The sequence below is a fragment of the Manis pentadactyla genome, chromosome 2 (assembly GCF_030020395.1).
Source record: "Manis pentadactyla isolate mManPen7 chromosome 2, mManPen7.hap1, whole genome shotgun sequence".
Classification (NCBI taxonomy): Eukaryota; Metazoa; Chordata; class Mammalia; order Pholidota; family Manidae; genus Manis; species Manis pentadactyla.
In genome coordinates this window covers 734,478-857,574 of record NC_080020.1, presented here as the reverse complement: position 1 = coordinate 857,574, position 123,097 = coordinate 734,478, and the positions used below count along the sequence as shown (strand labels likewise).

Sequence of the window (123,097 nt, the reverse complement as noted above, 5' to 3'; positions counted from 1 at the left end):
CTCTTCCGTGTGAGCGCATCTCTTCCTGCAGCCATCACACCCAGGGCCTGGGGCTCTCTCTGACTGCTCCTGCCCAGCCCTGAAGTGATACTCCTGAGGAATGGCAGGGCCGCTATGCTTAGGCGTGGATGGCATGCCTCTCTGGGAACCAGCTAGGACATGGAAAGGACCACGCTCACTGGCTAAGGCCAGTCTAGACCAGTCCTTGGAGCTGCGATGGGGTCAACTGTGTACTCCTCCCCCAGTTAGGAAGTTCGGAGGGAAGGAGAGAATGGATGCCGAGTGGGCGTTCTGGGGACCCAGGCTGCTTAGAGCTCTCCAGGCCTTGGATGCCAGGTCGCACCTCTCTGCACTCTTCCCGGAACATTCTTCCCCACTTTGTCTGCCTGGCAAACTCTTCAGCCCCATGCCAAACATTTCACCCTTTAACAGAACTTCTGGGATCCCTTCCCCACAAAAGAATGGTCTACTCCCAATTGTGTGCCATTCCTGTACCCAGTACAAATTTAACTTACTTTATTCCATTGTTCATCAATTATTTGTTTAATATATTTGTCTCCCTAGATAGAACGTTAACTCCTTGAGGATAGAAACCCTCTCTTTATCCTTATTCTTCACACCTAGAAAATGACCAGAACATACCTGAGTACCCATTAAGTGAATTCTGAGTCTGTCGGTTCCGCTGCAGGTGTCGACCGTGTGTGTGCTCTGTGTGTAGATGCCTCCTCCTCCGGTGCCTAAGCTCCAGAGAGACAGAGACTCAAAAAAGTAAAAACTGCAGACCAGAGTGCAGGCAAATGGGAGGTAAAGTGCTGTGTCACCCTGGTTTTTTGCCTTCTTGGTCTGAATTTAGAAGAATCTAGAGCTCTTTGAAGGTCTGGGGCATTATTAGTTGCTAATGATGCCCTGTGCCATATGAAGGCAATTCAGGCAAAAGGCTTTCCCACAGGAACCTCAGGATGGTAGCCTGGCCAGCCAGATCGCCTGACTGCACTCCAGGCTTCACGCCTACTTCACCTTTATCTCATTCCTAACTGCACAGGGGGAGCGTGCTCCAAATACTGGTCCTCCCATCTCACAGCTCTGGGAAGAGTAAACCGCTTTTAGCTTTCCTCAGTTTACAATATCTGAGAGTGGAATTAAGGGATTAAACATTTCCAAAAGATGAAATGAAATGATTATCATTATCACATTTTTTAAAACACCTTACTCTTGGGGGGCACAGTATGTGTGACAGAAACATGATAAGCAACTGGGAAATTCCAGGGGAGCGAAGGATGACTTAGCAGAGGAGAGGTGCTCTTCAAAGAATAACACTGAAGATAGGGATGCAAATACCCTGGAGGGCCCTGGGACTGCCGCAGGAGAAGACACTCCCTGTGTGAGATGCTGGTGTGTGTCACTGGGCCACAGAAGCAGAAGACAGGCTGTGACCTAGTGATGCCACATGTAAAGTTAGAGACTATTATGGAGTATAAAGTAGTACAGTATAAGTCATGCATCCGCGGTGACACTGTAGCCATGCTGCTGACTGACCACTGAGGGAGCGCTCAGTGTAGAGCGTATTAGGAAAGGCACTTGAAGGGGCGAGACGCAGGGTTTTGAATAAGAGGCTGATGTGATATAGATAGAAAATATTTTCTTAGCAACTATGCAGAGAATGAACTGACTGGGAGTGCATGGAGCAGGAGCCATAGGAGGCAGGAACGCTCGTGAGGGGAAGGGCGCCCCGACTGGTGTGTGGGCTGTGAGGTGGGGCTGGAAAGGGTTAGGGAAGGCTGTGCTGTGTGCAGGATTGCACGTCTGTGTGGGCTTTGCAGACTAACTGTCGTGGGCTCAAATCTGGGCTCCAGTGCCGGCTGGCTGTGTTACTTGGGTAACTAACTAACCTACCTGGCGCTAAATCTGTTCCCTCATCTGCAAAATGTACTTGTAGGCGTTTGTCGTTTTTGCTGTCCAGTATCTGAATATCCTTCCTGATTTGAATCCCAATGTAAGTGGGGAGCCATACAGGGAAGCTGCCCTTCTGTCAGCGCCTGGCAGCGAGGGCACAGGCAGACACCCTGAGCAGGGCCAGCTGACGCTCACCCACCCCTCTGACTGCTGCAAAGGCACTGTGGTCAGTTTGAGAATCTTTGAGGCCTCTGGTGAGGTTAGACTCCAGAGGTGTGACGGGGCACGTCCTGGGGAATTGTCCCTGCGGGAGCCTCTCAACGTGATTTTCTGCTGCTTCCTTCCCTGGCTCCCCCAGAGCCCAGTCTCCACCCTCTGTGGGTTCTGTGAGTTGCCTGACACCTTTCCAGTAAAGTCCTTTTCTGCCTAAGTTACCTGCTGTTTACTACCAAGAACCCTGACTAGTACATGACTTTATAAGGCTCTTTTGAGGATAGAATAAGATGGAATATATGAATCCCTTAGCCCAGTGCCTGCCACAGGTAAATGCTTACTAAATGGTCGATTTAAGAAAGAACAAAGGAGTATTTGTGGTCCATAGTAACAGACTTCGGGAATGAATTAGCTGTGGAAGAAGGAAAAAAGGAAGAATGGGGAAGGTAATGCTCACTTCACAAACCTGCCTTCCGTATCCTTGTTCAGCCTTTAGCAAGAATAGGGGAATCAACAGGGGGACAGGGCCTCGTGCTTAGAAGGGGTTAGACAGAATGGCAGAGAGAGTGGTGACCTCTCGGCACGTCAAGTGAGAGCACAGTATTTCACTGATGTGACAGTCTAAACTTGTTGGCCTGGGGAGCATCATAGTGCTGTCTGAATCTGCCTGCCCAGCCCCGATGCTCGCCACTCCCTGAAAAGGGCCTGACAACTGTCGTGGGACCAAGCTGCCTGCTGTTCTGTGAACACATTACTCTGAGCATCTCTGCCTCTGCACACCGTACTGTCTGCCTGGGACATCCTTCTTCTCCCTCAATTCCAACTGGCTTAAGTCTTGGGTTACAGATTTTCTTCTCAATGAAGCCCTTTCTAACTCCTTCCTCGGGGCTCCCGCAGAATTCTGCTCCTGCCTCTCCAATAGAGAGTACCGCATTTACCCTAGTACTCTCTCTGCGCCTCCATCTGTCCTCGCCCTGTGGTCCCAGACACTGGGTCTGTGGTTTGGTCATCCTGTGTCAACACGGCCTGACATCGTCTGGTGTGAACACAGTACTTCACAGACATGTGAATAGCCAGAACATTTCTTTACATGTTTTGTTAGAGATGATAAAGGGGTGTGACTGCAAGATAATGAATGTGATTCAACAATCCACAGACAAAAGTCACCCTTGTTCTTTTTACTGTTTATTTATTAGGTGATAGTGTCCTTTTTAACTTATAGCTCCTAAAGGGTAGAGTTTTGTTATATTCGCTTTGTGCCAATAGAGTTTTGCATCAAGCGGTACAGTAAAGGGATGGGAATCCAGGTCGGGGTGCTGCTCAGATGTGATGGGAGCGGTGTTGCTGGTGTGCTGGGAACCCGGGGTTGGAGCCCCTGGCCTCAGGGGCCAGGCCCGTGGCCTTGCTTGGGTTTTCCTGTAGTGTTTTCTAGGTCCGATTGCCATCAACCACCTCAATGAATAGTAATTCCTGATGAAAATAAGTATTTCCCTTTGCATTTCCCAAAGTTAGGCATAAGCACAAGTTCCCAGAGCAAAATAGGCCAAAATTTAGATTTATCTTCCATTGCCCTTAGAAATTTTTATTTTTCATTTTATTTAAAAGATTTTACAAATTCTTTTTTAATTCATTTTTGAGTAAATAGTACATCTCTAAGATCCAAAATCCAGAAGTATATGGTATAAAGTGTCTCCTCCCATACATTGCACCCTACCATCCAGCTCGTCTCCACATGGTCGACCAAAGCTGTGCTTTCTTATTCATTCTTCTAGAGATTTTTATACATACAAGGAAATATTTTTTATCTCCTATTGCCTTTTACACAAAAGTTAAATTAGTACACACTGTTCGGAATCTTGCTTTTTTATCCAGTAAATACTGTACCTTATAGATCTTTTCCTATCAGTATATATCAGCACATGTCTTTTTTCCTGCCTGTGTGGTACTCCATTGCATAGGTGAAGTGCATTCTGGTAAGCCAGTTCCCTACTAATGGACTTCAGGTTTTTATTACAATCCTTTCTATTTTGTAAGCAATTCAGCAGCTCTTTTAAACCTCCCCTCAAACCTCCTACCCACCCTCTACCTCCTTCATTTAAAAAATTGCTGTCTCTCTTAACTCACAGGGAACACAGAGGCCATCAGACAGAGATTCCATCACTTTCCTGCCTCCTTCCGCCTTGTACTTAAGACTCCTTCGATACCAAATAGCACCTAGTTCTCAGGATGTGTGTGTTCTGTCTTATCTCTGGCCCTTTCTATATGCCACACATACCCCCGCCACCCTGGGTTGCCTGGGAAACCCCTATTGGCCTTTCAAATCCAAGTCTGGATGTCATGCCAGTGGGAGCTCATTGGCTGTTGTGTGTAGATGCCTGTACCCTGTTCCTCTCCCACCATTGTACTCACTGCTGGCTTGAAATTTGTTCACATGTCTATGTTCCTGTAGGTCTGTCAGCACCTTGAGAGCTAATTCATATCAGGATGCCCAGCACTTAGTGAAGGGCCCCCACCCATAAGATGGCGAACTTCCTGCTTCTCTTCCAGGTCCTTGGTTCCCACCGGCGCCACCTGAAGCCCAATCACCCCTCGCCCCCCTAATCCCAGCACCTAGCCAATAGCCACCAGCCCCGTAGAAGTGACACCTCAATCACCCCTGCCCCTTCCTGTATAACCCAGCACCTTTCCCTAATAAAGCGGAATTCTCCGGTGAATTGCTGCTGTGTGTCGCTCCTTTCCTTTCATTTAGCATAGAGTCTGGTAGTAGAAGCTACTCAATAAATATTTGTTGAATAAATGAATAAATAATGTGGAAGAGATGTAAGCATACTCTGTAAGGACAAGTATTTGAAAGGCAACAGAATGAACCTTCAACTTTGCCTAGTGTAGCAGAAACAGCATTGGACCAGAAATCACGAGAACCAGTTCTGGCCCCTGGAAGCTGGGAACTTCCTGCGTGTTCGGTGCTCCACCCTCAGTGCCTGGAGGAACGGTCGGCTATCAGAGCTGGGAAAGAGTGAGGCTCTGTGTGATGCTGTGTTGAATCTGCTAACGGCACCCTTCATTTCAGACAGTCTGCAGGGAGAAAGCTAGGACCAAGGGCCTGAAGCTTTTGGACTAACAAGAGAGCAGACCCAGTACCCAGTCGGGGAAGCTACCATAAGGCCAGAGAATTTATTAACAGCTTAAGTTGAACAAATTCAACCAACTGACTTTTACAAATGCATCTTAGAATTAAATTTGCACATTTCCCATAGCCACAGATTTTGCCAGGCTTAGTGGCAATCACATGCTTGCTCTGGGAAGTGGAACAAAAACTGTATAAATAACCTGGGGAGGCATGGCCCTCCATGCTCCTCTGCGCACACTGCGGGGCGCAGCAGCGTTCCAGCCGGAGACGAGCTCTGGGGGATTCTCGCGGACGAGGCCGTGCACCCACCTGCCTTTCTGCTCACACGCTCCTTGTCCACTGCTCTCCTTTGCTCACCAGGACGCACACCGACCTCCACCCTCTCTTCATCGTACTCAGCAGTAGTCACATGCAATGATGCCAGTTCCCCATCAGTTTATGAAAATAAGACTCTTTCATCCTGATGCTTCTGATTGAACACCAGGGTGACCACAGACTGTTTTTAGACAAAGACTGAATCAAAGTTTAATATTCATAATTTTTATTTCCACGGTGTTCAGTAACCATTTGCTGGCTGACCGAATGCGTGCTTTGCCACGGCCTGGCTTTGTGGCCCTGGGGGTCTCATTTGACTTTTCATTAGCCTTGTCTGGGCAGCCAAGTTTGATTGACATATTTTACAAATTATTTTTAATAGTTTAAACCCTTTCTTTAAACAAAGTCTTGGCATAATCTAGCATATAGAACAGAAAAATATGGGCCTACTCTAGATAAAATAGGTTTGGGGGCCCTAGACCCTTTGTTTTGCCTCCTCCTTGCCCAGACTCGTTTTTGCTGTTGGCTGCTCTACTGCACCCCAGGGCTCTGTGAGACGCCGCCAAAACGATGGTCCTTTGCACACATTGCTGCCAGATTTGGAAGGAAACTTATCGGTGACTGGGACCAGAGATTGCCAGCCTGCAGCCTCTTAATTCTCAGGGATCGAACAAGGAAAAGCCACCCAGGCAAACTCAATAGGAACTTTTTTTTTGCTTATGCTATTGTATCAGCTCAACCAATGTCAAATGATTTTTCAATGCTAAGCAGAATTGAAAAAAAACAGATTTAAAGTCTCTGAAAAACTAACATGAACATGTTAATAATAAGCAATGAACATGGTAACATTACTAAAAAATAATCTTCAATAGACAACATTTCTCAACATATTGTGAAAATGAGGTGGGGTGTTTATACAAGGAATCCTGGGAGTGCAAAGGTCGAGGATAATAATGAATTCTACTTTCTTCCCTTTCATACAAATAAAGTGGAGCAGGGGGAGGTTAAATGCCGTGCTGAAGCCCTCACAGCCTACTTAGTGGCAGAAGGTGGCACCTGAAACTTCCAGGCCCTTCCCGGGTAAGGCCAGGCTGCTGCCTCCGTGTGCCTGGGGCCCTTGGCCACGCGCTGCACAGAGAACAGCCTCATTGCCTCAGCGTTTGTTAGCTGAGTCCCCACCGTTTGAGGCCGTGGGGGAGAGGAGTCCTCATAACCCAGCGGTGTCTGCGTAAGACCCACTCAAGGACCCGCTTTCATTGAGCTTTGACATTGATTCTCCCGGCCAGGGTCACTTCCTTGTCAGGTCTCTAGCTGGTGACTGGATTTTTATACATATTCAGAAACATTACAAATACAGCGTCAAGCAGCTACAAAATGAAACAGCACATATTGCAAACGACAGAGAATTCTGTGAGGCCAATGAAAGAAGGCTGAGACACTTGGTCCATAGTGAGAGTGAGGGGAAGATTCAGGCGATGCTGGGGAAGCAGGGAAAGGCCAAAGCAGGGAGGGCTCTGTGGGCCTTAGAGGTTCTCATTCTGATTTGGGTGGGGAATTGGGAGGCCTTTAAGCAGGGGAGGTGACAATCAGATTGACCTGTAAAATTTTCACTATTAAACTGTATGATCTTGGCAATTGTATTTCTGTGAACTAATCTCACAGATGCACCTCCACGTGCATGAAGTGACACATACATGAGGTCATCCATCGTTCCAATGTTTGTAAGAGCAAAAAAGGATCCGACTGTGATGTTCAGAAAAAGGGTCTTGGTTCAGAAGATGGTGGTTCGGCAGGCAGCTGTAAAGACACACAGGGAAGATCTCTGTGTACATGGAAAGGGCTTTAGGACCTATTGGGATGTGCATTTAGGACAGGTGGGGAAAAACAAGATACAGAGCAGTATATGGTAGGCTACCTTTTTGTAGTAAGGTGGGAGATTTGTTTGTATATGCATCCCTTTGCCTTGAAAACTCCAGAAGGACTTAAAAGAAAACAGGCACCAATGGAAGTGGCCCCCATTACAGGGCTAGGATGAGGAATGCGGGGCGGGGGGCATAGCTCTTGTTCAGTGTGTTAAATTTTAGACCATGTAAATGCAGCACCTAATACAAATAAATACACTTGAGAACCACTGTGGCTGCTCCGTGGGGAGTGGTTGTGGGGACCCAGGAGCGGCAGCTGGGAGGCTGTTAGAGAACCGTGGGAGCAGTTCCTGCGAGCGCCGATGGCAGCTGCTGGCCTGGAAGGCAGCCTGGGGGTGGTGAGGGAAGTTGGTCTGGGGCTGGAGGGAGCGTGTGAGAGAAGACAAAGAGAAACCAAGGATGATTCCTGGACACTTGCCTTGAGCAGCTGGAGGAGAGAAGATGGGGTAGAGGTCGGGGGGCAGGGATGTTCTATTAGAGACGGGGTAGACCATGTCCAAGAGCAGGGGTAACAACTAGAAAGAAACATCTAGAAGGATGATGACAGCAGAGATTTTTCCAAAGCTGAGTTCAGCTCCCCATGCGTTCAAATTAAAGGATTGAGAGACCTTGGTAATTAATTAATTAAACTCTCAAACAAATGTGCATCTTCATTTCCATGCTGCTTAAATAAAATATAAAGGGAAGCATGTCATTGGTGCCATTATACAATTTTGTTGGAAAAAACTATGTTAAAAAAATTCTAGTCAACCACCTGATGTAGTCTTAGTTCTCAAAGTTAGCCTGCAGCTAACACGATAGCCTACATCTTGTTGAGTATAAAGTAAATAAACACAGTCTCACAATTATTTCATTTTTCAAGACCAAGTTCGAATCAAAGATTTTTTGCTGTTCGCTGTGAAATGAGCAGCCCCCTCTGAGTGGTCTTGCTGGCGTCCTGAACAAGGCACAGGGGTGGAGACCCGCAGTGGCAGAGACACGGGGAAACAAGGGCGATTCACAGCTTCTCCTGGGCACTCGGTTCACGTGTCCACTGGCAGAACGACTGACTGCGTGACCCGGACTGATCACGGGCAGGCGGTGCCGGGCAGCGGTTCTCCCTAACCGACTGCACAGGAAGTTAAATGCTCTTTGGTAAAAATGCAGAGCTGCCTTCTTAAGGATTTTACCTTCAACCATTAATTTCTGTCCTGTGCATTTTTCCTGCCTACGACAGCCTTTGGGAATGTCCCAGTGACAGGACAAGTCAAGGTGTTAACGGGTGTAGTGTTTTCTGCGATTTCTGGTGTCTTAGAAAGTTTGCGTCACCAAAACAAGTTATGTGGTGACTTGAACAGCCAATGTTTATTTCTCACAGTTCTGGGCTAGAAGTCCGAGATGGGAGCCGGAATGGCCAGGCTCTGGTGAGCCCCTTCCTGAATGTGTCCTCACCTTCCTGTACTAGGTGTGCACGATGGGAGTTAGTGTCCATCTTTCCTTACAAGGCACTAACCCTCGTGGGGGCTCTGCCATCACAACCTCATCTAACCCACCTCCAGGTGCTGTCGTGGTGAGGACTGGGGTTTCAACATTTGAATTCGGGGAGACACGGAGCAGTCAGCCTAGCTCTTCCTTCAGGGCACAGGCCCTCAGGCCCCCAGGCGCCGGGAGTGTCAGGCGGCTGACAGCTCCCCACTGAGTCCTCCCCAGGACTCGCCTGGAAGAAGCGACCTCCCTCGTGTTTAGGTCCCCTCTCCATGGTGGACGAGGAGTGGGCGCAGCGGAGGGAGAGTGGGAAGACCCAGCACTCTTGCCTCCTTAGGAGAAACTCGGGTGAGCCGTGCCTTGCACCTCCCCAGCCTCCCTCCCTCCCTTAGGGCCTTGTTCCCCAGGGCCTCCCTCTCTGTTTCCTGGGGAACCCAGCACGAGACGCTAGGAGACCTCATTAGTAGCATATTCAAATAATAAATACCCAAGTCATACAGATCTTTCCACATTTTGTGTGGGTTAAGGCACCGTGTAAAAGGCAAACGAAGCGGGGTACAGAGTAGCCACTGACACTCCCAGGCTGGCTGTATGTGCTTGCACACATCTACGTGCACATTCCTGGAAGAGAAAACCTCCCTTAGGTGTGCTGGCACCCCACGTCTGCCGACCACAGGGAGCAGTGTCTTTGTTCATCAGAACTGATCTCTGAACGCCTTACAGTAAGGGAGAGCCAAGGTTTGATCCCATTATGCTACAATTTATTTTTGTTTCTTAAGGAAGCATAACAACAGCAAGCCCAATTTCAGTCCATGTATTTCTGAAAGAAATGAAGAGTAAGTAATAAAATTAAATAGCCAGTTCAACAATGTTCCTTAAGTATCCCCTAGCAGAGGGTGTGACGTGGCTCCTTCTACAGAACAGCACCTTGATGCCAAGTTGATTGATTGATGTATTTTACATAATGTAATGTGTCGATTTTTTCCCTTATAATTCTGCTTATGTTGCAACGCTAAAAAGAAAGACATTCAGTCCCCAAGATTATATAAGAGAAACTGTATTTTCTCCCAGTAATTTATGAATTCATCAAAACTTTTTTACATTTAACTTTAAGCTATGAAATTTTTATTACAGCTGTGCAGGAGGACTCTAACTTTATTATTTCCTATTGTTTAGGCAGTTATCCCAACATTTATGAAATAATCCATCCTTTCTCTCCTCCATTGAAATGCTGTTATTAATATATAATAAATTCTTAAATAACGTAAAGCTGCTCCTGGACTCTGATTGGTTGTTCTGTGTGTGAGTCCTATGTCTATACTATATTCTAATCAGTACCATTTTATAATGACTTTTGGTATTTCTGTGACCCTATTTCTTCCTTCCTTTTTTAAAGACTATATTATCTTTAATGTTAAATACTCCTCTTTTTTAAAATGTCCACTATTCTTATATATATTTATTCTTCCATATATATTAAAAAAATTTTTTTAGAGCAGTTTTAGGTTCACAACAAAATTAAGAGATTTCCCATATCCTTGCTGCCCCCATGCATGCATAGGCTTCATTATCACTCTCCTGACCAGGATGGTGTATTTGTTACAACTGATGAACCTACACTGACATATTTCATTCATATATTTTTTAATAATATATTACATATAATATATTCTTTCATATATTTTTATACTAATTTTGGCACATTTCCTCTTCCTCCCACCCCAGAAAATCCTCTTGGCTTCTCCATCAAATTTATATGTGAATTTCAGAAGAATTTACTTTTTACAATATTAAAATATCCAGAAGCGTAGTTTAACCTTCCATCGATGTAGGCCTTTGATCATGACCCTCTGTCAGGCTTTGTAGATTCATCTCATGGGCCTAACAGCATATTTCATGTTAAATTCATTCTTAGGATTGTTATTGGTAAATAGGGCTTTTTTCATTGTACTCTTTCAGTCTTGTTGAGCACACTGACTTATTTTTAAACAACTTTATTGACATATAATCCACATAGTATGAAATTTATCTTTTTAAAGTGTACTTTTCAGTGTGTTTTGGTACATTCTCAAGGTTGTGCAACTATCACCATTATCCACTTCAGAACATTTTTATCACCCACACAAGAAACCCCATACTCATTAGCTGTCACTCACATTGCCCTTCCCCCACCCCCTGGCCCTGTATGTACCTCTTTATTAGTTGTTTCTAATTTTTATTCTTCATAATAAAACTGTAATCACAAGTATAGCTTTCCTGGGTTTTGTGAGTCATTCTAGTGAATTATCGAATCTCAGGGAGTCATGAAAACTCCTGATTTTATAGCTGATTGGTCAGAAGTGTGGGTGGCCTGCTACCCTCCGAGGGCAGCTGACATCTGAAATAAGGGTAATCCTGTGAGGGTCATGCCCTTTATTTTGTGTGGTCTGCATTAACTCCAGGTGGTTAGCACTAGGACTGAATTGTGCTACATCCAATTGGTGTTGAAACACAACAAGCCTCTTTTAATGGTCTTTCTGACCATTTGTATATTTTGCAAGTCCATTGCCCATTTTTAAATTGGGTTATTTATCTTTTTATGGTTGACTTGCAAGAGTTCTTATATATTCTGAATATCAGATATATCAGATAAATCAGATAAGTGACTCATAAATATTTTCTTTTGTTCTGTGTGTTTTTCCACTTTCTTGATGGTGTCCTTTGAAGAACAAAAGATTTTAATTTCGATGAAGCCCATTTATCTGTCTTTTATTTGTCACTTGTGCTTTTGGTGTCATATCTGAGAAACCATTGCCTAACCCAAGATCACAAAGATTTAGTCCTACGTTTTCATTTAGGAGTTTTGCAGTTTCAGCTCTTATTTCCGGATCTGTGGCCTATTTTCAGTACATTGTTGTGTATGGTGTGAGGTAGGGGTCCAGTTTCATTCTTTTGCATGTGGATATCCAGTTGTCCCAACACCTAGCCTATTGACTTTGAAACGTTTTGTGACTACTCACCTTCTATTAGCTCTAATAGATTTAAAGGATTTCTCTCTTTTTTCATGTACTATCTTGTACGAGTTATAATTTTACCTTCTCCTTGAGAATATTTATACTTATTATTTTGTCTTCTCAAATACTAAAAAAAGTAGTGGTGACAGTACCATCTTTGTGTTTTTTTTCACATCAGGGGAATGTGCACGTGGCACTTGGTCCTCACGCAGAAAGAAATGCCTCTCGGCACCTGCTGTTGTGTCTGTATTCCGCTGCTCCTGATGTCAGCTGAGGAAACATGGCATTGCTGTAAAATCTCTTTAAAATTATGGTTAAGGATATGTTATTAGACTTTTTACTTGAAAATGGCATTATATTTATCAGAAAGGGGGAGTTTCTTTAACAATATTCCTCATTTTTGAGGAAAATTTTCCTACAACAATATTTATCCACAGCAGTTAATTCTTCTATTTTTAAAGAAATAAGTAAGTCCTTTATAAATGAAAATATGGTGCTTTGACTCTGCATAAGAACAAATTTTTAAAATCTGAAATAGTTTTATTTTAAAAGTAAATCAAGTCAGGAACTTGAATAGATAATTTACAAATACTGTTCAGATTTCAAAAGGTAGAAAATAATACATACAGTGGAATAAAATCTGTTTGGCCCATTCCCTAGCCACCGTGTTCTTCTCCCTGCAAACCACTACTGTAAGCAGGGTTTGTTTAAAAATAAAAGAAATATATACTTATGTAATACACATACACACACAATATATGCAGTATATATAAAATATATCAAATGATGAGAAAAACAATGTGCTCAGTGTTCCTAAGGAGTTAGATGGGAGGTAAAACCTGATAATGAGTCTGTTCACAAGGTGAGACGCGGCTGAGAAAACTGGTGTTTTTCCAATATTGTCAGTAACCAGTTTATTTAAACTCCAGATCCATTTTCTCACCAAGTTAGAGCAAGGGATGAATCTGGGATGCATGCCACACCGACTGCATTAAACGTTAAGTGTTCACCACTTCAGCTTTCCCTCCCGCAGATGGCAAGTAACTTAGGGACCGTGCATTCCTGAGAGGCACGTCCCGGGTGCAAAGGACCAACAAGATTTCTGTACCAAGGTTCTTCAGTCAGATGGGAAAAACCTAAATAAGTCACATTCATGGCACAAAGTAGCACAGAAACCTTTCCCCCAGTACATTTGTTTTATGTCGTGAAGAACTTGGAACAGACACTGGGAACCGTGCTGTGTAACGGGCAATGGGTGCAGGCTCGTGTGGGCAGGCACCTTCGGCAGCATCGCTGTGGTGCCACCCAGGACTGATAGAGCTCTGCCTGTGGGGCACTTGGGGAGGAGGAGGAGGGTAGCAGTGGGGAGATGGGAGGAGGGGAGGTGCTGATTCAAGCAAATCCAACCCACAAAAGGCTGATTTATAAACAGAAATGCCATTGGTTCATTAACCAGCACAGGGGAATTGGAGGGTGTTTTACTCCCGCCGCAGAAAAACCGAATGAGCCTTCCCATCCGGTGAAGGGGGTCTGGCTGCTGGGGTTGGGGTGCCAGGCCCACAGACACGGTTCTCTGGGCCCTGGAGAGGCTGGTGAGTCCTGATACAATCCTTTGGTCTGGACTTTGTCCTCTCATTCCAGTCTCCTCTAGGAACACGTCGCCCCTTTAGGCCACAGTAACGAGTGCGGGCACCCCACCGTGCCCTCCGGTCAGTTTCCTGTGGCCTTCCCTCTCTCCTCATCTCTCAGAGGGGCGATTTCTGGGGCAGCTGGAGGAAGTAGCAATATAATCTGCACAGGCTCCGAGCCCTGGGCCTCGGCTCCAGGCCAGGCCTGGCCATCAGCCTGCTGGGTATCATCCCTGGGTTATTAAACTTCTCCTGCGGGAGGGGAGGGACAGTGCCTACTGAGAAGGGCCACAGAGACCAAACGGGCTGCTTCACGTGGCGCCCAGCGCTGCACCTGGGGCATTGAGGACACTCAGTGCTGGCCGTGGGGCCGCTTTGCTGCAGCTGTCATCCGCTGCCCCCGACTTGCAGTGGCTGTGCACAGACAGCAAGCTATGCTTAACTCTGCCCAAAGTAGAGGGAAAAGGAGAAGTCAAATGCGGGACAGTGACTTGGCAAACAGTCTGAAACGTAGTCGTTTCAGTTATTCAATGTTTCAAAATATTGCTTTAACTTTGAACATATTTCAACCCCAAATAACACGGAGAATGAAGTTAGTATTTAAAGGTGGCATAAGTGACAAAGGTAGAACTTAATGTAAAAGTCCGATTTGTAGTAAGAATTTCTGGAGTGCCCAGTGTGTGTTCATCTACTCTTTTGGCTTCTATCCTTGTCTTTCTTAAACCTATTTGCAAAATCACCTTTCAAAGACTAAGTCAGACCATGTGATTTCACTGTTCAAAATCTTCCAATGGCTCCCACCTAGTTCAAAGTTCTACATTCAAATTCGTCACAATGCCCTACGAAGCTTTTGTGATCTGCCCACCCCTCCCACTCCCACCCTACTTCCGTGACTCAATACCCTCTGCCAGGCCGTCGCACAGGCCCTGCTGGTCCCTCGAGCTCTGCGGGTCCTCCTGCCTCGGGTCCTGCACTGTAGTCCCCGCCGCTCGGAGCCCTCCTCTCCTCCAGTCACCTCTCCTCCGTGACCTTCCTCCTCCTTAAACTGCCTTCTCCCCCATCCCCACCACTCTAGTCTCCTTCCTTCTCTGTTCTCTCGGTATCCTTTCCTCCTATACTTACTGATTGATTTTGTTTATAATCAGTCTCACCCCACCCTCCCTGAAACACAAAGTCCACAAGACAGGAGTTTTTGTATGCTATGTTTATTGCTAGCAGGGTGACAGCACCGCGTTAAAAAATGGACACGTGAATTCAGGAGTGGTGCGTTTTCGGATGTCATCTCATTGACATCCTCCCCTAAAGGTCTGATCTTCATAAAAATGTCACTAAATGGTAGCCATTATTATAATTACTTACTTTTATATTCAACAATTGCTATTTCCTGAAATTAAAAATGGACTGAAAGCATCTTTAAGTTCTTGAAGCTGGAATTTGAAAAGCACTGGTTTATTTTAACATGTGGATGTCCTCTAAAGACATGTTTTGTAAGACTGAGATTCAGAGGAAGAAGTTGTTTTTAACCTCTTTCTCAATGTGAATGACACAGATTGCTTCTGAGTTAAAAGAAATTATGAATTTTCATATAAATTTCAGTTGGCCTGTGCCAATTTTAGCATTAATTCTCCAACCCTTAAAAATGATTCTTAAATGTGTTCAAATGGTGCAGGCAGCCCAAGTGGGGGCCTGGGCGCCCCGGCCGCTGCTTTGCAGGAGACGAGGGCTGCCCGCCGAAGTCCTGGTTTCCATTCCAGCTGACGGCAGGAAAGAAGTGCTTGCGAGAACAAATGTGTGGTTCCAGGCTGTGGCCTAATTTAATAGTGTGCTTGAAAAAGAAACGTTGATGATTCATTCCAAAACCCCTGGGGAAGGAGGGCTGATTGTAAACAATTTGGAAAGGGGCAAGACAGCCCACGATGGACCCACGGCGGTGATCTTAGGAGCCCACAGCAATCTTGTCTGGATGTGGTTGAACACGGGTTGTTTTCCAGAATGATTTTAGCTGTTAGATTCAAAACCCTTTTCCTTCTGCTCTGACTTCGGGAGTGAGAGATTGTAGCCAGATTCATTTTTGATAGTTTCAGATAACATGATGAAGTATTTGGATGAAAGATTGCCCTGATGTCTCCGTAACTGGGTCCTCTCAAAGCATTGCATGGAGTTGTAATATTTTGGAGGCTACAACCCTAGGCAAATTTTATGGAAGAAGGAAGGGACTTTTTTAAAAAATAGAAACTACGATTTAAGACACATAAGCCGTCTAAGTAGGTGGAGCAGACAGCTGCCATGGGCAAGACCCAGAAACCCCTTCCACCACTTGCTTGTTGATGCCTGAAACTTTAAAAATCAGGAATTCATTTTCTTGGATTTCTTGGATTACTTCATCTATTAAATAACTGACAGCCCATGTTAAAGCTCTAGGCCATTTTCAAGCGAACGGTCATGGCCCCACCAGCTCCGGGTCTAGCAGGCTTTGCAGATGAAGTGGGGAGAAAGCAGGCGGGGCCCGGCTCTTGGGAGAGGAGGCTGTGTGGGTGACGGGGAGGCACAGAGACACACTCAGAGCAGCACCTGGAAGGTCGCCTGCAGCGAAGGGCATTTGAAACCTTTCCCTTTTTAGTAAGGTTGTCCATTCTCACCAAAGCCTGCCTTCCTTGCGTAGTGGAGGAACGGAAGACTGATACAAGAAGTTGGTCTTCAGAAAGCCCGCGGGCTCTGGCTCAGGTGACCCTGAACCCGGCCGGGGTCGTCATGGAAGTTAATCCGTCCAGAGCAGCCGGTCGCCTGCCTGCCTTGGTGGACATCTATTGTTCCCCTCTGACAACGCAGACATTCTAATGTCTTTTCCACTTGAAAGGTATCCTATGAAATACTTCTGCCGTGCGGGATTAATTCTGTAAAGGAGGAGAAGGATTTCTGCTGCGTGAAAATGACTCCGGTCGGGCAGGTGTCTGCAGGGAGGCTCCTTGGGGTCCGTGTCGCGGTTCCTTGGTCACTCGCCGTGATCGTTGCCATTTTACTTTCACGTCTCACCACTTCACTAAGTTATTTCCTTTCTGTGACTTTGGAAACAATTTACTACCTAGGAAGGGTGAAAAGGAGACTTTGTCAGGCTTGACTTATATGCCACGTCAAAATGGTTGGCGGTGCTGTGCTCGGCTTTGCTTGTTTAAGCTGTGGCATGGCTGCTGTTCAAATGTCCGGCTTTTGAAACATCAGTGGTTTCTTTACTGCACACATTCAGTGTAGCTGACACTGGGCTGGGCCCGAAGGCCCCAGAGCTGAGGTCCACTGTCCTGACCGCGAGTTGTTCTGGCTAGCCCGTTTGCAGGGAGGCAGGCAAATCGCCACCCATTACGAACACGATGGGAATTTGCACCAGAGCTGTGCAAGCTCCCCCTCCCGTTCTGGGGCACAAGGAAAGCTGTTTTGCAGGGTGTAGAATCTGAGCTGAGAGTTTAAGGGTGTGCATAATGGTAGAAATTAATCCGAGGAGGAGGTGGGGGTGGGGCTGGGAGTGTTCCCGGCAGAGGGAACAGCGTGTGCAAAGAGACAATGGGAAGAGAACAGTGTCTTCCTGCCCATCTTCACCTCGCTAAGAAGGGCCCCGTTTTCACCTGTCGCTGGATCTCTGGTTATCTAAGTATTCCTAAATGTCTGTGGAACCTAGCTGACCACAAATATTTATTGCTGTTTTCTAGATGCTGGTGATAAGGTCATGGCCAAAACATAAGTTTCTGTTCTTGTGCCTATGTTAGGGAGGCGACGGTATGAGCCCGTATTTGGACATTTGCTGAGCATGTGCCATCTGCCTGGACCTGCTGTCCAAGAACTTGATGTATTCCTCAGTCGGTCTTCACAAGACTGTAAGTAAGTGTTATCATATCAGCCCGCTGATACTGCTGAGGACACAGAGAGGTTAGGAAACTTATCCAAGCTTACCTAGTTCGTGAGGATGGAGCTGGAATCCAAACCTGGGAAGTCGTGGTTTCTAGAGTCAGTCTTAACTCTACAGGCAGCCATTCAAAAATTTTTAAATGCCTTTTCAGTCTTTTCGGAAAGTGAAATAAAAAGAAATTCTAAACGTCCATTCTCCCTCGATCCCCTTTCTCTATATTGACCCATGATGTAATTATTTAGCATAAACATGTAAGAATAGTGGACATTTTGTGAAGCAAGAGTTGGGTTAAAAATTAAAGATAATGTAGTCTTTCAAGAAAGTAAAGACACTCGTCATTTTAGATATCAAAATGCATTAAGAATTATACTAAAAAGAGAGGCAGGGGACCTATAGTTAACAATACTGTATTGTTTATGCAAAAGTTGCTGAGGAAGCAGATCTTAAAAGCTCTCATCACACAAAAAAATAATTTTGTAACTGTGTGGTGATGGATGTTTACTAGACATTCTGGTGATCATCTCATAATAATGTAAATATTAACTCATGTTGTACATCTGAAACTAGTGTATTCCAATTATATTTCATTAAAAAAAAACAAGGAAGAAAAAATATATATGTAATATAAGCATGACTTAGGTCTTTCTGTTGCTACATTCCTCCTTCCCCCAGACCTATTCCTAATTAGGAATTAGGAGGAACAATGAGAAGAGTCCCCATGTAGATTCATAAACAAATAAGTATAAAATTTGCTGTTGACCCTTAGAATTTCCCAGGCACTCCAGTTATAGAACCAGCTGTCCCCACATCAGATCCAGGAGATGGGAGAGGGACTTCAGAAAAGTACTGAAAACTGATTCTTTTTATTTTTTTAGTGTAGGGAGAATTTTAAATTGTGTGTAAATGAAACAAGCATATTTTTACCATTGATTTGAACATTAAAATTAGCATTAATTTAGGGTGGAGTGGCTGTTCACAGACACCAGGATGATTGCACATCGGTGTGCAGGATCCAGTCACTCATTCATCGTTGTGCAAATTTTCACTGGTGGTTCTGTATGGCTGACTGCAGAGGCGGGGAGGCCGGGCTGGAGTGGTGGCTGGATCGGTCAGGCAGCCAAGCCGCAAGGCTTTAAGGCTCTAGATGGGGGCGACAGTGATCCCAGTTCACGCAGCCAACAGCAGCAGAGCTGGACTTGAACATAAAGTGACTCTAGCTTGACAGCCTTAATGGAACTGGGAGGTGAGGTCTACTATATTGACAGGGAAACTGCTAGGTCAAAGGAAGGCCTTGGAATGAAGACAGAGCCTAAGATCCAGATGCCAAAGTTCTGGAGGGATGTTGCGTGGTTAAACACTTAATGTCTACCGTTCTGCTATTGAGTTAGGTTCAACAACAATCAAACATTACCTTTTGTTGAATCATGTTGTCGAAGATTCTTTTACAGTATTATTTTTGTTTTGCAAACCAGAACATATCTATAAAGAAGCTGGGAAACATAATTTAAAAATGAAATGTAATGCAAATTAAAATAATGAGATATCACGACACACCTATTAGAATGGCCACAGTCCAGACCACTGAAAGCACCAAATGCCAGTGAAGATGTGGAGCAACAGGAACTCTTGCACTTTGCTGGGGGAAATGCAAAATGGCACAGTTTGGCAGTTTCTCACAAAAATAAACATTCTCTTACCATACAGTCTAGCCATCTGGCTCCACTCCTTGGTATTTACCCAGAGGAGTTGCAAACCTACGGCCACATGAGAACCCAAACACAGATGTTTATAGCAGCCTTATTTATAATTGCCAAAACTTAGAAGCAACCAAGATGCCCTTTATAGGCGATGGATAAATAACCTGGTCCGTCTAGACAGTGGACTATTATTATCCAGTGCTAAAAACAAATGGGCTATCATCTAGTGAAAAAGGAATGGAGCGATCTTAGGTACACATGCCTCAGTCAAAGGAGCCAGTCTGGGAGGCCTGTGTGCTGTATGACCCCAGCTCTGTGATGTTTGTTAAAGGCGACCAGAGCAGATCTCTTTCCTCTGACTCCTCACCATCCTCCTCATCAAACTGGTGGGGGATCAAGACCAACCAGTCTATTCTGAAAGTGAATTCTCCTTTGCAGTTAGACTGTGTGTGTGATACATGTCGAGGAAATGAGTAATCGAAAGAACGTGTGTCAAGACTGCAGCAGGCATACTTCCTGCCTCACTGGATTCCTGTTTAAATCCTGCCTCTGCTGCTGCCTTGCTGGAAGGCCTTGGGAGAGTCACGTGGTCTCTCTGAACCTTAGAGAATATGTGTTGGATCTAAGTTTTCAATCTTTTAAGCTGAGGAACTCTATTACCAAACAAACTTACCTGGACACATACTATGTAAAATGGATGAAGTCAGAGTCAGAAGTAGTTTGGTTGAAAACTGGGGAAGGAGCTTTGAGGAAGGAAGTGTGAAAACCAGTAGACAAGGTGACCTTGAAAGTCCATCCCACACCTGACTCCTCCATTAACTACTTTGTCAAGGAATGCCATTGGGCTAAAAGAGTTACACTAGAACTGACTGGAAGGGGTTTCTGAAATTCTAATAGATTGAGGACATTAGAAATGAAAAGCAGATATGACTTAACACCCATTAGGATGGCTACATAAAGAATAAAAAGCAGAAAATAATAAATGTTGGCATGGATGTGGAGAAACTGGATTCCTTGAACATTACTGATAGGAACATAAAATTGTGCAGTTGCTGTGGAAAATAGTATGGTGGTTCTTTAAAAAATTAAACAGAATTACTACATAATGCAGCAAATTCCACTTCTAGATATATACCCAAAATAATTGAAAATAGGGACTTGAACAGATACTTATAGAACCCAGTTGTTCACAGCAGCAAAGGTTTTAGGTAGCCAAAAGATGGAAGCAACCCACATATCCATCAAAGGATGAATGGGTAAGCAATGTGGTTTTCCCATGCAATGGAATGTTATTCAGCTTCCAAAAGGAATGAAATCTTGCACGTGTCACAACACGGATGAACCGTGAACACATCATGCTAAGTGAAATAAGCAAGACACAGGAAGTCAAATATTGTATGATATCATTCCTCATACCTATATGAGGCACCTAGAATAGTTTCATAGAGACAGAACGTAGAATAGTGGTCGCCAAGATATAGGAAGCGGAAGCAGTGGGGAGTCAGTGCTGAATGCATACAGTGTTTGTGTTTGGGATGATGAAGTTCTGGTGATGGAGAGGGGTGGTGGTTGCATGGCAACAAGAATATACTTAATACCACTGAATTGTGTACTTAAAAATGGTTATAATAGTAAACTATGTGTAATGTATATTTTATCACAGCCAAAAAAAATACCAAGAAAATGAGAAACAGAAATAGAATGTATTTATTGGTCTTGGAATTATTGCAGTATTGAGAAAATCTACAGGGTGCATATGGTACCCAGAATGAGTGATATCTCATAATAAAGTCATTCTTCATGTTAGCACAGGGAGTTTTGTAAATGCTGATCTCAGGCTAAAGTTCATACTCGCCAGAGAAAGATCTGCATAGCACTGAGTCAGTGGTCATCTCAGTGGCTTTTAGGGTCAGACAGGGTGCCCCTTGTTCATTGTAGTGTAGTGGTCTCTGACGTCTAAGTCTCCAGTTCTTACTTCCATCGGAAGCCAGGAGTGACCACATATGCCACCACATGATCAAACTTTTCTAGGCAAGGCTCTAGGAGGCCTGTGTTGGAGCTGATGGCCCCGTGTCAGACCGCAGAAGGGGGCTCTGTTCCCGCAGCTGGCTGGGGCAGTGTTCAGCACTTGTGGCCATACAGGAAGGGAGTAATCTTGAGGTCACAGCTTGGAACCAAGGCTGGTGCCTCCTCGGGGAAAGCATAGATTAGGTCCATGGGTTTAAACCTAAGGTACTTCTGAAAAACTTCATTGTTAAACAATTGACAGACTTTCCTGTTCTCTGCTGTTGTTTGGCTGTCCTGACACAAAACAATATTAGAACGTAAGTGCAGGCGGTCCAAAGCCATATGGCAGCTCTGCAGTGGCCAGAACACTGGCTTCTGCTGTCTTACTACTCTGCTGTCCTTGAGTGTGGCCCTTGTCATCATGGACATCAAGATGTCCAGATACGTTTAGCAGCAAAATGGAGAAAAGGTGGGGAGATACATGCTCTTTCCCCTTAAATTTACAGCCCCAAAGAGCATACATCACTCTGCTCCCATCCCAAGACCAGCAAACACAGGATGCGAGGGAGGCTGGGTGATAGAATTGATTCCAAGAGCCTGTATGTCATGCTAAAATCCTGGGGTTCACGTACTGAAGGAAACACGTTGGACCCTCCTGATCTACTTGAAATATTGGTGACTGCTTGCACTCTCCTAAAATGGGGAGATGCCCTGGATCTTGAGTATTGAGTCCAGTCAGTTCTCTTTGTCTTGGGCTTATCTTTTGGTTGCTCCATGAAAAACTAGGGGGCTAAGCCTATTCGTGAGACAATAACCCGGTCAGGGTGTCAGCATATAGCTGCAGAGCCTGGTGGACACCAAGGCAGAGCCCTGTTGGGTGCTGGCCCTACCCAGCAAGGTCGTCTCCCTCCCACGTCATTCGCCCACTGCAGTGATGACTGTTTAGAGTTGTAAAAACTGAAAGATATGAGCATTTGCAAAACACTAAGCATAATGATTCCTAATGGACTTTAAAAATGATTAGTTCCCTTCCTTTTATGACACACACAAGCACACACACCTCTCATATTTAGTTAATTTTAAAGATACTTATTTACAACAGTCTATTTAATAAAAATTCACTTAACACAATATTGGATCATGCTTCAATGTTTTGTTTTATCATGGGGTTTGATGGGTACATGATGTGTCACATGTAGGAGGCGGATGTTAGATCTAGGTATTTTTATATCTATGAAATTCTGCTAATATTTAAAATTTTTCATGTGAAAAATGGTCAATTTTCTTATAAAATGCATATTCATCTTTTTTCTTGTCATTCCACAAAATTAAGTACCTTACATAAAACTACTGGTATTGCCATTTTTATACTAACACCTATAGCAAACTGGGAATTCTTGCAGGTGAAATCAGAAACCTAATGATCTCCATGTTTTGAAGGACAAGATCTTACTTACCAATATATGAATAATACTAATACATATTTGTGGCAATATTTTAATGGTCCATCAGATGTTATTTTCTGAACATGGTGTCACCAATTTGAACACCCTTTAGTTATGATAAAATATTGTTCATGATAATTAAGTACAATAGACAAATAGTTTCCAACTCATAAAACATGGAGAAAAAGGTCATTTATATTGAAAAATTTTGAGACTGCAGTGCACATTCATAAATGATAGACTGTTGTCCAATGATAATCTGGTTAATCAAATGAGTTTTTAAAGCTGCCACCCTGATATTTCAGTGCCAAGCAGAGTTTAGTAAAAATTTTTTTCTACTAAAAATTATTTTATTATCATAATTAGTTCTTTACATGTCTGAAAATACTTTTCATAATTACTACGGAAGAAATTTGGAGACATCACCACTAGTTTCATTGTTTTCTAACAAATAAGAGCTACCAGCTTTTCAGCACCTCCCAGGGCCAGGCGCCACCCACACGCTCTTCCTGACCTTGGCCGCAGCCCCCCAGTGCTACATGCTGGCGGCCTTCCCGACACAGTGCAGCCACCGTGCAGATAGGAGTGGCCGTGTAACACAGGTTGGCCAATCAGGCTTAAGGGGACATATTAGGAGTGGTTCCAGAAAATCTGTTTTTTAAGGAAGGCCAGCTCAGCTGACAGGCTTTCTTTTCTTCTTCCTATTACTTGTACCAAAGCAGACCTACAACACTTGAGGTGAAGCAGCTAATCACCAGCTGATGAGCACAGATTAAGACTGGCAGAACAGGAAAACACAAAGTCTCATGTTCTTACAACATTATAAGTGGACAAATGAGGCCTGCCTAGACTGCCTACCACTGACACACATGACAAAAATAACCCTTGTTTGCAGGCTTCTTACTCAGGGATGACTGCAACTCCCAACTGATTCACCTGCAAAGAAAATGTTGACCTTTCAGTCAGTGTCTGAGAGGAGGCAACCCAGATGGTGGGAAATGGGACAGTAATTTGATATATAGATATCAGAGTCATTAGTGATTTGATTTACAACTGGTTTGAGAACCTTGGAAGTGTTATATATCATGGGGAACACGCAATGTTAGGAACTATTTAAACATTTCCCTTAATTTTATTTCAATTGCCTTGGGCAAGTAAGTGTCTTTGACACAAGTCTGCACATTCTTATTGTTAATAACCCAAATACTTACTTTTAATACAAGAAAATTGCACTCGATTATTTCTAAGATTCCTTACAGAGGAACTATTAAAACACTGTACATGTTTGGCCCATCCTGAAATGGCAGCAGCCACCTGGCCCCCAAATGCGTAAGTCCTGGTAAATTTATGAACACTAGTGAGCCATAAATGTCCCCAGTAGAAAATGTGATACATGGGGACCATACTCTCCTTAAGACTTAGAGGAATAGTCTAAACAGACGGTAGCATTGATACTGTACATTGAGGTTTCACATGAAAGTGTTGAATGGAGTCACGAAAAGAACATAGACTCTGGTCTTGAATTTTGGTTTTCTAGACAGATTTTGCTTTTTTAGAAAGAATGAACAAAAATGCTAGACAAGTACAATACAGAGTAGAGTAAAAGCTTTCTTTCCAAACTGGCAAGTGATGGTAGATTGAAAAAGTCAATTACAGACATTAAAAAATGATGCTACACAGAGAAGACAATAACTCTACAGCATTTTACTACATTGATGGACAGTGACTGCAGTGGGGGGGGTGAGGACTTGATTATATGTGTCAATGTTGAAACCACAAGGTTGTTCATGTGAAACCTTCCTAAGATTGTATATCAATGATACTTTAATTTTAAAAAATGATGCTACATACCTTAAACTTTCTAAATTTATTTCACTTGTCAATCTTTTGAAATACAAAATCCTTCTAGATTTTTTTCCTTTTCTAGGCTTTTGGAGTTTTCTTGCTCACTCCTAATTTGACAGCAGTTTCTTTAATGACTTGTTCCACATTTCATTGGTTTAAACAATATTTCATTAATTAACATCATTACAAGTTCTATTGCTATAAAGGGGCTTGGAGAAAAACACAATACACTCCACAAGCATGGAACTTGTAGTGGGAGCAGACGTCCACAGTTGCATTGAAGGGAACCCTACTAGTTTTGAGTGTGTACCACACTGTGGGCATGTTTTAGAGGGGGAAGAGGAGCATCAGTTGACCTGGCGAATTACGTGAATGTCATTGGAGCTCCTAGGTCCCCTCATCTATCAGCCCTACGAGACATGGCACAGTAAGATGTTGGACTATGTTTCTGCTGTTTTAGAACATGCATCTTTGGAGACAAGTGAACTGAATATTAATAGTCTATTCTCACTGACATCCTAGAAGCTCTCACGTTACCCTTCACGTTGATCTTACGAGCAAATTGTCTCCCTGTATGTTCCTCTGTGCCCGAGTCTCTGCCTCATTTCCATGCTAGATACCCCGTTCCTACCATCTTCACAGGGACTGGAAGCCCTGTTCCTAAGCCCCAGTTCCCATGGAGGGCCACTGATAACTCCTGCCCAGATTCCAGTTCAATTCTGCTTTGTGACCTTGGACTATGTTATCAATATTACCTGCTCTCCTCTTCCTGCTCTCAAAAAGGAAAAACACTTGGCTTGCATGTTAGAAGACTAAGTGATCACGGGCGGCTCGAGCAGAGCACAAGCAGGGGCAATGACATTTTTCTTTTCTTCCCATTTACTTGATGCCAAACGACTTGGTCTTCGCCAGTTACTTCCTGTCACACTCCTGACTCAGAGCTCTGGCCACCTCAGGAATGTTGCTGAATCTCCTAGACGTAGGCTCACCACCTGCCTGCCAGGATCTTGGCCTGTTAAAAGCCCAGAAGATCTGCTTGCTCGTCTATGCTGTCCCCTACTGGCACTCGGGGGATTTCCCTGGGGCATTCACCCTGGCCTTCGTCTCGCTGGTCAGCTTGGGCAGCCGCCCATTTCCCGCTGCCCTCCTCAGCACCCATCCTTTCCACCTCCGCATTCTCTAAGATTGACTAAGTCATTCAACATCCATTAGATACTTATGTAAACTGGCTTTATTTAGGGTTCTCTAGAGAGGCAGAACCAGCAGAAACAACACAGGACATATCTACATACACACATACACTTTTATACATAGATTTATTTTTAATTTTTAGGATAGAGAGAAAAAAAGAGAGAGATTATAAAGAACTGGGTCACATGATTATGGAGGCTGAGAAATCCCAAGATCTGCAGTCGGCCAACTGGAGACGGAGCGGAGCCGGCCGAGTGGGTCTGGCCCACGGCCCAGCAGGCCAGGGACGCAGCAGAGCCAGGGTTTCAGCCCGAGTCTGAAGGCAGACAGAGACCACAGGTCTGCGCGTGGGTGGCAGGAGGGTCCCTCTGACTCTGAGAGGGTGGGCCTCTTTGCCATACACAGGTCTTGCCCTGGGCGAGGCCCACCACTTTGGGGGGAGGGCATCCCCTTTACTCGGTCTGCCCACTCAGATGCCAATTTCATCCAGAAACACCCTCGCAGACACACCCAGAATAATCTTAGACCAAACATCTGGGCACCCTGTGGCCCAGTCAAGTTGACACGTAAGATTAACCTTCACACTGGGCACTGTGCAAGGCATGGGTCATATTCTTGTCATCATTTCTGATCTTGGAAAAGTCAGGGCCCCTTCCTTCACATCCTGATGTTCCCACCTGTGCTCTTGACCTTGTCCTCCTCCTGAGGGCTGCCATCCCTCTCTCACCTTCCGTTTTTCCCTGTGCTTTCTCTACCTAAAAACATGTTTGGGTTTTTCCTTTCCATTGAAATAAAGGTTCTCTTTGGTCCTTTGAGCTACAATCCCATTTTTTTTTTTTTTAGTGCAAAAAGAAGTTTGTATTCTCTGTCTTCAATCATTCCCTACATTCCTTGGTGATCTGATTTACCTTACTGCTTCTGTCTCTATACTCCACTAACAAGAGCCTAGTAAAAGTCCACAATGGCTTTCTCCATGAACGGCTTTTGTCCAGTCTCCACTTCATGTTTCACTAACTTTTGAGAAAACACATTCTTCTTCACGAAATTCTCTTTTCTCTTGGCTTTGCCAAGTTGAGTTCCCAGGTGTCTACCTTCTTCTCGGCTAAATTTTGCCCTCTCCTCCCAGGTAATGTTCCTCATAGCATTCTGAACTTTTTTGGCATTTATCAAATTCCACTCCAAGTGGAATTTTAGTCCTTTTTGTAGCATGGGCTTTGCTCTGTTGACTTTGTGGACACCGTGTTCTTCACAAACCCCGGGTTCGTGGTGACCCTGTGTCAGTCAAGCCCGTCGGTGTCATTTTTCCTATAGCATTTGCTCATTTTGTGTCTCTGGGTCACAGTTTGGTAATTTTTGAAATGTTTCAAACTTTTCATTATCATTACATTTGTTATGGTGATCTGTAATTATTCCTGCTGAAAGCTGAGATGATGGCTAGCATTTTTTAACAATAAAGTATGCTTAATTAAGGTATGTATGTTGATTTTTGTAGACACAATGTTATTGCACACTTAATAGACTACCGTATAATGTAAACATAACCTTTATATACACTGGGAAACCAAGAAATTCACCTGACTTGCTTTATTGTGATTTTCACTTTCTTGTAGTGGTCTGGACCTGAACCCCCAATATCCCCAAGGCAGGCCCGCAGAGCTTTACAAGGGGAACACTTAGCCCCACCATTTTTTACTGGTCTTCCCTGCTTCCTTTTTCTCCAGAGCACTTACTATCTGACATAACATAAAGCTGACAGATTTACTGTCTCTCCTTCTCTCCCATAGGGCAGGACTGGGGACTGTTTGTTCACTAATCTATCTCCAAAATCCAGAGCAGTAACTAGTGTTCAAAGAATAGTTGTTGAATTATGCAAAGATTTATGTATAGGGCTGTTCAGTGTGTCACTATTTATAAAAGTAAAACATCTGGAAATAATCAGAACCTCGAGTAATAAGAGGAAAATAAATTGTGATATGTCCAGGGGTTGTAATATTATGTATTCGTTAAAAGTTATTTCATAAAGTTATCTAATGAGGAAGTGCTCACATTAAGTGGAAAAAAAGCAAAATAAAAAAGAATATATATAACAAAAGCCAATTTTGTTTAAATATAAAGGAGGGGATACATATGTACTAAAATGTTACCAGGGGCTACGTGTGGGAAGTGAGATTAAAACTGATTCTTGTTTTTCTGTTACCTTTGCATTCTGTAAATTTTTGACAAATAATGTTAAATAGAAAATTTTAAGGTAGAAAATTGTAAAACTTTAAAGGGAAAAAATGCATCCTCATTCCATTGCTTTGTTTGTTCTCTAGTTTGAATGAATTTCTCACTTCAGTTAGAGATCTGATTTGCATTCACCTTCTGGTACTGATTATATTCTGCCTGGTGTTATGTATCCTTACTTCCTCTACCAGGCTCTACACCTTCTGAAGTCGGAAATCATATAACTTTCAGAGCCTTTAACACCTGTCTCTACATTCGATTAACTCTTTGAAATAAAAAAATATTTAACATGTAGTAGCCAGGAATAAAATGTAGTGTTAGTTGCTTGGGGAAACTGCCAAAATATGTAATTTTCTTATGTGGATCAGTCCCTTGTGACTGGCCTATATTTAAAGCTGTATTAGAAGGATGACTATAGTACAAGTATTTTTAGGGTTTGGCCTAACAACCTCGCTGTTGCCTTTATTTACATACATTTTATTCGTTGCTGGTATATTATATGAAAACTTGATTCTGGAATAAATTTAGGCATGATAGTAGATTTCAGGGACCTGCCTCTCCGACTAGAATGTAAACTTCCTAAGAAAAGGTATTTTCCTCCATTCTCTTCACTGCTAAATTCCCAGCTCCTGTACATACTAGAGACTCAAGAAATATTTGACTAAATAAACATCATTGGTTATTAGAATTTATGGTTACCAGTAGTTTGGTGATATTCACTTTACATGACACAAGATGAATCTAATCTCACAATACTGTGATTCTGCCTGCATCTACTCACCGATTCTGTCACCTCCATGCCAGTTACAACCCTCTCCTTCCCTCCCCTGATGCCAATTCCACAGGGATTCCTACTTGTTCCCTGGGTTAGTGCAGGAATTGCCTACTTGGTCTTCTTGCCACTATCTTCCCATTCTAATCCATCTTCCCAGTTGTTACAGAAATTGTCTACAATGAGAATCTGATTATAGCACTCCTTTGCGCAAAAGCTTAGTCTCCCTATTGCCCAAAGATAAAATTCAGAATCTCATCTTTGGGCACGCAACCCCCGTAAGATGTGGCCCAGCCTTGCAGCCTCCTGTCCTGACTCCCCTCTGTCCCGCTGTCACTAACCCGTGAGGTCGACTGTCTGCCCTCGGTGCTCAGGGAGATCTTCGTATGTTCTCATGATGCTTACTTTAAGAGCTACGAGCACTAAATGGTATTTTCCCAATTCTGATGTGTACATTTCTTCTATTTTAACATCTCTAAAATTAGAAGTCAACTTGCAGTAATGGCATCTTACAATGCTGTCACCAGAAGGCAGTTTGTGTTGTAGCTGTCACAGCCTGTACATGGTTATTCCTGGTGGCACTAGACAGCAGCAAGCCCTAGACATTTCAGTCAACCACCCGCTTAAAAGCGGGTTGTGGTCTGAAGACCTGTCACTGAGGCCTTCTAGTAGGACACAGAAAGCGCCAACAGCAAGACTCTCATGGGACAGAAGCCATTGGTCTGGGGGGAGATGCTGGAGACAGGAGGGCAGTATTCTGTTATGACACATTGTATCACAATGCTCCTGGTCGGTAGAACTCGATACAGTGTGGAAAACTCTAATTGATAAGAAAGCATTGTGTCATAGTTTAATTAGAGCTTTTCTTTCTTTCAGAGGTTCAAGAACAATGGCATTTCTTAGAGTGGCATTCTGTGGCCTCAGAATCGATGATATACTGCACGTCACCCCACATTTTCAGAACTGTCCTTTCAGACAGGTCTTACTATGTCTGAAGCCTGCTGACTTATGAAGTGTATTTGCATTATCTGCTTATCTGTCTTCAGTCTTTCCATGAGGTTATAAACTCTCTGTGGCCTACCATAGTGCCTGTCACATAGTAGGTGTGCAATTAACGTTAATGGAAAGAACTACTGCAATGTTCATGCTCTTTTGCTAGAGAAACTGGTCATCTATGATTTTTTTTTTTAAGGAAATAATTGTTTTTATTTAGCTAGTTTTGTCTTCTCTCTAAATATTTTATAGTTAACATATTTACTTTTATAATGCAAAATACCAAATAATTTTATTAAATATCTTTAAGGGAGAAACAGGAATGACAGAGATGGGGCAGGCAAAAGTATGAGAGAGAATGAAGGGCCCTTTTCATCTACAGAGTATATAAGGTACTTTTATTTTTTATTTATTCATTCATTCAGTTAGTTATCATTAATCTACAATTACATGAAGAACATTATGTTTACTAGGCTACCCCATTCACAAAGTACCCCCCCAACCCCATCACAGTCACTGTCCATCAATCAGTGTAGTAAGATGCTGTAGAATCACTACATGTCTTCTCTGTGTTGCATAGCCCTCCCTGTGCCCCCCCCACATTATACATGCTAATCATAATACCCCCTTTCTTTTTCCCCACCCTTATCCTTCCCTTCCCACCCATCCTCCCCAGTCTCTTTCCCTTTGGTAACTGTTAGTCCATTCTTGGGTTCTGTGATTCTGCTGCTGTTTTGTTCCTTCAGTTTTTCTTTGTTTTTATACTCCACATATGAGTGAAATCATTTGGTACTTGTCTTTCTCCGCCTGGCTTATTTCACTGAGCATAATACCCTCTAGCTCCATCCATGTTGTTGCAAATGGTAGGATTTGTTTTCTTCTCATGGCTGAATAATATTCCATTGTGTATATGTACCACATCTTCTTTATCCATTCATCTACTGATGGACACTTAGGTTGCTTCCATTTCTTGGCTATTGTAAATAGTGCTGCGATAAACATAGGGGTCATCTATGATTCTTATCCTCAGTTTGGGTATGTCCATTCTCAGGGCTGACCTGGAATCATCTGAGCCTTCAACTACTACTATGAAATACTAAATACTGAAATCTTCTATTTCTTTTCATTGGTAGTCCCTAGTAGCATTTCTTCTGAGGACTGCTGTGTCAGGATGACCAGGACTGAATCTCTGTATATACACTCTCTGAATGCATTCTGCAGCATACTTGCATGTCTAATCTCATCCTTATTGGGTTCTTTTTTTGTTGTTGTTCTCAACCTCTCAACATTACTACTGGGATCTTAGTGCATGAAAACAGAGCTGAGGAGATGGTAAGACAGCCAAAAGAAACTCTGTTAGGTCACATACAAGGAACACTAGGTTCATCTGATCATTCTGTTCAGATGGCACACTCAGATACCACAAGCCAAGTAAATAGCACATAATTGTTTTTAAACTGTATTACACTGCTTACTTGGTTTAAAAGAATGTAAAAGGACTGATAACTCCTACATATGAATCTAATTAACCAGTTCTTGGTTCTGTTAGAATAGCTCCATTTCAACAATTTAGGTTATTGTTGACGCCAGAGTCACCACTCTTTCAGATGGTTTCATGCAATTGACTCACTCCCGTTAAGCTGGAGCCATAGCATTTGGGCAGCATTCCTTTAACAACAGTGGCCAAGAGCAAGCTTCCTCCCACATACCTGTTCTGAGCAAGGCCCTCCCAGGAAAATCTTCCTGCTGCGCTCACAGCTGGTTTCTCTCCAGCACAGCACGAGTGCGCTCTCCTCGTCTCTCCAGCTGAGTCTGGCGCAAGAGCTGGCTTCCGTCTCGGGGCCATGTTTTAGAAAGTAAGCCTGCTTTAACCAGAATTCCCTAGAATCACAGACTGAGTGAAGGGGAGAGTCACGTCTCCTGTCTCCCGCTTACTCCAAGGCCTAAGCTCCCCGAGGGGGCAGTGCGGATCTCTGGCACTACGCGGTTTTCCCTTTTTGGTTTTTGTCATAGTCAAATTCAAGCAACTTAAATAAGCCTATGATACAAGCCCACTGTGTCTATTTTGCTATCACATTTATAGTTTCTTCCCCGCTCTGATCTGAGTTCTTTATGAAATGCAGTAACTCTAAGGATATGCGAGGTTTTAAAGTTATTTACTGAGTACTGCTAGGTCCTAGACACATAGATATTGTTACACTTTAAGTACATAGTTCTTACTCACTATTACTTGTAAGATTCACCTGAAGAGCTTTTTAAAAAATGAGGTGGTCAGGGCCCAGCCCAGTTCCACTGAACGCCTCTGGGTGTAGGGATTTGCTACAGGATTTCTAAGCACTATGGGCAATACTGACATGAAGCTCCTGGCCCAGAACTTCTGATTTAAGCTGAATTGTCAACCAGTCACGAAGAATAAACTGGGCCAGTTTCAGTTGTATTTCCTGTCAACGCTCCAGGTTTCTCAGTGCCCCTGGGTTTGCCACCTTGTGTTCCTCCTCCTTTCCCGTGCTGCCTCAGGGCTTTGCTCTCAGCACCTCTGGGCTTCTGAACGGGAAACCTGGCCTTTGCTCGCAGGGCCCGTCAGAATCGCAGCTGGTGACCTGCTTCGGGCTGGCTCATCGGACTTGGCTCTCCTGACCTTCGCACCCAATCCCGGCTCTGCCACACACCTCCCCTTAGTAGGACAGCCGACCAGCTCCATTCAGTCAGGGAAGGAGAAGCAGGGTGGTTCCACCGGAAATCATCTTGAGTGACTGCAGCGGGTCGGGCCGGGACGCGTGCTCATCTACCCCGGCAGTCTCGTTTCTCTTCGAGCACCGCTTCGCGTTGACAACCCCACCTCAAAACTCTCATTTATATGGAGGCAAATCTTTAGCCTGGAATAAAGGCCCTTCACTGTTGGCGCTGATCTACCTCCCGGATCTTTTGCTGTTCTCCCTGTACCTGGGGTTCCAGCCCTGCTGGGCTTCGCTGTTCCCCAGGCCACTGGCAAACCTCCTTTCTTCAGCACATTTTTGATGTCTAGGACTTTTCCACCAGTAGCTCCTTTTCCTTTACCCACAAATCCAAATTCTACCAATCCTTTAAAGCCATGTTTCTCTAACCTGAGTGACGCAAAACGAAATTCTTAGGATTCTAGAGAATACATCCTAGGGGTAGTTAGAGGTCCACAGGCCAGGTTGAAAAGCACTGATAAAAGAAAACCGAAGCTCAATTCTATAAAAATCTCTTTCACTTGTAAATTATCATTTTGAAAGAAAACTTGTCTTTACAACTGGTACAAACGACTACAATGCAATGCTATATTCCAATTAAATTTAAAAAAATTTAAAGTATCAAATAACTCTGATTCTTATCTCCAGATCTAGAATCCCAGTTTGAGAAACACTGGAAAAAGTTCATCATCCCAGAGTAATAGTTTTTTGTAAAAAAATTATTTGGTGTCTAATCACTTTCTGCCTAGTGTTAATAATTTTACGTAATATTTTTCTATTAAAAACCGTAAGGTTTTTGAAGGCAGGGACTAATTTTTTAGCTCACTGGCTCGCAGCAAATACTGGATATCTAAGACCTGTATTTCGTATTTCCAGTCCAAATCTCTTAAAAATATCCCACTCTTCTATGGTGCTCACAGAGCATATTACTGAAATAGCCTTACTATAAATCAACAGGTCAGAGGTCGTCTTAAATATTAGGAATAGTTCAAGTTATGAAACTCAAAATTTTTACAAAGTGCTATGAAGTATGTTCTCTTCTATTACCGTTAACAGGAACAATTTCTCTAACGACTGGTAGGCACGTGAGAATTTCAGAATATAGAACGAAAAAAATGGAAATGCAAGGTGAGCAGGAGGGACTCCCTGAATACAGGCCCGGGAGTGTGAGTCCCCAGGGCAACGTGTTTTTCAGGCAGTCTTCAGTTTCCGAAGCGGCGTAGTCGCCCTCAGCCCTGAGGACACAGGGCCTGCCCTTCCTCCGCTGGGGACCCCGGAGGGCGGCCCGCGCCCGGGGCCCGGCAAGGCCGCGGGCGACGCTGTCCCCGTCCCCGCGAGCCGGCGGCCGGGCGAGGCGCGGAGCCCCCGGGCACAACCTCCCCCTCCCGCCCCGCCCATCCGCGCGCCCCACTCAGCCCCTCGCTCGCCGCCGGGGAGGTGTCCGCTCGGGCGGCCTCGGGGGAGCAAGGCTTCCGCGCCCCGCCCGTCGACCCCTACCACGGCCGAGGCCCAGCAGAGGCCGGCGGCACCGGCGCAGACTCGCAGCCGACCCCGCCCCCGCCGACCGGCCCGCCCCTTCCCGGAGCCGCCTCCGCAGCCGCCCGCTCGCCCCCCCCGCGCCCGCTCGCGCGCTCCCGCCGCCCCGCCTCCGCGCGTGCTCAGTAACTGTTCCGGGAGACGGCCTCCAAGCTCGCCCCGCCCCGCAGCTGTTTGAATATGCTAACGAGAGGCCGAGGGTGAGCCAGTAGGAGGACGGGGCGGTGTGTCACGTGGATCGAGGACGTGTCAGTGGGTGGAGCCTCTGCAGCCCCTGCCCGATTAAAATCGGAGTGTGCGAGAGAAAAGCGCTTCAGTAGCGAGGGGCTGAGAAAGTGGTGACACCGCCGGGGTGCGGAGGGAGTCCCCGAAACTTCTCCCAGAGCCCCGGGGCCCGTCCCCCAGCCCACTCCCTCGCCGCCGCTCCCAGTCCCCACTCCCTGCGCCGGGGCGGGGTGGGGAGAGGCCCGTCTCCCGCGGGGACACACACGGGGGCCGGGAGCGGGACGGGACCCGAGGCGGGGGGCGGCCCGACGGACGGACGGCCGGGCGCCCGCCCCAGCGGGCAGGCGGCGGAGGCGGGGTGCGAGGGGAGGACCGGGTTGGGAGTTTCCCCCCAACTGTCGGGGGAACTGTCCCCGCAGCCGGAGGGAGGCCCGGACGGCGCCCTCCCGGGGCCGCGCTCCCCGCCCCGCGCAGCGGCCGCCGGCGCCTCCACCTCGGCCGCCTCTCCGCCTCCGCGGCCGCGGCCCCGGCCAGCACTATGCCCATCTTGCTGTTCCTGATAGACACGTCTGCCTCCATGAACCAGCGCAGCCATCTGGGCACCACCTACCTGGACACGGCCAAAGGCGCGGTGGAGACCTTCATGAAGGTACCGGCCGACAGGGCCCGGGCCGGGGCTGCGGGGGCCTGGCGGCGGCCCCTCCCCCACGCGGGCGGCGGGCGGCCCGCGGGGGCGGCGGGGCCGCGGGCGCCCCTTGGCCTGTAACCCGGCCGTGTGCTTCTCCCGCCCGCCCTGCCCTCCGCGCCCCCCGCAGCTCCGTGCCCGGGACCCCGCCAGCCGAGGAGACAGGTACATGCTGGTCACTTTCGAAGAGCCGCCCTACGCCATCAAGGTAACAGCCCCCCGCGCGCCCCCCGCGCGGCCCGGGCCCCTCCCCCACCCGCGGGCGGCCCCCTCCCGGCGCGGCGCCCCTCCCGGCCCGGCCGGCGCGGCGGCCAACATGGCGGCCGCTTCCCCTCCGCGGCGCGCGCGGCTGCAAGGCACTGTGGGGAGGCCGCGGCCCGCGCGGGGACGGCGGCCGGGCGTGCGCTCCGGGGCCGCGGCCCAGGCGCGGGGAGGCCGGCTCGGAGGTGCGCGCACTTCGGCCTCGCCGCCCCGCGCGCCGCGGCCTGGGCGCAGGCCGGGAGGTGCGTTTCCCGGGCAAGTTTTGAAGCGCTCAGGCCGCCCGCCGCCAGGGGCCGCGGAGCCGCAGGTCCGCTCCGGCCGCCCCGGCCCAGCCAGCCCCGGAGTGGGGTGGCTGCCCGGCGAGCCGCAGGTGGGAACGGCTGCCCCCGTGCCCACGGCGTTGCAGGATGAAAAAGGGCTTCTTGCATTTTTCTTTTCAGGCCGGATGGAAAGAAAACCACGCAACGTTTATGAATGAACTGAAAAACCTTCAGGCCGAAGGACTCACGACACTTGGCCAATCCCTAAGGACAGCTTTTGATTTATTAAATTTAAATAGATTAGTAACTGGCATAGACAACTATGGGCAGGTAGGTTGAATGTAAAGGTGGAAAAACAGTCGGTTTTTCTTTTTGTGGAAACACAAAGTCCAGTCCAAAAACTATATAACCTGAAATACAAGTATAAAACACTTCAGATTAAAATACGATATGCACAGAATACAAAAGTGAAACTCTGTCCACGTGTATATGCTGGTGTGGCCCTCAGTTTTGTTTCTTAAAATGTATTTGTATTCAGAATTAGAATCTGAATTCTTTGCTACAGAACTGACACGATACGGGTTTGATCCCTTGAAGTTCGCTAACGACATTAAAGGGGAAAACATGCTCACCGCACTCAGCTTCTCTGACGCTTTCCCCACAGGCAGTTGTGCAGCCGCACTGACTGACAGACGCTAGTTGATTAGTGGTCTTCATTTCTGTATTAGTGAAAATGTTAAGAGGAAATTACTCTGTTGTATGGGGTTTAATTTAACCCAATTGTATAACTACACTGAAAGGTAAGCTTTTCATTGGAGTGCAGTAACTAGCTGAGTACATTGAGATTTCTCAGCTTCTGAAGCATTTACAATAAGCAGCTGTGCAGGAAGAATTCTGAATTCATTCCTGAATTAAAACTTAAGTGGTAGGTCCAGAAGCTTTTTTTTTTTTTTTAATTAAACTCCAGACCCTTGGAAAAGAGACTGTTTAAAAGTGTGGAAGACCGTCCTTCCCTCCTTTAACCCTGAAGTCCCTCTGTTACACTTGATTTTACCTGTATGAAGATGAGACAGGCGCTTTAATCACATGGTGCTTCACTGTGAATACTGCAAGGTGGTCATATACTTTCTGAGATTGCTGGCCTGGAAAAATAAAAGATACAAAGAACATGTAGTGTTAACAGGTAACAGAGGAATGTAAACCCAAGGAGCTCAATTTTTACATTGTAGTGCAAAACATTACATTTAGGTTTATATACATGTTGTTCTTTTTCCAAGTTCCATGAGCCACAATTTTCATGAGTTTTACAAATTTCAGTGGAATTCTTCCTGTGACCACAATTTTGGTTGCTTTATATAGGAAGAAACGAGTTCCCAGTTTTAGAAATGCTTTTGCTATACTTTCATATTGGTAACTAAATACCTTTGGAAATGGCTGAATGTAGTTTTCAGCATTTGAAGTGTACTTTGGAATCAGTCACTTTCTCTTAGGGAATTGTACTCCCCTTGTTTTACTAGATAAATGGGTATTTGCTCACCACATTAATCTTTGTGTTTTTCCTTTGCTGCTTAATCTTGCAGCTCTTAGTAATTCAGGCAGGTTTACCATGGACTTCTTAGTTTGTTTCTGTAAAATAATGGACTTTGCCTTTCACAGCCCTTTAAAATGTGCTATATAGTCTCTTTCTGCTTAAGGTTTTGATGGAAAGTCTTGAGCTCATAGATGAAGTTGAAACTTTCTATTTGGTCGTCATCATTTGGTGGCCAGTGTATAGCAGAACTGTTAATTTCCTGTTTTTTCTTCAACACATTTCATCAGTGAGAAAGGCATTTAGACACATTTACTTCCTATCACCTATTAAAACTGTTTCTTAGGGTGCTTCCTTAGAAAAACTGATTGTCATAGAGAGGCTGAGGACATTTATAATTTAAATATGTATTTTCCTTCTCCCAGTTTCCACCTTCCACTAGAGAACACTTAAGTTCTTGTCCCTAAAGCTTGTAGAAAGTTTGACATTGAAGGTGGCTCTGCTGTGCTGCTTCTGCTTTGACCAAGAGAAAAACCTGGAGATGAGGGTGTGTTTGCATGTTAGGATTTATTTATTCAACACAAGGGAGGGATAATGCTGCTTCTCAGTTACTCTGATAAGTAAGCAAGGGTACAAGGAGTGATATTAATGCTTATGTCCTGAATTGGTGCATAGAAGTGAAATAATTTAGGAAGCCACAGTTTCTAAATGAAAATGATTGAGTAAAATGTTTAATTAGAAGAAAACATCTTTCCAGAAGATACTTCTCATCATGAGACTTTCTCTTGCTGATTTAAATATTATATACATTTTTCTATTCAAAAAAAGATAAATTACCAAGGATTCTGGATGTCTCAAATACTTAAATATAGTCATGTACTTCTTTGTAATAGTACTTTGTATCTGCCTATATTCTGTGGAATATCCTTACTCTAACCTTTGTGTTTTTTCATAAATATTTCCCCTTTTATGCTCTATATTGGGATCTGTGGAGCCCACAGTACTAAATACTCATGTATAATATACTTGAAGGAAATGAGAAAGGGTCAGCCAGTTGAAAGGCAGAATATTCATTTTAAAGAACCTTTATATAAGTTCCTGAATAATTTTCTTAAATATCTAGATGTGGGTTTATATACATACATGTATTATTTATAAAGATGTCCCCACTCCTCCTTCCCCTCACATGCACAGATGTGATTTTCTATAACGAATTCCAAGTATTTTTAATACTATATTACATCTGTTAATTCAGTGAGCATACCTACAAGTAAAACATCTTTGAGATACTGGCTAGGTACTAAGAGAATCTGAAGACATCAGTAAGGTCAAAGTAACAGGAAAAAAGCACAGTATTTGGTGAATGTTTTCCTCAAGCACTTTGGGTCTCCCACTAAAAATTCCTTGGATTTGGAAGTCAATATAATTTTTGATAATGGCTGTTTCTACAAAGTGTAGCTTCTAGTCAGTCTTCCTTAATTATAGCAGCCCCTTATTGCTTATCATTGCAGCTAAATTTGATACATATTTTTTTCACATGTGTTCCCCAGAGTTTCAAATAAAGCTGATATCTTGAGAGCCACTGAGAGTCTTAACCAATCATAACAAACTAAAGTTAGGACACATGCAGAGTTGTGGAGTTCTAATTAAAGTTTTATATGTAGATTGTTTTATTTTTCATATTCTTTCAAATCCTGTTTTCTGTCAATTGCCTTTCTTTTTTTTAAGTTAGGTTTAGCCAGTAAATACTACTCTGGCCTGCAATTCATCTTTTTTGTCACTGGACTGATTTCATACTCCTACTACCCAATATATTAGTACTGATTAGTTTATTCCAGGACTTAGAACAGTACCTGACCTGTGCCCTCAGGAAAGAATTCTTGACCAGTAACCTGAAAGGAGATAGAGTATGTGTTTAAAATGTTGAGGATTTTCAATGCCAAGTGTTCTTTTTTACCTTGCTGGAAAATGGTGGCTTTTAGACATTGAATCGATCTTAAATTTAACCAATCTTAGAATAATTTTAACCAGTTACATTCCTCAGTATAAAGAGCTGTTCGTGAATCATGTGGCTCATGTAACAGATCATTCATGTAAAGCTCTGATAATGCTAGTTTTTTCCTTTTAAGCAGTACTCATTAGGTACTCAGATAATGCAAAATACAAGCTTCTCTTTTAATGTTGGTAGGTGAAGTATTGAAAACTTGATTGCCATTTGGGCTTTTCATTTCCCTTAGCCTATCAAGAAGTGTATTAATAGTTTAGTATTTATTGATCTATAGACGTCCTTTCACAAGGAAGTAGATTATACTTAAACATACCACTGTGCTGAGTATGAACTGAACTGGAAACACAGTGGCAAATGGTATTTTGTAAGTCCCTGAAGTTTTTCTTACAAGTTTTAAATTATGGTACATCAAATTTACCATCTTAACCATTTTTACATATACAGTTCAGTAATACTAAGTATAATGTACATTGTTCAAACTTCAGAACTTTTTCATCTTGTGAAACTGAAACTTTATGCCCATTGAACAATAATTGCTCTTCTCCCCTCCCCCAATCCCTGGCACCCCCCTTTCTACTTCTGTCTCTACAAAGTAGACTAAAGATACCTTGTACAAGTGGGGTCCAGTGTTTGTCTTTGTGACTAGGTCACTTCACTTACAAGGTGAACTCCAGGGTTCTTCCATGCTGTAGCATGTCTACTGTCCATTCCTTTTCCTGGCTGTGTAATGCTCCACTGTGGCTGTGGCACATTCTGCTTAACGAGTCATCTGCCACGGGCACTTGTGTTGCTTGTACCCCTTGGCCATTGTGAATGGCACTGCTGTGAACATGTGCAAATGTTTCTTGGAGCTGCTTGCAGTATATGCCCAGAAGTGGAATTGCTGGATCATGCAATTTAAATTCTTTAATTTTTGCGGAACCTCCCTATTGTTTTCTGTAGCAGTTGCACTGTTTTATATTCCCACCAACAGTGTACAATAATTCGGTTTTTCCACATTCATGCCAACATTTAACTGTTCTTCTGGTGTTACCTATCCTAATGGGTGTGAGGTTATAGTTCATTGGTTTATTTGTATTTACCCAGTTACTTACGTTGAGCATCCCTTCCTGTGCTGGCTGACCGTTTGTGTATTGGCTTTGGAGAAATATATTCAAGTGTTAGACTCATTTTTTAGTTGAGTTTGTGTGTGGCAAGAATTCTTAGTCTGGATATTAACCCTTTACCAGATGTGTGACCTGGAAATGCTCTCTCCCAGTCCACATCTGTTGATGGTTCCTTTGATGCACACAAGTTAAATTTTTGGTGTAGTTAAGTTTACCTATTTTTTTTTCTTTGTTGCCTGTGCTTTTGTTCTCTCTGAGAAATCATTGCCAAATTTAAATGTCACTGAAGCTTTCCCCCCTATTTTCTTTCAAGATTTTTAGATTTAGGTCTTAGATGGAGGCCTTCGATCCACTTCGAGTTTATTTTGTATACAGTGCAGGGGGAGGGCCCAGCTCCCCTCTTTTGCATTGGGTATCTATTCTCTGCTCCGTTTGCTCAAGAGACTTCTTTCCCCAGTGCAAGGTCTTGGCAAGTCCATGAACTTTTAAGCCTCCTAAAATTTTTTCCCATCATTATTATTGGTGGGTAAAGTCAGACTTGCTTAAATGTTCTTTCCCTGTCATTTAATTGTGCCAAAGAAGAGCAATGGCAAAGATGTGAGAACTGGAAACCCAGCTCTGACCTTGATGTTGGACTGCTGTGTAACGCTGGGCAGTCTCTCCTCCACCCTGTGCTCTGCCACGTCCTTTTCCTGATTGCCAACAGGGAAGCCATTGTGCCTTCATCCTAGAACTGCTAAGAGGTCTAAACAGGATGGGATACTGAAATGCTCTTGAAGAAGTATGAAGCACAGTAGACACAAAGCATATACTTTTTTCCTCAGTAGATTAATTTATTTCCCTCTACTTATTTTTCAGCTTTAAATTTGAAGTTACAGTTATAAAAATGTAGTGATACTTAAAGTGGATTTCTGCTACCTGCTTTGGAACCTATTAGTCTAGGAACATTACGTGTGTATTTTCCTTAGGCTTTGTACTGCTTCCTAGGGAAGAAGTGTGAGAAGCACAAACTTGACCAGAGTTGCCTTGTGCCGCTGCTGAGCATGGGGTGAGTTACAGGGGTGGTGTTCATAGAAGCAGCGTGTACACAAAAACTGAGTGTCAATGGTTCAGCAGTTAAGTTATTTTGCAGGAATAAATACAAGTTAGAAAAGGAACCTTGCAAGACAAAAGCACGTGCTTCAGGAGTCTTTCAAATAAGGAGCTCCCCCTAGTGCGTTTAAGATGAGATTTACGCAACTTTGATTTGCAAGGACCTTTGAGGAGCACATCTTGGGTAAATCAAGGGTAGTTTAATAAGATTGACTGAGCTCAAAAGTAGCATAAAATGGATATGATTTATTTAGTTAAGCATTAATTTTAAAGGGGGTAACAACATGAATTCCAAGACCTGGATTTAATTTTCTTTGAAAATACTTGGTATGATTTTTTTCTTTGAAAATTTTCTTACAAAATTATGTATAATTTTATATCCTAAATCTCTTTTTTTTTGTCATAATCTTTCAAAAGAAAATGAGGAATACCCTGAGGACAGCATTCATTCTTAATGAAAGATTATTGGAAAGACATCTAAGTACAAAAGGCAAAAATAACAGGGTCTACTTCAAGGAGAATTTTATTTTTTCTTCACGCAAGAGAATGTCAATAACTGTGTATGAAACAATGTACAGATGAAAACTAAAAGGCCAGAACAAATCTAATCTTTATATGGAAGAATTCTACTTGTTCAAGTATTTTGAACTGGTCTAAGGTCACTTGTGGTCAGAGTTAGCTAAAAGGAGAGTTTAACCATGTTCATGTCATGGATTTCTCCAAAGAGATTGTGCAATATTTTATGACTTGAAGTTTTCTTAAGTAGTTGAAAAATTTTTTAGCTATCATCCTTCACTCAAATTTATGATCTATAAATAAAATTGCCTTGGTGGGCTTTTTCTTTTGGTTGATCAATACTTAAATATACAAGCCCTGCTTTGTTTCTTTAAAAAAAAGTTATGTCCTTATATAAGCTTAATTTTTGTTGAACCTTCTTATTAATCTATTTAAGTATGGTCACCAGACCATAAACACAAAATACTGAAGTTTTTCTTTTGGTTTTGTTTTAGTTTGTCTTTATTACCTAATCCCTTTTCTTCATCCAACCTTTTTGTTGAGAGATATAACTTAAGTGTGAAGCTTAGTGAAGTTTTATATACACTCTTGGAAAAAAAATTATCTGCACCTACTGATAGAACTTCTTATTGAGCTTTTCTACAAGTATTATGATTATTCTTCGTTTGCTAGGGCTTCAGAATTGAAACTGATGTTTGAAGTTTACTCCAACTTTGTCACTTTATAGATGAAAGTAAGATCCAGCAAAGTTAAAGTGCTTAATTTCTTCATATTTATGAAATGTTTTAAAAGATTGCAAGTGGTTATAGAAGAGTTATGCAGATTTTATGAGTAGCTTGTTATTTAAGAACAAATTCTATATAAAGGTATAACCAGTTGATCTGAGTCCCTTTTTGTAGTTATCAAAGGGAATGTGCATTCTTTAATTCCTCTGTGAAAACCAGGCATTTGATTTGTCAGTGTGTTACATTTAGTCTCTACTGTAACACTGTATTAAAATATTTGTTACATTCAGCTGGATTTCCTCCCCACGCCCTTGTTTGGAATAAAATAAGAATATGAATGTGGGGGATAGTTGACAGGATTTTAAATACTATTGTGTGTATATATTTAAAGGCACTTTGATTATTTCATAGTTCACACATCGTTTCACATGCACTTAGTTCATGAGAGCTGTTAACTTACCTAGTCGACTTTTCCAGGGAATTATTCCAGCCAGTATTAGTGCCATAACTTTTTACTTGGACAGTTGTGTATTTAGTTAACTATCATGTTTCGTTTGACATAAGATAATTTTGAAAATCTCTAAGCATTGTTTTAAGATTTAGAAAAATCTGATTGGTTCTGTGAATTCCTATTCTGCCCATGAATTCCCAGCAAGTCATATAATCTCAACCTCAGTTTCTCCATTAGGAAGATGGAGTGATAGGATCTATTTTAGGGGATTGTGAAGATAAAGGAATATACAACGTAACATTGTTTTAACACACCTATTAGCATTTTGAATTTCCTTGTATTTGAATCTTAGAAACCGGGGTTGTGGGTGCACAGAGACAGCACGGAGCTCCTGTCAGAGCAGCGGTCGGGGCTGGGAAGGAGCTCCCCGAAGCTGGCTGTGTCTGGCTCTGCTGCGTGCCGGCTCATGGTGTGCTGACAAGGCCCTTACCCTCAGGGAGCTTCAGATTTCTCCTCCACAAGTGCTGATTATACCAATCCTGAGTTTTTGTAAGGATTAGAGTAATATTTGTTAATCACCTAGCAAACGTGCCTGCTTGGCATGTGGTGGGAACTGAGGTGGTGATGGGATGATTATCATTCATCCCCACTATTACCCTAAACTCTTAGCAGGGTAAAAGTTTTCTAATCTGAGACCTTTGAGAAAACAGTAAAATTTGTTTCGTAATCCAAAATACGTGCATTACAAGAAGCTAGAATTAGCTGTTCAGTAGTTCCAGCTAAAGTAATGTTTCTTGCCATAACGGACGTAATGGTTTTTGTTTTTGAATTGAAGCTCTATAGATTGCTCCAAAAATACTTTCCGCTTGGTGTTAGAAAAGTCCTTCCCCCAATAGCTATTCCTTGGTTAAAAACAGTTTGATAACACTGAGTACTTAAAAAGACCAAACATGTTTTTGATCTTCAGAACTAGAAAGGTTTTAAGCCTCTTTGAGAAAATTTAGATGGAAGTGCATTTCTCAGGCTTTGTAACACCATATTTTAGAATTCAAGCTGGTGATGGCCTGGGCTGGTGGAGGATGTTCTTGCCCAGAAGAAAGGTCAAATGTAAAATGTATGATCCCTTTTGTTGTTTGTAATGTAGATTCGTAAGATTTATGTGGGAAAAAGATACAATAGGAAAAGCCTAGGAAGGATTTTTAATGTGACGGTATTTTTTAGGGAATATGTGATTTGAAGTTTGATTATTGGTGTATTGAGCAATAGTTGCACATATAAAGTATTTTGACTTAACCTTATTAAGAGTAGGTTTTAACCAATGGACAATTTTATATCAGCCTAGTGATGTTTCATCAAAATTTATCTAGTCCTTACATATATTCTTGCCTTTTTATTGGTGTCTGAAAAAAAGGATATGACATTTTAACATTTTCCATCCATTAGTTTGCCCAGATAAGCTGGTGAAGGTCCTTGGAAGGATTACATCATCTAAAAAAACTATTATAAAGATGAAAACAGTTCTGAGTGTGGAGAAAGAGTAATTGTAGCATTAGCTATTCGTAATACAATTTGTAACCAACAAATGACAGGATTGATGCTGGTATACTAAAGGAAAAACTCTTTGGCTTAAAGCTGTTGAATCTCATTAGGTATTAGGATGCATCAACAAAGTTTCCAGTTATTCTGGAGTTTAAGCACTGGAAGCATCCAAACAGTTATTCTTAGGGGATTAAAAATAGATTATTTTTTATTGAGTATGTGGTGCTCTGTAAAAAGGTCAGGCTGCAAACCTGACAGAGCCCCCGTCTGGGAGGTAGTGGCAGGGACGGCACTGGGTTACTGGGAACGAGCAGAATCATGTCTTCGTGGCCTCGGGTAAAGCCTGTATTACGATGCTGCCTGGTATTACGTATTTTGCAGGTAATACCAAAGGTTAAATTCTGAATTTCTGTTGTGCAGTTTTTTCTGTCATGTTTCTCAAACCAGTAATTAGAAAGAAAATCCAGAAATTGTATCTGGAAAATGGGGCCATAACCAGGTAGAAGAGTAAAAGGTCTTCATATCTAAATTTTAATTTTATTGTTAATCTGAATGGATGTCTAATCATAGTGAGGTTATATTGAATGTAAATTCTAATGCAAAGTTACCTTGTCACATTCTTAGAGCTTTAATTTTAGTGAGCTATAGCAGTAATCTGAAACGTAACAGTCTGCCGTCGTCCATATGCGACATATGCTTTTTCATGAGGTTCATTTCTAGGGTAAAACCTTGGTAGATTTGCATATATAATTAGGAAGACTTCAAAAAAAATTTTTTAACAGTGGACCCTAATAGTATGTGGCTAGTTTTTTTGTTTCCCCAAAATTTCATTTATTTTGAAATTTTAAGACCCACAAACATTTGGGAAGGAATTTAGCACAAGCATCAATAAATGTTTGAATTGGAATCTAGCAAGAATGGATTTCTAGAAACTCTTTAAGTACATACACCTATGTAATGGAGAAATTTAAATATTTCCTCCTAAAACCTTTTTGCTGAAATTGGGTTACCACCAATTCTTTCCTAGAGAATGAGCAATCAAAATTTTTTACAAAGCCAAGGCCCTTTAAAACTGATCTTGTGCTATGATTTATCTAGTTACATTATTTTAGGTTGGCCTTCAGCCATAGCATATGGGAAACAACAGATTGGGTTTTTCCAAGTGCTTATTACGAAATTTTTTCCCATTATAAGGTTTAATGCCTTATTGCTAACTATATTGATATGCAACATTTATTAGGCAGGTCCTCTTTATTTTCAGTTGCAGTCTTGAAGGTGTTTATGTAGAACGCGGTGGTTGGAATCCATCTTTTTAGTAGGATACTGTTGAGTTGTGAGTGTATTTGAGAGTATACTCTTAGGTGGATGTTTAGAGGGAAGTAGTGGATAAAGATGTGATTTATCCAGGCTTTGCAAAGGATGTATTTGCAGATTTGGCGGTGATCACCAATGCAAGGAGGTGACTGGTCTTGATAGACTAGGCAGTCTGTATGATTTATTGGGGTCGGATTGATTTTCAGCAGTATTGCTGTTAACTTCAACTGTGTTTGATGAAAATATGTTTTCCCCTTGGCTTTTCCTTTTTTATTTTCTCTGCTGTGTTTTTAACATGTTTATTATTGCATGCCTTGCTAGAATAATTCTTTCCCAAATTAGAATTACCCAGCCATTTAACATAATGGGTACATGAGGTTTTTTTTTTTATCTGGAATGTTAGTATTTCTTCAGTAAAATTATGTTTCTCATACCCTCATTACTCATTATGCCAGTATACACAGTACTGCTACTGCTTTGAAAATACTGCCAAACCAATTATTTTGAGTAATTTTATTAAAATTTCAGACTAGTTCAAATGTAAAACTCATATTCTGTGAAATTATTAAGCATTTGATATTTCAGGTGTATTGAATTTGTATTACTGTCCTCTATCAATTATTGAGTTTCCTTAACATTAATTTTTTTACAAAATCAGGTCCAGTAATTGTTCATTTCTTACACTGAATATTTCTTGTTATTACTATTTGGTGTATTATTTAAATCAGGTTCCAGGATATTGCTGTTTAGTCATTGTACTAAAATAAGTATATGGGATTCCCTCCTATGTTGCTTCAGTCATATTATTACATCTGTTTTCAATGCTGTTATATTTTTAACCTAAGGAGTTACATGGTTAGATAAGATACTCTGTTGGTGCACAATTGTATAATGAAATGACTTGAAACAGAAATACATTCTTTTAATGTGGAATTTCAACATGATTTTCTAAAAAGACTCTGATATACTCTAAGATGTGAAGTTTTTATATATTGGCAGGTTTTTAAAGTTTTATTTTTAGATAGTAAACACATTTTAATTTTGAAGAGTGCTTGTCTTAAATATGTAATAAGTGCAGATGGTTAGAAAGTTCAAGCATATATAGAAAGTTGCAGTTGCTCACTTTTATTCTTCAGAAGTAACCATAGTTAAACAGTTTTTAATGTACCCTTCAGAGATTTTTTGTATATTGTCAAAGGTGGTATTTTAAAAGCACTGGTTTCTTAAGATGAGTATTTCAGAATTTTTACATTAAAAGACTCATTTATTCCATACCACTTGAGATCTTAACTATAAAAGTAATAATCTTGCTGAATTCTAAAACAAACAAGACTTGTAATTCTGGCCTTGAAATTTATTGACTTAAATAGTTACTGTATTTTGTTTGGAATTTGTAATTAGCCAGTTGTATATTCATCCCTATAATATAATGAACCTCCCACTCTTTAAAAAAATTGCTTAACGGTATTAATAACAATGAATTATTGAATAGAAGTCATTAGCACATCAAAACTGATTTCATAGATCTTACTGCTATTTTTTGAGGCTAAAATAAATGAAACTGATTCAAAGAAAATTACTAAGCATATAAATATATTAGTATAGATAAAGCAGGTGTTGAGATTCTGGTTGTGGTGTGTGAAAGCCCTGAAGTTGGAGAGGCACCCGACTAAAGGAGTGTCCGTTACAGTAGTTGGCTTGTATTACAGAGTCTGTACTGAAAGCCTCTTTTCTCAGTTCTACGTAGTTGTAATTGTTTTTTTTTTAGCAGTGTTATAACTAGGAAGTCTTTGGATATGAATTGCATCCTTAAGATATTCTCTAAGCTTAAAAGAGAATACTTAATATTAATGTTTCTGTACTTTATATTTTCTTTATAGAATCTGAATTTTGACAAATTGTATAGGAACATGTTAGAAAAAGTTTCTACATGAATATAAAGTGGTTTGTCACCTGAGAAAAACAACATTGTTAATCTCTTTATTTATGGAAATAGAAGGAAATAGAATAGATAATGCAGGCTTCATTTCATATTTTTGTTTTATGTAGATTTCACAAAGATGTAAACAAAGGGAACTTAAATGTATCTAGTCTATCAACTTAACCCTCTCACAGGTGCGAACAGCACCCTGCTCAGCGCATGTCCCGTCTGCGTGAGAACCTCAGTGACTAGGACTGACTTCAGGGCAGCCCTTCCCTTCCTGCAACGTGTTTGCTGCTTGTCTCTGTTACTTGAACAGAAAGTTTTAGATTGAAGAAAGCACAAGCTATTTCTGGAAGTTGTTTCTTTTCTTGCTAGGTAATAAGTAGGCTTTTAGCCTAGATGTATAAGCTGCTACACGTGTGAGCATCCAGCTTTCCTGGCAAACAGTGACATCTCCACAGCAGCAGGTGTGGCTCGGCTGAAGGCAGTGTCACAGGAGAGCCGGAGTGCTGGGCTTTGGTGGGAACAGTGAGCTGTGGGGGAGGCGCTGCATGGACAGAGCGTGGCTCCCCTTAGGGGTCTGTTCAGAGGCCTGATAATGGGGGGGTGGGGGAGACCATGGTGGCATCAACAGAAAACAAGCCATTGGTCCAGCAGAAGAGGCAGCCACTCATGGTTCTTGTGACTGCTCAGTGCCGCCTGCCTTTGGCTGCAGAAGATAATAGCTAAGCACTGAGTAAGGGGACAGTAAAATTCCTATGCCCGACCCCAGTACATTAAAAATTTCTTGGGTATAACTAAGAATTCTGATTCAGAGAACCAGATTTACAGTTTTGGGTAAATTAGTTTTTTTACATTTTCAAAACTTTATTTTTTGCAAAGTAACTTAGATTTTGAAGCATTTTATTTGCCAAAGTGAAATAGGCTCTAGTGGATACGATTTGCTTGCTTTAATTATAGTCTTTAAATTTTCTTACTGAGACTTTTATTCTTTAACACCACAATAATACTAAATTACTGAGAATTTAAGTGAACATTTTTACTCTCTATTATCTTTAGCAAAACTCTTTTACCTGAGGCTTTTGAGCAATATTAAGATCAAATTTTTTAAGTGATAAGATTTTCATTAGTAAATAGCTCCAGAGGTAGAATATTATGCTCTGTATCCTCCAGTGACATGTCTGGATTTTTTTATGCCGCGAACCACAGCTCAGTCACACACCTGAGTTTAATTCTGCTGATGGCGAAAGTAAACTTTTAGTCCCTCTACTGGCTGCCTTTGTCCTAGCAGAGCTTATTTTATTTTATTTTATTTTATTTATTTTTGGGGGCTCTTTTAACGAAGATAAAGTTGGTAGCTTTATGACCAAGGTGAGTTTTGGTGGAAATTCTGTTATGGACTGCCCCCAAATTAAGTGACTTCATAAACAATGAGGGTAAAAATGTAAAATAGTTACTCTTACATACACAGGTTTGAGTTATTAAACTGCAGAGGGTTGGCACCAAATAGCTAATAACATTGTAGTGTAGTGATTAAATAGTAACTTTAGTTTAGACTTTTGAAATGTTCAATTATTTTTTGTAAAACATGAAAAAAAAATCTTGTGATACTGGCAGAGAACCAAAAATGTGTTTTAAATTTGCTGGGTAAGAGGTACTGTCAGAGAAGGATGCCAGTGATTTATTATGCTTCTGCCAAAAGTAAATGTACTAAAGCATAAGTGGGAGGAAGAGTGTAAAACAGCATATGAGAAAACAGTGACGTGGTCTGGTCATTTTCTGCAGGTGATTTAGAAATTTGTGCTTAAATGAATTTGTTAATTCATATATAGAGGTAGGGATGACTTTATCCTAAGGAAATACAGAAACCATTTTTGTGTACATGCAGTCACTATTGTAGTTTTTACTGTAACCAGTCCTGCTGCTTTTCTTACTGTGATTCTTGACTCTTCTGTCTTAGAGAGTAAGGGGTCCTGGGCCTGGTTAGGCAGACAAGTAGGCAAGACGATGATCATATTTTTCTTTTTCTACCTTTGATCTTTATCTAAATTTTCCACATTTAAAGCCACTAAATAGCTTAATATTATTTTATCTTATATGTCTATATATGCTCTCTGAAAGTTGGTTGAAATGACATAGTTTTCAGAAGTAAACATTGATACATATACTGCATCTTTCAGTGTGTTTTTGTTGAGGGGAGGTAGACAAGTTAAGTGGATAAGAAATTACAGAGCAACAGGAAACCAATTAAAGGAATAGTCACACTGGAATTAATACAGATTGAATGTACTTATTAAACAGAACCAAACTGATGGGAACACCTTTCACTATTGGTGAGTCAGCTGGCGTAGAATTGTAGCCAAGAGCATTTAGCTGCTATAGCAGGACCTTCAAATACTGAGAAAGACCAGTTGGAATAAGTTTCTGACTTTGCCAATTACCGACTGGGTGACTTTGGATTCTGTCATTTGATTTCCTTGAAAATGTTACCTCCCCGGGTTTTTATGGTTAGGCGAGATGAATGTGGTATTGTCATCCGATACCTGGTGAAGCCTCTCTGGGGAAGTTGTGTATTTAAGGACTAGGTGTCAACTAAAAGCTTTGTTGTCAAGGAAAAAGCAAGTTTGATTTTAGCGTTTGAATTTAGCTTACTAGTTTTAATAACTTGGACTTTTTGCTAATTAATACAGTTTAACTTGATATTTAGACAGAGTGGTTCTTAAGAAAATGTGTTTTAGTTTTTGGGTGGACATCATCATCCACAAAGTCACACCATAGATCGTTGTTTGTTAATATAAATACGACCAGTTCTCTGGCTCCGGAGCATAATTCTCAGTGTGCTGATACAGGAGTAAGAATGGGTGGATGTCAGACTTTTGGATAGAAAATACGACTTTGAGGTTAAAAGGTAAGGTGACCCAGCAATACTACAGCAAATATTTGGTCCATACTGTGATGGCTTTAAGAGGTTTGCTTATTTAATTTTGAAAGGCAACTAGCCAGCCAGGGTTTCAGAAGCAAGATACGCTGATTTTGAAGATCATAGGACATTGTGGTTTTCTTTTATCTTCCTTTGTGCCAGTTTTTAAGTTAAATGGTATTTGTAGAGACCAGGAGAGTTGTTGTATGTATATAGGTACGTACATTTACTGTCTATGAGGGTAGAGATCATGCACCTTTCCTGACGTTCTGTAGCCGCTCACTACACGTTTGAATGACAAACATGAATGAATGGGCAGTGGGTGGCTGGGCAGAGGTAGGAGGGGAGGTAGTGTGCCCTTATAGCCTAGAAAATTCACGAATTGTTCTGTGTTAAGTTTTGGCAGCACTTATTTATATTGAGGTAAAGGTAATTAATACCTGTTTTTTGAAGTCTGTTAAAGTTGAGCAGGTTTAAGTGGTTCTCTGACTTCACTGGTTTGTATTAGGCTGTAATCGGCATCAGTGAATATTTAAGTGCGCCATGCTGAACTGTGTTGTGCTCAGTGCTGAGGAAGAAATATGACGTGATCCTTCAGTGTATTCAAACACAGGAAGTGGTAGCAAACAATACAAGATGGTGTATGTTTTATTTTTATTTTTATATTTTTTTATTTTGATACCGTTAATGTACAATTACTTGAACAACATTATTGTTACTAGACTCCCCCTATTATCAAGTCCCTACCACATACCCCATTAGAGTCACTGTCCAAGATGGTGTGTTTTTAAAAAATTGTAGTAAAAACAACAAAATCTACCATCTTAACCAATTTTAAATGTAGAGTTCAGTACTGTTAAGTATATTTCACATCATTGTGAAAGGTGCTATATATTTAAACATTTGAAAAGGAGAGAGGATAAATGCTGTAGAAAATGGTCTTCAAATGTACTGCATGAAACCACACCAAATCTAATTTTATTTGAAGTAACATTCTATTTATGTTTTTATTTGTTGAAGTTTGAAAACTACCACTGTTAGAATTTGGAGAGGGAGAAGGATAATTATTTAAGGCCAGAGTAGTTAGGAAGGTTTCATGGAAGAAGAGGAAGACTTAAACTGGGCCTTAAAGATTGATTAGGAATTGGGTGGGTTGTGGGCGATGTAAAGGAAAAGCATTCTGTTTGAGGGAACCAGGCACAGCTCAGCGAGGATGGCCATTGCCTGTTCCTAGATCCGCGAGAAGGCCGGCGTTAGATTTGTTGTTTGTGTTATTTATGACTGGTGTGAGAGGTAATGTAATGTTACATAGTGTAATGTAATGTTCCCCAAGAGTTGTTCTATTTATCATAAATGTTGTAGAGGAGGAAGGAAGGTAAATTCATGTTTTTTTTTTCCTGCAAGATTCCTGTAACATATGCTACTATTCATTTGAAATCTTCTAGAGTTTATAGCTAACGTATTTAAATTTTATTTCCCAGAGGAAGCTTTCTTTGTTTGAAACCATTGTTTCTTGGATACTAGTTTGAAAAGTATATGCCACTTAAAAGTTGTGTGACTTGATCAAGAAATTTACCAGATTTCCCCCTCGTTCCCACTTCGTGATCATGAAGTTACTGTATGTGAAAAGTGTTCATAAGTCCATTCAAGAAATAGAGCATATACTGTAATATGCTCATGCTCATGATTGAGAGTTACATAAATACAAGGGAAAGGTTATAGAGCCAGGGAATGTCACATGTATGTAACCCTTCTTCCTTGCTACTCTAAGTATGGTCTGTAGACATTAGCATTGCCTAGTCTGCAGTCTTGTTAGAAATGCAGAACCGTCGTCTATCCCAGACCTACTGAATCAGAGCCTGCACTTTATCAAGAACTCAAGGCGACTCATATGCACATTAAAATTGTCATTGCTGTTCTACATCACTTCGACAAAACTCTATTCCGTCCTCTCTTGAACACTGTTAGTAGCAGAGAATTTGATGCCTTTGATTCCAAAAACAAGGTTTAACCTTTTCTACCCACTGGTAGTTAAATACTTACCATAAAAATTAAAACAGTACAAAAACACTACCTTTTCATCTACCTAATCCTACTCCTTCAAGCTTAACCTCTGTTCATTTTGTTTCCTTCTAAACCTTTCCTTAAATGTACAAAAAGTGTATACTATACACAAAATTCAACAAGAAGAGGGGGGTTTATATACTGTTTTGAGAACTGATTTTTTTTATCAGAAAAATTAAGTTCATGCCTGGATCCTAATGTGTTTAATGTGTTTTTCAACTTTAGGGAAGAAACCCTTTTTTCTTGGAGCCAGCAATAATCATTACTATTACTGATGGGAGCAAGTTGACCACTACCAGTGGAGTCCAGGATGAGGTAAGTTAGTTTATATCAGCATGGATTATACAAATGCAGTCAAATCCTCTAGTTGCATATGCCCGTAGGCTGTTGAACACCTCCAGTAGGTCCTCTGATCATTCGGAGCTGTCTAGAGTCATCCGCCTCCTAGGACTCATTTATGTTCTCTGCTGTCCATAGCAGTGGTCTCCAGACTGTCTTGAACAGAAATCCCTGCCGGCCAAAAGTTTGGAGCCTACCCCCATCCCAGTTATATGTGTAGTTTTGAGTTTATGTGAGAGTAATAGTGCCAGTTCATACAGTAAATTTAGTAAAATTAATTCTTATTTTCAGGTCAAAAAGGAGGCAGCAGTCTAAACATTTCTTCCCATGTTTCCGTGGGTTGTCACATACAGTCCACTGCAGGGACCCCTAGACTGAGTACAGCAAAGCCCAGAGATGTTTATTTCAGACTAGGAAAATGAAGGTTTAGGGGCAAGTGAAATACAGCGTTAAGTAACTTAGTGACCTCTTGTCTGCCGGCATGCCCTGGGCAGAGTGGGCTGTGGCGGTGTCTTAGGGTAGACACAATAGATGTACTTTAAGCTGTTTTCACTGTAGTATGTGAATTGCTCTTGAACATTGAATTTGTTTTTTAAACTATGTTGATACAGAAGGGAGATGGTTTAGATGACTCTTTACTGTTTGCATATGTTTTAGAGTCTTAATTTTAATTTTAATTGTATTTACAAAGGGTTTGATTAAGTAGAAAAAGTATAGTTTTTAATTCAGTAATTTTTAGGAATGATTTCATTTGTGTGACAGTGGAATGCAGATCGGACGCGGAGTCAGGACACGTGGCCTCCAGTCCCCCTTCCGCTGCTCGTCAGCAGTGAGCTCTGCACCAGTTACCTCCCTTCCCTAAGTCTCCCGTTGCCCATGACATAAAGATGATCTTTCTTGCCGTAACTCTCAGGGCTGTTGGAAGACTGAAATAATATATGTGGAAGTGCTTGGAAGGCTGTAAAGAAATGAGCAAAGTGTTGTTCTATCATGAAACATGGTGAAGAATTGTGGTTACTTGATCCTGACTTGTGAGAGGAGAGCCAGAATTATTTTGTGAGAGCAGTTAATATTACAGGGCTTTAAGGTAGAATTCAGGGAGATATTGCTGAAAAAGTCAGGTAGATGAGCATTCATAATTAGATGATCCCCGGCCTCTCTGTCGTTGGTGCCCTCGGGGTGCCGCACAGCCGAGCCTGAAAGGCTCCCGGGCACCTTGGCCCCGTGACGTGTCCAGTCCCTGTGCCGTCCACTCTCAGGGCGCAGGCGGGCATCGGGCGTGGGCAGGAACAAGCAGTGGAAAGGTCCCCTGACTTTCCATTTTAAGTTCTGTAATTGATGTTTCTTATTTTACCTTCCTTTTGAAAAATTTGAGTGAAGAAAGATCAAGGTATCAGCAATCAGGTCAGAAATATTAACAGAACCCGTAATAATTAACTTCTTATTCAGTTTTATTTTGTATAATTTAGATGTCTTCGGATGGTTTTTGTTTTGATCCTTAATGGTTTTGATTTGTAGTTATGACTGAAAAAGTATTTCTATTTTTGATTGTGAAATATTTCTACATGTGAGATAATTCAAGGTGCTCTTTCTCTGCCTTTGTAGAAATGCCCTTTGGGATACAGTGTATTGTGTTCCCTTATGTCTGGACCTGCTTTCTTTGTCACACTCATTTTATAGGCCCTTCTCTAGCTTTAAAAAATATCTTGAAATGTATGTACATGGATATTGGAATCACTCACCTTCTAGGTCTTTGGGAAGGATATTGGAGAAATGGGACTATGTGCTTACAAGAGTCTAAAACTACCTTGGTTGTAAGGTTGGAAAGGTTTTCTGGTGGGCAAGGATCTTACACTTTAGTTCTCTTTTATCATCTTTAGCATGGTTCTAAGAACAGAGCTTACATTAAAAAATATTGATGATACACACTGTTGCATTGAGTCTTGTAGTCATTGTGATCAGGACTTATTACTGCCACTATTTCTTACCTGAGTTGGAAGATCCATTTGTTTTAAGGCAAAGGCTTATTTTAGTTATGGAGTTGGAACATAGGTCTGTGAATTGTTTTGGTTTTCAAGTTTAGGAATGTCTTTGATCCTTTGCATGTTTGATTCTTAATGCCCCAATATGACTCATCTTATGGGGCAGAGAGATAATGTACCTGAGATGTGCATATTATTGAAGCTTGATTTTTGCTAGAATGTTGTGAAATCTTGGTCCATGTAGCCAAAATATTTAAATAATGTGATGCATTGTAAGGAGCCTTTCAGTTCATGAAAAGCATAAAGGTGTTTTGTATTGTGCTCTTGTATATGTGTGTGTGTGCACATGTGTGGTACATGCGAGCTGTACTGTCATAATTTCTACTCTCGAATAACAGAATTTTGCCTTTATTTCTCTTTCTCTTCAGACCCTCCTAACCTTTGCTTTAGGTTTATTGAATGAGTCAGCGTCAGTCATTGCCACACGAAGTGTGTGTGTACTTTTTGACTGGCTGTGGCTGCTGTCGATGTGACCCGTCACTGTGGAGTCATGCGTCCTGCCCGTGTGACACCCTTGGCTCAGGAGTCAGTGTCACTTCACGGGTGTTCTGTCTGCTCCGTTAGTGCTGTTCTCCGTGAGTGAGCGCTCCTGCTGTGCTCCTGGCGCACAGAGGAACAGCTCTGCTAGTCCTGCCTTTCATTTTACAAGTGAGGAAACTGGGGTCAGGGAGGCAAAGTGATCTGCTTAAGGTCTTAACACTTGTTATGTTATGATTAGATTGATTATAAATCTGTCTATAGATTAGATAGACTAGAATTGATTTGAATCCCAAAGATGACTCCATCCCTCCAGACCAGTGCTTTTTTTTCCTGATGTACCTACTGCCCCTCTGTGTGATTCTGTTTTTGATTGTTTTTAAAAATTCACCTTGTGTTTACCTGATTTCCTGTTTGTCTAGCTCACCTTTCTATGTAATGTGACGTAGGAATCACATTCTTACTCACTCAGTATTCTTTCCGTTGTTGTTATGACCAGGGCGTTTCTAGGCAATGAAGGTAACAGAGGTGAATGGGCTGGATTTCTGGTTCTTAAGTTCAAAGTCTTACAGGGGAGATCGCCTATTAAATGGTTTTATGAATGATCAGAGACAGATACTAAGTGTATGGGATCATTTAGGGAGGGGAGGGTTAATATTACATGTGCATATGTCAAATCCCATTAATGTTGAATCTGTACAGTCATACAATTTTAGATCAAATTCAAGGATTTGGTATAGGGTATGGCTGATAGCTTCTGTCTGTGAAATTTATAAAGAAGCCTGGCATAAAGTTGTTCTGAGTCTAGAAAATAGTTAATGGAAGAACTTGGTACCATATTATCTCTTGATGTGCTAAGTCTGTACAGGTCAGAAGGACCCAATTTCTTCTTATAACTTGTTTGTCAGAATAATTCAGGCTACGGTTTCCTCTGACAGTTCATCACTTAGCAGTGTGTTAGGAGTTAGAAGAGCAACAGCTTTGCATTATGGACAAAGGTCTTGAACTGTATATGATCCTTTTATCTTAATTCATGACTTTAATTATCTTCCTTGGCTTCATTTAACTCAAGTCCAGGCCATTGTCTGAGGTGTTGTGAGTGTGTTTCTAGCACAGTCTTTTTGGGTGACATCGCACCTTTGATGCTGTGTGGGAAGAGTATGTATGTATTCTTTGGCTCTGTTTTTCTTTTTAAAAGCAGCTGTTGGGTAAAACTGGTTGTTTGCAGTACTTTTACTTGTGACGGGTGAGCCAGTGGGACTTTGAGTCCTGATACACAAGAAACTGTGTTTCTTACCCCACAGTAGTGCTCTTCTGTGTTGCTAAGCATACTCGCAGCCAAGGACTCATGGTGCCGTTCATCATGTATTACTGAGGCATCAGATCTTTGTGTAGAATCACCAGATTGTAATTAAGAGTTATTGAAAAGATTTTTTGTCCTGGTTTTTATTCCTTGCCACGATCCTCTCTAGTACTATTTCGCAATGGAAAACAATTCTGTGCTATGATGCTAAGAACACGTGGCTGACCACATTGCTCCATAAGTGGCCAGAGGAACCCTGCCAGTCCCTTCTTGGTGATGAGTGACATTCCAGGGTAGTGGGGCAGTTGTTTTTCTCTTCCTTGACGTTGCTGAGCAGTATCATCTTGCACATACTGACAGTTTCACATGCTGAAAATGGCTTTGCATCTCATTATCACTGTGGCTGCCCGTGGAGGCTAACATTTTAGAGAAGGTATTTGCAGTCCCCAAAAGCCTCTTGGCTTTTGACATTAAAACTTTTGTCTGTGAGCTTTCCCGGCTTTTTGAGACTAACTAGGACAAGTACTTGTGTAAGGACTTGGCAGAAGTTCTGAAGGGCCTGTGTTTGTAGGAAGACAGAGGTCCCAGCTGGGACTGCGAGTGGCCATAGGTTGGGGTCTTATTTTTCAGCTTGTCATTTCTCAAAATTTGATGCAGAAGTCCCTCAGTCTTTGAGGAGGGATTTTTCTGGATCATTTGGGCATACCCTTTTACAAGGATAATCTGTAATATCTGTACTTATGGTTTATATTTAACTTTTCATGATCTTTACTGATTAGAAGACAATCCAGAATTTTGAAATGCTTCTAGTATCTGAAGTAATTCAGAAACCACATCTGTCTCCCCCATTTAGTAGTTTTATTTCACTAAAATAAAAGCTGTCAAAATGTTTTTGTGTTGGTAAGACTTTTAAACACATATTTAAAATAGCTGTTTTTTCCCCAGTACACTTACAATTTTGGGGAACCTTTTTCTTTTTTCTTTTTCTTTTTATTTATTTATTTATTTATTTATTTATTAAATAATTATTTTTTATTGAAGGGTAGTTGACGCACAGTATTACATTACATTAGTTTCAAGTGTACAACACAGTGGTAGAACATTTATATACATAATTCTAGGTTCCAGCTATCACCCTACCAGGCTGTTACAATATCTTGACTATATTCCTTATGCTATACATTACATCCCGGTTACTTATTTATTTTACCATTGGAAGTCTGTCTTTTTTTTTTTTTTTTTTTTTTTTTTGTGAGGGCATCTCTCATATTTATTGATCAAATGGTTGTTAACGACAATAAAATTCTGTATAGGGGAGTCAGTGCTCAATGCACAATCATTAATCCACCCCAAGCCTAATTTTCGTCAGTCTCCAATCTTCTGAGGCATAACAAACAAGTTTTTACATGTAGAACAAATTCTTACATAATGAATAAGTTACATAGTGAACAGTACAAGGGCAGTCATCACAGAAACTTTCGGTTTTGCTCATGCATTATGAACTATAAACAGTCAGTTCAAATATGAATACTCATTTGGTTTTTATACTTGATTTATATGTGGATACCACATTTCTCTCTTTATTATTATTATTTTTAATAAAATGCTGAAGTGGTAGGTAGATACAAGATAAAGGTAGAAAACATAGTTTAGTGTTGTAAGAGAGCAAATGTAGATGATCAGGTGTGTGCCTGTAGACTATGTGTTAATCCAAGCTAGACCAGGGCAATAAAACATCCACATATGCAGAAGATTTCTCTCAGAACAGGGGGGGTGAGGTTCTAAGCCTCACCTCTGTTGATCCCCAATTTCTCACCTGATGGCCCCCCTGCGACTGTACCTGTCTTAGGTTGTTCCTCCCTTGAGGAATCTTACCCGTCTCTGGCTAACCAGTCATCTTCCGGGGCTATACAGGGAAATGTGAAGTTGGTAAGTGAGAGGGAAGCCTTATTGTTTGAAAAGGTTAGCTTTTTACTTCTTTGCATATTTATGCCCTGTGGCTTCTATGCCCAGCATTTGTCTTGAGGTATCTTTACCACTTGGAGGAGTTATGATACTCGGTAAATTTGATATGAGGCACGAATTCTATTTAAGGGTTGTAATTAGGAAGGAAGAAGAAAAGCTATAGAAGTAGCAGGCGGAAGAAAACATGGGAAGATTGATTATTTCTTTGACAAATCTTCTTGTAGAGTAACTTCAGCATATATAGGTTTTAAGCTACTACTTAAATTGTGCACACACATTAACATAATAGGAGTATAGTTACATAACCAAAGCATATCTGTAATTACCAGCCATCTCCAGTGAAACCAAGAAAACCAGTTAGGCACCTTAGGCATTTGTGAAAACTTATCTATGATATGGTGGATATTGTCCAACTGAACTTGAACAGTCTGAGAGAAATCAGACAAATTAAAACAACCCATTCCTGGGGACTGTTCACATGCCATATGTTCTTTTAACCTTTTTCTTTTTTAAAAGAGATCTGGAAGGAATCTTGAGGGATGTCCTTGTATCTGATGGAGTGTATCGAACAGGTGTGTGTGTAAATGCATCTCTGAGTTACTGTTTTGAATTCTTCAGGAGTGGGGCTTCCTCCTGTTGATACTGTAGTACTAGGGGCTCAGTAGCGACATGAAGGTGAGCTCTTGACATACTAGCTAGTGATCCAGATGTTCTAAACATACACGCAGCATTACTGTGTCTGTTAGTTTCCATCAATTCCGCCTTCCAAAACGTGGTAAGAATTAGTTGGGCGCAGAGCATTTTGCATTCTCTTCCATCCCCCGTGTTGCGGTGCTGGTCTCTTGGACCCTGGACCTGTTCCTTCTGGCTGCTGCAGAAATGCCCCGTCTGCCGTGACAAGTGTGATGAAGTATGTCATCATAATAATGGGTCTAATGAAAAGAAATTGGTAAAACATTTTAGTACTTGGAGTGGGTTTTCAGCAGGTCACATTTGCAGTACTCTGTTACTGTTATTCACGGTCACTTGGAAAGAAAAACTTTAACGAGTGCCTGCAGACAGGCACTCCAATAGAATCATTAAAAAAAATTCTGGCTTATCACGCTAATGAAAGCTGTATGGCTACAATAACTAATGCTTTGTCCAAAATTCTGTGGCAAGATTGATATCAAAAGCACTTTTTATTCAGAGGATGAAGAATTTCACCCTGAGTTTATCCGCCTGTCCACAGCAAAAGGCATTAAGAGCCATTACACATGTAAGGAGAACTTCACTTAGAGACGTTTCTGTTGCTCTTCTGATTCGAGCTCTTCCATTTATAAACTAATGTGATATTTGTTTAGAACAGTAGTTTCCAAATTGCTGTGTCAAGATCACTTAGGGTGTTTTATGAAATATTTGCCTCAGCTCTCAATTTGAAAATTAGAGTTCGTTTGATCCAGGCAGGGATCTGGGACTCTGTATTTTGAAAGTGGCCCAGTTGAGTCTGATGCACAATCAGATTTGGGAACCATAGTTTTGGAATACACTGCAGTTACAAATCCATTTTTTAAATAACTATAAACACGTATGAAAATGAACAACTGTAACAAAGCAAGTTAAAACTTCTGACATACAAGGCCAGAAAAACATTTTAAGATAAAAATTAATTTCTGACCTTTAGAATTGTTAAACTCAGGAGTGGTGTCCAGGGGTTATGGAATAGGTCTTCTGTGAATGTATCTTACTGTGTTTGATAGGGTTTTCTAATTGATCATTGGGAAGCCCTGGGATGCTAGCTTCTGCACTGGCTGCGGTCAGTCTGTAGTTACTGCTTACGATGGGCTGTGCTGAGAATGCTTGCATCTTGAGTGTGAGATGAGGAAGAGGAGGAGAGGGTTAGAAAAAGGGGAGTAGTTAATTCTTACTATCTGTCATGCACTTGCTGTTCTTGGCTTAGGAATTTTTATCCACAGGACTACATGGCATTCTGTTATTATGCTTTAATTCCTGGTTTGGATATCCATAGCTAGCATTATTTTTAGAAAGTGTGTGTGTATATATAGTTATAAACTTGACCCAGGTGAGGGCAATTTATAAAGCATTGGCAATAGTTACACTTAATTTTTGCTTTCTAGGGAGTCGCTGCTAAAATACGCTTCCACAATGAGTTGTTACTATTTTGAATTCTTATACTTTAGTTCAGCAGTGATTTTTCTTGTGATGCCTATAACTGGTTGTGTATGAGAACAGTGGAATACTGTGCATTTATATTTAGTATCACTGTGTTTTAGGCACTGTGGACAAAAAGATGGAATTCTACAAGGCTTTTGCCCCTAGAAAATATTTGAAGATAGGCAGGTAAACAAGCATTTGTAATACACTGAGATAAACCTCATGGCAGAAATAAACAGAAGATTCTGAGAAAGCATAGAGAGAGGGAACTGTGTTTTGAGGGATGAGTAAGGAATCGAGCTGTGATGTTTAAGGAAAGAGGAGGGAACAGCAGCCTGCAGAGGTAAGAAGGCACGGAAACAGTGTATTGGGAGATTGTAAATTACAAGAGTGGAATATGGAAAGTGCAGGTGCGTGGAGTGGATTCTCGAAATGTAGGTAGAGGCCAGATAATAGCACCCAAAGGACACTGGACATTATTCTGTTAACATCTGCAGAGGAGGTGTTGAAGATGTTAAGCAGGTGAGCTACATGACCAGATTTGCACTTTTAGTAAACTTATGCTGCCAGCAAGGTGGAGGAAGGTGGATTCAATGAACGTCCCGAACGGGGAAGAATTAGCAAACTACACGCAATGACCCAGGAAGCGTGGAGCTAGGGAGGGAGGCAGAGGCCTTAGGGACCTGGCGCAGACGCGGGGTGGACCCTCAAAGACAGACGGCGGGGGAGAAGCGAAGTGCTTGAACAGCCTTCTGAACCCAGGTCCAGGCTTGGGCCTCAGAGGGCTCAGTGAATTCCCCAAAATCTTACCCAGAGATGGTCCACCTGTGTGTGTAAGGTTTCCAACTTGGGAATCTGAGTCCATGTTGATAGTGTTAACTGAAATGGGGATATTGGATAGTAGTAGAAAGGAATATAAAATAATTGTTTGATAAAGTATCAGTATCTTTAGAGTACGAATGTTATAAAGGAGTCATGAACCAACTTTTAAAGCAGTACCTCCAAGACTTTTCTTGACCTTTAATGTTATGTCTTAGGAAAAATATTTTGTATCAAACAGAGAAATAGGCAGAATTTTATCTTTGGGTTTTGGTAGTTGGAATTTTTATTTTGAAGCAGATCAGATAAAAAGCCTTAAGGCATATTATTTGTTAGTCAGACCTTTAAGTTTTTTACTTAAGCCATAGTGATGCGAACACTTAAAGTTGCTTGTTTCAAAGAAACACGAGGATGGGCGTCCAGAAGGCAGGAGAGCAAGCAGCGTGTGGGGTGCAGGCTCAAGTCTGATTCCATTTCTCTTTATCGGTATATGATTTGAGAACAGTAGTGTTGCCCTGGCAGTTTTCTGCCGATTAAGTCAGTGAAAGTCAGCCTGTCAGGTATATTTCATGCCTGTCTAAATCAGATTAGTTTGTGAGTGTGAAAAAGCTGCATCTGCTGATGACACTCAGATAGGCCTTAGGCCACTAGGCGTCCGCAAGCACCTTCATTATATAGACTTAGCTGTCTGCCATGAATAGTTATTCTATGTAACTTGCACTCTCAGTTCTTTACAGATGTAATACCATAGGTTTTAAAGTCCTTGTATTTATATATTAGGAATAGACTGTGTGTAGTGACTGGAACGATAATGAAACTGATCTTTACCTCAGGGCAAGGCTCCATTTTGAAGTAAACAAGGCCGTTTTTGGTCTGTTTTTCCCCACGCTCTGTCTTTTCAGGTTGAATTACTGATTTCCCCCCCTTTGTTTTGTTTGTTGTGGTTTTGATGTTTTTTTTCCTTTCAGCTAAAGGAGCAGCCCAGTGGTTTTCAAGAAGTGCCAAAGTGCACTGACTGCCCCGTGGTTGGTGCCTCAGGGAGGGTCATGGTTCCTGGATACAGGACCGCGCTGATCCTGGGTGCCACGTCAAGCGGGCAGACCGTGGGGAAAGCCTTGTCTAATGGCTAGCCTTCCTCAAAAGTCTGATGCTAGTCATCCCGGAAGGCCTCAGAGAAAGCCTTAAAGGTGAGCAGAGTAGAGTGTAGTTCTCTCTGGGGGTGTGACTGTCGGAGAGCGTGATTCGCTGCAGAGTGACCACCCTTACCTGACAAACCCAGGGTCCGTTGTAAAGAATGTTAGCTTTGCATTTGTTGGTGATGATGAGACCCCCACTTTGGAGTGATTAGGAACTGCCCTCCTAGCCTTCACACCTGTCCAGGGAGGAATTTGGTATTTCCTGGCCCTTCAGAACCCTGGGCTAGTATCTGTTGCCCTCAGTGGAAACAGCTTAGTACCAAGGCTGAGGAATGGCCACAAAATCATGCCATGTTGTTAAGTACACACAGATGGATTAAAAAAAAAAGTTAACCTAATGGGGTAGTCTCTTAGTTTATATATTTATCATGTATCAATTATCAAGCAGTTGGGTTTAAAGATTTGGAAGGACACATTTTCATTTGATTTGCCTGTTAAAATAATTAAAAAAAAATACCGCCAGCCAGCTTTGAAGTAGTTTGAACTTATGTAGCTCATATTTTATTGCATTCAACTTGAAGTTTACCTGCATCATTTGAATAACATTTTTAACCCCATAAAAAGACTCTTTAGAGATGTTTTGAGAATTTTGGTTTGGAAAAAGTTTAATTCTAGGCCTCTTTCTTTGTACTTTGAAATTTGGGGCACTGACAGAACCCAGTTGTTTCTATAGTAGCCTTTATTGCTAAATTTTCCAGTAAACTCTAAAACTTGCCCTAAGACTTACTAGGTTTTCACTTTTTCTTCTTTTTTTAATTGAATCATCTATAGTAGTAAAAATATAATATGGGCATTCACCATCCCCAGTGTCTGTATGCTTTTACATTTAGAAATTATATATGTCACTGCTGTATTCATCTCAGAAAACAGAGAAAAATAGAGATGTAAAAAGATAAGATGAAAAAAACTTATACAAAGGAAATTCTGGTATTTTCTTCCCATACACCACACATCATGATTTATACTAAGGGTTGGCGTAAGTTTTTTAAAGGGTCAGATAGTAAATATTTCAGGCCTTCCACCTTGTATGGTCCCCGTTGGAAACACCCAGTTCCCTGCTGAGGACAGGAGCAGCCGCAGATGGTGCGTGAAGTGCTGCTCAGGGCAGCTTGACTTACCAGAGTGAGCCGTGGGCTGCATTTGGCAGGTGAGCACGGTTGGCTGACCTCTGGAGCATACCGGGAAACGGTGTCACACTGCTCACTAGGTCCTTCCCACCGTCAGCTTCCGCATGCAGTTGATCTCCTGCTGAGGTGGGCAGGAGGGTGCTAGCAGGGTGCATCCAGTTCCATGGAACAAACACTCGGGGAACCCCAGCGATGCTCACAAGGGTGGGTGCTGCAATGGCGAGCTTGCTAACAGAGATAGCCGTATAGTCAGGGTGTGCGTACGGAGCAGCTGACGACAGTGTGCGCTGCTGGGACAGTGAGGCTGGCACTGGGGAGTGGTGCCTCAAGGTGGACGCTGAAAGACTGATTCAAGTCTTCAAAGTAGATGAGTGCAGAGGCATAAAGGTGATAGAAGGGAGGGTGCAGGAACCGTATCACCTCAGTACTGACAGTTGGCAGAGTGTCCCAGATGGAAGCAGCCGGAAATGAGACTGGACAGATAGGCGTTATCTCCCAAGGCACTTGGACATTGCCTTATTGTTGAGAGTAGCCATTGAAGAGACTTTAGTAGAGAAGACAGTGATCTGTTTTGGATTTTAGAAAGATAATGGCAGAGGTGTGGAATATACAAGGAGTAGATACTTTTGGCCATTTTTTTTTTTTAAACCTCCTTGTAAAAGAACACAGTTGTTTTGCAGGTCGTTTTATTCCAGACATAAAAATAAAGAAACTTGGAATACTATTTAGCAATACAAAGGAGTGAAGTACTGACACACTGCAGTATGGATGAAGCTCCAGAGCATCGTGCTAGGTGCAAAAGACCACATGTTGTATGATTTCATTTTTATGGAATACCCATAGAGTAGGTTAGTGGCTGCCTAATACGGACTGCGGGGGACTGCCTGCAAACAGGCATGAAGAACCTTTTTAGGCTGTTGGAAACGTTCTAAAACTGGAGGGTAGTGATGGTTGTAAAAACAATTAAATTGGACAAAAGTGGGTATATTTTATGGTAGGTAATTATACCTCGATTAAGAAATTAGAAAGGTCTCACATTCGAATCTGTTGGTGTAGAACTTTGCTAAAGAAATTACTTCCTTTTTGCTGACTGCCACGCAGTGCCCTTTCCTCTGAACAAACACTGAGCTTAAACTACCGGAACCAAAGACGTCTGTTTTTTCTCAGAGCTGGTAACTGTGAGGCAGAGTAGCGGCTGAGACACCAGGTCCTGCTCGGCTACGAATGTGCTTCGCCTTTAGTGGCTTGATGTCCCTTTATTTGGGAACCTTCTTAAATACTTGTACTGGATATACTGGGTAGTAATATTAAAAAGCTAGAAATAGTCTAAGGGAAATGTACTTGATTTTTTTTTTCAAGAAAATATTGTTAAAGATAACTTGAAGTATGATTATTTTAAATTTATAAATTGTTTCCTCATAATCTTAACAGTCAGAGAAGATGAATAAAAATAATACAGAACAATTGGAAAACGGTTAGTTTTACTCAATAAATATTTATAGAGGGCCCATTATGTGCTAGGTAGGCAAGTGTTTCTTAGAAACAGATTGTGGAAGATTTTTACTATGTTCCCTTCTCTTATTCCTAGCTGCCAAAATAATGAATGAGGGTGAATATAATCGTTAAGAAAATAATTGTTACTTTTTATTGTTCACAAGGCAGCTTTACATCTCGTTTATTAATTCCACTTCTGTGAGAGTGAGGAAAATAGGCCTGGTGTAGCTGATTCCTAAGAGGTAGAACTGACGCTTGACCATTGTTCTTTTTTGTTTGCTTTTTCCCTTTTTACTAAGTCTATTGTTCTTTATACTCTGGTGTGGGATTTAAAACAAAAAATAGTACAGTACTTCATAAGGGCAAACATATATTGACCAGTGGTAAAGTTGAGAGTCCAGAATCAAACCTCTGCATGTTTGGTCAGTTGGTTTACAGGAAGGGAGCCAAGACAGCTTAACAGGCCAAGAATATCCTTGTCAGCAGATGGGACTAGACCAGAGAGCGAGGCTGGGCCCTCACTGACACCACGGACAACAGTGGAATCAGAACGGAGGGCAGCCTAAACAGGAGAGCTAAAACTCCTGGAAGAAGACACACAGCATACATGATCTTCAGAACCTTGGATTAGCCAGCAGTTTCTTAGACATGGTACCAGGAGCACAGGCAAAGAAAATCAGATAAATTTGACTTCATCAAAATTAAAAACATTTGTGCTTTAAAGCATACTACCAAGAAAAGATAATGAATAGGAGAAAATAATTGCAAATCATATACTTGAGAAAGGCCTAATATTCAGGATATAAAAAGGTATTCAACACAAAAATTAAGAGACAATGCAATTTAAAAAATGGGTGAAGGATTTGAAAAGTTATTTCTCCTAAGAAAGATGTACTAAGTAGGCACATGAAAAGATCCTAACCATCATTAGTCTTGAGGGAAATGCAAATCAGAACCATAATGAGAGAACAGTTCACACCTGCTTTATGGCTATACTAAAAAAGGTGGATAATAGCAAATGGTGAGGATGTGGAGACACTGGAACTCTCATTGCTGGTGGGAGTGCAATATGATGCAGCTACTGCGGAAAATAGTTTTGCAGTTCCTCAGAAGTTAAACAGTTACCTGTGACCCCGCATTTTGCTCCTTTATATGTATGTGCCCAAGAGAAATGAAGACATGTCCACATGAAAGGTCGTGTCAGCATTATTTATAATAGCCGAAAAGTAAAGACAACCCAGTGTACACTGGCTGATGGATGGTGATGAATGTGGTGTATCCATATGATGGACTGTTATTCAGCCTTAAAAAAAGGAACGGGATTCGGACCCAGGCTACAACATGAGTGAACCTCGGAAACATGCTAAGTGAAAAAAGAACAGGCTTACTGTGTGATTTCATTATACAGAATATCCAGAATAGGCAATTCCATAGAAACAAACACTAGTTGCTAGGGGTTGGGGGTAAGACTCGATGCTGATGGGTGCGGGGTTTCTTCTTCGGGTGGTGACAATGCTGTGGGATTAGATCGTGGTGGTCGTACAGCTCTGCCTCCCTGGTCTGGCTGTTCTAAAGAAATAAAATGGATCCAATGGAAAAACTGTCTCATCCCCGTACACCTTGTTTCCCTCTCTAGTGACTTCCTTAATCAACTTCCTTCTGCAGCGAATTAAGAAATCATTTCTGATACCTCCTGGACTTTCCTGCCCCCTTTTTCTCCTCAATCCATTCCCATCTGGCTTCTGAGCCTCCCGTTCTTGGGAAGGCCACTGATAACTTCCTCGTTTTCCAAATCCAGTTGTAAGTTTCCAGTTTTTCTCTTCCGTGACGTCTCGCCAGCACCATTGAGCACTCTCCCTTGCAGTTTCTCTTGGCACTGGGTTCACTTACACTCCCCTGGCCCTTTCTGGTGTTCTGTTCTGCTGTAATACTTGCTCTTAATTTATTTGCCTGTTCCTTAACCCTTGTTAATGGTCTAATCTTAGATGTTTTTTGCCTTTGTGTTTGATATTCTCCTCTCAGGCGATTTCATTCATTTCTACAACTTTGCCCATCAGTATATATGGATTTCCATCTATGAACAGATTACCAAGAATTTCTTTTGATAGCCTTTATCTTTGTTTTTGTTTATTAACTTTCTTAGTAGTAGTTTTTGATACGGTAAACATCAGTAGGTAAAATCTGCATAAACAAAACCTCTTTAGGGTCCTAAGTAATTTTTAAGTGACACCATTTAAAATGGTGTCAGAGTGTAAACTCTTTGAGCTCTGGTGTTCTTGGGTGTATATATGTATTTTTATTGAGAAGTAATCAGTGTATATTAGCTTTGGATGTGCACCATGATGGTTCGGTGCTTGTGTATCTTGTGAAATGACCGCAGTGAGGCCAGCTAACTGATCACCACTCATACACTTAGAAAAAATTTTTTCTTGTGATAACTTTTAAGATCTACTGTCTTACCATCTTTCAAACATGCACTGTGGTGTTACTAACTGTAGACAGTCCGGCCGGATGTTTGAACTAGTGACCACAGTCAGCCGTCCTGCCTGCGCCCCCTCCTCTGTTTTCCCAGTTGAGTGTCCATGCTGTATGGGCAGCCTCCCTCCCCACCCCTGGTTCCTGCCCCGGTCTGTCCGCGTTTACCACTGACCTGCCTGTCCCCTTGCTCCTGGGAGGTCTGCCAGCGCCTCTCCCTGCGGCTGCTCCCGCCCGTCTCCCCCGGGACCCTCTTGGCGGTGGGGGTGGGCCAAACGCCCCTTCCCGCGGGTCGGCGAGGCCTGCCTTAGCTCCCCGCTGCCCGGCGGGGCTGCGCTGTCCCTGGGATCCCGGGCGCACTGGCCCGCTGCCACGCACCCACCTGCGCTCCTTCGGTTGGAAACAGCCCTCAGGGATCTGTTGCCTCGACAAGCGACCAGTGTTCTCCCGCCTCTGCCCCTGCTCTGCCCCGGCGGCGGACCTCCGAGTGACCGCTCCGTCGGCCTGACTGCCTCTCACCTTCCGTCTCCTTCCAGGCGTCGCCTCTGTCTTTGCTGTTCTTGGTGTTTTGCGTGACTGGGCTGGTTAAGGGCTGGCTTTTTCCTAAGGTTTCTGTACTTTTCTGTTGAGACAAAATTCATATAACATAGAATTAATCCTTCTAAAGTGAACAGTTCAGTGGCTTTTAGTACATCTCTTATATTTTGTAAGAAGAAAATGAACAGCTTTGTTTACTTATTTACTGGCGCATAGTTGACATACAGCATTCCTTCCTTTCTAATGAAATGCTTACACAGGGCAGAAATATCAGGGCGGCAGCCCGCACCGGTTCCTCGCCAAGCCCAGGCGCACACCCTGGGACAGGCAGGTTTCTTTCCATACGCCTTTTTTTTTTGACCTGATACTTTGAGTTTGGATATCCTTGGATTCTAAGGTGTATTTTTTTTTTTTTGGAAAAAACCTGAAGAACAGTTGTTGAAGGGTAAACTTTAAATTGTTGAAGGGAAAGGAAGCTGAAGGGCCAAATCTCAGTCTTAGGGCTGCTCCTGCCCCTGTTGGGAGGAGGGAGTCGAAGGGATTTCTGAGACTCTGGTGCTGGTTACATGGCTGGTGGTGTATTTGTTATGAGTAAGTGCTAAGGCTGTATTATGTTTGAGGAAGGAGATTTAAGAAATACAGTTTCACTGAAAATGTTACAATTTCATTTGAACCTTTTTCCCATTTACATTACCCAAGCAAACCTGGGTAAGTGGGATCAGAGAGGACTTGATCCTGGAAGATGCCAGCTCTCTTTGTGAAATAACAAAGACATTTATTAATAGTTTGATTTAGAAGTGTGCTTCCCTGTCTTTAATACTCCTTTATACAGTGTCTCGTTGAGTGCTTATTTTCTGCAAGAAAGCAAAATAAATTGACAAGCCTTTAGTTGAAATTCAAGAATTCTGAAAAGCTTCAGGTTGGTGTATTTTTTTAGGGTATATTTTAGGATATTATTTTAGCATATTGGTTCAATTGGTATTGCTGTAATTGGGACTAAAGTAACAGGGGCTTAAAAAGATAGAAATCTTTGACTCGTGTCAAAGCAGAACTGGTTAATGGTCTGAGGGGCAGGTGGTTCTGCTCCAAGCTATTGTCTAGGCCCCAGGCTCCTTCCACTTGTCTTTGCTTTTATCTGAATGGTTGATGCTGGTGTACAGCACATCCTAGCTCAACACCACAGCTGAATTTCAGCCTGTGGGAGGAAGTAAAGAATGTGGGGGGCGGGCAGCTTCCTAGTATGAGCATGGCTAAAGCTTGCAGGTGGCGGCTGGAGCCCAAGTTCATCAACCAGAACTTGACATGCACTGCAAGGCAAAGTGGAATATGTACTCTGCCTAGGTGGCCACGTGTCGAGCTAAAACGTAGGGGTTTTGTTTAGAAGGAAGTGAGATGAGATTTTGAGGGGCTGTTATCAGTTTCTGAAATAGAAGGGATGGTATATTAATTAAGCTGTAAAAGCTTAGGAAACTTCTTTGCAGCATGACTGCTTGGTCTAAGTTTATTTTGCACATTTTTGCCGCAGATGTGGAATCATCCGGTTCCAGGTATTGGGCAGTGGTCCTTGGGGACCATAACCTGGGATGCTCATTGCTGTTGAGTTGGGCAGTGTTTCCAGGCCTTTTCAGTGGACAGTTAGGAAATACATTTTTTTTTGTCTTGAAAGAGAAAATATGTCATGAATTCGTACTAGTATTTCCAATTCAGATTTAAGGTAGGTATTTAAAATGTCTTGGTTAGAGAAAGTGTTTGTGTAATGAAGACCTGGGCTTGATTTCTGGCTTTGTAACTAATTAGAGATGTAAGCTAATTGCCTTTTAGTCTAAGCTTCAGTTTCCTCCCTGTTAAAATGGGGAAAACACCTACATCGCAGGATTGTTGTAACAATTTTAAATGAGATAGCAAGCGCTCAGCGATGTCACGCTTTCTGTTGTTCACGGTGGCAGTACAAGGTACAAGGGAGACTAGCGCTTCTTCTGGGGTCCAGAGGAGAGGCATGCGTGAATGTGGCACTGTCAGGGTGCTCTCTGCAAGGGCTGGGTTAATGCGCTGTGGGGTCAGTTAGAAAACTCAGGGCAAGAGACTCCCTGGTGGGTGTGATCTGCATTAATCACAGCTGGACCATAGGGCTTTGTTTGGACCTTAAAAAAAAAAAGGAAAAAAAAAAACCCTTTTTCCAGTAAAACATCCAGTATTTTGGATAATTACTTACTTGGTTATTTGTTAATGTCAACCTGACTTCCTGCCCCACGAGGGCAGGGAATCTCCTCTGTCCTTTTGCTTCCGTTTTGACCCCTGTGCCAGGGACAGAGGAGCCACTCAGCAGGTGGTCATGCCCTGGTGGACCATTTTTAGCATCTGTGAACCCACAGGATCTGCATTGATTGTAGGTCACATGTTGTTCTGCAGTTGCGTCCTGAGTGTTACCTGACCCCTGGCTCTGCTACAGCTGAGGAGGTTTCCTGAGCACCACAGACTTTGTGTCCTGCAGGTCGTCGTCCATGCATTAACTCACAGCATTAGTTCTAGGTAAAGTTCTATTGAAAGAGTGAATTAGGGAATGAATTTGCTGGCGCTCCAGTCTGTTTGGATCCAGTTTTCACCCATGTTGTGAAAAGTGTGTCCCGTAATTTATTGTTAATGGAGTTCACAGTACCCCAGGGAACCTCTATAATGAAGCCACTGTGATGTGTCCCTTTTCTTGTCCTGACCTGAGTGGGAGAGAGCAGGGTACTTAGGTCCGCCTCCCAGGAGTCCAGCCTGGTTTCTGCTGCGGGAGCTCCATGTGCGTGTGCATCACTCGTGTCCCTGGGGAAGGACTTCTCAGTCTTCTCCCCTGGATCTTAAGACAGGCACCAGACTTACATTAAATGGCGCATATATTCTAGAGCCTTTCCTTCTCTTTTTTTCTTGTTTGATTCATTGAAGTATCGTTGATACACGGTCTTACATTGATTGGTCTCAAGTATACAAGTGATTGGATAGTGACCCACAGAATGAAATCTTCACCCCTCTAGTGCAGATACTGTCTGTCAACACAGGACGGTGTGACAGGGCCACTGACTGTATTCTCAGTGCTGCACTTACATCCCTGTGACTGATTTATATTATGGTTGAGGTTTTGTGCTTTTTCTTTTGCCACTAAATCTATGGAATTCAGTTTTCATTTGCTTATATTTACTTTATTGTTCTTACTGTTTCCTTTGTTTAGCTATAACTTATATACAATAAAATACAGAATATAGTATAAATTGCAAAACTTTAAAGCATAGTATAAAACTTGATGTTTTGACAGATGTAAGCATTGTGTTATTAATAGCACAATAATGATATAAAATATATCCATCACTCCAAAAAGGTTCTCTTAAGCTCCTTTAAAGCTAGTAACTACCGCCTTCCCCTGGGAACCAGTTCCTGTCATATATATGCAGTTTTGCCTTTTCTAGAATTTCACACGAGTGGAATCACAATGTGTTGTCTGCTGTGTCTGGCCTCTTTGATTCGGTTTAACGACTTTGGGATTCGTCCACATCGCTCGCTCCGTCGGCAGTTTGTTCCTTTCTGATGTCTAGTGTTTGATTGCATGGCTGTACTGCAGTTTGCTTATCCATTTGCTAGACAGAACACTTGTATTTTTTTTTTTTTTCAGTCTTTTTTGACTGTTACAAATAAGACCACTGAGCCCGTTTGTGGATAAATGTTTTGGTTTCTCGTGGGCGCACGCCTGGGGGTGCACTGGGTAGGTCCTGCGTGGGTGTGTGTCTATTGGAAACTGCCGCCCTGCTACTGTGTTGGCCACCCTGTTTTGCAACCCCACCAGGACTGCATGAGAGTTATTTTTTCTGGTTTTGACATTTTAGATGACACAGAGGGTATGTAGTGGTATCTTGCTTTGGCTTTAGGTGGCATTGCCTAACTTCTGACGATGAGCGTCATTTCACATGCTTGTATCTATGGCGTCTTTACATCTTGTTTGGTGAAGCTGGTGTTCTGATCTCTTGCTCATTTTTTACTGGGTGATTGGTTTTGTTATTACTGAGTTATAAGAAACTTACATGTTCTGAATAGGAGGCCTTTATTGGACACATGTTTTTCAAATATTATGTCTCAGTCTGTGACTTGCCTTTCCATTTTTTACAGTGTCTGTTGAGGAGCAAATGTTTCACATTTATTTTTTCTTTTATAATTTGTGTTTTCTTTGTCCTATATCAGAAATCTTTGCCTACGTCAGTGTTACTGAGGTTCTTCTTCAAGGAGTTTACTGCAAGTGTGAGCTCTTTTCTTGGAGAGTCAGGATGCATTCAGAGGTCTCCGTATGCATGACCGGAGCAGGAGTGTGCTCAGGTTCATTTCTCGGACGCTGTTAGCTAAGTCACCAGTAGCTCTGCTGAGAAGGTGACCCTTTCCCCGTCGAGTCGCCCTGGTGTTGGTGTTCGGAGTCAGCGGGCTGCTTGTGTGTCTGTTTCTGGGTTTTCTGTTCAGTTTTGTTGATCCCTTTTGCCAGTGCAGCACTGGTTGTTGACTGTGACAGCTTTATAAGCTCTGAAGTTAGCTTAAGTCCCCACACCTTTTTCTTTTTTAAATTTGTTGTGTATATTCCAGGTCCTTTGAGCTTCCATATAAATTTAGAATCTGCTTGTTAAGTTTTACAAGAAAGCCTGCTGAAATTTTGATTGGAATTACATTGAATCTATAAGTTAATTTTGGGGAAATCAACATTTTATGTTGTCAGTTACTCTGATCCACGGGAATGGTACATCTCTGATTCTTGATGTCTGATTCTTTTAAGTGCTGTTTGTGGCTTTCATTTTCTACGTTTTCACATATATTTTGATGCTATTGTAAGTTGGTCATTTTGCTTCAATTTCTTGTAACCTGTCGCCATACATAGAGGTACTGGTGATTTTTGTATTTTGACGTGGTGTCCTGTGAACTTCCTTAATTCAGTTGTTACCTAGTAGTTTTTCTAGATTTCTTGGGCTTTTTTGCATTCAAAGTCATGTTGTCTAAGGACACAGACCGTTTCACTTCTTGGTTTCCAGTGTCCGTCTGCTTTTGTTCTGTTTCTTCCCTTCACGTGCCAGGAAAGTGGTGGGAATGGACCCCTCCCCCTTGCTCCTGTGTCTTGGGGGACTGGGTGGGGGCAGAGCCCTCTGCTGGGTGAATGTGATGTTGCCTGTAGGTGTTTTGTATGTTCTCAGGTTGTGGAAGTAAGTGTTCTGTATTGTTCCTAGTATGCTGGTTTTGAAATTTTTATTAAATTGTGAATAGATACTGAATTTTGTAAAATGATTTTAATGCATATGTTGAGATGATGATATGTTTCTTTTTAAGATTATTAGTATGGTGAATTACACTGGTTAGTTTTTATGTTATACTAACCTTGTTTATTTGTGTGTGTCTGTGTGTATCCTTGGTATGTTTTATAGATCAGAGGAAAGTGATAGACAAATGTGGTGATGTAAGTAAGCCTATATAGGAACCCAGAAAGCAGCAGTCTGAAATTATTTACTGTAAAGTCAAGCAGAAAAACAGATTTTAGTAGGGTTTCAGTATATGGCACAGTGTAAACATTAGATGGAAATCCAGATATATAACAAGGATATAGTAAAATGGGAGAATGTGGGTTGAATCTTGATTTTCCAGGTCTTGCAGTAACTTGGATAAATTATCAGTGTCTTTGTCTTAAGGTTTCCTTACTCTCTTCCCACCCCTAAATGGTAACCTTATATTTTTTTGATTCTAAGAAATATTATCCACCCAGTCTCTGCCCACTTGAGCATTTGTGAAATCATGAGAAATTTGTTAGCTCTTTGCCAGGAGGTGCCCTGTGGTGGGTCTGTGTCGGGTGCCGCTTGTGGGCACCTGTGTAACTGTACATGTGGGTGTGATCCATCCCTCACTCAGGCTGAGCTGTTCGCTTTGTTAGCCCCTCCCGTCACGTGCTAGCTGAGTCACATGTTTCGGTTTAAATGACATAGACATTGGTTAATAATTACCTTTATAGGAGGGCTAGTAATAAAAGCAAGACTTCCCTTTTCATTCTCATTCTCCTCTTTCCATGGAGGCTTTTAATAATTGCTTGCATAGATTTTTTAATTGTATTAGTCACTCACATATACCCAGTTTTAAAAAACTGTATTGTGGAACTTTCAGACATACAAAAATAGGGCCAATAAAATAACCCTTACCCAGCTTCAATTATTATCCACATTGTGCTGATCGTTTTATCTGTTCTGCTCCTGCACTTATACACACTTTTTTGGGGAGTATTTTAAAGCAAATTTCAGACATATCATTTCACTCATAAATAGTCTGAGTGCATCTTTAATATATAAGGACATCTAAATATCTATACACATGCAAATATATGTATATGTCTACACCTACAGTGCTTAACAGAATTTTAATTAATTTATATAATTCTAAATAATTCACTTAATTAAATTTATAGCTTAGCAGAAATTTTAAGGAGTCCAACAAATACTGTAATATCTAATCTGTTTCCCAATTTCCCTACTTGTCTTACAGATATTGACAGTTGCTTTATTTTATCAGAATCCAAATATGGTTCACACATTGGATCTGGTTGTTACAGATTTTTAACCAGAAGTCTCATACAAGTTCAACATAAATTTATATCCCTAATTTTTCCTCAAAAATTTTGAAGGGCAGTTTTTATCTTATGGTGAGTCAACATTGAAAGGAGGGTGTGTGGTCCATACACTAGCTCACCTGGTGCACACCAGGCATGCGCAGGAAGCAAGAACTGCCCGGTTTCTGGAGAGGGAAAACTTTCAAAGCTGTGATACAGGGTTTTACTGATTAAGGAGAGCTGGGACTGAGGAACCAACCTTTCAAAGAGAAGCATTGTATCATCTAGTAACTTATAATTGAAATAAAGAGAATATAAAAATAGTCTAAGGTTAATTGAATAGGAAATGCAAATGAAATACCAGTAGTCATTGATAGACCTTGAAACTGCCTGTTAAAACTAAAGGTGCTCAAGAGATCAGGATCATAAGCACAGGCTATAAAATATGACTGATGTTAGGCTTAACTTCCAATGGCCAGAAAGATTCAGAAGAGCCTCTCCCCTCAGGGTGGGGAAGACAGACTGGAACAATATGATGCTGACAACTCTGGGAAACTCTGATACGGAAAAGGAAAGGAATATGCAGCTGTATGGATAATTATGTGTTATTGTTGGAAACATTTTTATGTACACTTAATGTTAAATTTGGGGGAAGCAAAGAAATATATTAAATTGCTGACACATCTTAGACTCTAAGTTACATGTAACAGTTTGTTAGAGGGTTAAATGAGATGATTCTAGTGGGATATCTGATTGAAACCCTGGCACAACATCGAGTGAATGATGAGTTCTCAGCTTAACTGGTTACATGGTTTGGGGCAATATTTGGTATGAACAATAGCCTTTAAGCTTTCTTCTCCCTACTTGGTATCAAAAAAAGGTTATTACTGTTATTTTTAGGGGGTACAGTCTGTTTTCAGAAGTTAGGGACCAGTATAAAATACTGTAGAAGGTTTGTTGCTAAGTTTTTGTGGTTGAAGCATTAGGTGTTCTCAGCTATATAGAAAATAATGGCCTGCAACACAGTGGAATGTTATTCAGCCATAAAAAGAAAACAAATCCTACCATTTGCAACAACATGGATGGAGCTAGAGGGTATTATTCTCAGTGAAATAAGCCAGGTGGAGAAAGACAAGTACCAAATGACTTTTACTAATTTGTGGAGTATAACAACAAGGCAAAACTGAAGGAACAAAACAGCAGCAGACTCACAGACTCCAAGAGGGGACTAGCAGTTACCAAAGAGAAGGGGTGGAGGAGGGCACATGGTGGGGTGGGATGGAGAAGGGGATTAAGGGGCACTGTAATTTGCAATCACAATATAGATAGGTCCCAGGGAAGGCAGTACAGCACAGAGAAGACAAGTAAATGACTCTGTAACTTCTTATTGTGCTGATGGACAGTGACTGCAATGGGGTGGGGAGGACTTGATAATATGGGTGAATGTAGTAACCACGATGTTGCTCATGTGAAACCTTCATAAGGCTGTATATCAGTGATACCTTAATTGAAAAAAAAATGCCTGCAAAGTGATGCACAAAGCTTTTACTGTGTTTTAAGTTTTTTTTACCAACCCCCTTTAACCATCTGACCCAATACTTTATAATTTATTCCAGTTTAAATGTTTTATATATTTAATGATTATGTCATACATTAGTGTTATATGTTAAAGTTGATATTACTGTCCATCCTTTGAGAAGAATATTCATCTCGTTTGTGCACATTTGGCACTTAGTTTTATAGTTTTTCTTCCTTAGATCATGCTTCATATGTTAAGTACTTGTTATTTTGAGCTTCTTAAACCCTCACTATAATAGTAGGGAAGCATCAGGGCCTTGACTATCGCATTCTCTATTTTTCCTCTGTAGTTGTCTTTGGTGTGTCCCTTGTTTTTGCCTCTGTGGGTTTGCCTGTCTCCTTCTCTCCTCCCTGTTCCTCTGGCCGGCGGCCCCCCAGGGCTTTCCTTACGCTGTCAGACGTCGTCGTGTCGCAGCTTTGCCCCTGGCCCCCTCAGTGGGCCGCCCAGGCAGTGGTCCTCCCGAGGTGCACACTCATCCTCCTGCTCAGAGCGTTTCAGTGCTTTGCACTGTCCCCTGGATTCCCCAGGACCCTGCACGGCATAGTTACCTTGTTTATCCATACATCTGTTCATTAATTCAGCCGTTGTATTGAGTTTCTTCTATTAACCACTGTGGTGGCTCGGGGGATCAAATGGTGCGCGAAGACAGCAGGAGCTCTGTCCCCGAGGGTCTAGTTGAGAAGGCAGACATCGATAAAAATATCACAGATGAAAGTCCCATTTTAATTTCGTATGTCCTACAAAAGGGAGGAGGACTGTGCATGAGAGCTCGCAGTAGGGGAGCACTAAATGCCGTCAGGGTGGTCGTGGACAGCTAGGATCTGGAGAGATGAGTAGGATTTACTCTGCAAAAGGTGATTGAATGGCAGAGGGGCTGTACAAAGGCTCTTTCCCTAAGGGGCTTTTCCCTTTTTTGAGAATGAGGGACTGAAAGAAAGCTAATGTGACTTGGAGCATAAAAGAAGAGGAATCATTGTACAAAATGGAAAAGAAGGCTTTGAGTCTATGCTAAGTATTATTATTAGTGACATCAACGCACTGGGAAGCCATCCAGGGGTTTTATTTGGAGGTTGGAAACCTCGTTGGCCATGGTTGTGTTAGCCCTGTGGTTGGTCGCTTGTCCAGGAAGGTTGGTGATGGCAGAAGAGACAGAAGCGAGTTTCATGAGATACTTAGAAGGCTAAATGAACCAAATTTGCTGACATATATTGCATTTGGTGGGAATAAGTTAGCAAGAGATGGCTTCTTGCAGAACTGGGTAGATTATGATGCCATTCACTGAGCTAGGAAATGTTGAAAGAGCACTGTTTTGGGTGGAGGAAAATCTTGAGTACAGTTTTGAACACGCTGAATTTGAAGTACCTTTGAGCCGTTCAAGAAGGAGTGTCAAGTAGGCAGAAGAGTATTTTGGTGTTCAGAAGAGTGGCATTCTGCGAGTGCTGTAGACAGCCAGTGGAAGCTGTGGGTGGGGGGTTGAGAGTTGGAGTGTGGGGTGGCCGAGGCTGACGGCTGCGCCCGGAGGCTCTGCAGCACTCCTGGTGTCGGGATTGGCCCGGGTTGGGATGGGCGTGGAGATGCAGTGGCCAGAGAGGAGGAGGGAGGCGGGGGGATGGGGGGGTCCTTCAGTGGGGAAGCCTGAGGGAGTGGCTCTAGAGGGCAGCACATGGGTTCCAATGCTGCTGGGAAGCCAGATCTGAAAAATCACCAGAGCTAACGACTCTTTTACTTACCTGTCCGCACTAACAGGTCCTTGTGGCTGAAAAGAATGACCATTTGTCATTTCCGCAGACTCTGAGTTGGCTTCTTTCAGCTGGGCGCTTAGCTGGGGCTGGAGCATCTGGGGTGGCCGTGCTTGTATGTCTGGGGCCTGGAAGCTCGCTGTTGCCCAGCACTTGGCTTCTTGTCCCTGCAGCCTCTCCGTGTGGTCTCTCACCGGTCAGTTGTCTAGTTCAGTCTCTTTGCACGGCAGCTGGCTCCCAGGGGGGCGACGGAAGCTACCAGCACTGTTCAGACTTAGGCCTGGAGCACTTCGGCTACACCGCCGTCTCCCACGGTGACCAGAGGGTCATTGATGACTTAGTGTGGGAGTGGCTTTAGCGGAGTGAAGCGCCTGGGGAATGACTAGCAGATAATTCCTCAGCCTTCCTCTGTATTTTCTCTTAACTTCACCCCAAATAGGTACTGCTTTTCCTGAATCCGTCTTTCCATGAATGCTGTTCCTCTGTCTCCCACATATTAAAATCTTACCCATCCTTAAAGGCTTTCTTAAAATCTTCGATTTTCTTCCTTCTTAATACTTTACTCTCCATCAGTTCTGAATTTCAATTTAGTTTTATATCCCAGTATTTGTGTTTCATGTTTTTGATCACGATCTTCACTCTGCGTGTGCCCCAACCTGAGAAGGGTCTAGAGTCTCATTTAACTTCATTCTTGTGACGAACGGAGGTGCCCTTTCTTCTGTGAGGCTTCCATGGCTCAACCACAGACGCCCCCTCATTCCTCCACACGTCACGTGTGCTGTGCTGTGGTGTGCGCTGTAGCATTCCACACTTACTGCTGACATGCTCTTGAAGGTGGGGACCTGGGGTCTAACGTGTCACCTTTCATCAGACAGTTATTTTCCGACAGAGTGATCAGTGATGCGCACTCGTAAGTGCTCAGAAAGGCCTCAGGACTGCAGTGAGACATGCACTCCGCTGACGCTGTGCTCAGCCAGTTGGTGCTTTAGATCCCAGGGAGGCATGACAGTTTGGTGTTGTGAGGTAAAACCTTTTTGCAAGAAATAATCTGTGGTCATGTTCTTTGTATCTCTGAAGAAGGCACGAGTTTGTGAGGTCACATTCTGTGTGGGCCTCAGTGGAGGTAAGTGTGCAAATTCTCATCATGAGTATTATGCACGGGGCTGGATGGAGGAGTTATGTCTCAGCATATGGAAAGGCTTCTCCACGTGCTGCTCCAGGCGTCAGGCAGGTTTTACAGCTTGTATCTCTGGGGGCACGTATAAGGGCCCTCGACGTTAGCTGCCTCCGTACCCAGGGACAGAGCTACGCTCACAGCTCTGGAGGTGAGACTGCCCAGTTCTGTGACCCACTGCAGACGGTACCACGGGTGTGTGTGTGTCTGCACGTGTCCACGCCTGTATGTGTGCGGGGTGGGGTCCTTGACAGCAGGACGCAGGTGTGTGTGCTCGGGTTGCAGACCCCTGTCTACCCCTCTGGTCCATGCACCTCCCTCAGGCTGCGTGCTGGGAGAGACCTCAGGTTTCCGTCACTTGATGAGACAAGAGCCAGGGCTCCTCCCACCGCCTCCCACGCTGTGGGGTGAGCAGCCGGTGCACAGGCCCTTCACGCTGGCAGTGGGAGCGCAGCCGTCCAAGGGCGTGTAACTGGGATCGTCCCAGTGGGGGAGCTGTGCTGAGGATCAGGCAGCCTGACCGTCACGGGCGGCTCGGTGGGACCGTCATCCAGGGGCCGGTGGGTTTTTATGCCAGGAGAAATCTATTTGGTTCCTGAATTAAAGATGCTTTTAAAAATTAATTTCTTTTAACTTTTTTCACTGTTTGCTGACTTTTACTTATTTTTTTACATTCTGCACATTAAAAAATAGTAAGAGGCTGCTAAAACAGCTCAAGTCGTGCTTCTCTGGCTTGGTGTAATCCTTATTAAATTCTGAGATAATGCCATGCTTATGGAAGGTACTCAGTGAGTAACTAAATTAAAATTTAAGGTGAGCATTAGTCCAGTCTTAGCAAAGTCATGAATAATTAGGGTCTGAACCATCTGCCCCCTTTTTTTTATACCTATGGAGAAATCATTTTTAATTCTTTATAAAGAAGTTCAAGACGTTTCACTCAAGGTGAAAGGGTAGAAAGATAGATCTCCAAAGGAAAGAAGGAAAATGGGAGTCTCCTGAAATACACCCTGGAGCTGCGCTTCCTGTCAGCTACCCAGATAATTCTGTAAGCTAGAGTCACCGGAAGACCGCAGTTGTATTCAAGTAAAGGTCGACTTCGTATACACGCTCGTTTTCTTTGCTTATTAGTCCATTAGACTGAAGCTTTGCCAAGTGTGATGTTATTAAGTCCAATAATGTCATGTTTATGGGAAAATTATCATATTACTGAGTTACACATGGTTTATCCAATTCTTAGAATTTGGGGTCCCCTTGGATGCTCTGAACTTGGTTACAAGCAGGGCTTTCTGGTATGTATTCTTCAAACAGATGTCTCCTGGCACACAGTCTTACATTACAGCTCGGCTCTGTGTTGGGCTGATAGTAGCGCCTGCCCCACCGGTCCATTGTAAACATTTCATGAAGAGCTTGGGATGGTGCTGGGCACATAGCAAGTGCTCATTGTGCTGGCTGCTGTTGCTGGTCATGTGTTTCTGCTGCTGCCGCCCATGTGTTTGAGAGTTGAGAGAGAGCAGCAAGAGGGAGAAGGTATCTCTTTTTCCTTCAGATGAGAGAGTGACTGGGGGAAAAGCACTGTGCTTTATAAAACATAATTAGTGGCTTAGAATCACTAGGTCGATTCAAAAACATGATTTAACGTTCTTCTAAAAGTGATTATTTTTATAATTAAGTTTTTCTCTTTTCCGTTTAATAGACTTAGTTTCTTTTTAATACTAATATCGTAACACTTTTTTTTTTTGATAGCAGATTGTAGTTCCAGTAACGGTTAAGCAGGTTAACGCAGTGTTTCAGCGCGTAGCACCAGGGGCCAGGCCGCCTGGGTTTGAATTCATTCTGTTTACTCAGCATCTGGTGCATAGCTTCCAGCAAGGAACTGATACTCTTGCCTCAGTTCTTACCATTTGTAAAGAGGAATTCTAATAGTGCCTGTCTCATTTGCTTGTTTCGTAGATTAAATGAATTTATATACATAAAGGGTTTAGAACAATGTCTGCCATATAATAGTAACTACTATGTAATTGTCTTTAATGACTTAATTTTTTTAGCATCATCACCTTAGACACTAATATCTTGCTAGCCAGTACCGTGATTTTCCATTTTCTTCTTTCTGTTTGTTAGCTTATCCTTAAACATGTTACAGATTACACGGGGACCATGATCCCTTTCTTCGGAGCTCATCAAGTAGTGGGACCATATTTTATCGTGCATCTTTAAATCCCCAGCACCTAAACATGCTTCATATTTGGTAGGTACATACACAATAAATGAGTGAAAGCATGCATAATTTTCAGGAAATATTCTACCCTCTTGCAGCATATTTTAATAACTGATAAAGTAGAACTCTGTCAGAATCCTTATAAATGTCTGCACTTTGGGGTTAGTGATGTATCTAATCTGTCTTTTATTTAGTTAAGGAATGTATGAAGTTTTCTTGTCTTTGATTTTATATAAAACTATAAAATAATGACACAAGTGGCATAGATAACTATTGAGTAAATAACTTACCGGCTTTTGACAATTAATATATCCTAATATCTTGGATAAGAATAAGTGATAAAATATTTCTGCCATATTGGCTTAGTTTTGTTCTTTTTTTGTGTGAATTTAAAAAAATTTCTGGATGAAACAACACTGCAGATAGGTAAGGTATCTTTTCCTTTGTTCCCCTAGTCAGTGTTTCTTCCCTCCGGCGTCCCCACCCTGGAAGCAAACATTATGTGATGAATTTGGTGTGTAGCCTTCCTGCTCATGTTTTCTTACTTTTACAAAATGTGCGTGTTATACATTAAAAAAACTACCATAAGTAATTATTTAACAATGTATATGGGTGCTATTCTCTGTATATCATTTTGCGTCTTGCCTCTTTCTTCTAATACTGTTTTTGATCCAGAAATAGACTTAACGCTTGTATATAGTCCCCCAATATAAGAAAAAAAGGTGACATTCCAGAGCCGCAGAGAAAGGGTGGTTTTTTCAATAAATGGTGTTTTGTCAGTTGGATATCCATTCGAGGGAAAAACCTACCTTCACCCATGCCTCATATAACACACAATTCCAGATATATTTCAGGTTTAAATGTAAGTGGTAAAACAATAAAAGTTTTAGAAGAAAACATAAAAGGGTATTTTCATGTTTTGAGGACACAAAATACTAACATGAAAGGAAAAAATAATATTAAGATAACATTCTGTTTATCAAGAGATATCACTGAAATAATGAGAGAGTCACAGAGTGGGAGAAGGTTTACCCAGCAAAGCACTTATCTGGAACATAATCCTTCAAATCCATAAAAACCAGGTGACTCGGTTTTTAAAAAAGTAGGCAGAAGACTTAACAGGCGCTTCACGAAAGAGCACAGTGAAGTGGCCAAGAAATGTATGCGAGGGGTTCAGCTTCCACAGATACCGAGGCAACGAAAATCCCACTGAGGCACCACTGCACACACACCAAAATGGCTAAAATGAAGAAGACAGCCGATAAGGCGAGGGCGTTCAGAGCAGCCTGTCCTGGCACACAGCAGTGGGGGTATGAATTGGTACAGCCGCTGGGGAACTTATAGTATCGGATAAAAGTAAATGTATCAAGTGCACATACATGTGCTGTAGAGATGTGAACTGTGATTTCATAGTCATGCTAGAAACAACCCAAATGCCTAACAACAAAAAATGGATAAATTATAGTATGTCCACACACACACACACACACACACACACACACGCACACGCACACATTAAATGACAATGGGGATGAGTAATCTACACTTACTTGCAACAGTATGGATGAATCTCATTTCCATAATATGGAATGAAAGAGGCCATAAACCAGAGACCCTACTCTATGATTCCGTGTATATAAAGTTCAAAATCAGGCAAAACTAATCAGCTGGAGAGAGGTAGTGACTGGAGGGGACATAAATTAGTAAGGTTCTGTTTCTTGATGTAAGTGCTAGTTACATGAGAGCACTCAACTTGTGAAAACTCATTTATCTGTACGTTCCTGATTCATGTTCTCTTACATGTGCGTGAATATGTGTGCGTTAGACTATCTAAAAAATACACTGTCCTTGAAAACGTTTTGAGATCTATTGATGTTGGATATTAGAGATCCAGTTTATTCATTTCAACTCTGGTTTGTGAACAGACCGCAGTTCACTGATTCCGGTTTTCCTCTGCTTCCAATACTGCTATAGACAGTGCTCTTTTTCACGGCTTCTTGTGAGTGCAGATGGACATCTCTCTAAGACGTACAGTGGAGGTGGCATTGCGGGGTCCTGGGGCGTGCCCATTTTCTGTACCGGATAGCATCACCTTCTCCAGGCGCTGCTCTGTGGCAGTGCTGAAGAGCGCACGTTGCTGTGTGTGCTAGTCACTGTGCGGTATTGCAGACTCATATTTTGCTAATGTGATGTTTGTGAAATGGCATCTCACTGGTATTTTAATTTGTATTATCTCATGATTAATGTTTTTAAGCATCATTCCACATACTTATAGGCTCTATGGATGTCCTCTTTTTTTTTTCTTTGCCCATCTTTCACTTTGGGAATTCCCTTCATATTTATTGCACATTTTTCTGATTGTTAATTTTATATTTTTCTACTTGATTTATGTGCAATTGCTTTGATTCTCAAAGTTCATATACTCAGAAAGACCTCTCTGTGATATTAAGACATTGCTGGAATTTCAACTGTAGATTTTAGATTTGGAGAAATTCAGTCCTCCTAAGAATACTTCTCCTCCGGGCTTTTATCTTTTCCCTGTCCCTGTTGCCTGCCTATTTCACTAGCACATTTCAGCTATGGGGGATTTTTTTTCCCTTTGTTGGTGATAAGAGAGATGGTAGTGATATGGGGAAGGAGAAATAATAATAAGTAGAAAAATGAATAAAAATTGGACAAGTTTATAAAATTGATATAGCTGCATGTGAAGTATGCTTGTGACCCTTCTTGGTTTTTTGTTTGTTTTTTTTGAAATACGTTCTGGATCTAGTATTTTATGCCAAAGGCATACTATTCTGAAATACATAATATTTCATTGTATATTGTCTTCATTGTAGATGCTTATCACTACCTGATTAGTGTTGTGTGTGTGTAGTTGGGGTCCCCCACCGCCATGCCCCCAACTTCACATGAGGCTGTGCGCTGCCCATGCCCACTGGAATCCCAGACAGTCCCACACGTTTGTTACCCCGGCAGCTGCGCTAACAGTGAGACCCTTTCCGTTGGTGGGTGCTGCTGGCGCCTTGATGTCTCTGTGCTCTTAGAAAGTGACCAGGCTCCTTCCTGGTGGTCGTGCTTCCCAAGCACAAAGATGGTTGGCCTGGAGCAAAGGCGGTGAAGGGACCCCGCTTGCGTTCTCACCTCTGGCAGGCCGTGCCCAGGGCGGCAAGGGCTTGGAGGTCCTGAGCTGGCACGCTGCCCCCTGCCTCTGAGGCCAGAGAGCCTTCCTCCGAGAACATCCCAGCCCGGGCCTCTTCAGCATCCCTGCCGCCTCCTGCCTCTAGCCTGTGCTGGCAGGGGTCGGCACCGGAGCGGGGCACTGGCTCCTGGCCGCGGGCGACGCTGCTCCAGGAGACTTGCGGCCTTTCGGGAGAGGCGTCAGGTCAGCAGAGCTCCGCTGGGAACTTAGAACAGAATCTTTTTTAAAAAATGGTTTAATGTAAGTCAGTGAAGAAATTTAAGTCTTAAGTCGATGTGGGAAGACTTCAGGCCTTAATTTATCAAGTTCATGACTCTCTGAGGTGTGAAATAGAAAGGCTGTAAACAGTACAATTACATCTTGGATTATGACAAAATAGTATAAACTGATGGGTAATTAGAAGTGATAATTTTAAAGTGTGTTCTATGTTTTAAGGAAACTCCAATATTTGTATAAATGAGTCCCCTAGTATGGTGATCCTGGGCTTTATTGTTACTTTGAAAAATTTTGTAAGTGATAAGGATTTTTATTTTCCTAAGCACCATATCATCATATGTAAAAATATTAATAATTCCAGTAACATTTTAAATTTTCTCAGTTGTCTCAAAAGTCTTTGCTTTTGATTGATTTGTCTCAAATTCCGTACCAGTTCCCCCAACCCTCCCCATTCCCCACTCTTTCCTTTCTCATGCCATTGATTTATTGGAGAAACCAGTCATCTGTCCTAAAGAATAGGGTGTCCCACACTCTGGATTTGGCTGTTGCTCCCTTGCGGTGAACGTGATCCTGTGTCCCCAGCGTCCCTGTAAACTGGTCCTAGGACTGAAGGCCGATTCGGTCCAGGTCCAGTCTCCCCCCACTTCCCTTCCTCTTTCCTCTTGTTGTCTGGGCTTCCTGTTCTGCCAGGAGACCCACTCCCCCTGGTTGACCCAGATCATTCAGTTGAGCCAAGATCGATGTGCGAGTTCTTTTAATAATCCTGTTCTGTTGACACAAAGGTGCCTATTCAGATCACCTTAAAGCTTTTTAAAGTTCTTCAGGATCTCTTTTTTTAAATTGAAGTATTGTTGATGTATGATCTTATATGGGTTTCAGATGGACAGTACAGTGGTTCAGCAGTTACTCATATTATTAAACTGTCACCCCCACTAGTGTGGTTACTGTCTGCAGGGTGTTACAGAATCTTTGGCTACATTCTCCATGCTGCACTACCATCCCCATGACCAACTTATATTGTGACTGAGAATTTTTGTGCCCCTTTACCCGCTTCACACTCCCTCTGACCCACCCCAGTCCCTCCCCCTTGGTACCCATTAGTCCCTAATCAGTGTCTGTAAGTCTAATGCTGTTTTGTTCCTTCTGTTTTGCTTTGTTTTTATATTCCACAAATAAGTGAAGTTATATGGTATTTGTCTTTCTCTGCCTGGCTTTTTTCACTGACTGTAATATCCTCTAAGTCCATGTTGTTGCAGATGGAAGGATTTCTTTCCTTTTATGGCTAAATAGTATTCCACTGTGTGTGTACACCACATTTTTTTTATCCATTCATCTGCTGACAGACACGTAGGTTGTTTCCATATCTTGGCTATTGCATATAGGGTGGTGATAAATATAGGGGTGCATATGTTTTTTCGAATCAGGGATTTTATTTTCTTCGGGTAAATTCCATAAGTGGAATTACTGGATTGAATGATATTTCTATTTTTAGTTTGTTGAGGAACCTCTATACTGCTTTCTACAGTGGTTGCCCCAATTTACATTCCCACCAGCAGTGCAGGAGGGTCCCCCTTTCTCCACATCCTCTCCAGCATGTTATTTCTCGTCTTTTGGGTGGTGGCCATTCAGACTGGTGTGAGGTGATACCTCATTGTGGGTTTGATTTGCATTTCCCTGAGGATTAGTGATATGGAGCATCTTTTGCTGTGCCTGTTGGCCATCTGAATTTCTTCAAGGTTCTTAAGGATCTTAGATTCTGATTTAGCAGGTCTGATTGGGATGGGGAGAGACATCTGTTTAAAAACACTGTGAAAAAAATCTAAAAACTCTCAGCTGTTTCTCAGATGTGGTAAGAATCATTACCTTTAACACATTTAATATGTAAATAGAGTGCCAAAATTAACTTTAATTCAAATGCTTTGGGAACATATGTTTTGTCTAAAATGAAGCCTATTTAAAATTACTAACTATGGAGGTGTTTGAGGTTCTGTGGTAAAATAGGAGGGGGACTGATGTGGACCAGGAGACTAAAACATTTATTCTCTCTGAGACACATTTTTTTAAAATCCAGAAAATTGGAATATTAAGGTATTTATCATAGCATTGTTTTAATGATTAAATGAAATGATTTATTTGGAAGCAGTCCAACACCTGTTGGATAGTTGAATTGAAACCTGGAAAGCAGTAAAGAGATGGATCATTTTCAGCTGAGGTCTTCAGAGTAAAGCCTGAGACAATTGATGTGATCATGTCTCGTGTGGTTCTAGCTGTACCTGCGCAAGCTTTTTGTTGTTGAGCTTGTTTTTGAGTGATTTGTGATGTCGTTTTAACGTAAGTATAATTAATGTGGCTTTTGGGGAAAAAGAGTGTGCAGGGAGTCTTACTGGTTTCCCCCGTTACTTTCAGCTCCATTTACCTCTTACCTCCCCTCTGCCCGGGAGCGAGCTGACCAAGGAGCCTTTCCGCTGGGACCAGAGGCTCTTCGCGTTGGTGCTGCGGCTGCCAGGCACCGCTTCGGGGGACCCAGAGCCCTTGGCCGGCGTGCCTCTCGACGACTCTGCCATCACGCCCATGTGCGAGGTGACAGGCGGTAAGTTGCTGTGCGCAGTAGTTCATCTGTGAGTGACTGAAAGCAGCCTGTGTTTTCAAAGGTACATTTCAAAAACTGTGTTTTTGCTTAATAACCTGGTATTAGGAGGTAGCAGACATGTATGGTTTTAAAACTACACTGATGAAGGCCTGTGATCTGATTTGAGTAGCATGAGTACCATTGGACCTGATAATGAATGGTCATATTTTTCTACCCATATAGAAAATGCTGGTATTTGAAGTTGTTAAACTTTCTTTCTTATCTACAAAGCTTACCAATGATTTGCGAGCGCCGTAGAATTATTTTCTGTGATACATGTTTTTAGAACATCTCGTTATCTATTAATGTCTGGTTAAGCACAGTTTTTCCCAGAGGCAGAGAGGACACTAGCTAGGCTGTATAGGTCAGAGGAAACACGCATTGTGGACTTAGCCAGCTGGTCCAAGTAGTCAGCAGCTAAGTGGACAGTAATGATGCTTTTGAAACAGTGTGCAGTAGACGGTGAATGTCCATAATGTGGATCGGCTGATGGGCTGGACAGGTTCATGTGGGTGTGTACTGAGTGCCTGCTCTGTGCCAAGCACTGTTCCAGGCTTAGAGCTTCAGTAGCAACTATGCATCTTGTGTCTGCGTACCACTGTTTCTCCTGTGCCTGGGGCTGTGACTGTCTCAGACACAGTTGTTGCTCTATTAGGAGTCCATTGTCGCCAGCCACGTAAGTTAGGAAAAGCATAAGGTCTAGTTAGTATTTTAGGGGCCTTTCTTCTAAAATTCTGTGGGGTTTAGAAATCTGCAAAAGTCACAGAGTATCGTCCACAGTATGTGATGTGGGTAAGTTACGAAGCTGCTATCCACATTATTATATGTTCCTGTTTTATAGAAGTCCTTCCTGGTGAACTCTAATGCCTTCGTAATTTAATTTACAAAAGAAAAAAAAGGCTTATTCATATATTTTTAAAGCGAGCACCTTTCTATCATTTAAATTTGAAAATTCACTAACAATTCCCTGTGCATAGATACTGTTTTTAGTGAAAACACTAATTGTTTCTGTGGGCAGATGCACATTTTTATGGAAATTTTAATTTTCAGCCTTGAACTGACCCACTTGTTAAAATCCTGATTTTTTAATTTTAATTCTAGGATTTTTAACAGATTGAAGAAGGGCTTTGAGGCTATAATTTAAACATTTTCAGATTGGAAATTCCTTACTTTCTTGGTTTGAACTTAAGAATTATGAAGAAGTTAATGAGACTGTATGTACTATAACTTTTTTCTTCTAGAATCAAGAATATTTATATCAACAATACTTGAATATTGTTGATTCAAGTATTCAAAGAAAAGAATACTCAGCGTGTGGAATGAACTGAGTAGTGAAATCAGAGAGGGTCTAAAGAGACCCGGGTCATCACAGCAGTTAGTATTCCTGCCTCTGGGCAGTACTATGCCAGCTGTTCTGTTCAGTCTTTGTAACATCTCTAGAGCCCAAGATTCCAAAGTCACCCTTGGGAGTATCTTTTGGGGACCCAGAAACTTTACTTGACTAAGAAATCAGGAAGCTTTCCACGCACACACCCCGAGTCCCCCCTGATGTGTGTATGTGCTGCTTTTCACGTTCACGCAAGCAAAACAGGAAGGTGCCTTCATGCCGCACACCTGTTCATCTGTCTAAGTGATGTGTCTTCTTTATTTTAGAAAAATGTTTGCTAAAGAAAGTCTTGAGGATAAAACAACAGAAAAGTAGAAAGAACAGAAAAGCTAACTGAACTGGTATTGCATGACCCAAATACATAGTCATTGCTGACGGTTCACGTGTGTTTCTGAACTTAATGATTAGAATAGTGTGTGTACATTTTTCTCAGTATAGACTAATTTTTTGCTAAGGAAAAATTGGAATTCGCCTGTGTTGCCAGAATAATTAATATTTTGTTAGATTTTCTATATATTTCTATGTATACTTTCTAATAAATTGTATAACTTTCATTGCAAATATTTTTCTTTTCTTACCAGTTACTTAATTACCACATAATTAATGAGTATCAGGTAGTTAATGAGTAATCCCTCTATATAACTGTTCTTACGCTGGGAATACAGCAGGAACAACAGACAGAAAGCTTACGTTTTTGGACTGACAGACAAATCATGTAAAATGAATAAATAATACTATTTTAGGGAGTGCCATTTACTGTGAAGAATAGTAAGGCAGGAATGTAGAGAGTAACTTGAGGCAGAGCATTAAGTAACCTGGGGAAGTCTTCTGAGAGGGTGACATTTCTTTTAACCATAAACGTAAAGGATATACTTGCCCCAGTTTGACTCAATTTACAATATTGCTTATCTTTAGAGATTCTTCTGCTTGTTTAAGGAAGTAAATAAAATATTCTTTTGCAAAGTATATTTGCATATCTCTAACCTTGAAATTAAAGTCACTTGTTTGAATAGTTATGAGAACAGCCCTGGTTTTGTCTTAAAAATATTAACCTTTTAAAAATTACAGCATGTTCATCAATGCTCTTTTTTTTTAATGAAGATGTAATTATACATTATGTACATACATGGGTTTTCCACGTACAGCATGACGATTTGACATTTGTCTCTGCTGTGAAATGGTCACCAAGGAAGCGTAGTTAACTTTGAGAGGAGACGTGAATGATGGAGTAAACTGTGCAAAGACGCAGGCAGAGGAAGTGGTAAAGGAAGGAACATGCCCTCCTTTTTGGAGCGACAGGAATGGTACAGCAGGAGCTTACACAGGAAACAGAGGGTAACAGGTGGGCTTAGAGAGACAGGAAAGGGCCACATATGGAGAGGAGCCTTTGGGCCATAGGAAATGATTTTTATTTTCTAAGTGTGATGAGAAACCATTGGAAGGCTTTTTATAGGAGTTGGCATCTGGTTTCTATGCCTGAAAGGTCACTTCAGCTGATGAGAATTACTGTAAAGTGGCAAGAATCGGAAGCAGGGCGACTAGTGAGCGATGAGAGTGCTTCTGGGTCTGGAGGTGGTGGGAGGTGCCCTGGTGCGGAGGAGAAGCAGGGGCGACGGTGCTGAGGGGAGAAGGCGGCAAGGCTGGGTCCCGCCTGACTCATTTGGCCAGAATAGGTGGAGGTGAATGGCCGTGCCGTGGACTGAGATGGATGCACGCACTGGGGAGAAGGGTGGGGGGGAGGCGCAGGGATGGTAGCCAATCAGAAAACATTGGTGGATGTATTTATTGAGGAAAGAAGCATTTTATAAAAATTGTAAGACTTTTCTAAATTAATGTCCTCAGTCTGTGTAAGGACGATTGCCCGACTTGGAATGTTCTCTTGTCTCTTCTCCATCTCATGGAAATGCTGACCTGGTAGACATCCATGGGACAGTTGTTTGACTTCACTGCCTTCAGACTCAAGTACATCTAGCCTGATTTTTTTGGTGGACTGTACAGAACCCCAGTGAGCCAGCTTCTTGACTTGAGAGGGTGTGTGCTTTTCTCAGAAATGTAATTAGTGGCTGGAGAAACTTTATGCTTCAGTACGTAGTGTCATACAGTCCGAGGGGTGAGTTTTGACATAGAGAATAAGAGAAACTACATAGGATATAGGCTCACTTTGCAAAGTGGCAAAATTTGCTATTTCCTCTTTAACTTGGAAAAGAATTAATGGATTTTTATTTGCTAAATGGCTCATTTATTTTCTCTTTGTCATAAAAAAATCTTTGTTAGTAATTTTATTTCATAGTAAGGGCATAACTTACATTTTCTTAATCAAGTAAGTTATGATGACACAGGCTAGGATAGTAGAGAGAATTGCCACAATTTACACCTAAAATCTTTTTTTTTTTTTATGTATTGCATTGTGTATAAGTTTAAATTGGCTCAAAAAGTAGTGTAATTTACCAATTCTTTCAAGTAAGTATGACTCCATATAGACATTCTGTTTTAAATATTGACTTCGAATTAACATCATGATTCCCAGGGAACAAGGAATACCCAGCGTGTGGGTTTCAGTGCCCTGAAGGTTTGAGTCCTGCAAGCACGAAGCCAACATGGATGGATAGTTAACCTTGCTGTGCTTCCATTTTCTCGCTTGTAAAACGGAGAAAGTAACCTGTGTGATTGTTCCTATGATTAAATAAATTAATACAGTGACGTGATTAGAATAGTTTCAGGCCGCAGACATTCCGTAATCATGATGTCTCTCTGACTGTGGCCATTGCTGCCACGGCCACGTACGGGTGAGCTGTCGTCAGCTGTGCCCGCCACTCTCAGCCTGGCCCGCTCAGGGTTTGAATTGCACGGCTGCCCGGTGTCCTTCTGGTAGGCTTTAGCATGTCCATGTTGAGTATAAATTGATATGAGTAATTCGATATGTCTAATTAATGTTAGAGCTGTGCTTGGAAATAATTGGTTAAATTTGTAAAAGAGTAGGACTTTTCCATATTGAGCTTATAGCAGATAACACAGATCTTTTTTAAGATTGAGTTTTAGTTCTCAAGGTTTTCAACATTGGTCTAGATCAGCACATATAATAGAAATATGATACAGTGTAGTTACATATGTAATAAATTTTGTAGTCATGTTAAAAAGAAACAGGTGAAATTAATTTCAGTATCTTTTTAAAAATTAATATAAAAATATTTCAATGTTAATTTTTTATTTAAAATTAATGAGTTTTTTTAACTTATATTAAGTCTACAAAGTCAGGTGTACATATTATACTTACTGTACATCTCAGTTTGGACTAGCCATACTTCAAGTCCTTAATAGCCATCAACAGCACAGGTCTAGACAGATTTATTGAAAATCCCTGTCTAAGAGATCCTCTCACTAGTATTTTTTCTTCTTAATCACTAGTATTTAATGCTTCTGAACTAAAAATTGTATAGGTTAAAATACACAAAAGGGAAATTCATTTAAGATTGTATTTCCCAAATATGTAAGTCAAACAAAATTCAGAAAAGTCTCTGCTATCATCTGTATATTAAAGGATAGATAAAAATACTTCTGTTAAGCAGGAGTAAAATTTTGGTGGTTAGTTACTAGATGTTCTGTGTATATTAAAGATAAATTGTATTGATAACAGTTGGCAAAAATTTTTTATACATATATTTTAAGTCATATTTTATATGATGTACAATATACATGCACAGTATTTTATATATGTGCAGTTTTTTCACTGTGGTTTGTTTATACCAATATTTCTATTTTCCATATACCTATAATTAGAAGGGAAAACTTAGACTCACACAAAATGAAATTGTTGGTTGATTGAAAATAACTATTTTTGTTTATTCCATAATGATAATGAAATAAGTTAACCTTTAGCATTGAGCTTTTGTCAATCAGTCCTGTCAGAAAACCCACTGTGGTCCTTCCCTGATCAGTGTGGGAACTTGTGCAACTAACGTGCCCACTTTGTTTTTCATCTCAGGGCGCTCGTACTCTGTGTGCTCCCCAAGAATGCTTAACCAGTGCCTGGAGTCCTTGGTGCAGAAAGTGCAGAGTGGGGTGGTGATAAACTTTGAGAAAGCAGGACCAGACCCTTCCCCTGTAGAAGGTACTGCCGCTCCTCTTTACTGACTTTCTGAACTGCTTTGTGTCTTCCTCATACTAGAACTGAGACGTCACTATGACGGGGCCATGCAGTCATCAAAGTGATGGCGTGGCTGTGGGTGGACAGGGAGGATGGAGCAGGAACGTGAAGGGGGCCTGGTGGCAGTCCAGTGGTGTCCCTTTTCGTACTGATTGGTCTTTACCTGACATTTTTAAAAGCCAGAAACCTTTGTGAGCGTCTATAGGTCAGCAGCCCCGTCTTTACAGTACCGCAGCGTTGCCTCTCCCCCGACGTTCCTCGGCTCACAAGAGTGTTCAGCCCAAGGTGGTCATTGAATTCCTCAGCAACATTTTTCTCAGGATCAGACTGTCCAGAACTAAATGGTTTTTGTGGTTCAAAAAATGAGGAGCCAGCCTTTGCCATTAAACTCGATTCTTTAAATGCTAGCTAGGCCCCATTTGGCTTTATTGTAATGTTCTGTGATCGTGAATTATTCATATCAGCCAGAGGGTATGAGGAGTTACCATAGAGCCAATGGACAGCTTACTCTTGGGACCCTGTGCGTTGTAGGGCGCAGCTCACAGCAGTTAGGAGGTCATCAGACAGTTGGCAGAGGTGGTGCACCAGAGTGGGTACCTGGGGGAAAAGAAAGGTGGTGGAGACAGAAGAAGTGGTGCCCTCAGGGGTTTAAAGGGAGGGAGGAGAACATGCTGAGATTACGTGAATCACTGTGTCTGATTTAAAAAGACTTTAAATTGAATGGTTAGACATGGAATGTATTTACTGAGAAATTATTTTCATAGTTGCCTTAGAGTTGGGCACTGAGCAAATGTTTACTGACCTGTTCAATAGAATTGCTATTTTGCTAGAATTGTTTTAGATTACAGGCAGGTGCTTTCAATACGGATTTGCATATAAAATTTTGTTTTTAGTTGTTAGGTTTTAGTTGACGATCTTGAGGATATCCTCATTTAGCAGCACTTAACCTAGCGTGCGCTCCGCTTAGCATGATGAAGCAAGTGGGTGTCTGTTCTTACTGTCTGGCAGGGACGCAGCACTCACCGAGCAAGTGTCCACCATCAGGTACTTTTACCTGTTCTGATCGGCTCGCAGAATGCTGTGGGAGCTCCTTTCTGCTGCTGACCTTACAGTTGTAATTCAGACTTTACTCTTAGTGAACTTGAACTAATCCAAATGTTAAGCAGTTGTGATGCTATTCTACCATTGAAGAAAAACAGGAAAATCCAGAATTGAACAAGTATTAAGACATTTTTATTAACTTCAGTAAATGGACATAATTTAACTTTTTATGCTTTTTCCCCCTTAATGATACTTGCTTTCTTTGCCTTAATTTCTTCACTATAGATGGGCAGCCAGACGTATCAAGGCCTTTTGGACCTCAGCCTTGGCACAGCTGCCATAGACTCATATATGTCAGACCGAATCCTAAAACTGGGGTTCCTATAGGTCATTGGCCTGTTCCAGAATCTTTTTGGCCAGATCAGAATTCTCCAACACTAGTAAGTACCAGAGAGAGACTGTGACTTTGTAATGGTAACCACTTAACTGCTTTTCATACTAGTTCTCAAGTACTATTACAGTTAAGGGTATGGTTAGATTACAGAGTGCTGTGAGAAGCTTCTACTTGCCTTGTAATGGGAAAAAGGCATCTTTTCCTTGAGAATCTAATGCTATGCTTATGTTTTTATTATTGGCATCTGTGTACAGAATCATAGCTGGACCAGGAGTTTCTCTTTGGACTTACAATGTAACATGAGGATTTGTTTCTGGGACACAATTTAGAATTTCAATGAAGGCTTAGAAAATAATTCTGATTGTTTGCAATCTTTTAGGATTCAGTCTTAGAAATTCATCTTGATGTGCATGGTTTTAGCTATATTTAGGGTTTGCAGTCTGGAGATTTAAGATAGAAAAAATCTTCTGGTCTTGTTTATGTGAGTTATTTTTAGAAACAATGAGCCTTGTTGAATGATCTTGGTGAATTTTCCCTGTTCACTGTGGTTCTTACAGAAATAGGGTAACTGTCTATAAATTAATATCTGCTCAATCAAGTTAATACACTGCTTTTTTCAGAGAGTACTTTTTTAGTACTGAGACATCACAGGATATTCTGTGGGAGAGTGTGACAGTGGTCTTTGCTGTTACCCTTAGAATATAACAGTTGTATTTCACAGATCATTAAGCAGTCTTTAATAATGTTGTGCAGCATGAATATAATTTATGACTTAAGCTGAACCCTTTTTGAAACCTTTTGTGCTTTAAACCTGTATCAACTCCTCAGGTTCATTCCTAACTGTTACTCTGTGTAAGGTCTATAAAGTAACACTTCCTTTATCCATGAGGGATTTGATGAAGTAGTCCGCGAGCCGGAGGTTTTCCAGACCCCGCGAGGCATGGGCTCCTCCTGGCTTACTGGCCGAGGCTTTGAGGCTCCGCCCACGGAGAAGTTCTCAGTTGCTTGGTCGCTGGGCTTCCTCTCCTGGAGCCCTTTCCCTGTTAACAGATCAGAGAGCATCTCTGTATGAAATAGGCCTTGTTGGTAACTTGTTTTGTTGCATTTATTTGACACCTATAGTAGTACCTGTGGTGCTTGGGAAGTTCTGATAGAAAGAAATCAAAAAGCAGTCTCACCAGCATAATCTATTAAATTGCTCTGGGGGTGTACTGCAAACTGTTACAAGCCATAGAGAATTTTGAAGTGTGGGTAGGGTTTCAGTTGGAGGAGAAAATAGTATGAGAGAAAAGCAAGAAAGTAAAAGAGGACTAAGAAGAGCCAAGTGAGGTGGGTCTCGATGTGTGCAGGTGTGGGGCCCTTGGACCAACTTGCTCGTCACAGATGCAGAGGTAAGGAATCTGAGCTTGTTTCCGTCGGGTCATAACACAACTGCAGACGTTCTAACGGGGTGGCCACTTTAGGACAGGCAGGTGGTGGTGACAGGCAGCAGAGTTGGGGGCGATTTGGGAGGTAAGCAGTTACCTCGAGGGCTGTCACTGTTGTTCACGTCAGAGTTGCTAAGAGTTTGAATTAGGTGATGGAAGAGAGAATCATGGGAAAGAGGAAATATTGGAAGGAATTGGCACAATTACTAGCAGAAGGATATTAGGAGGGAGATGAAATTTTCAGCAGATAGTTGTATTTCAGATAAGAAGTATTGATACTGAAATTGAATGTGGTTTATTAGAGGCTGGTTCTAAATCTGGATCGTGGCCTATCAAGTTACTAGCCTGTGTACCTCTGGTTGGTTATCTTCTCTAAGCTTCAATTTCCCATCTGTTAAATGGAGTAAGTAGTTCCTGTCTCATAGGATTGTTTTGGGAATTAAATAATAAATGCAGAATTGTCGTCGCCAAGTCCTCCAGGATATCCCTGTGGCCCTTGCCTCTTGGGTCTCAGTATTTTCATCTGAAAATATGGGCAGTTTCATGGACTGACTCGGGAGGCTGTGTGCCGGGCGCACGCTTAGCATAGGAGCGCAGGGAGTAAGTGCAGTGCTTAGCCTGGTCCATGCTGACCCGCAGGCCCGTCACGTTGAAGCCCGACTGCTCTTTGTGCCGACGGAAGGGTGGGCAGAGCCTGGGAGGTGGTGCCGAACTGCCTGGTGTGTGAGTGGGGCATCTCACGTGTGGGACGGCATTGGGGGCGTCCCTGAGCGGTCTGTACGTTCCAGACCAGACTGAGAAACTGAGTCTGTTTGCAGCGTGTGGGAGAAGCATCGAGGGATGACATAAGACTCAGGGTGGCGTGAAGAGGATCGAGCTGTGTGCAGGTAGCCAGCGTGGCTGGAGCACAGCATGTCGGGGTGGGCTCACCACGCAGACAGTGACCAGATCAAGGGTCTTTGCTTGTGGTATTTAAAGGGAAGGATCTGGACCCTGTTTTTAGGTGATTAGCTGCCACTTTTACCAGTGATTTCAGACAGGGAGATGAAATGATCCTGTGATATTTCGTGGTCATGGGGTTGATTGGAGGGGGCTGACTCCCTAGGGAGACCCACGGACGATGAGCAGTCGTGCTAGCCTCGGCTGAGAAGTGACGAGGGCGTGAATTACAGTGGTGAGAAAGAAACAGAAGATGAATTTCTAGAGAGACGAGAATTTAATATTGACAGAGGGCAGTGACTAAATACTGAGTTCCTGCCACATTCATGTGTTCTGCTAAGTGGCTTAGAATTTGTGGTATTTTATCTAAATCCGTATGACAGTGAAATATGGAGGATAAGGGGGAGAGGTAAAGGATAACAGCTAGGTTTTTAGAATAGGTCTTGTGGTTTGGGGGAGAAATAACGAATTGGGTAACCACACATCTGAGGAACTTCGAGCTGTCACATTCAGGTCATGTCCAGTAGGCAGTTGGACACATGAGAGAAACGAGGGGGATCTGGTGCCAGCGCTGCGACTGGGAACCGCCAGTGTGCAGGAGTGACTGAAGCTAAGAAGAGTCGTTTATAGCTATGGAATCTCGGGTTATTTCCTCACAGGTCGTATTTTCTCCACCAAACTTCAATTTGTGGGGTATTTGGGAAGGAGACTATTTATTAAGGGGAGAAATAGAGTGCCACGGCTCCCCTCGCACTGTGTTTTCTGTCTGTTTAGAGCAGGACCTCCAGAGAAGGGCAGGTACACCACAGGGATGAGTAGCCTGAACAGCCTACCGGGATGCTGAAGGGAACAGGAAAACGTCTGTTTGTGTTTCCTTTTTTCTCCTGTTTCTAATATTATTTTGGTATATATTTTATGCACCTGTAAATTAATGATTTACAAATAATTTATGAATAAATGTATATATATATAGCCTAATAAATTGCATATTTAAAAACTTACTGATCAAGGTGTATGATCAGTTTAGGAGCTACTATATCAGTAATTAAATTGCTACAGTTGAGGACTTTCTATCTCTGAGATATTTCACTTAGCATAATACCTTCTAGACCCATCCATGGTCTCACAAATGGCAAGATTTCGTTCTTTTTTATGGCTGAGTCATATTCTGTTGTATATGTACTACGTCTTCTTCATCCATTTATTTATTGATGGGCACTTAGATGGCTTCCAGTTCTTGGCTACTGTAAATAATGCAGGAATGAACATGGGTTGCCCGTGTCTTTTCAAATTACTGTCTCTGATTTGTTTGGATTTGTGAAATGCTTTTTTTTCATCTGTTGAGATGATCGCATGGTTTTTATTCCTCTCTTTGTTAATATGGTATATCACATTGATTGATTTATGGATATTTATCATAAATTCTACTTGCTTGTGGTGAAGGATACTTTTCATATGTTTTTGAATCTGGTTTGCTCGGATTTTGTCAAAGATTTTTGCATCTGTGTTCGTCAGGGATATTGGTCTGTAATTTCTTTTCTTGTGGTGTGTTTATTTGGTTTTGTTAACTATTTGGCCGAGTTCTGTGATTCTTGTTTGTTGTAAGTGTTTTGGTTACTGATTCAATTTTTTACTTGTAATTGATCTGTTCAGATATCCTATTTCTCCCTTGTTCAGTCTTAGAAGATTGCATGTTTCTAATTGAAATGTTGCCTAATGTTGGCATAAAATTTTTCATGGTATTCTCTTATGATTGTATTTCTGTGGTGTCAGTTGTAACTTCTCTTCCATTTCTGATGTTATTTATTTGAGTCCACTCTCTTTTTTCTTGATGAGTTTAGCTAAAAGTGATTTATCAGTTTCATTTATCTTTTCAAAGAACCCGCTCTTAGTTTTATCTTTTATGTATATTTTTTAGTGTTTATTTCATTTATTTCCACCCTGATCTTTATTAATTACTTCTTTCCTCTACTAACCTTGGGCCTTTTCTAGTTCCTTTAGGTATAGGGTTAGATTGCTTATTTTAGGTTTTTCACAGTATCACTGTAAACTTCCCTCTTAGAACTGCTTTTGCTGTGTCCCAAAGGTCGTAAATCATTGTTTCTATTTTGATTATTCTCCAGATATTTCTTTACTTCCTCTTTGATTTCTTTATTGAAACATATGTTGTTAGTAGCATAAGCATTATATTTTTAAGTATTTTCTTTCAGGTTAATGGTGCTTTGAATAGTAAATTATACTCTCAGAGCAAACCTGAGGAACTGAGTAAATTTTGGTAGTGAGGGATGCTGAAAATTAATTTGTTTCTGGTATTTTGTGTAAATAGTAATAATAAGACTTTCCCCTCCAGCCACCTCGTACATCTCATCCTGTAGTGAAGTTTTCCTGTACAGACTGTGAACCGATGGTTATTGACAAGTTGCCTTTTGACAAATATGAGTTGGAACCTTCACCTCTGACTCAGTTTATCCTGGAAAGGAAATCTCCTCAAACATGTTGGCAGGTGAGTTGAACAACTGTAGTGATTTACAATAAGTTGGATGTTTCTTAAGTTAAATTGAATCAATGATTTATGTGACATACTACAAAGGTTATTAAATGCGAAGTTTTTAACCACTCCTTTTTGACAGGTGTATGTGAGCAATAGTGCAAAATATAGTGAACTTGGCCATCCCTTTGGTTACTTGAAAGCCAGCACAGCCCTGAACTGTGTCAACTTATTCGTGATGCCTTACAATTACCCCGTCCTCCTCCCCCTTTTAGGTAAGTAGCTCTTGCCATGTTCTCTGTGGCTCAGCACATACGCACTTTCCTAAAAACAAACTTTGGGAATTAATTAATAAGTAGTCTTGTTTTCTGGAAATTAATGAAAATGTTTTTAAATACTCTAAAATATTGAACCTCTCTAAGGTTGTTTGTATTGAAAGTCTAAACACCTTTGATTCTATAAACTGTTGAAGATAGCGTATTTAAAATTTTTTAATTAAATACTTTAAGTTCTACAAGTTAAATGTCTTACATAGTTAGAATTGGTAAAGCAGGCTTTGTATTTGGTAAGTACTACATTTTGTAGAAGCATTTTTATAAGATCTGAGTGTATTTTCTTTCTAAGAATCTGTACTTTAATTTTCTTTTTGTGAATTTTTAAAAAAATGAAATAATTTGTCCCAAAATTATATTATAAAAGCCTAATGTTAGTTTATGGGGGCCATCTGGCCATCATTTTTTGAGCATTACTGTTGGAGAAGACTTCCCTTCATGGAATTACATCAAATTAAAAAAATTATACTCAAAGTATTAATAAGTGTTTTAACAGAAAATGTTGTGTATCCCTTGTTTCTGTCTTCTAATCTGTTTTGTGTCTAGGTCTAGATAAGGTATATATTTTCTTGTGTATTTTCTCATTCTGTCTTTATTACTGTATGTCATTTTAGACCATAATTGACACCTTTTCATTTTTAAAATGGTATTACTAAAAGATGCCAGAAACAAAAATTTTACCACTTTTAATTTTGTTAAAGACTAGGTTTGATGTTACTCTCCCTTACAAGACAGCAGACTTTGAAATGAAGCTTGACTTTATTCAAAACTTGGCTTAATTTCCATGTGTGCAAACAGTGAGTGGTGACAGTTAACGTTGTGCATCCACAGATGACTTGTTCAAAGTGCATAAGGCGAAACCGACACTGAAGTGGAGACAGTCATTCGAGAGCTACCTGAAGACGATGCCCCCGTACTACCTTGGGGTAAGGTGCTCTGTCGAAGTAGCACTTTTGGTAAAGCTTTGTATTCATTACGCTCCCAGTTTGCCCAAGATACTAAAACTTACTGTATTGCTGTTACAGATTAAATGTCATGAGAATTGAGTGTACAAATGATCAGTATACGTTATTGATGTGTATTGGGAAAGAAATACTTCACTGATTTGCAGAAAAATGGTGATAAGTAATGCTTACCCTAGGCCTCGTGCTGTCCTAAGTGCTTCCCATGGAGTGACTCCGTTCACTTTCTGTAGTGACCCTGCAGAACAGAGGCCAGTGCTCCTGCTTTGCAGGTGAGGAAGTCAAGGCATTTGCAGGTCGAGCAGCTGGTCCGAGGCTTGTGGCTGCTACGTGGAAGACTGGGGTTGAATCCCAGGCAGCCTGGCTGTAGGGTTTAGGCTTTAACCTCAATTTTCTTACTACCTTTATAAGTTGCAGTTTTATAACGATTTCTCTTTAAGTACACAAAATGGTTTTTGTTGCATTATTCCCTAAATCTCCGGAAATACGTTTTTAGGTAGTATGTAAGTATACATTCTCATGTAACCGTGTATTTCTAGGACTATGAGTCTGATTACTTAAAACTCAGTGTATCATAGTAGGTAAGACCAATTGCATGCATATTATTAAATACATTATTTATTTTATGAAAAGTAACTTAACAAAAACACGTACACTTGTAAGCATTACTTCTGCTTTTAATACAGGAATAATACAGCATTTAACTCTTTCTAAATGGTCCCTATTAAGAATATTAATTTCTTGAACTTTGAAAATCATATTTTTTAATTGTAAGATTTAAGTTGTGTGTCTAGCACATAGTGTCTGCCACGTGAGAGAGTGAGAAGGAAGGAACACTGAATGAGCCTTGCTGGCATACGCTGACTCGATCACGCAGCAGCCTAGGGGAGTCAGCAAAGCTGCGTGGGTGTTGAATGTCAGAGCTGGGATTCGGTTCCAGTCCGACACGGGTGCTGACACACTTCCTGGTCCGTCAGGGAACGGCAGCCGAGTCCATCTTCCTGTCCCCCATTCCCGTGCACTAGGCGGCCCTGCTGGCGGTATTTTCGTGGCAAACTGGCTCTCAGGTGGTCTTCCTTTTGACTGAAAATTAGCTCACTATCCCACATCCACAGCAAATACCAAGCTGGTTTTTCCTCCTCCTCGTTTTTCCTTCCGAGCATGTTTCTGTTTTTTCAGCTTAGCTGATGGTGGTCATAGTGATGATTGACACCTACTGAGTGTGTGTGCCACATGGTTTCATATGTGCTTCCCATGTGTTGATTCATATAATCCTATGACCGCCCTCTGGCGTAGATACTACTATTATTTTATAAGTGAGAAACTTCAGGCACGGAGAGGTACTGTGGGCTGGTCCAGGATCACAGAGCTAGTGAGTGGTTGAGCCACGACCCGTTCAGTTACCCGAGGGAGAAACCTTCTGTTACCCTCAACTCCTTTTCACTCACTCCCCAGGCTCCACCACACCTTCCTCAGCAGTGTGGCTCCTGCACATTTCTTCTGAATTTAGTGTCTGCAGTGATATTAAGCAGTCTGGGACTTTTCCCTTTCTTGCCTTGGGTGGTGCTATAGCCTCTAATCCTTTTTAACTCTTTCAATCGAAGTAAAGTATGATGACGTTAATATAAGTCTCTTATTGAAGAAAAGGAGAATTTTTTTAGAGAAATTTTCAAAACTGATGGTCATGTAGCCATACATTTTTGACATGCTGCAGACTGAGTGATGTTTTCTTTCTTCCTGTAGCCTCTGAAGAAAGCGGTCAGAATGATGGGAGCCCCTAGCCTAATAGCAGACAGTATGGAATACGGGCTGAGTTACAGTGTCGTTTCGTACCTCAAGAAACTGAGTCAGCAGGTAGCCGTTACATGTTTTGGCTAAGATGGTTAACAGGCCAGGTGCTAATTCTTGATGGTTCTGATGGAATTCCATTATATTAATATATTACATTTTAAAACCACTTCTATCATATATTAACATAATTGTGTCTTAAATACATGGTATGCTTATGTTTTGAAATGTTGTTTTTAAATAATAATTCCTAGTTTATGAAAACTGCTTCATTAATGTCCTAGACTTCCTATATGTGAATGTTCTTTGTTTTCTTTCGAGAAATTTATGGTAGAAGGTTGTTTTTCTTTGTCAAAGAATCAGTTTCTTTTGCTTTATGTTTTAAAACCTATGCTTTTCTTTCAAAATGGTAGTTCCTTTGAAATGTTTGCAGAAACACCCAGTCCCACTGCTATGGGCAGAGATCACCTCAGGAGACACTGGTGGTCAAGCATGATGCGGTTTGACTTGCCAAGTTATTAGTGTCTATAAAATACATTGTTTTTCCAGTACTTGTGCCATTATACCTTAACTGCTAATTGAAATGTAGGTTGAAAATAGTCAAAATATTGCTATTAGCTTTTCATTGAGAAACTGTATCAGTTTGCCTTATCTATGGACATTTAGTTATGTATGAGTAACAGTGTCTTTACATAAACATCGATGAGATTTTTTTCTCATTTTATATCACCTGAATTGGAAGTGCATATTTTCTTTTAGGGAGCTTTTACATTTCGTGTTTCAAGTGTAGTGGGCTTAAGTGTGATAAATGAAGAAGTCATGTTGGCTTGCCTTGCTCCAAAAGGTCAGAACTGTCATGATTTGAAATCGTAAGACAACATTGTTTAAGCTATGCTTAGGTTAACCAAGTACTTAAACTATGCTGTTAGTTTTTAATTTCTTATGTACTTTTAAGATAAATATTTATGGAACAAAACTATTAGTATTTAATTTACCAATTTAGATTTATGTCAAGATAACTCTTCTTTATTTTTATTTTAGGCCAAAATAGAATCTGATCGAGTCATTGGATCTGTAGGCAAAAAAGTAGTACAGGAGACTGGCATTAAAGTCCGAAGCCGATCGCATGGTTTATCAACGGCCTACAGGAAAGATTTCCAACAACTCCTCCAGGGGATCTCGGAGGATGTTCCTCACAGGCTGCTAGACCTTAATATGAAGGAGTACACTGGCTTCCAGGTTGCTCTGCTCAATAAGGTAGTAGTTCTGTGGATTTAGTACTGCTCTAATCAGTCTGTTGTATTAACAAATGAATCAAATTTTCTGTTAACTGATAGTCTGAACTTTAAGAGGTACATCTATACTCTGTAGAATAATGATCATTATACTATTATTGAATCATTGAAATTCAGCATTAAAAGAAATATTGTACACGGTGAATAGATGAATGGATGGATTGATGAAGAGCAAACCAGCCCATTGATTTTATAGATAAGGGAATGGGGGCCTCGCGATTGCTCAGTGGCCCGCAGCTGGTGGTGGAGACGCTGCGGTTTGGGGCTCGTCTGGTGACCCGGAGCGTACAGACCGATCCAAAGTGCTTTATGAGTACTCACTATTAAGATAATCTTTATCCCAGTAGCCATTTTTGTAGAAACAGACAAGGTGAATCTAAATTTATATGGAAATGTGAAGGTCCTGAAATAGCTGAAACAATTTTGGAAAAGAATGAAATTGGAAGACTTGCCCTATCTAATTTTAAAAGTTACTGTAAAGCTTTGGTGTCTTGTTGGCATAAGATTAAGCATACAGATCAGTAGAACAGAATCGAGTCTAGGAATAGGCCCACATACATGCAGTCAGTTTTTAAGAAAGGTGCCAAAATAAGTCCGTGGGTAAGAAGACAGTTTTTTCAACAAATGGTGCTGGAACAATTGGATATCCATATTCAAAATAATGAACTTGTCTCTTACCTCACATTACTTGAAGTACTCATGGTCTTAAATGTAAGAACAAAAACTATAAACATAGAAGAAAACAGAAGAAAATTATGATGCTAGATCATGGATCATCAGAGATTTCCAAAATACAACAAAAAAGCACATACAAAAAACTTGATAGGTTGAACTTCATTAAAATTAAAATTTTTTCTTTATAAGAACCTGAAAAATGAACAGGCAAGGTACAGTGTGGGAGATAAGCATATATTGAATGAAAACTTACATAAAAAAATATAAAGAATTCGTACAACTCAATAATAAGACAAACATCCAATAAGAAATGGGCAAAATATTTGAACAGACACTTCTCAAAATGAGGTAGACAAACTCAAACAGGTCATCAAGAGGTGCTCAACCTCCTTGGCCACTGTGGAAATGCCAACTCAAATTATGAGATCCCACTTCATACCACTAGAATTTTCAGCTAATATTTAAAAGACTGAAAAATACCAAGGGTTGGTGCGTATGCACAGTGATGGGAATTCTCGTACACTGCTGGTGAAGATAATTTGCAGTGTCTTAAAAAAGTAAATTTATACTTGCTGTTTACCCAGCAGCTCCTCTTGGTAGGTGTCCGAGAGAAATGAAAATACATGTCCATACAAAGACTTTGTACACACGCATTCGTAGCGTTGTCTATAATAGCCCAAACTGAAAGCGACGCCAGTGCTCACCAGCTGGTGAGTGCAGGGAGAGGTGGTGCATCCAGGCAATGGGGAGCTGCTCTGCACTGAAGTGGGACAGACTGCGGGCGCAGGGCCAGCATGGATGACGCTGAAAAGCATCGTGCTCTGTGAGAGAAGCCAGGTAGAAACGCTTGGCTGTTGCGAGACTCCATTTGTGACTGAGTGTAGAGAGACAGAAAGCCAGATCGGTGGTGGCCTGGCGGTAGGAGTAGGGGCTGCCTACAGGTGGGCACAGGGATCTCTGTCGGGTGATGGAAGTGTTCTGAAACTGGATTGCTGTGGTGGTGTCACGACTATGAGTATCACCACTTGTCCAGTGTATACTTAAAATGGGTGATTCCATGGTAAGTAAATTATACATCAAATCTTTATGTATTTACTTACTTAAACTTCAAAGTCTTTAAAATTTGGAAATTCATTTTATAGGATATTACTACTTAATGGCATCTTACTACACTGATGGACAGTGACTGCAAAGGGGTGGTAAGGGGGACTTGATAATATGGGTGAATGTAGTAACCACAATGTTGCTCATGTGATACCTTCATAAGATTGAATATCAGTGATACCTTAATAAAAAAAAGGGTATTTACTACTTCTTTTAGAACATAAACTAGAATCTTGAGAGATGTGAATATGAGATTCTTTGGTTGAGCTACCTACCAATTTTTTATCTTTTGGGACCCAAAACAGTTCATTAAGAAGGTATCATAATTATTTATTATATTTTTAAGCTAATTAACTTTTATATCTTACTTCCAAACCCGTGCTGCAGGCTAGAGATTTTAGTGTCTCTTGATGTTGTTTGAAAGTAAATTTTGTCTTTGAATGTTTCTCAATAGGATTTGAAGCCACAGACCTTTAGGAACGCGTATGATATTCCCAGACAGAATCTTCTGGACCACTTGACAAGAATGAGGTCTAATCTTCTGAAGAGCACCCGCAGGTTTCTTAAAGGACAGGATGAAGGTGAGATCAGGGTTTACATACTGGTGTGTCTTCTGTAAACGTCATCTTTATGTTGAGAAAGCACATGATGGCAGTGTCACTTGTAAAGAGTCATTGTGGTAGGATTACATCTGGCAGGTGAAGTATAAAGTAAGTCATCCCTGGTTCTCCACGTTTCTTCCTACCTCTTGCCCAACCTCTGTTCCCCAGTATGGAAACAGCTTAGTTTCCATGTTCTCTTTCTCCGTACTTTTACACGCTGGTACACGCACAAGCATTTTCTTGTGATGTATGGTCTCCGTTGGCTTAACTGAGATAGTCAGTATGTGTCATATTCTGGCATTTCCTTCAACTGTATCCATTGCACCTACTACACATGAAGTCAGACGAGATTTTAGCTGTGTCCCATCTCTGATACAATAATCCCATTGTAGCTCTCTGTAAGAAGGGTTGTCTATGTGACATTGCTTTGCTGCAAATTCTGCTATAATTCAGTGCTGCTTATGTAACTTCAGTAGAAGAGATGCCCCTTTCCATGGTAAGGTTACACATGTGGCCTATTCTGAACAGTGAAACCATCTGCAATATTTTTGTTTTGCTTAGAAGATAAAATCATTAGTTTTATATTTTATTTAAAAAATGTCAAAGACTTTATGCCACAATATTTATAATGGCATTAAACTGATTTAGAATATGTGGTAAGAGAATACTGCTTGGGATAAACCTGGCCCATTCATACATAAGAAGACACCAGTGATAATTGGATGGCATGCAGTTGTGCGAGGTTAACTTCCTTTGTTTTGTACCATTTGGAAAGATCAAGTGCACAGTGTTCCTATAGCACAAATGGGGAATTACCAGGAATACCTCAAGCAAGTACCTTCTCCCCTGCGAGAACTCGATCCTGACCAGCCGCGGAGGCTGCATACGTTTGGCAATCCCTTCAAGCTGGATAAGAAGGTAATGTGAAATGCTCCATGATACAGTTCATTTGTGCTTCTGAAGTAAAGTAAGCAGAAACAGTTTTCTTGGTGGAATAGCTAATAAAAGCCACCACAGTTATAATATAACTGTTTTAATGGGAAGCAGAATGAGTTGTGCCATTTAGAAACTGTAAATCCAGGGAAATTAAATTCCTTTCTTGTTGTAGGGTATGATGATAGATGAAGCAGATGAATTCGTGGCTGGACCTCAAAATAAGCATAAACGGCCTGGAGAACCAAATATGCAAGGGATCCCGAAAAGGCGCCGCTGTATGTCCCCCCTGCTGCGCGGCCGGCCGCAGGGTCCCGTCGCGAACAACCACATCGGAGGAAAAGGGCCGCCGGCGCCTGTGGCACAGGCCCGGCCGGATCTCATTAAACCCCTGCCTCTTCACAAAAGTAAGAGGTTTCCTTCAGCACTGTCTGCTGCTGCTTGGTTCTTTGTAGTAGAGCATAGGAAAAATTAAGTCAAAGGGTGTCAGAAGGTACTTGTTTATTAATCATTTTTGTATGTCTTTTTAATGAACATTTGTTGTGATACCATTTGCAAATCTCAAGTATTTCAAAATAACGGTGTTTAAAGGGGCATTATTGATCCTCACAGACAGATGATTCCCGCCTTGACTTTAGTCCAGCGTGAGCTGTCGTGGTCAGTGCTGGGCGCTGTGGTGTGGCAGTGAGGGGGACCGCAGTCGCTGCCTTGGTTTACAGAGAGTGAGGAGAACGGCTTTCAGCGCGTCCCTGGGTGTGATGGGGCCGGGCCGGGAGGTCGGGCCTCGCAGGGGGGTCTGACCAGTCTGCGAGGTGAGGAAGTAGGTTTGTGCCCCACTGAAGGAAGGACAGCCGCCCGCTAGCGTGAGCAGTGTGTGCAAAGGCCCTCGGGCAGGGGCGTGGTGTCCGGACAGTGACAGGACTGAGCGGGAGTGGGGGTGTCGGGGTGAGACGGGCTCCGGCAGGCAGTGGCTGGGGCATGGGCCTGGAGCCGTTACGGTTCTGGGATTCCTTCCAAGGTTTTAAAGAGGGACTGATCTGAAGAGCTTCGACGAAGACCTGGCCGCCTGTACTGTGGGGATTGTTATGGGAGGGCAGGAATAAATTTAGGGAACCCTTAGTGAATTAGTGGATTTATTATGATAGGTAGTGATGTGGCTATAACCTTTTTTTTATATATATATATATGCAGTAAAAGTCACAAATCCTAGTGTACAGCTCGGTGAATTTTGGCATTGTGTACGCGCTCACGTGACCATCACTCAGGTTCAGGGTGGCGAGCATTCTCCCAAACTGTTCCTCCTGCACCTGCTTCACTCACCGCCCCCACACCACCACTGTGGCCGCCACCAGTCTGTTCTCTGTGGCCGTGAGCCTGTGTCTATTTTGTTTGTTTTTTAGGTTCCACAAATAAGTGAAATCATACGGTATTTGTCTTTCGCTGTCTGTCTTACTTCATGTAGCATAATAGCCTCTAAGTCTGCCCACGCTGGTGCAAGTAGGGGAAACAATCTCCCTGTTTTTTATGGCTGAGTAATATTCCATTTATATATACCACATCTTCATCCATTCATCTGTCAGTGAACGTAATAGGTAACATCATAACATCTTGATCGGACAGAAACCAAATATTACACATCTTCTGGTGGGTTTATATAACACTGCCTGTGAAGTACTCTTGCCAAAAAAGTTGAACATCAATCTGATCAAGTCTCTAGATCTACCTTCCAGTTTATAAGAAATGCAAGGGACAGAGAGACATAATAAATGAAACAAAACAGGGATACAATTAGCAAAATCCAGGTTGTGGGGCTCTATATAAGACAAAGAATCTGTTGTGTTGTATGTGTTTTTCCAGAAAAAAAATGCATAGAGAAAGGAGAGGTACAGAAGAATTTTATAGATGAAAACGTAGTTAAAAGATATATAAACTATTGTATGGGTCTGATTTGGACTGTGACTCAAACAAAACCAAACTTTTCCACAAAGAGAAAATACTAAGGTAATTGGAGATCATGGACACTGACTGTGTATTTGTTGTTGTTGCATGATTATTATAGACACACAAAAACCAGTCAGGAAACCCTGAGAAGTGTTCACGGTGACCTGGCTGCGGGGTTGCAGGAGGGATATGTTTCCGAGGACGCTTGGACGTGGCAGCAGAGGGCTTGGTGCTGACTGACGAGATGCTGGGACCAGGGCAAGGAAGGAGTTGGGGACACGGAGTAGGTGAAGGTGTCGGGGGGGAGCAGGAAGAGACGACGACTGGGTTCAGCTGGGAGCTGCCTCTTCGACAGCCAAGTGCAGATCCTAAGTTAGAAGGTGGACCTTTGAGTTAGTTTGTCACCCAGGAGAGGACTGGGCTGCAGAGGCGGAGGTGCGGGAGGCAGGCTTAAACCCCCCGGAGTGAGTGAGATCCCACCAAGGGAAACAGAAGAAAAAGCCTGGTATAGAACTTTGAAAGTGCCAGAGTTAAGAGGAGAAACAAGTTCAGAAAAGTGGATTGAAAAGGAAGAATGCAAGAAATGGAAAATAGGGAAGAACTTAGTGTCATGGAAGCTAGAGGGAAAGAGAATTGGGTGGTAGGTGCTCTCAAATACTTAAACATACTGAGAGGATCGGAAAGGTTCTGTTGGTCTCAGCTATTTTTGCAAGAGTGATGTTGGTGGAGTGAAGGGCTCAGAAGAAAGAGGGTTGAGGAGTGAGAGGTGAGAAAATGGGGATGATGCGAGTGAGCAGCCGATTCAAGCTCAGCTGTGACGTGTGGCTGGGGAAGGACAGTGGTGGCTGAAGAGGCTGGGGGTCAGGCAGCGTGGTTTTGCTTTGTTCTTGGGATGACAGAGAGTTGAGTGTGTTTAGATGCTGACAGGACGGAGCCGGGAGAGAGGGAGAGGCTGAAAACGAAGAAGTGAGAGCATCATCACCAAACCCTGCTGGGGAGGTGGGGCTGGTCCAGAGTCCGGGTAAAGGAGGGCTCCTTCCATGCAGGTGGCAGGGGGCAGGGCTGTGGGCATAGGCTTCACCGTGGGAAGCAGAGCCGCCCCTGTCCCGGGCTCGGCCTTTCCTTCCTCTGCGAGGCGGGAGGTGGGAGGCCGGAGAGACGTAGAAAGTCAGAGAGGTTGGGAGCAGAGAGGTCTGAATGGCCTCCTGTGGAGGGAGAGGAGGCAGGCACATGATCACGCGGGTCCAGGCACAGCTGGTGCTGGGGCCGCCCTGCAGAGCCGCGTCGGGTTCCCCAGTACTGCTCATCAGGCCAGGTGCAGGTCCCGGGCAAGCAGAGAGCGTCCTCGGCTTTGGGGTATTGCCCGACAGGTGTTGCGGGAGAACAGTGGGACATTGGTGAAACGTACCCGAGGGGCTCTAAGTTGGATAGGTAAGGAGGCAGGTGTCTAGCAGGGGTCTGAAAAATGGGGAACGCGAAGCGGTGGCTGCAGTAGGAATCTGGCCAAGAGAAAGGGCATTGCAGAGACTGGGGTCGCGCTCTCCCCTCGCTGGGTCGATGTTTGACTTGAGAGGCAGATATAGGTGGAAACGTTCTTTAGGGGTGATGACCTGAGGTCCTGGGAGGCTGGGTTCGTGGTAGGTGGTAGACACTGCCTCACTGTCTGCAGCCCTATCAGGCCCCAGGGTGCATACGTGCCCCCTCGTGGTCTGGCTAAACACAGATTCCAATTCATTGTTTGTGGGGCTGAACATGAGTGTTTCAGGCAAGCTCTCTGAATGGCGCTGATGCTTCTTGTCACAGACCACACTCTGGTGATGGAGAACGACGTCCCCGGGGACATGGCGGTGGGAGGACGTCTGTGAGCCAGGTGCCAGGGACATCGTGACCAGAGTGTGCCTGGAGATGAGTAAAGATCGTGATGAGGGGGTGGCATGGTGAGCCTCCGAGGGCAGTTTTTACAGGAATGCATGGAGAAATGATGTTGGAGGTGTAGTGGCAGGTGAGGGAGTCTGTGACCCACATCCTTACTTTAAGTCTGTGGGGAGTGTTTGACCAGCACAGTTTCTACTTCAGGTCTGAAAAGAAGAGCGGTTTCTCTGCAGGAGAGCTGGGTTTCAGTTAAAGGGGGAGTTGTAGAAAATATTCAGTAGAGTTTCCAAATCACGGAATAGGATTTGGGAGTCAGCAGTCCGAGGGATGTTTGTGAGGATGAGTTTATACTTTGGACAGGAAATAGAGATGAATTCAGGGAGTGTCCTGGAGATTTGGTGAACAGTCGGGGGACTTAGAATTCAGCTGCTTTCTTTGGGGGCAAGTGTAATGATCTAATGTTAAGTGGCTGGCGTGCAAGGTTTTAAGCCTGGTAGTCCAGTGCTCTGAAGTGGGCACTGGGCTGTTGTGTGTTGCTCAAGTAATGGAGACCAGATAGGTGGTTATAAGGAAAGGGTGCATTGTAAACGACCTGTTGGTGGTGTGTTCCCTGCAGAGTACTGAACAGCTCGAACCCCGTGTTCACCTTGCCTCTGCATGGCAGTAGATGCGCAAGGCAGAAGTGGGCTGGAGCGAGCAGGGCTCTCTGGCCAGGGTGGCCAGGGTGATCTTGATCATGTCTATTTCCCTAAAGAATTAAAACCCTACTCGTTCGGTAACATTGCCATAGAGTAAAGCAGAGAGCTAAAGGTTGTTTGAAATGGGCTTTTATTTTTTTTCCCTAAGGTTATACATTGTTCAAATTTTGTGAATATTGTGAATGTCTCACATTGAAACCCAGCGTGTCTTTGGCAGACCTTGAGAACCATGCACCGTCTCTGTTCCTCCCCAGCCATCGGGGAGCTCGGTTGGGCGTCGTGTGGTGTGGTCTGTGGTTCTTGGTGGCCTTCTTCACTGTGTGCTGTGAAATTGGCTCTCATCGTTTCCCCCCTTATCTTTGTGTTTAGTTTCAGAAGACACTAACGATTTGACAATAGACGATGTGGTTGAAAATCACGTGGCCGACCACCTTTCACCAGATGTGACACCAGACGCTGTGGGTACCGACTTCTCAGCATCTTCTGCAGCCAGCTCACTGGAACGACCAGCCAATCACACAGAGGCTCTGGCTCATGACCATCTAGGAACCGATGACCTTAGCATTGGTGGGTTTTTAGAGAATCACGAGGAGCCAAGAGATCAAGAACAGTGTCCTGAAGAGAATGTACCAGCATCTTCCCTCAACAAAGGAAGGAAATTGGTGCACTGCAGAAGCCACGAGGAGGTCAACACCGAACTAAAAGCACAAATAATGAAAGAGATCCGAAAGCCGGGGAGAAGTATGTATGACTAGAGACAAACCTGAGATGTGATTTCTATGTGTGTTAAACCAAAACAGTCAGATTAACCAAAAGCACGCACCTGACTTTAGATCAGTCGTGAGCAACATCTGAGCTCCGAGCTGTCCAAGTTGGGCTCTTCATTCAGCTGGCGGACGCCCACGGTGCCGGGCTAGGCGTGGCGGGTGGAGAGCGGAGCAGGTGGGGGGCCATGGAGGACTTGCGCGTGGTTCCTGCCGGGACAGGCCCCGGGTCCTGAGCAGCATGCCAGCCAGCGGCGGGAGTCCTTACGTAGCAGCGGGTCCAAAGGGATGGAGTGCATGTGAAATGACCTCATGTCTGTGAAGTTCTTGGCAGAGTCTTACCACTGCACTTAAGAAACTATGATAGTGACCAATGATGTGTTTGGGCCAAAAACTAAAATTATAAAAGCTATTACATGAGTCCAAAAGTTCCTCATATGGCACTCATTCAGAAGCTGTAGACAGATACCTGTCGCAGTGGCACAGTGACCCATGGGTGGCCCCGAAGACTTGGGCCTGGCCTTGCCATGTAGGGGCTTATGGTTTTGGGTAGTGTTACATGTGAAAACTTGAAATGGAAGGACTGCAATAGCACTCTTAACATGTTTTGATTTTTTTTTTCGGTCCTTGCCCATGTTAGCTGTAGGTAAGAATTTAATTCCTAAGGACGGGTTTTTGTAAAGGCTGCTTGCCTCTTATTTTTCAGTGGCACCACCAGGGAGCCATTTATTCATCCTTCTAAGCTTTATGTTTGATATATTTATGGGAACTTTTACCAAAAAATCAGTATTTGACAAGTTACTATCTTTTTTGATGTATTATAAAATTATTATAAAATCTCTAATGAGCAGTGAAAATTTTATGTGGGATACTTTTGGTTTTATAACAGAAAAATATTGAAATGCCTTTTCTTCTTGCTTCTTTTGTTTTAAGAATATGAAAGAATCTTCACTTTACTGAAGCATGTTCAAGGCAGTTTACAAACAAGACTAATATTTTTACAGAATGTCATTAAAGAAGCATCAAGGTAGGTGACCTGCCGCACGTACGGGATGCTGAGCCGAGCCCCAGTTGACAGTTAGTGTCTCACAGCACTGTTTGTACTTGTGTTGTCATTACGCCTTGTGTATATAAGTACTTCTCTCTCTCTTTTTTTTGGTAAATTGAAAGAAGTTCACTTAAAAAATAGCCACACACAGATTCTTCAGAAATTATGGATCTTTTCTCCCTACAGCTTGCAGATACTGGCCTAATTCTCTCTGAGCTTCTGTGGCTTTTTGGTGTCTTTATATTTTATAGCTTTTAATATTTCTCCTTTATATATTTGGAATACAGTTGATATTAATCAGTGATTAGAAATAACCTTCAAAGGCAATATTTGAATGCAGTTCATTTGTACGTGGGAGAACATGTAATTAAGGGGACCAGAGTTGGACACATGGGTCCTTTTCTGATTGCCTCAGTGCTCTGAATTATGTGTCTCGTGGATTAAGGCCTGTGGATTAAGATCATACACGGTAACTGCAAAAGGCACTCACGTGAGTGTAGCGAGTAGGAAAAGCATTTTTTATTTTTCCTTCAAGGCTTAGGATTTCAGTATTTAGAAAACTTAAGGTTTATATCGTCTGACTTTCCCAATATGCCTTTCTTTTAATTAGTCCGCAGTTCCTTCCATTCTGCACATAAAGGTTTTCTAGATAAAAAGCAGGTAATTCTTCTTCCTCTTGAGTAGCTAGGACAGAGGCCACTTTGCAGGATCAAGATGAGGCCATAACTTTTCAGATGATGTATTTTGAGTATTTAACCTCTTCTGCTCTTTATGTGACATTGTCAGTTTAAGCTTCTTGTGGATTTAGCTGTTTTCCTGGTGCCTGCACCCTCTCGCACCTCTTAGTCTGATAACGATGCAGGCTAACAAGTGCGTGTGGATTAGGCAGTGTTTGGATATTCCAAAAAGCATCAGTATTAATACTCATGTAGGCAAATAGAATTTTAGTCTATTACTGAAAATTTTAAAACTGACACTTTGTTTGCTACATCTTAGGTATGGTGTTTAATTATCTTTGATTTGCTAGCCTGCAAATTACAATAGTACAAGACTGTGGTTTTTATTTTTATTTATTTATTGAAGTATAGCTGATACACAATCTTGTATTGGTTTCAAGTGTATAGCACAGTGGTTCAGCAGTTCCCCGCATTATCAGATCCTCACCCCCTCTAGTGCAGTTACTGACTGTCGGCACAGGATGAGAATGCCATAATTTTTAAAGGTTACTGTCCAGCTTCCATCATTTCTTCTGTTTTGTGGGGATTATATCCATCCTTGGTTCACATTCCTTTCAGTGTTGGACTTTCAAAGAGCACAAGAAGCAGCTACTGGAGTCACTGCTTTGGAAGCTCAGATTTTGTTGGAATACTTGTGACCTTTGTGTATATCAGGATATTTTTTTCCTTTCTCTTTTTGGTTGTGGAAGGAATAACCTTTTTCTGTTATACCTAGACCTGGATTATTTGTTTTAGGAACAAACTGTAATACTGTATTTATAAAAACACTTTGGTAATCTTGGAACAGATTTTATGTACCATAAAGTTGTTGATTTTTCATTTTCATTTCTCTTTGAGAAATCTTCCCAAGGCAGTTTCTCTCTTTTTAAGAAAACACTGTGCTGGTATGTATGTATTCATTGGAAAGACATTGAGAATGCTGTCACTTATTTTTTATGCAGGTTTAAAAAACGGATGCTAATCGAACAACTGGAGAACTTCCTGGATGAAATTCACCGGAGAGCCAATCAGATCAACCATATCAACAGCAATTAGAAGGAAACAGTCTGTGGCCGCCGTGTCACTGTCCTCTCCAAACACAAAGTAAACCCCAGGCTGCCGTGGTCTCGCACTCATTGACATGCACTGCTGGCTGGCTGAGATGCTAGGAGCAAGTCCGCAGACCCCTTCCCAGCATTTCACAGTGACCTTTTCTGCATTTTGGTTTATTTTCGTAATGTGAAAAGTATCACTCAAACATATTTAACAAACTTAAAATATTCCTCCAAATCTCTTGCTTGTCATCAACTCTTGCGTGTCAATTTCCCTCAGGTTCTATTTTCTTAAACCAACCTTTAAAATTGTCACCTCTGTTAAGGTTGAACTTTGCCAAAAAAAATTTAAAAAGTTACTTTGTAATTTTTGGGGAAAAAGCACATACATTAAAGCTAGGTAATGTTTTGTATATACAGTTATTTTGGATATATTATTGTAAGTTGTACAAATGTATTTTGAAGAATATTTAAGAAAAGCACTTTTGTTATTCCATCAATAAATGCTCTATTTTACTCTTGTGTGGTTTAGGAAATAATCACATTTAAAGTACTCATTTAAAACCATTTTAAGGTAATGGAATTTTAAGGGCCTTTTTAGCGTTGGAAGAATACACCACTCAAAGTTCGTATTTGTTAACCTAACTGTAATTTCCTGTTACATGATCTGCGCTGTCTTTTTACTCTATGTTCCTACGTTTTGTTGGCCATGCCAGGAGTCTCCCTTTCTTGCCTGGATAATGGAAATGATATGTGTCACAGACTCCTTAAAAAACTGTCTAGGAAGTAGATACCTTTGGACATTTTGGTTTCCTTACCTCCCGCAACCACTTCAACTTCCCCTCTGGGGCTGTGGGTGGCACTGGGCTGACGCTGCTGGCTAGGAGTTTGTAAGCTTGGGGTACACCACGTACTCTGAAATGTCTGGCCGTTAGCGGCTTGATGCCATTCTTATAAAAGTCCCACAACAAACGGGCTTCCAAGGGGATCTGTTCTGCTCAATTCTCACACTTAAACTCTCCACATCTTTCTTATTCAGGAGCTAAATGGAAAGAAAACACATTTAAAACAACTTCTGCTCATTTTGCATTTCCCCAGAGTTACCCAGGATGAGGAAAACCAACCCTGGAGGTCACATGTCATCAGTGAGGATGTGACCCTGTGACTCTCGCCATTCCTAGGTCACTGACAGCTGTGCCTCGTGGCGCCTTTGGGGAGACCAGTAGAAAAGGAGGTTAAAGTGCACCTAGATGAAGAGGGCAAAGTAAACTTAGGGAATTCTAGTAAGACCTAAGTATTTTAAGTTCACATTTGAGAATCACATACCCCTATCTTTCTACACTCTAGCAGAACATTTTTAAATTTCAAGGGTGTAGCAGAATGAAACAGCTTTTTATGAAGTACAGAGGAATGCGGAGAACGTGCTGAGATCTGTTAGTCCAGGGGATTTGAAACTTTCCCCATACTGAAGATAAACTGGGGGGAAAAACAACCATTTACTGAACATTGCAGTGCCCATGTGCTGTTCTTTAAACCTTCTCTCTGCAAAATTCCTGCGAGAGAAGCAGGGTGCTGTTTAATAGATGGAATTGTTAGGGTAACTGCCTGCCATCACATCACTAAATGCAGGAGCTGCACACATTCCGGAGTATATTGTTTGGTCTTAAATTTGTATGTTCAGATTCTGAGGTCAGTAGACGGGACTAAAGGTCACTTAGGTAAAAACTCAGACTTCACCAGGAATATTTAGGAAGGAGATTCAGTCTGTTCCTGTATTTAGCTGCCTTCCTCATCAGAAAGTTCTGATTTCCATTTCACAGGTTGCTCACAGATGATAATCCTTTAGACCTTTGACCTTTACTGTATTTTTGGATGAACCCTGGAGGGAGTTGGAAAGGAGCAATTACGTTGAGTCTCCTCTTTGTGTCCTTAATCTCTCTGCCACCACGCTCCACACCCTCATCCCGAAACCTAGTCACAAGGTCTGAAACCCTGTTGGAACTCAAGCTGAACACCCCACCTCTTGCAGTTTTTTTTTTGCATTCTAAGAAACTGGGAATATTAGTTAAATTTGTGAAATATTATCTATAAAACTCATCTTGTAAGCAGAGGGTGGAGGGGAGTGTGTTTGAGAGGAGTATGTCCTGTAGGCCTTGAGATCACTGGGCGACTTTAGGCTGGAAAAATGATGTTCTCCAACAGTTTAATCTTGAGATGAAGATCGTTTTTTCTTAATGTTACCGTGTGTCCCACTTGTCAGTTGATTTGAGTCATTATTTGCCCTTCCCAGTGAGATGTGTCACTCTAGTGTGCTGAAGGCTGAGCCTCTCCTCAATACTCTGTCACCCCAAGAGTAACTACTGCCTCATGTGATGTGGGCACCTACCCCGGGAGAGGTAAAGTCGCAAGAACTGCAGCTGTGCGGCGGGTCACGGGACTGCTTCCGGGTCAGCCTTACATTGTTCTGGTCGCTCAGGCAGCTGTGAAAATGCTTCCTGTTGGCATAGTGGTGTGTCTGTCACCAGCCCAAAGATGTCACTTCATTTTCATGCAGCTCAGTTCCAAAAGAAGCTGCCCTCGCCTAACTGTTACCAGCTGCTCCTGGCTATCAGCTTTTGACAATGACCTTTCTGTTCACGTTTAGCCCTGTCTCTGTTTCTTGAGGGAGTAGAACCTGTCGTTTTCTTCATCTTTCATTTTTTGACATGCATCCTTTCTGAGAGAGGCTCTCTGGTGCCTGTTCTGAGTGATGGGTGACATTTCATCTAATAAGTGTGGGGTTGGGGTGCTCATGGTGAAATGCTAGGAGGATATACACTTGGTGTTTCCCCCCTAAATAATCCCCATATAGGTTATTTCATCTATTTCCTAGTGAATGGTGATCTTCATCCTTTTGATTTCTAGCGCAACTGCAGCAGTCTGAAAATGATTCTCAGAAAAAATGATGTTGACAGTATTTCCGTAACAATTTGTAAAACCTATGCATAATTTTCATTATTCTAACTTTTGACTTTTTTTCTCTCCGTAAATAAAAATAATGCCTGATGTTTTAGTTAACGTAGATCCACTTTTGCTTGATTTTTTAGCCTTGTTCCATCCTATTTCTTTTTGACACATTCTGTAGACTCTCCAACAGCTCTTTACTGAGAATCTCTTTTCCTTCCTAGGCTGATAAATAAATCCTCGTAGGGGGAGGGCGACGTGAGGGGGGGACGACTTGAATACTTGGTCAGTGTCCTCAGTGCCCAGAGGACCCCGCCCGTCCTCCCGATGTGCCCGGGCTCAGCGCGCACCCGCCGCCCCCGGGTCGGGTCAGCACGAGGCCTGCTGCGGGGCCGGGGCGCCGGGGCGCTGGGGCTGCCGGGTCGGACGGCGGGGCTGGTTCTCCAAGGCCGGGGGGGAAGGAGCTCTCTCTTAATGCCGAGAAGAGGCCAAGGTGGATCACTTATCTTACTTTCCGTGGTCTTCCTAGGTCTCTGACGTAGAATCCTGAATCAAAAAAAACCTGCAACTACAAATGAAAGAGAAGGCAAAAGCCGCGGAGGATATCCCTTCCTTTGCAGTTTTGGAATGGCCCCCGCCCTCGGGATGCACGCCCAGCGGCCGGGGGGCCCCGAGGCCCCGCAGGACGGAAGGAGCGCGCCCGCGAGGGGGCCCACAGGTGCGTGCGTTGTGCCCGGAGCGCTGGGACACCCGCGTCGGGTTCTCAGGGAGGAGGAACGGCCGCTCTGCGTGAAGACGGGACTCTGACACCTGTTCAGGAGCTTTCCAGAGCTGCAGGAGACCATAGGACCCCACCGCACTGCCTGGCCGAGGAAAGCCGCTGTTAGAATCGGGTATGAAATCCGCCGGTGCTTCACTGTTCGGGCTGCAGTGGGGAGCGAGGGGGGCGCTAGCTGCTTGGCCCACCCAGCGCCCCATTTGCAGAACAGTCCGTGGAATAAACTCCTTACTGAAGGTCGTCTTCGGAAGGACTCTATTCCTTCTTTATGCAGTGAGGGTTTCAAATCCTTCTATCATTAAAAAAAATCTTTTCTCTCCGTTAACATCTCCTTTAAAAAGTGCTTAAAAGCCACATCTGGACTTGGGGTTTCTAAGGGGACAGTTGGGAAGTGTGAAGATCGAGCTGGAACTCTGACGAGAGGCGGGCGGGGCGCGCAGTATGAGCGCACCCGGCCCCCCAGGGACGCGCCTGGCGGCAGATGCCTGCGCGCCTTCCTCGGAACCCCAGTCCCGGCCCAGCCTCAGGAAATAGAGATGTGCACTTCTTTTCATTTTTGATGCATTTAGCTTAAGGAGTTGGGTGCATTTTTACAGAATGTTCTTAGTTACAGTCTCATGCTGCCTACCGTGAGCTAGGGAGAGGCATGCTCAGAAAATTCTTAAGGTATGAGATATTTCATGCAAATTTCAAAACCTCAGATTTGGTAAGTTACCTAATGGATCCAAATTAATATTCAGAGCTGTGGCCCGTTTTTTTCAATAGTTAATTTTAGAAATAATTTCTAGTTCATTTTTATTTCCTTCAGCCAATATTTCTAAAACTTTGGTGGTATACAAATTGCCAGGCTTTGTGTTAAAATGTAGATTCTGGAGCCTAGCAAATTCAGCCAGCTTCTGAGATGATTTCCCTTCAGTGCCTTCTTGGACTGTATTTTAAGAGCCGCTTTTAAGTGACAAAGTCACGTTTGTACTATGGGCTTTACAAGGTACCATTCAGTGTATAAAAAATGTGTCTCGTGCTGCACAACCACAGCCTGTAGACAAGTGTGTCAGTCACACAATTAACCTGCCTCCTGGGCTAGAATCTGCCAAGAGTGAGAGGTTAGAACTATCACAGTGGTGTGCTAACACTTTCAAAGATAGGAGCTTAGCAAATAGGAGTGTCAGTGGTAAGTTAGAGGAACCGAGATTTTTGTTACTTAACCATTGATACCATTTTTACACAACTCCTCAATAAAATGGTACTTAACACAATGAAAGTAAGAATCTTTAGAACCAGGAGGAACTTTAGACATCATTCAGTCCAACCCTTTTGTTTTATAGTGAGCTGTTAAGCCATCTGAGGTCACATGTTTGATAAGCAGAGCTGGGTAGATGCAGGTTTTCTGACCCTGTGGTGCCCATTTCTACCCCACCTTCCACACACACACACACACACACACACCTTCCAGAAAGTGTCTTCTAGTCAACTCCAGCATGCCACTGGATGGGGCTCTATGGCCTGAGACACAAAACAAAATTTTGATGCTGTATTTTGAAGAAGCCTCTTGGTTTCACCTAAGAGTAATTTATAATTGTTCTGCATTTTTCATGCATATGCAGGAGATGGCAAATGAATGTCGTAAGGAATAAAACAGCTCAGAGTAGAGAATATACAGCATTTCACCCATCTTCTAAATAAGGTATACACAGGAAATTGAGTTGGCTGTATTTGCTGAAAGGAACAGTATTTTCCAGAATGACTGAAGGGACCAGACAAGGGCCAGAGGAAGGAACAAATCAGAGACTTTTGCCTCACATCACCTGTCCCGAAACCAGTGAAGAATCTGACTCATTTGATCAGTTGGTCTTTTTCTGCAGGATCTTTTAGAAAAACAAATTTCTTTGTACTTAGTAATTAGTTCCTCTGACCAGCTCATTCTTCAAACTGAAGTGCAGTGCAAAAGTGAGAATTTTGTAGATGAATTAATTTTTGATGGCCACGAGGTTTTACTGATGTGTGACAATCAGTATCTAGTATGGTATCTGAATACTTTACATAAATGTTAATGACGTGAGCAGAGAGGTTCACCATGAAAACCATTATCAGCTGTAATAAATGTGTTTCTATTAAGAGCACAGGCCCTGTAGCACAATGTGAGAAACGGGACCGGTGGTATGAATGAGTCTTTGGCTATTTCGATTTCTTGAAACTGCAGCTGAAGACTTTGATTCAAATAGTTTTTCTCCGTCACGCTACAGGCGCAGTCCGATGACTGACATTCACATGAGGCCTGGACTTATGGGTGGTCACACCACAGCACCCTCTTCTCTTACCTTGTGTCTCCGGTAAGAGTTAACATTTCAGAAGACCAGCGTTTGTGATCAAAATAGAGTTCAGGAGTCACCTGTGGGTTTGTGTTTTCCTTCTTGCTTTGTCTCATAACAGACCCCTACTTCCTTCCTTTTCTTACACAGCTGCTGAAATGTCATGCAACCGGGCGGAATCGCCCTGGAAGAGGCCAGGCTGGGAGGGGCCCTGCTCTGGGCTCTTCTCCTCTGGTGGCCGCCGCTGCCTAGTGCCGAGGAAGGTCACAGCTTGCGTTTGCCCAAAATCTGTCCCCAAGATGGTTTGTAAGAAAGGGCTCCATGAGTGGTTAAAATGGGAAATGCGGGTCGGGTAGTTTTGTGCTTTTGTTTTCAGTAGTGGACCTCAGAGCTGCTAACTTGCTAATGTTTATAGTGAATCTCCGCAGGACTGTCACACGTAGTGTTTAACCAGGCCACTGCCCAACCATCGCATCTCCAGATTCACCGGGTCAGCGTTCTGGGGAGTGCCCTCCGGAGACCGGAGCCCACCACGAACCCAATGGATCTCCGTCGTGTCTCGGTTTCCAAGGCAAAGGGCTGTGCCTGTTCCCGGCCTCCCTCCCAGCGCACTCTCCACTCTTCCTGCGTAATGTTTACAAGCGTTTCCTGTAAACCTTCCTTTTTAGAGTGTTAGCTCTCAGAAGGCACATGCTGTCTTACTAATTTTAAATATTTTTTACTTTGCTCAACAAGCATGATACTGCTTGGTTTGGAAATGAGTTTGGTAGATGTGGGGTGAATGAGCATACACTCCTCACTCTGTACATTCATTTCATTTCCCCGTAAAACAGCTGCCTTCACGTTCTTCAATCTGATTTTGCCTGTAAGGACATGGTGTTTGTAGAGTCTCAGGGGCTCCGTGCAGAGTGGGCCATGAGGTCCCCTCCACGGCCTCCTGCTCTGCTGGGGAGACCGCCACCGGGCGCAGCTGGGCACGCTCTCAAAAGGTTCAGCGTCTTCATAGTGTGTCAACACAAGATTTGCAAAACGCAAGTCAATGTCCCTACATGTGATTCTCAGCTTCTCATAAAGTAGGATAAATATATCATTTGCTGTCTTTTGTCTTCCCAATTATCATTACTATTGGCAAATTTAGAGACTTTTAAGCAGTTATTGCCAGAATTTGCTTCTAGTTCAAATTTCTCATCTTCTTACTGCTTAGCTGTAGAAGATGGAGAGCGTGTGTCACAGAGCACCCAGCCCAGGACAAAGAGGGAGTGCAGAAGACTGCGTAACAGCCTGACACCAGGCTGCATGTGCTCGCTCTAACCCTAACCCACCCTTCACTCCTTTCTTCCCCACCCCAGCTTCATGCAATACAAGTGACATATAACATTGTGTAGTTAAAGGTGTACAATGTGATGACTAAATATATGGAGCAAAAGGATTACCACAATAAGATTATTCACTAATTATTAACAATAAGTTAATACAACCATCACCTTACAGTTACAATTTTTGTTTGTGTTAACTTTTAAGATCTATTCTCTTTAGCAACTTTCCAGTATAAGATGTGATATTTCTAATTATAGTCACCATGCTGTTCATTACATCCCAGAACTTATAACTGGAAGTTTATACCCTTTGACCACCTTCACCTGTGCCTCCCCCAGCCCTCCCCCACAGCCCCTGGAAACCAGCAATCGACT

At 42.1% G+C, this 123,097-nt stretch overlaps 1 protein-coding gene and 1 long non-coding RNA gene across 2 annotated transcripts; one reads left to right on the top strand and one right to left on the bottom strand.

The window, feature by feature from the left end:
* Positions 1–18,934: 18,934 nt before the first annotated feature.
* Positions 18,935–33,927, bottom strand: LOC130679800 (uncharacterized). Its single transcript, XR_008992749.1, has 3 exons — positions 32,737–33,927; positions 31,342–31,513; positions 18,935–23,541 (listed from the first exon to the last, which is right to left on the bottom strand). It is a non-coding gene; the product is annotated as an uncharacterized LOC130679800 (long non-coding RNA).
* A 289-nt stretch (positions 33,928–34,216) lies between these two features.
* Positions 34,217–115,898, top strand: INTS6 (integrator complex subunit 6). Its single transcript, XM_057489196.1, has 18 exons — positions 34,217–34,756; positions 34,923–35,000; positions 35,494–35,643; positions 52,726–52,815; positions 87,552–87,735; positions 93,144–93,269; positions 94,632–94,786; positions 99,457–99,609; positions 99,737–99,869; positions 100,758–100,852; positions 102,632–102,742; positions 103,718–103,933; positions 106,205–106,331; positions 107,128–107,270; positions 107,461–107,692; positions 112,166–112,537; positions 113,494–113,587; positions 115,287–115,898. Exons 1-18 carry the CDS (start codon positions 34,646–34,648, stop codon positions 115,378–115,380), a joined length of 2,664 nt encoding a protein of 887 aa, XP_057345179.1. The 5' UTR covers positions 34,217–34,645; the 3' UTR covers positions 115,381–115,898.
* The last annotated feature ends 7,199 nt before the right edge of the window (positions 115,899–123,097 follow it).

Bases quoted from the DNA above. Each gene is read 5' to 3' on its own strand.
- INTS6 (XM_057489196.1), top strand. From the start codon at position 34,646: ATGCCCATCTTGCTGTTCCTGATAGACACGTCTGCCTCCATGAACCAG. The intron at 52,816-87,551 runs GTAAGTTAGTTT...CGTTACTTTCAG, and splicing joins CCAGTGGAGTCCAGGATGAG to CTCCATTTACCTCTTACCTC. The intron at 107,693-112,165 runs GTAAGAGGTTTC...CTTTGTGTTTAG, and splicing joins ACCCCTGCCTCTTCACAAAA to TTTCAGAAGACACTAACGAT.